This window comes from Haliotis rufescens, unplaced genomic scaffold (genome assembly GCF_023055435.1).
Source record: "Haliotis rufescens isolate VD_foot unplaced genomic scaffold, xgHalRufe1.0.p SCAF_1, whole genome shotgun sequence".
In the NCBI taxonomy this organism is placed as follows: domain Eukaryota; kingdom Metazoa; phylum Mollusca; class Gastropoda; order Lepetellida; family Haliotidae; genus Haliotis; species Haliotis rufescens.
In genome coordinates, this window is record NW_025963779.1 from 26,597,235 (window position 1) to 26,724,518 (window position 127,284).

The window sequence follows — 127,284 nt, forward strand, 5'->3', positions numbered from 1 at the left end:
TGGTTTGACGTTGAATCAGTGATTGAGTGGTGTTGTATATGGCGACGCAAAGACTACATGGATCTATGTACGTCCGTGGGCGGGGCCTGGAAATACATGTGACGATCTGATCCTTAGTTTGGCCGGTTCCTATGGCAGCAATTGCTGGGGGATATTCGTATCTGGAGACTCAACCGAGTTTTGTCACAGGGGTATTACATGCAAATGTAGGATGCGAGCAATGGGAATTCCATTGTACTACGACAGACATTTTCTAGATACCCGGTAGGATAAGATGGCAATGTCACTGATGTGACTGTTAACCTTCTAGCGCCTCATAGGCAGCTTGGGTTGTATACTCCCAAGGGAGCCGAGAATGAAAATCGAGAACATTGATCCACTGGGGTATTATTATTTTATTATTATTATTGTTGTTGTTGTTGTTGTTATTATTATTGTTATTATCATTATGCACAGATTAAAATAAAAAATGCAGCAGAGAGGGTTTTAGTGATCCTGGCACAGTCAGGCTGATTAGGCTCATCATCAGCTCAGGGCCCTTGACCCCTCTACACGCAGCCCAGACAGCGAATGGGACTTCTCCAAGGAAGCGCTGCCTAGTCAAACCCACCCAGAACTTTTGGGAGAATGTGAAAACTCCCCAACACTGCAGCCTTCTGCATTACACAGATTGTCAGAAGGGCTGTATTCCTGGTGGCAAACCCGGGTACTCTGCCAATGACAGTCAACAGATTGGGAGGTACCAAACCTGAGCCACCGAGAACAATGGGGAGTCGGACAACTTGGTACTTGGGATTCAAGCCTGACATTTCGAAAGCGAGGTCTGCATATTTCCCATGTTTTACCCAATCTTGTCAATCGCATTAGTGTCAAAAGGGTCAGAAAATTCAATGATATAAATGATTTCATTGGATTTATCAAAATGGAAAATATCAGGAGTGTTGGCCTGGTCCTGTTGGAGGCTGTATACGGACCTATTCCAAAGAATTTTGTATTTATCATTTTCCATGACGCCCCCTACATATTCTGGGTCGTACGTTGGATGGACCTCTGTGTCAAAACCACAAGCATGGCGAAGACGGTAATAAAATGATCGAGCCACGCCATCATGTCGCTTAAGATACTATGTTTGTGCCAAAGCTGCGCATCCGCTGACAATGTGTTGGGCAGTCTCATTAAATTCATTGCATATTCAACACTTCATATTATTATCATTCAGACAAGACATTATGTTTTCTACATAATTTACTATTCTAAATATAATATAAAAGACATTTCAACCATAACCTAACCTTAATCAAAATGCGGCGTTCCGACAGGCTGCGTTCCTCCCACACAAACTTAAATAGTCAAAACGATCCTTCACATAACTCTTTAAAATCCAACAAAGGAATGACACGGGGTGCTTACAATCCCATATTCCGTTTAACAACATTGCACAAGTCAACTACTGAAGCATACCAGTTGTCAGTACATTCCTGATACGGGTGGTTGGAGATTTAGTGAACCCTTGAGCCAAATATATTGGAGATATATTGTATAACACATTATCACGCTGTATATTGTGAACCATTGTATACCGAGGTAGAATAAATCCACTGTAGAACCGGGCATATATGAGTATACTGGGGTAGAATAGATCCACTGAAGAAGCGGGTATATATGATTATGCTGGGGTAGAATAAATCCACTGTAGAACCGGGCATATATGAGTATACTGGGGTAGAATAGATCCACTGAAGAAGCGGGCATATATGAGTATACTGGGGTAGAATAAATCCACTGTAGAACCGGGCATATATCAGTATACTGGGGTAGAATAGATCCACTGAAGAAGCGGGCACATATGAGTATACTGGGGTAGAATAGATCCACTGTAGAACCGGGTATATATGAGTATACTGGGGTAGAATAGATCCACTGTAGAACCGGGTATATATGAGTATACTGGGGTAGAATAGATCCACTGAAGAATCTATACTGGGGTAGAATAGATCCACTGTAGAATAGATCCACTGCAGAACCGGGTATATATGAGTATACTGTGGTAGAATAGACTCACTGTAGAAGTTGGTATATATCAGTATACTGGGGTAGAATATATCCACTGTAGACTCGGGATATACATGAGTATACTGGGGTAGAATAGATTCACTGTAGAACTGGGGTATACATGATTATACTGGGGTAGAATAGAGCCACTGGAGAACCGGGGTATACATGAGTATACTGGGGTAGAATAGAGCCACTGTAGAACCGGGTATACATGAGTATACTGGAGGAGAATACATCCACTGTAGAACTGGGGTATACATGAGTATATTGTTGTAGAATACATCCACTGTAGACTCGGGGTATATATGAGTATACTAGGGTAGAATAGATCCACTGTAGAACCGGGGTATACAAGAGTATACTGGGGTAGAATAGATCCACTGTAGAACCGGGGTATACATGAGTATACTGGGGTAGAATAGATCCACTGTAGAACCGGGGTATACATGAGTATACTGTGGTAGAATAGAGCCACTGTAGAACCGGGTATACATGAGTATACTGGAGGAGAATACATCCACTGTAGAACCGGGTATATATGAGTATATTGTTGTAGAATACATCCACTGTAGACTCGGGATATACATGAGTATACTGGGGTAGAATAGATCCACTGTAGAACCGGGGTATACATGAGTATACTGGGGTAGAATAGAGTCACTGTAGAACCGGGTATACATGAGTATACTGGAGGAGAATACATCCACTGTAGAACCGGGTATATATGAGTATATTGTTGTAGAATACATCCACTGTAGACTCGGGGTATATATGAGTATACTCGGGTAGAATAGATCCACTGTAGAAGCGGGTATATATGAGTATACTGGGGTAGAATACATCCACTGTAGAACTGTATATATATGAGTATCCTGGGGTAGAATAGATCCACTGTAGAACCGGGTATATATGAGTATACTGGGGTATAATAGACTCACTGTAGAACCGGGTATATATCAGTATACTGGGGTAGAATATATCCACTGTAGACTCGGGATATACATGAGTATACTGGGGTAGAATAGATTCACTGTAGAACTGGGGTATACATGAGTATACTGGGGTAGAATAGATCCACTGTAGAACCGGGGTATACATGAGTATACTCGGGTAGAATTATGTCCACTGTAGAAGCGGGGTATACATGGATATACAGGGGTATGATAGATCTAATGTAGCCACATTATTGCATTAAAAGTCGACTAAATTGAGTATCAGGTGGTCACAATGGGATTAGAGGTCACCATGCCCTGAAGGCGAGGATCGTAACTCATGCCCTCAACCACTGGTTGACCTGGCTCCGACTGGATGATTAACTGGTGCACGTATTTAATTTACTTATATTCAAGTACACGCATTCCTTAACAATAAGAACGACTAGTATGGTACGTACGGTATAATTAGTGTCCAAACAACCGCTCGTCACCTGAGCGATTATTAACATTATCGTTATAGACCAGGACAAAGCAGCTGCCGGTACTGGACATTGCAGACTAATTGAATCAATACTGTTTATGGGATCAGCGTGACAACAGGATGGATTATTTTCCGGAATTCCTGTTTGTCGTTTCCTTAGTCTGTAATGTTTGGGTTATGATTTATTACAGTAATAAGTCAAAACCTTCAAAAGTGGACGTGTATTTCATGACGGCTAGTCCTTCAGTACGCCATTTGTAAACTATTCCATTGACAAGTTACGAGACTGTCACTGAAGGCCCTTTGAACTGTTCCATTATGTCAACACACTCGACGCATGGAATTGGGTGCAATTACATTTTGATAACAGATTTGCAGACAGTGGGCAGTAGGTGGCTTGCTTTCAGTCACAGTGGGGTTATTGTTGTTTATTTGTTTAGTGCCAGAGCTGAGTTGAATAATGAATAGTAATGTGTCGAGCATTTTTTTTATGCTTACAAATCAATCAGAATGTAACTTATAAATATTTTATTTAACAATAACTTCAACCGTCACTGAAAGACATATTTTAAAAATTCACAAAGCATACTCTGTTCTTCACATACATCGACAACACGAATGCATGTATGGTGATATGTACACATTGACATTAAGGCCTCTTAAATAAGTGGAAAATATTAACTTGTATTTAAATGGAAAGATTTCCGCCCGTAACCCCTGTTTATTTTTTTCCTGGGTTAGGGCAACCTAACCCTAACCCTACATGGATATGTTAGCAACGTCTGACGATGGCTTATGATTATCTATTAAATGTCTAGGCAGGGGGTACGGTTGGAAGATTTACTTTTAATTCGAGAGTATGGAATATTGTGTGGTCAGTTACAGGTTTATAAGTCAAGTTAATTATAGTACTCTTTATCATGACTATTTTCTAAACTCCTAGAGTAAGGAAAGAGAATTGTCTTAGAAAGTTATAAATCTATTAACGTAAACTTGATGCAAATGTATCACAAGACCCAGTTTAGTCCGCCCCGCGCTCGAAGTATACTCTCCAAAAGAAGTAGGGTATATTCGAAAATTGCAGATGACAACAGAAATACAAAGAGGGGTCGAGTGATGGTAATGGGTGGAAAAGATTTGTTTGTTTGTTTGTTTGTTTGTTTGTTTAACGCCGTACTCAGCAATATTCCGGCTACATGACGCCGGTCTGTAAATAATCGAGACTGGACCAGACAATCTAGTGATTGACATCATGAGCATCGATCCACATAATTGGAATACGATGACATGCATTAACGAAGTCAGCGAGCCTGACCACCCGATCCCGTTAGTCGCCTCTTACAACAAGCAGGGTGGAAAAGGGAAGATGTACCATGACAATCAACAGAACATGTTGGCGGTGTATTGTGAGGGTGCAAAAAAACAAGGAAGACGCAGGGTTCGCAGTCAAAAAATGAATGTTTGAGATGACTTGATCAATAATGGATGATGGGTCATGCCCCACGATTCGCCAAACATTCGTTAAGAAGGCGTGGCATGGTCCCAATCGATCTCACAAAGACAATTCTAGGGGGAGTCTTGTAGCGCCTGGCCTAATTCGGCAAGCGTAACGAGTGACCTTTGACGTCGGCATGCGCGTCTCCCGATTATGTCCCAGAGGTGCACTATGGGTGAAAGGTCAGGGCGCATGCTTGGTCCTGGCATTCTAGGATGTTTTGCTGCTGGGGACACTCAGTTACGATACGTGCACGATGGACACGAGCGTTGTCGTCGTGAAAGACAAAACGTAGACCAGCATGGTGCGCAAACGGCACAACTATTGGCGCCAGTATGTTGTCTAGGTAGTACTGTCCGGTGATCCTTCCATGGTCAATATTCACTGGCGTTCTGGTAATTATAGTGATCCCGCCCAATATCGTTACAGACCCTAACCCAAATCTGTTATGTTGCCTTAAGTTGTTGTTCGCATGACGTTCTTTCGGACTCCTCCAAACACTTCCACGCCTATCCAGAAAGTTCATAGTGAATGTAGACACATCTGAAAACATTACACGAAGCCATCGATAATCAAGATCTATATTGTGATAAAACGGGTCTTACATCGCGAAGTGCATCAAATCACGCAAGGATAAAAAACATGAAAAGGTTTGGAAAATATCTGTTAACAACGAGTTGGCGGCGCACATGCTTTGCAAATCCTGCAATCGACCGAAATCTGCACGACAGTTTTCGAACCGGATTTCGAATTCGTTGCGCGATTTTGATTGGACTATGCATAGACTCGTTAGTCCAGCCAAAATGTAACTCCATAATACCAGCCTAGTTCGGCAAGTGTGGAAACTGGACTTTAATAATCAGTTAACTCTCTTGCCTCGGGAAGATGACAGTTTCAACAGTACTTGCATGCAGTTAATTTCTAATAATCTGGTCGGTAACTCGAACTCCGGTGGCTTGGCGCAAGTAAGCAGCTATTTGAATGGCTGTTTTGGGCTCGACTTCTTAAAGCCTGATTTCTGATATATCGATCCAGGACTTGCGTTGTTGACCTCGGCTGCTCCTGTGCGGGTACGATCATTAACATTTTGTGTCTGAAGAAACCTGTTCTAAAGTATGCAAATCACAGAGACACATATTGAATATATTGGCTTCCTCTCGCCGAGACTTACCAGTTTGAAGCATACCAATAACCCTAAGCATTCCCAATCTGATCACAAATACTGCACACAAAAACAAGATAGTACGCGTACGTGTTATTGTGGAAAATCAAACACTACTAGGGCTCAGAGCGATATGACGACCTTTCACAGAAGTGTCAATAATATCAAGAACGACCCCTCGCTCTCTCACGCCTCCTCATTGCATGGGGTGAGTTGGAGCACAAGCCTAGGTTTTGGTCCCGGGACCGTCTATCTCAGAGTGAGTCTGGTAGTCATTTTTCAAAGTTGATCTCTTTTCTGCCAACCGCTCATAACATCTATTTTTCATGATCCCTTACTTTTTTGGCAGAGTATATGAAGAGTCGGATCCGGAATCACGATGACGACGGTAAGATAAGACACGCTGACAGTGATTGGCGTGTGCCAGGAGTTTGATGTTTAAAAACTTGTTGTAAAAATATAACAAAACATTTTATGTTTTGGGATGCCCCAACATAACAAACAGGCCATTTATTTGGATAACTCTAACTATTGTCTCCTGGCTTGGGACAGACAAAACAGTGGTAGAATGAGTGGACAGCCCTGGGGGTACAGTGACACATCAAATCCACCCGGAGTGAGGTGACCGTGGTTAGTTTTAAAATATAACGTAGAACCTAGAGACCTAGGTACTTGCTCTGTGTAATTACACATACGTTGTTTGTCCTATAAATCATGCTACATTCTACGCTTGACGTTTAAGTGATGTTTAATAGGCAAATAATCGAGACTGGTGTAACACATGTGCATGAATGTTGTGTTGAGGGACGGGTTATTACATGCAGTGCGTGGAGTTGTCAATTACCACTTTTCAGTGTTACACCTGCAGCAAAAAACAACGTTTGACGTCGCTTGAAGAAACACGGGATTTCCGTGCGGTGAAGGTCACAGCGTGCACGTGCGCAAAGAGAGCGCCTGCAAATCAGCCACATGAGTGTACACACACACACACACACACACACACACAGTAGGTTTCGTCTATCAGAAAGACGGAGAGACAGTCAGATAAATAGACACACTAACAATTATAACGATAACAAAGAAGGTCAGCCAGTCATAAAGAGAGGTAGACATACAGTCAGACAGGTAGGTTTCGCCTTTCAGAAAGACGGAGAGACAGTCAGATAAATAGACACACTAACAATTATAACGATAACAAAGAAGGTCAGACAGTCATAAAGAGAGGTAGACATACAGTCAGAGAGGTAGGTTTCGTCTATCAGAAAGACGGAGAGACAGTCAGATAAATAGACACACTAACAATTATAACGATAACAAAGAAAGTCAGACAGTCATAAAGAGAGGTAGACATACAGTCAGACAGGTAGGTATCGCCTTTCAGAAAGACGGAGAGACAGTCAGATAAATAGACACACTAACAATTATAACGATAACAAAGAAGGTCAGACAGTCATAAAGAGAGGTAGACATACAGTCAGAGCAAAATAGAGTATTTTGTAATATTCTAATATATAGTAGCAGAAGTGCTGGAGGCAATGCAAAAGGTGATGTAACAAGATCAGGAAGTATTAATGGACAAGAACCCAAATCAAAATAATGAGAGACGTCTATACCCACCAGAATACCTTTCATAAATTCACAGTGTCCTTCATGGTTAAGTTTCATTTTAAACCCAGTGAACGTGATCATGGACTACATTACAACGTTCCATGACAAGATATTCATCTAGTCAACACATGTCAATCACTTATCATGTGTAAAGCCTTTACAAATTACCTCCATCTATTCATTTTAAACAGTATTACGCATTAAAATTTAAATCGTCACATGATCGAAGATCAACGGATTGTGCAAGTCTACTTTTCTACTTACGGTATTTCTGACAATGACACAAGAATAATGTTGACGTTGATAAAAGAACAGGAACGCTCCCGTTTCGATTCAGTGATTGCATTCTACGGTTTACTTGTCTGCCTGGAAAAATAGAGCACCTCGGCCAACTTAGTTTGTAAGGTCAGTCAGTCGGATAAGCTACCGCTCAAGAGGCTAGTTCACATACAGGCGGGATTTTTACCTTGAAACGCTACCAACACTGTGAGAACCATCCAAACAAAAACAATAGGAATAACTATAACCTGCGCCGTGACTTCCTTGGGGATACAGCTTTCGGAACACTTGTCACGATGGTCAGTCTAAAGGTAAATGTATCTAATAATATATCTATTTGTATACGACTGCTTTTAACGTTAATCAGTCATATCTACCTGTGGTCTAGATGTCTGCGCATCGTGATTTGTTTATAGACTCTTACAGGGAACATTAACTCACACACGGTGAGCAGACGACACATAATTTGTATCGTCTGCCCAACGTGTGGCAATTGCTCCATCACGATTCGTGAGCCAGCTTTGTTATGATAACATCGGGCTACCAGTGAAATCAGTGATAGCAAACATTGATAAAGGCAATGACCCATATTCCAACAGCAAATATATGGATTCAAAAGTATGTAGGGAAACCGAACACGAAGACCGGGCTGAGGCATGTGGCTAAAGGTAGGTTCTGCTTGAGTTGCCACAGACAGATAATGGAAGGCTTGACTACCCAGTTGTGACGTATACGGTATAATATAAATTGGCGCCTTCACCAGTTCAGCAGCTTGACTGGATGCCTCTGTTGTGTAGGGTAACTTTATCAACATATCTAAAGCCACCAAGTCTCCTATTACTTATGTCCAAACGGTTTTAGATAGGACCAAATTAATCATTGATTCACTAGCTTCTTCCATGGCATACTATATCATAAAAGTTCGGGGAGCCCTCTGAGCCCCTACAGGGCCTGGTACAAAAACAGAATTGAAGCACGAGTCCTGTAATTGAGACTTCCCAATCCTCAGTTCTCGTATCGTTAGATAGTGCACAGCAAACATTCGATGCGTCTCCACAAGGTGCATCTATTATAAAGTCCAGAACGTGAAGCGGCATAATTATTCCCGTCACAAATACCCATCGTTTGCCTCGCACACAATTATTTAATCGATTGGTTTAAAAATCTGTTTTTACAAATTAAAATTAATCTTGAAAAATTGGTATTACACACTTTGGGCATGAAGGTTCATTTAAAGTTGATATTCAAGCTTTATGTTACAAAATTCGTTCTTGACAGGCGATCTTTAACCGACTGCTTGCTTAGCTCTCCTTATCACATCTAAAACCAGCTCATGTTTGAGCTAAATTCATAGCACCTGTTTAACGAGCGAATATGCTAATTATATGTACATGAAAATTGTGATATACAAGGAAATTTCGCGATTACTCTTAGGATGCCTCTGTAGAGCTAGCTATAAATACGGTTGTAACATTTCCAGGGAATTCGGAGAGGCATGTTAAAAAACCTCTCACATATGTTTTGTGGCGAGTGTGATTATTAACAGTGGCGCGCAGTGTCGATCAGGTTAGGCTGTATGCTGGGTCGAATCAGAACGGCTGCGGACAGTTTTATTCTCAACTATTGCTCATCTTTCTTCGCTGTGTCATCATCCTTCCTACAAACACAGCAGCAGTGCAGCCCCGGGCTATGTTGTGTATCAGAGAGAAGGTGTTTATGTGTGGGTGCAGGCGGCCGACCTGATAGAACAGGCTGGATAGCTTCACTGTAGGCTGTTCTAGGGTGAGGGTGAGTGAGGGAGAGTGGTTCTATGCCACAAGTAAAGATCAAACTATACCACAACGTGACAACGCATGTAGCCATGTGCACATTAATACTATATTGCATATAGCCATGTTGGTCATGAATACGCTGTTGCAAATAGCCTCGTGAACAATGGATATCCTGTTGTATGTAGCCGCGTGTGCCACGAATACTCTGTTGTATGTAACCACGTACATCATGAATATATATCTGTACATAGACACGTGTATCATGATAACCCTGTTGTATGAAGCCATAAGTACCATGAATACCTTGCTGTATATAGCTACGTGCATCATGAATACCCTGCTGTATATAGCTACGTGCATCATGAATACCCTGTTGTATATTGCCACGTGCATCATGAATAACCTGTTGTATATAGCCACGTGCATCATGAATACCCTGTTGTATATAGCCACTTGCATCATAAATACCTCCTCGCTGGAATATTGATGAGTGCGACGTTAAACAACAAACAAACTGTACACCGTGTATTCCTATCGGTAATGACGAGCACTGCTTGTGTATTCCCATGAACAGTGACACGCACTGTTTGTGTATTCTCATGAACAGTGACACGCACTGTTTGTGTATTCTCATGAACAGTGACACGCACTGTTTGTGTATTCTCATGAAAAATGACACGCACTGTTTGTGTATTCTCATGAAAAATGACACGCACTGTTTGTGTATTGAATTCTCATGAACAGTGACACGCACTGTTTGTGTATTCTCATGAACAGTGACACGCACTGTTTGTGTATTCTCATGAACTATGACACGCACTGTTTGTGTATTCTTATGAACAGTGACACTCACTGTTTGTGTATTCTCATGAAAAATGACACGCACTGTTTGTGTATTCTCATGAACAGTGACACGCACTGTTTGTGTATTCTCATGAACTATGACACGCACTGTTTGTGTATTCTCATGAACTATGACACGCACTGTTTGTGTATTCTCATGAACTATGACACGCACTGTTTGTGTATTCTCATGAACTTTGACACTCACTGTTTGTGTATTCTCATGAACTATGACACGCACTGTTTGTGTATTCTCATGAACTATGACACGCACTGTTTGTGTATTCTCATGAACTATGACACTCACTGTTTGTGTATTCTCATGAACTATGACACGCACTGTTTGTGTATTCTCGGGAACTTTGACACGCACTGTTTGTGTATTCTCATGAACTATGACACGCACTGTTTGTGTATTCTCATGAACTATGACACGCACTGTTTGTGTATTCTCGGGAACTATGACACGCACTGTTTGTGTATTCTCATGAACTATGACACGCACTGTTTGTGTATTCTCGGGAACTTTGACACGCACTGTTTGTGTATTCTCATGAACTATGACACGCACTGTTTGTGTATTCTCGGGAACTTTGACACTCACTGTTTGTGTATTCTCATGAACTATGACACGCACTGTTTGTGTATTCTCATGAACTATGACACGCACTGTTTGTGTATTCTCATGAACTATGACACTCACTGTTTGTGTATTCTCATGAACTATGACACGCACTGTTTGTGTATTCTCGGGAACTTTGACACGCACTGTTTGTGTATTCTCATGAACTATGACACGCACTGTTTGTGTATTCTCATGAACTATGACACGCACTGTTTGTGTATTCTCATGAACTTTGACACTCACTGTTTGTGTATTCTCATGAACTATGACACGCACTGTTTGTGTATTCTCATGAACTATGACACGCACTGTTTGTGTATTCTCATGAACTATGACACTCACTGTTTGTGTATTCTCATGAACTATGACACGCACTGTTTGTGTATTCTCGGGAACTTTGACACGCACTGTTTGTGTATTCTCATGAACTATGACACGCACTGTTTGTGTATTCTCGGGAACTATGACACGCACTGTTTGTGTATTCTCATGAACTATGACACGCACTGTTTGTGTATTCTCGGGAACTTTGACACGCACTGTTTGTGTATTCTCATGAACTATGACACGCACTGTTTGTGTATTCTCATGAACTATGACACGCACTGTTTGTGTATTCTCGGGAACTTTGACACTCACTGTTTGTGTATTCTCATGAACTATGACACGCACTGTTTGTGTATTCTCGGGAACTTTGACACGCACTGTTTGTGTATTCTCATGAACTATGACACTCACTGTTTGTGTATTCTCATGAACTATGACACGCACTGTTTGTGTATTCTCGGGAACTTTGACACGCACTGTTTGTGTATTCTCATGAACTATGACATGCACCGTCTGTTCGTTCTCACCATTCATTCATTCATTCATGTATTCATCATTTGTATCATTCACACGCACGTTTTGTATTCTCATCTGTAAAAGTCAGCACGCGCTGTATATTATCATCGGTAATGACACGCACTCTTTGTTCTCTCACCAGTAATGACACGACATGTCTATGTAGGTGTAAAACTGGTGCACAGTTCAAGGTTAACATATTTAGAGAACATAAGTTTATCTCAGACTCAAGGTCACACATTCTCACTGATAATAATGTTTGATCTGAATATTATTTATGTCATTTATTAACATTTCAGACCGTTCTTTTGGACCACATTACGCATTTTCTGAATTACACTATAAACGAGCAGACCGAACGCATGTGCGATGCATACGATACTATCACGTGTACGCGTCTATTGTTTCTGTAGTAAAAAGTCCGACCTGGTTACTTTCTCCAGCACGTGAAGAGATATACAAGTGCTGAAGCCCCTGTCTGTGAATCAGACAACGCTGGGGGGGCATCTCAAAAGTTCAATAGTGTTTTGATTCAGAACAGCGAGATGTTGGTCATACTGTTTAGTGTCTTGGTTGCATCATGGCCTCAGCGTGGTGTGGAAACAAAGCCCGAAGTGATGTCGGCCACATACTTCCTTATCTTGGCGACTCCATGATTCGAACCTTCGACCAGCAGAACCTGGTATAGGCTCTCTAATCTCTAATCTGCACAGCATATTGCGGAGTTTTACGCTATTTGGCAACCCATGTCCTCAGAGATAGAACAACCTTGCCCTTGCAATGACTGCAGGTTGTCATGAAGGTCGTTTAGACAATCCAGTGGCATCTTAAAAAACATACGTCTTTCATAGCTATTCTATATACCAGTCTAACAAAAACGCCAAGACGTGAACGTATCGCTACAACGTCATTACTGTCTGAAAAAAGAACGGAATGAAGACAATAGCATGGCAAGCTCGCCATCTATAGAATTCCTGGCATTTGTGGGATGATAAGAACAACAGCTCACATAACAGCACACTGAGTCTGCCAACAAATGTAATTTAATTTTTTTTTTTTTTATACATCTTGTGGAGTTACGCTGTCGCAGTCCCCTCTGTCGCAGTTGAATCAGTCTTTTGCTACTGTCATCGATGATGCTGTTCGCTTCTTCTAATTTTGATGTACATTCCATCCTATCGATTTCACAAGAAACCATTGTCGTCTCCTGTTGATGGCCTTGAGTGTAGAGTTATCTCCCTTCGTCAAACAACCGGTTCTGCAGATTCTCTGGGTCACGTATCATGTCAAGCATGTAACTAAAGAAAGGATGATATTTTAATTCATTACTATATCAATTATATAATTATTGTCAACTATGACAATTACCTCACCACTGAAATATTGTTTCGATGATAAATGTATTTTGAAACGTAAATAATGAACATTATAACCAAAAAGTACCCCCCACAAAATTGGATCATTAAGTTATGAGATCCCCCCTCGGACCACCCTAACGCCCGCACCCCCTTTGTTGATAGAGTCCGCACCCCAGGCTGACATAATCCCTGGTATTATTGTATGATAGCACCGCGCCAGCCCCACCATACATGTAGCATGTGTAATAACGCAGGGGGAGGGGGGTCACATCTGCATCATACAGACTCTTCTAGAGGATGAGGCATCACTGGAGATCCTAGAAAAATACACGTCTATCAGGTGAGGCTGTAGGCTTGATAAACCCACACTATTTCTGACATAACTGTACCTACATAGTGCATCCAGGATAAAATTAGCGAATCTGTCAGAATTACTTTATGTGCAAGTGCATTAAAGCGCGTTACGGCTGAAGCTAAAGATAAACGGCTCACGTATAATTTATGAATACCGGAACGAGACCGGATGTTTAGAGTTATCGCCCTTTCATTTAGTAGTTTTGGGTGTATATTGCTTATATTATAAGGGTCGAAGAACTATTAGGACTTTATATTGGTAGCATTTCGTTTAGAGTATAAAGAGAATGTTATTTTTAACCACGATTATAGAGGTGATATGAGTAAGTCGGAGATTATTTAATTTCAAAGATCTGGGTTGTCATTTCCAGAAAATAGTTTTGGTGTAGGCCGATGGCCTCATGGGCTTGTCCCATGTACTTCGTTCATAAATCTTGATAAAACACTTTTTCAATCGATTCATTTTGGTGAAGTTACGTGTACATAGTTTGGGAACGGGGGCATGAACACATCCAAGATTTTCTTAAATGTTCATTTGAAAGGCCCTTGTGAATGAAGATTCGAAAACAGCATCCGACTTAAACAGAACGTGACTGTAGACGGAAACCGTGGCTACGCATGCGCGATCAACACATGTCGGATAGTTACAACCAGTTTCCTGGGTGTGCTGCGCTGGCGCTCAGCGTAGCTCTAGCGCAGCATACCTAGGGAACCGGGCTGGTTCCAACAAAGCAACCTAAAGCTACGATCTCGCAGCTAACGACAGCCGCGCGCACCACCAGAATGACGTCGTGAACGTAGCCAGCTGCTACTTGAGTGTTCTCCAATTCCGCGATTACTCCAATTCGACATTTACCTATATATCATATATGTACATGTCAGCCACAAGGAGATAATTCGCCGAAGGGCATTAACTGATTCGAATAACGTTTCGAAATAGAATATACAAAGGGACGTAAAGTTCTCCATATTTGTAAGTGGTTTTTTTACAAAATAGAGACGAAAATATTAACGAACGAAAACGTTTCATTCGTTATTTAACACACATGTTTTAACTTGCATAGCTATTTCCCTAATGTTTATGGCATGTCAAACAGACATTGTAGATTCAAGTGTCGGACTCACACTAAGTCGGAGTTAAGGAGAACCACACGTTAACTGATGACGTCGACAGGAAAATAGCAACTAATGCTTCATGTATGTATGTTCATGTTATTTGAAGTACATCGCTTACGGTTATGGCGTTTTGTGTGGTTTCGTGGGAAATCTGTTCATGTTTAGAGTCTTTGAAAGTCCTTTCGGTTTGTAGTTTGATACATGTGCGGAACCCACACAAAGCACCTCGAGTTAGTTAACGGTTCGCGTAATGTCATTAAACCACTAAACACCGCCTGTTAGACCCCGGTGGTAGGAGTGAGGGGGGTAAAACATACTGAGCGTTCTAAGATAATAATAACCCCAACGGTATTTTAGGACTGGAATGTCTATAAATAAAAACAAAAATGGGATAGTGTTTGTTTTAAACAACACTGGCAATACACCGTGGCTATGCAATGCCAATTTTTTAAATGTGTTTTTCACTAACAAATTGGATTTGGTAAGATGAAATAAACATAATACATTGTGTATCTAAATATATTCGCTGTTTTTTCGATGTGTGGGTCCCTCTCTTAAAGTAATACAGACTGCAGTGATCCCTGCCATCCTGCAGGGGGTAGCGCATCCGTATGTGGTCAGATTTCAAATTATTGAAGGCAGGATCAATCTCAATCGTTCGACGTGGTCAGACTTCATTTAGATTTGAACATCGTGTCTTCCATGTGGGATAAACTGTTTGGGGTAACATAAATAAGAAGCATACTATCTTATCCACAGCTGATTGAGTATTCCCCAAGATATAAAGCAGTTGGTATGTGCGTGTAGACACATTTGTACCTTGGAAGAATACGTGGCAACAGGTCTGACTACCGAGTATTGGATCTGCGATAGTGGCATATGTCAGGTGACCGGAATACCATGCCAGACAATGTTGACAGGTAACGATCATTTGATGACGGCTCACAAGATCAATCTCCTGAAGTCATCGAGTCTCGACAATCAATATCCAATGCATCCTCGTGGGATGTTGGATGAATCAAGGCATGGCAACCTAGAAGGCGCCGGACGCTTCAACAGCTTAAAATATCCTCAAATTCCGTAAATATCTGTCGTTTACTGATCAACACTACTGTATAACGGAATGTGTTCGGTTTGTAAAGGACTGCCAAGAACTGCAACGATAGTCTCAATCTCGGGTCTCTATATACGATAAGCCATTCCTGCAATTCTCTTCTCATCGTTGCAGCTTCCAAAATTCTAAGACATCTCAATACACGTGTCCGCCGACGTTGCGTAATGTCGTTGTTATGTTGTTACTGAGGGTGTTGACTCGCAGCAACATCACAGCAGGAACCAGGACAGGACGCCTATCTCTCCCAGTGGTTATTTTGGTATGTGTAGGATATTTGTACAGTTTTTGTTAGTTTTTCTTGCTAGTCAGAACCACACTGATAATATTATTTCCAGAGGTAGTAAGAGTTCTCACACGGGAATTCGAGCATTTGTCTGTCTTGAATAACGTGTAGAAGATTCCTTGCATTCGTTCTGACGCTTATCTTCCTCTGGGGTCACTGGGTATATACAGAGAGACATGTTTCGGTGGAAAATGTCTATTTATCTTGTGGGAATACAGCAGACTCGATCCTGTGACGTGACCATATCGGTGAACAGAAGAGACTCAAACTATAGTCACTAATGAGATTTAGAGTTACCCGCCCTTGTTCTGACAGCTATGTTGAAAACGGACGTGAATGACGTGGCTTTCATTTAGATCAGCGTGTCGGTTTAATGGTTGAGAAAGCCCTATGAGATACAGGCCGTAGATGTTTACCATCAACTGTAGCGAATCTGGGACTAATACACGTACTCAGCGGATCGCAGTAGCTAAGGGAAGTAACTCCGCTCGGCAAATTCGGTGCCTTATTTTTCTATTGGCCACCCGTGCCTCCACATAGGTGCAGACACACCACGGCAGATCATGTATCCCAGATCCTTAGATTGCCAAGGGAGATAACACCAAGGCATATATCACGATCCCATGTTGTGACGTCCACCAGCAGCAGCATCTGGTGTACGTGTGATAGTGCATCCACCTGCTTCGCATGCAATATGCACACATTTCATCTGGCCAGATAAGTTTAAATAACATTGTCTGGCCTTGTTATTTAAGTGACATGATGGACCACTATTGAGATTGATGCCGCTACTACTACTACTACTACTACTACTACTACTACTGCTTCTACTACAACTACTATTACCACTACCCATTACAACTACAACTACTACCACTACTACTACTAGTACTACTACTACTACTATTACCACTACCCATAACAACTACTACTACTAATGCCACTACTACTACTACAACTACTACTACTACTACAACTACTACTACTACTACTACTATTACCACTACTACTACTACTACTACTACTACTACTACTACAACTACTACTACAACAACTACTACTACTACTACTACTATTACCACTACTACTACTACAACTACTACTACTACTACTATTACCACTACCCATTACAACTACTACTACTACTACTACTGTCACTACTACTACTACTACTACTACTACAACTACTATTACCACTACCCATTACAACAACTACTACTACTACTGTCACTACTACTACTACTACTACTACTACTACAACTACTATTACCACTACCCATTACAACTACTACTACTGCCACTACTACTACTAGAACTACTACTATCACTATCACCACCACACACCACAACCATTATAACTGCTACTACTACTTTTACTACTACTACTACCGTCACTACTGGTACTACTACTACAACTACCACCACTACTACTCCTACTACTACCCTCACTACTACTGCTACTACTATGGCCCGTGAAGATCCGGGTTAGCATAGGTCTTCAGCAACCCATGATGGTCGTAAGACGCGAGCGAGCGTGGATCGATGCTCATGATGTCAGTCACTGGCTTGTCTGGTCCATACTCGATTATTTACAGACCGCAGTCTACCACTGTTGCTGGTACTTTTCATGAACATGTTTCCGTCGCATGTGTCACGTGACTCATGTCTCAGAAAGTGTTTCATCGAGAATCACGAATTGAGAAAGTGTTGCAGAATGTAACTTTATTTCAACGGTCCGTCACAAGTCATCGCAGCGTTGTGCTTGTTCCAAAATGTAGTGATTAATGATGACAGACGCAGAAATGTGAAACTAAATCAGAGGCTTAGTCTGACTAGGTGCGAGGAAAGCATATCATTTACAAATACCGCAAACATATCACTCATGGGTGAAGGGATGGGTGTTTGTCAGAAGTACGTACTATATCCATAGTTAGGTATACCCCCAACTCGCCTCAAACTCCCCTCTCCTCCCCCACCCCCTCCATTTCCCCTTCCGTGACCTCCTGTGAGTGGACAAAGAAGTCACGCTCGCGAACGGTATTTGAACTGACGTATTGACCATGTTATTTCTTGACGTGGTTAAATTGTGAGACACAGGTTTGTTATGCCCCAGCTTATGAGCACGGTGCTCATTTACCAAGATTAAATGTGTTGATCTCTCATTCTTTAAAACAATCAAAGCAGGGCAAAACAATTCAACATTTCATAGACGACTGTTGGTAAGTCTATGCTAAAATATAGACAGTCGTAGCGTAGCGGTGGCTATGTGAACGGGGCACGCACTGGCGGCCATTTTGTGTCACGCGACGCATTCACAGCGTTCGATGCTCACATTAAAGGCCACTGGTTTGTCTGCTTCTTGCTGTTGAGGCCTTGTTTAACTTCCCGGGGTAGGGAGGGGGTGTTTAGGTAACCTTGGGCGTAATCATATCCTGTTCGTCCGTCACACCATTAATCCGGGTTCGATTAGCTTGCGTTATGGTTATAATCATGTAATGAAACATCACTCACTCACTCACTCACTCACTCACTCACTTACTCACTCACTCTCTCCCACATATAAACTTAGTGATGATACTTTTAATGAGTCCCTGAACAGGTTTCTTCACGGCATGCCCATTGCGCCAGACATACAACAGTTACTGTTTAATACCCAAAAACCTGCTCCCCGACCACTCTATAAAAGTTTCCTAGAAAAGTGTGAATCATTTTATTCCAAATCAGAATGACTCACTGTCAATACTAAGTCCACATTTACATTTATAGGACAATGAATCTCGTACACAACGTAAACAGCCCTCTAATCTGAGCCGGCAACGCCGTGTGGCGTGATGCACACTGCAACAGTGAAATCTTCAACCATTGCCAACCTTGCCGCCAACAAGCTGAATAAATCCTCCCAGCGGTTTTGTCCTTTGCCAAAATCAATGAGGAACACCGGGCGGCTTAAAACGCTTGTATGACTTCCCCAGTGGAGTGTGTGTTCTTGCCTCACTCCCGGCTAGGAATAGAACCCCTTCAGAATATTGGATTTGTTTTACACAATTGTAAAGGAATTTCATACACCGCCATTACGAATATATCCTGTTTTGTCAAAGTATTTACGGAACGAGTTTTGATAATAAAAATCACTTTGTTTGAGCACGGATTCAGTGTAGAAATAGTCCCAGATTTCTACCTGTCCGTGTTTGACATCATGTTTATATGTTGATATGTGAACAGGGAAGTCATTTTTTATTTTCGGAAACTAATTTCGAAATGTAAATGGCGATTAAGTTTTGACTCACATCTTTTTTATTGCTTTTTCATGTCTTGACATGAACATTTCAAGTTAATCAAGATAATTTCAATACTTATTCACCGGAATAAAGGAGGGCGTGGCCATTGCCCCCCGATGAGCTACAGATGACATAGGGTGGGTCCCTATCAACAAGTTATGAATACTAAACAGATATTAAATGAGTTGATCCAGATAACCTATGCGTCACGTGACATTCATGGTCTCGAAGCGAAATACCAGCCCGGAAACTGCATCAATTTCCGTGAAGTTTCGAAACGTTTTGGTAAACAAGAGTTTAATATCACACATAACAACTATGTGATTCATTTCTGCATAGTTCTGAACATCTGAAACGTCCTATTGTTATTCTTTAAAAAAATAACCGGTTCTTTTATGATCTTATGTGCTAATACAGATTAAACTAACTGATGCAAACACGTGGTTAAACCAGCGAAAATCATGATGGTGCTGATAAACCATTGGTTATACTCTCAGCGAACCTGACCCGTGAAGATCCGGGGTAGAATAGGTCTTCAACAACCGATGCTTGCCGTAAAAGGCGACTGTGCTTGTCGTAAGAGGCGACTAACGGGATCGGGTGGTCTTGATTGATGCATGTCATCGTATCCAATTTGCGTGGATCGATGCTCGTGATGTCAATCACTGGATTGTCTGGTCCAGACGCGATTATTTTCAGACCGCTTACATATAGCTGGAATATTGCTGAGTGCGCTGTTAAACAACAAACAAACAAACAAACAAACAAATCTTTGCAAACCTGGGTAGTTTTAAGTGCATTACTTGTGAAAAGTGCTGCGGACAGTGTAAAATTACATCATGGCGGGACCGCCTCCGTGGTCTAGTGGTAAAGCGTCCGCCCGGAGAGCGGAAGGTCCGGGGTTCGATCCCCGGCCACGTCATACCAAAAGACGTTAAAAGATGGTACTTGTTGTTACCCTGTCTGGCGCTTGGCATTAAGGGGCTCCAACAAGGACTGGTCGTCTCGGAGTCAGAATACTGTGTCTGAGTGGGGTATTCATGTTAAACTGGTATCTCAGTGAGCTAGCACTATAAATCGGCATCAGTCCGGACTAGTACAAGCAGCCACACAAACACATACACGTACATGCACGTCGCTATATAAGTGCAATAATCTTGGACGCGACGTTAAACCCAATTTCACCTCACCTCACATCATGGCGGGTCAGCTTATGTAACACAGCTGGTAGAGATTCACCTATGTGTTGAAACCAACGACAACGTGGGTGTTGTTGATAAATCACTCGTTAGTTGTTGTTGTTGTTGTTGTTGTTGTTGTTAAAAGTTCTTCTTGACTGGTCAATGAACACCAAATCACTAGGTATGCGTCTGTTCGAGTGTAAGGATCAGAGGCGACGTGTACAATCCGGGGATCAAACCCGAACCAAAATCCGGACGAGTCAACAACTTTACCACTTGGCTACGTTTCAACACGTCATTGCAATGTTTATTCCATTGTGTGTTTCACTCCCCATGACGGAGTAAACAACTACATAAATCTCTCTCCCCATTCCGGCTGCCATCAAACCCTCCTGTATAACAGTTAACGCCATATATTACCTAAATGGTCACTACGCCCCCAATGTAAATACAGTTATTATTGTTATGAACACGCTCTGCCTCTATGCTACATAACTAGTGCACGGGATAGGCTTGTCGTGGTATGGTTTATGAATTTGATTTTGACAGTCCTGTTTAAGCGTGTAGGTGGGGGTTAACGACATACTGCATTCAGCAACCATGTGTAACCTGTAAGGGCTTTCGTACCTTCTCCTAGTCTGTGTGTTTAGCTATGGTACGTGTTCATTTTTAATAACTACCAAGTACCGGCGTGACTGGATCTTGCATATGCCATTAACCACTATCAGATATGAAAGGATGGGCGAAATTGTATACCCTATGTCCTTTTTGTGTATTGTAAGATCCAAGAACAATGGGTATTGGATGGTCAACATGGGGATTGAGTATTAGTAGTATGTGACCACAGGAAAGTCATACCACCTTGATGACTTGAAAACAACGTCCATTCACTCACTGTATACCAAACATACTGTTGCTGAAATCATGAAAATGCATGATAACCTTCTTCTTTACAGTTCCGGTTTAGGCACAGGACATGGTATATATCTATCATCGTTAATTTGCTGAAGGCATGGGATATTCTGCATATATTTACAAGAGCCAGGGTATTTTAGAAAGGGGGTTTGGTGTTTACGTTGCTTTGAATATTATTTCAGTTACATCAAGGCGTGTCGGTTTGATGTAGCAGGACAAGAACATCTTAACGTCGGTTTCACTGTGAATCTGTATCATTTGTCTTTTATTTGAATTTGATATGCCAATTCAGGATATGAGTGCAAATACAACCTCTGCTAAAAGCAGATTCCATAGTACCATTCCGATTACATCGTAAGCATGTGTTCGTGAAACACTACCGAATAGGGATTATACCAGGTGTTCGTGTATCATGCCCCGCCGGTGGCACCCGTCACAAACACATGGAAAGGCAAGTCAATTGGTCAGCAAGAACACGGGAACAAATGGCACAAATCAAAAAAGGGAGTTCCATCGGACATCTTTTTGGTCAATGATGCGCCAAATTTGGAAATATCCTCCACATGTCTGCCATAAAGCATTTTAAAGATCTACTCTGGTCAAACAGCTGAGCAATTTGAGCAATGACTGCCATGGCTGTAACGCCAACGTGAGTGACGTCAACGCGACCTTCAGACACGACACAGCACTGACGTATACCTCTACGGTTAGTACTGCACGATGAACACGAATGTCCTGAAAGGATTGTTCTCTGTTTGAAATCTCGGTTAGAGAGATCAGCAGTCCATGTTTATTTCGCGTCATCACTGTGTCAATATTTATCCCCAGCCACCTGCAAATGAAATACAAAACATCCCTGATATTAGCTAAAGGTGGATTAAAAATTCGACGTGGTATATTCACCCAATTTAGACTCATTAGACATGCGTTGTATTTTGACAGCCCAGTGGCAAGTGTTATTTTGTCAGGTCGTTATAACTGTACTTCTACGATCGTCCTCTCGTCCTATACCAGTCTCACAAATAGCTGCGTAACACTGAAGAGGTCCAATGCTATGTCTACAGTGGCATACTTCATGTCATCAGCTTCGTTGAATTAAGTAGATTCAGTTGAAGAGGATTCATTAAATTATCTGTCTATTATGTATATTTGTTACTTTGTCCCTCGCTGTGAGTGTGAATTTTACAATTATACCATTGATACAACGTGCAAACATTTATCTAGACATGAGTAGGAAGCGAGTACGCGCTTGAAATTGGCACAACTGAATGTATCATTTAAAGGCATGTTTAGAAAGAAGTGATATTGGATGCCTTTCGGTGAATTTGTTCTCCGAAGGAGTTGTCTCTCTGTTCACGTGGTGTGTTCTCTTATTGTATCTAGCTGATGTGTCTCCGGTCACGTGGTGTGTTCTCTGATTGTATCTAGCTGCTGTGTCTCCGGTCACATGGTGTGTTCTCTGATTGTATCTAGCTGCTGTGTCTCCGGTCACATAGTGTGTTCTCTGATTGTATCTAGCTGCTGTGTCTCCGGTCACATAGTGTGTTCTCTGATTAAGCCTAGCTGCTGTGTCTCCGTTCACGTGGATGTGTTCTCTGATTGTGGCTAGCTGCTGTGTCTCCGGTCACATGGTGTGTTCTCTGATTGTATCTAGCTGCTGTGTCTCCGGTCACATAGTGTGTTCTCTGATTGTGTCTAGTTGCTGTCTCTCTGTTCACGTGGGTGAGTTCTCTGATTGTGTCCAGTTGCTGTGTCTCCGTTCACGTAGTCTGTTCTCTGATTGAGCCTAGCTGCTGTGTCTCCGTTCACGTGGATGTGTTCTCTGATTGTGGCTAGCTGCTGTGTCTCCGTTCACGTGGATGTGTTCTCTGATTGTGTCTAGTTGCTGTCTCTCTGTTCACGTGGATGTGTTCTCTGATTGTATCTAGTTGCCCTGTCTCCGTTCTCGTGGATGTATTATCTGATTGTGTCTAGTTGCTGTGTCTCCGTTCACGTTGGTGTGTTCTCTGATTGTGTCTATTTGCCGTCTCTCCCTTCACGTGGGTGTGTTCTCCGATTGTGTCTAGTTGATAGTTGCCGTCTCTCCCTTCAAGTGGGTGTATTCTCTGATTGTGTCTAGTTCTCGTCTCTCCGTTCACGTGGTCTGTTCTCTGATTGTATCCTGTTGCTGTGTCTCCGGTCACGTGGTGTATGCTCTGATTGTGTCCAGTTGGTGTGTCTCCTTTCACGTGGGTGTGTTCTCTGGTTGTGTCTAGCTGCCGTGTCTCCCTTCACGGAGTTGTGTTCACTGATTGTGTCTAGTAGCTGTCTCTCCGTTCACGTGGGTGTATTCTCTGATTGTGTCTAGTAGCTGTCTCTCCCTTTGCGTGGGTGTGTTCTCTGATTGTGTCTAATTGTTGTCTCTCCCTTCACGTGGGTGTGTTCTCTGTGTCTATTTGATGTTTCTCCTCTTCACGTGGGTGTGTTCTCTGACTGTGTCTGGTTGCTGTCTCTCTGTTCACGTGCGTGTTCTCTGACTGTGTCTAGTTGCTGTCTCTCTGTTCACGTGGGTGTGTGCTCTGTTTGTGTCTGGTTGCTGTCTCACCGTACACATTGCATCTTCCCGAGGCAAGGGAGACTAAAAAAGTCCAGTTTCCACCCTTGCCGAGCTAGGCTGGAATTTCCTGGCTCGATCGTTGCGCCACCAATGTCCCTTCTATGTTCCTCCCATTGACCAATCAGGTTCCATCTCTCATATCACTTGCATTTGCATGTAAAATGGCGGCGCCCAGTCAAGACGATCTGCTCAATAATCAAGATCTATATAATTGTAATAAAACGTGTCTTACCACACGAAGTGCATCAAATCACGTGAGCACCTTGATTAAAAACATGAAATGATTTGGAAAATATCTGTCGACGCCCAGTTGGGGATACATCTGCTATGCAAATACTGCAATCGACCGAAATCTGCACTTTGAAATCCATTTTGTTTAGGAACCGGATGTCTTGTTCGTTCAGCAATTTTGATTGGACTATGCAGAGTCCATAATTGCATCCTTGTTCGGCAAGGGTGGAAACCGGACTTTTATAGTCAGTTAACCCCCTTGCTTCGGGAAGATGTACACATTGGTGTATTCTCTGATTATGGCAGGTTGTCCCCTCCGTACACGTGAGTGTGTTCTCTGATAATGTCCAGTTGATGTGGGCGGTCGGGTAGCCTAGTGGTTAAAGCGTTCGCTTGTCACGCCGAAGACCCGGGTTCGATTCCCGACATTGGTACAATGTGTGAAGCCCATTTCTGGTGTCCCCCGCCGTGATATTGCTGGAATATTGCTAAAAGCGGCGTAAAACCATACTCACTCACTCACTCACTCCAGTTGATGTCTCAGTCTTCTACAGCTACACTTACGAAAACGTTTCACATGTAAACTTCTGCGAAAGCAGGTAACCATAAATCGCCGCGTTATTGATTAACACGCAAGCATCATAACTGCATCATGCTCCTCCAAATCTCTATATTTATATCATTCTTAATCTTTTTTGACAAACTGAAATGTTTTCTTGTTATTTATCTTCCAAATAACGTATTTGAATACGAACACCCTGTGTTGTAAATCGGTTCTGATAACCCTTTCCTGGCGTAGTTATCTCCGAATTATCTCAATTTGGGACTTACTCGGAATAATACAGTCGTTGCACAAGAGGCTGTCGGCGTGTCTACGTGCACGTCATTGGAGGTGAGACTGAAAGTGTGCGTGTGTCGGGGTCTCGCAGTCATCATGACACAGAGGACATGTTTAAGTCGCCAAGTACAGTGTATAATAAATGTGCCTGTGTCTGTGTGAATAAACTGTATACACGAAAACGTCCACTCTTGTAGCACGTTTAGTGTTACATACACACATTTATTGCAGCATTAGCGTGATTGCGGAATATGACCCCTTTGTATCCCCGACTTTCCGAGGCATATTGTTTACAAATCACAGCTTTGACCCAGGGTCAGATCCTGTGCGGTACATTGGGGTCTAATGTTTACCGGGTCACGTACAGAGGTTGGGGACAACTGACACAATCAGCGCACATTAGTCTGGCTCTACCTAGGAATTGTTTGGATGCCTGAGTCATTAAATTATTGTCTGTATTGTGTAACACATGATAAATAGAAGTCGGGGAGCAGCCGTCATATACTTCGATATTGGAGGTCACCCGGATAACGGAAACAGCCGAGGAAGATTCGCCGAGATTGTCGCGTGATAGAATTGTGGTTAACTTACCTACGGACACTGGCGAATGCGAGTTCTTTCACGCGTTTCTCGTGAAAGGATCGCTACGTACTCTACGCAGACGGATATGTCAAAACCACAACGAACTTTACGTCGAAGACTGTCATCGTCAACAAGGGTAGGTTGCAGGTGTATTGTTGATAAAAGCGGTTGGGGTAATAATTGATAAGATTTGAATCGAGTGGTGTGGTGTCGCTTACCGGCCGCCACAATTGTAAAATGTCAAAACAGATATGTATGATGAATTTATGTTTCACACTATTTCATACTTATTGACTCGGCCACTCATACTTCCTTATAATTGGGAAAACCGAATGGTTGATTTAACAACGGTAGGAAGTACAAGGACAAGGATGGATCTTTAGGAACTCCGTATGACGTACTAGATCTAAATCAGCATGAGCTGTGAACTTTGAATGAACTCAAAATATCCGTGTTGAAGGCGGAATTAATGTTATCTATATTTGTACTTATTGATACAACGCAATGAAAATTAAAATGATTGAATCAGTTGGTATGTATACGGCAAGAATAAGGTTTTTATTTTTATTATTATTATTGTTGTTGTTTTTATATTATTATTATTATTCCTCCATTAATTAATGTTCCTGCTGATGATATAACAAGCGATTATTCAATGTAGCACATATGTGGCTTATGTGTTTCATGCATATTTTGGTGCATAAATCTGTTGTCCACACGTCTTTAAATTTTGCACGACTGCAAAGTATATAAATGTAAGCTAAACCTAACTTCATGCATTGCTTGTGGCAACTAATCATGAGCCATCCTCCTCCCGATGACGTAATGTGTCACGCGCTGCAATGAAGTGCGACTCACAGCGACTCGTTTCTCACTGCACATGCGCTACAGCAGCTTTATGGTCTCCCGTACCTCTATATTCTATAAATCTATGTTTAGCCGATAACCAAAATGGGCTTTCCCTTTTAAACACCCAATATCTTTGATATGGATAATACATATATATTCAATACTTTTCTTAAATTTGATTTCCCAGATGAAAGAGAATTGAACTGAAACAAATACTCGAACTATAGCTTCGTCTGATCTCTAGATCTGCGGCTTGGTTTCGTTAATCGAAAATGTAACCATGCAAACAGTTTATAGTTCTATGTAATGTCTGTGTCCAATGTGAATACTATATAAAGGAAATTTAAAATTTTAAAAATAAATTTGTCCCTAATTTGTGTTTGTTCTGACTAATATAAGTTTTAATGATCTTATAGGTTATCAAATTATCCTTATTTCAAAGAGTTCACTATTTTGTACTTTTTAATATTGAAAATAACATACATAAATCTTTATAAATGTGAAGAAATAAAAACATGACTTGTGAATAATTAACGTCAAGAATGTCTCTGAAATAGTTTGCAGTTTTAAGGGAAGCGACCAATGGAGTTAATACTTCAAGGAAACTAAAAGTATATTCTTTATATCATGTGTGGCCATTCTTCCGTTACGGAATGTAAACCTGCAGTTATTGCAGATATAGAAAACAATACATTACTCATCAGTAGTCACCTGACAGACTATATGTTCACATAGTTAGAGACAAATGGACGCCTTAAAACAATACAAGTAAACAATATGTCTTAATTTGCCTTCAAGTAGGTCTTAACACGTACCCATATTCCGTCATGGTACGTATCTACGCAGACATGTCCCTCCTCTTTCCTCCTATAAGGATGATATATCAGTTGTAATGATATCTACATAAGGTGCGACCAGCCCGAGCCACGGGGATCTTCTGAATGAAGTGAACCCCGAGCGCGAGGACGATGAACATAACGTGCGGTGATTCATTCGCCGGAACTCACTCACGCCTTCGCACAGCGAACCTATTCGTGGAGATGTCCCCTCAATCATATTATTTACAGTTCAACAAGCAAGGTGGATGTAAAATTGGATTGTAGTACGGACCGGCAAGGAATGGTAAAGAGTAAAGTGCCGGTTGGCAAGCAAGTTGGACCGAACGTGAGTTTTGTTTTTGATGGCGATCTTATTTCGTTTTAAGTATTGCTCCGAGTTTACAAACCGTTCACCTGTGGCAAGGTCGGGGTTAAGCCGTGTGTGACCCGAGATTGTGTGTGCTGCTTCAAATATTTGTGTGAAGACAAGACACTGGAGCGGAGGTTTTTTTTGGGTATAAGTCAAAATTATTGTTGAAATGTATTCAAAATGTTTATATAATTTTTCATTAATGATTTAATACTTTAAAACGTTAAAAATAACTTTCACACACACACACACACATGCTCAAAATAAAATGCGATTGTTCAAGAGCTAAGAAAAGTAATATATCTGTTTTTTTAGAGCCAAGATGTGCAAGACTACACATGAAACAACCACAATTGAAGAGTAGTGAAAACACACACCACACACAAAGATATATATCTGCACTGTGTTTCTGTGTAGAGGGGAGCAATAGTGTATAAGTGTACAGGGGAGCCATAGTATATATGTGTATTGGAGAGCCAGAGTGTATGTGTGTATAGGAGAGCCCTAGTGTATGTGTGTATAGGGGAGCCATAGTGTATATGTGGATAGGGGATCCCTTGTGTATGTGTGTATAGAGAACCAGGGTGTATATGTGTATAAGGGAGCCATTGTGTATATGTGCACAGGGGAGCTCTAGTGTATGTGTGTATAGGAGAGCCCTAGTGTATGTGTGTATAGGGGAGTCATAGTGTATATCTGGATAGGGGATCCCTTGTGTATGTGTGTATAGGAGAGCCAGGGTGTATATGTGCACAGGGGAGCCCTAGTGTATATGTATATAGGGGAGTCATAGTGTATATGTGTAAAAGGGAGCCATAGTGTATATGTGGATAGGGGAGTCATAGTGTATATGTGTATAGGGATCCATAGTGTGTATGTGCACAGGGGAGCCCTAGTGTATATGTGCACAGGGGAGCTCTAGTGTATATGTGTATAGGGGAGTCATAGTGTATATGTGTATAAGGGAGTCATAGTGTATATGTGTATAGGGGAGCCATAGTGTATAAGTGTATAGGGGAGCCCTTGTGTATATGTATATAGGGGAGCCTTAGTGTACATGTGTATAGGGATCCATAGTGTGTATGTGTATAAGGGAGCCATAGTGTATATGTGCACAGGGGAGCCCTAGTGTATATGTGTATAGGGGAGCCATAGTGTATATGTGCACAGGGGAGCCCTAGTGTATATGTGTATAAGGGAGCCATAGTGTATATGTGCACAGGGGAGCCATAGTGTTTTTGTGTATAGGGGAGCCCTAGTGTATATGTATACGGAAGCCATAGTGTATATCTATATAGGAGAGCCCTAGTGTATATGTGTATAGGGGAGCCATAGTGTAACGGAAACGCCGTGTCTATGTCGGAATTCTCACAAAGCATGACACAGTTATTTATAGAAACACAAACATCAATGTCTTTATTGTTATTCATAACTTCATTTTCAAGTCGTTTCCAGACACATGCCAGTCTCTCCCTTCGTTGAATTCCCATTCATAAGTGAAAACACATGTACAGACAACAGATGCAGCTCTGAAGCTATATCCGTATTTCTGAACTACAGCAACGTCTAGAATGCAACAGTAGCAACACGCAAGCATGATGGCGACTATTTATGAATCATAATCCTTTATTCAGAATGCTGCGAAACGAGCGTAATAACACGCGTATCCTATGTACTATTTCCCACCAACATATATACCTGCCATACAACCCCTGCGAAACGTTCCCAATTCACCCCTCGTTGTTTATCTGTCAGAGACTGTATCCCAGTACTACGGCGTCGTGTTTGACATCACCGGGGTTGTTATCTAACATGTAGGACCCCAGGCCTTTTGTGTCTGTGTAGAGACAATAGAGCCGGTATCAGGAGGCCTCGAAATGTCAGACACAGCTCCCTCTGACATTCTGCTGGAATCCAATGGAAGCGCACGTGTGTAGGAGTCTAGCTAGTCTACTTATCAGTCTAGGAGAATGCGACTTGGACAGAAAGTCAGTGTCGCTGCCGATGACCTTTCAGTGATGTAATAGGACAGCGCCTATCTCTTCGTAGTGGCCATCTTTTTGTGGTAGGAAACAAACGTCTTTAATTGATGAAAGGCCATCTTTGAATTATCTGAGATGGTCTATATGCCACAGGAAGTCTTTTTTGTGATAGCTCCGGATCCCAATTATGTTAACGGGCAAATACCTTTGACGACCTGTCACAGGAGGCCTTATTTTTCCAGTATTGAAAACGATCTGTCGCATGAGACCATATCTCTATTTAGGAAACGATCTGTGGCAGTGCCTTATTTCCCTAGAGTAGGAAACGATCGGTCACAGGATGCTTTCTAAGTCGAGGATAGGATCGACCTGTAACAGGGGCCTTCTCTCGCAAGTGTAGGATACATTCTGTCACATAAAGAGTCTTCTTTCTAAAGGAAAGTATCGATCTGACACGGATGGCCTTCTTTCCCTTGTAATGCATCGATCTGTTATATGAACCTTTTTTTCTCAGGCAATGGGGTGAGTGAGTATGGTTTTACGCCGCTTTTAGCAATATTCCAGGCGGGGGACGCCCGAAATGGGCTTCACACATTGTACCCGGGAATCGATCGAGTTTTTGGTGTGACGAGCGAACGCTTTAACCGCTAGGCTACCCGACCGCCCCCTCTGGTGGAACAAACTATCACAGGACCTTGTTTTCGCAAGGATAGGATCGATTTGACAAAGAAGGCCTTCTTTCTCTAATGGAGGGTACAATCTGTCGCAGGAGCCTTCTTTCTATAGTGTAAGATGCGATCGATTATAGGTCATCTTTGAATGCCAGAAACCTATGTTGGTGGGTTCGAATCCCTTTTCGCCCCGATTATGTTTCTAGGTTTGTCAGCACCATACCCGTGCTAGTGAGTTTCACCAAAGTGGTAAACGTCCGAGACCTGCCTTACTTCAGGCTTTCCTACCACATTAAGCTGACACGCCGTTATATTACTAGAATACTGTTAAAAGCGGCGTTAAACCCATTTCACTCGCTTCTATTCAAGATGCCATCTTTCCGTCATTGGGTGATGCTCAGTGAACGATGTTGGAATCGATCTGTCTTTCTATCAAGATCGTTATTCAAACATAAGGATTACTTAGATGATTGATCTACCCATGAGGGTCATCATTTTTCAATGAAAATTGAATTGATTCTTCGGAACATATTTGATTCATAGTGCAGTGAGACATTGATCTTTAAAGAAGGCCATCGTTTACGTAATATGCTGTGCAGTCTTTTCGACGTCACATGAAATTTAATGCAAATTGAAGGGAGTGTAAACTATATATGTTTTGGCGAGACATGTATAGTTGTAAGTTGCATCCGCTATGGTGTGTAATTGTTTAATGGGGGACAGCCTTATAACACTATCATGTTTGACATGACCACCCAAAGACATAGACATTCTTGTTTTACAAATTGCTACTTTTTTTGCGAAGAACCATCCCCAGATAGTTATATGAAATTGGTTTAATGATTGCTTGTAATGGCCTATTATCATATTTAACTGTGTATTACATTGTACATGGTCATATGTTAAATACTGTCAGTTGTGGTTCGGTTCATGCGCTATTCCCTGAAATGGCAAGAGTGTCGTCTTCATAATGCTGTAGGTTTTCATTGTGATTATGCAGACTCATATGCAAATGTCGAGTGCATTATTTCCTTGTACAAAGATAATGTTTCAACTGTCTCACCTCTTAAGCCAAAGTATTTCTCATTACCGTCACCAAGTCAAATTGCCCACTATTTGAAGGCAAATTTAGTATAACGAGTACTCCACGCGCTTACATTTGTCGACATATTAAAGGCGTTAAAATATCAAATATAATTCTTAGTTACATGACTGAATGTCTCATAATAACATTCAAGGAGACGCCATAATATATTTCTCTTTAGAAGCCGGTTTCCAAACTTACATATCTCTTTTCCCCCGTATCTACTCAGTAGGCTGTGGAGCAGACGATACCTCGCTGTGAACAAGTTAAAATCCGGAGAATCATAATTTTCGATGAAGTAATATTCAAACCGGATATTTTTACCAGGCAAATACAAAATATATTGATCGCCCTCAGACTTCTCCTTCATACATAATAATTGTTTTAAATGGCCTCGCGATCATGAGGAATACTATTATAACTGTTGTTACAAGTGTATATAGGAAATGCGTGGAGCATAAGCCCTGGATTCTGACGATTGTCATGAACAACCGTGACTACGAAACATCTATTTTTAAAGTATACATTGTGGAAGTACGACTAATGCCACATGAACCAACACAAATGAAAAACTAAATTCAAACATATTTCAGTGGTTGCGTCAGTAGCACCTCACCCAGTGTTTACCGTTCTGGAAGTCACAGACTGCGTGCAAGCCATTACTTGATGACATTTCTTTCAGAAAGTTCACTTTTTAATGCACAGTATAACTAGTCTGGATGCATCCCGCAGAGCAAATACAACTCACAAAGTCTTTCCCATACCAAATAAAGCCTCCCCCGCTCTGTTGAGGGGCAACATGCGGTGAGCAGATCACAAGACGTTCAGGCCGCCATCTCTAATTGTTTCAATCCCGTCTGGCCAAGAACTCATTTCCGTGCGTCCCGTGCAGCAAACTACGAGAACAAGACTTGTTTAACGAAGCTCTGCCTAGTTGTTACTTTCTGTCGTCTCTCCTGGATGTCTAGGCATTTGTCTCTCCTGGTCGTCTATGAAGTCGTCTCTCCTGGTTGTATATGCGTTTGTCTCTCCTGGTGGTCTATGCAGTTGTCACTCCTAGTTGTCTATGAAGTCGTCTCTCCTGGTTGTCTATGCAGTTGTCTCTCCTGGTTGTGTATGCAGTTGTCTCTTCTGGTTGTGTATGCAGTTCTCTCTCCGAGTTGTCTATGCAGTTGTTTCTCCTGGTTGTGTATGCAGTTGTCTCTCCTGGTTGTCCCCTGGTTGTCTATGCAGTTGTCACTCCTAGTTGTCTATGCAGTTGTCTCTCCTGGTTGTGTATGCAGTTGTCTCTCCTGGTTGTGTATGCAGTTGTCTCTCCTGGTTGTCCCCTGGTTGTCTATGCAATTGCCTCTCCTGGTTGTCCCCTTGTTGCCTATGCAGTTGTCTCTCCTGGTTGTGTATTCAGTTCTCTCTCCGAGTTGTCTATGCAGTTGTCTCTCCTGGTTGTCCCCTTGTTGCCTATGCAGTTGTCTCTCCTGGTTGTCTATGCAGTTTCTTCCTGGTTCTCTATGCAGATGTCTCTTCTGGTTGTCTCTCTTGGTTTTCTCCCCTGGTTGTCTCCATCGGTTGTCTCTCCTGGTTGTCTACCCAGTTTTCTCTCTTGTTTGTCTCCCGTTTTTTCCTCCTGGTTGTCTAAATCAGTTGTTTACCCAGTGGTCTTACCATTTCGTCCCTCCTGATTGTGTCTCCTGGTTGACTCTTTAGTTCACCTGTCCTGGACGTATCCCATTGTTGTCTCCCCCTATTGTCTCCCCTTGTTGTCTCCCCAGGTCGTCTCTCCTAGGAGTTTTTAATGCTGTAAAGACTGAAACATTACAATTACAAACAGCTCCAGTTATCTGTTGTCCTTGTTTGTTTTCGATTTACACCCACACGCGTGAACACGCGATCTCAGCCAGAAATAATAAATAAACAAAACAGGTTCTGTATTTATGAATACTGACTGGGAGTAAAGGTCTCAGGTTCAACTCAATAAACAGATGATATCATTGTATACAGCGCCAGGGCAGAAACTTCACTAACGCCATTTATCGCTTATGATGATGTAACTTAGTAACCAGGCTAAATTTGTATCGGCAATGCGGCCTAATATCGCACCACTGCTTGTCTCGAACTACGGATTGCTCGATATAAGTCAATGCTCCCTTGCAGGAATTTAAGTTTACGAATGTATACAAGACTGGTGTTATGACAACTAGTATAAATACGTCATTGTTTCATAATAACATGGACCGCCTCCGTGGTCTTGTGGTAGAGCGTCCGCCCGGAGAGCGGAAGGTCCAGGGTTCGATCCCGGGCCGCGTCATACAAAAAGACGTTAAAAGATGGTACTTGTTGGTACCCTGTCTGGCGCTCGGCATTAAGGGGCTAAAACAAGGACTGGTCGGCTCGGAGTCAGTATACTGTGTCTGAGTGGGGTATTCATGTTAAACTGCGGCATGGTATCTCAGTGAGCTAGCACTATAAATCGGCATCAGTCCGGACTAGTACAAGCAGCCACACACACACATACACGTGCATGCACGTCGCTATATAAGTGCAATAATCTTGGACGCGACGTTAAACCCAATTTCACCTCACCTCATAATAACATGAAACTTGCCCACCTATTACATTATAGCCATGTATGTCCACGTGGTCAGGGACTGATGGTCATGAAACCTGTTAAGATCCGGGGCAGAATATGTCTTCAGCAACCCCATGCATGCCGTAGAAGGTGACTATGCTTGTCGTAAGAGGCGACTAACGGGATCGGGTGGTCAGGCTCGCTGATTTGGTTGATGCACGTCATCGATCCCAATTGCGTAGATCGATGCTCATGATGTGAATCACTGGATTGTCGATTAATTACAGACCGTCATCATATAGCTGGATATTGCTGAGTGCGTCGTAAAACAACAAACAAACATTTTTTTATGTCATTTCTGACTACGTGATTTTAAATAGTGGTAGACTGCGCATCGATCTTTTATCATTACGAATTGTTGTGTTTTCTAATATATTTCTAAGGTTCCACAAAGATGTGAATCATCACCACGTTTATCTATGCGTCATGACGTGTTAACCACATAGGTGTGAAACCTTTAGTGATTACGTATGCACAGTACCCCGTTTGTGGGTAGTGGTTGTTGAGGTAAAGCAAACGGGTGAACGTGTTCTTCACACAATCAGTGCTGAACACACGGGGGCTGACCGCATCGTTTAAATAGTCGATTAGTCGCTTCAATACCTGTTTGTAGTGGCAATTTTCCAATTTTCATTAGGAAAAGAAACATTTCACTGTACTCTTCCCGGAACTCAAACCACTATCAATTAAGAGGTTGAACATATTAGCGAACATGTTGACTACTTTGTGAGTTAAGTATTGTAACCTTAGACATGAGTTTGGCCAGGTTTTGTTTCAACAATTACGCTCTGGAATGACGAGCACGCCCGACCCCTTATAACCCAACCTCTTTGACTGACATGGGCACGTTGACAACTGTGTCGCTGCTGCAGACGCCAGAAGAAACGTGCATGTTTGTTTTACGACTTTTAAATCGTTTAAGGAGTGCTGAATAGATGTTTTTCGTATTTCAGTTTTCTTTTTTTGAAAGACAAACATTTCTGCGAAACTAATCAAGTCAGACATTTGACAATTGGGGGATTTACGTTTGCTTGACCCCTTAGTGTTTAAGCAATGTTTCAGCAGCATGATGGTATAAAATGCGTGTTACGGCAGTCTCAGTGATCACATGACCCATCCATCGAAGTGGGTCATCAATCAATGTTAATGTAGGAACACTAGTCACCCTGTGGTCAAAGTCGCCGCATTTCTCTGTGCAGAGTTGCATCCCTTGAGCACGTCAGAAACCTGTGATCATGTGTTCGAATCCCGGTTTGCCCCGATTATGTTCCTGGATTTGTCAGCACCTTGCTCATGTATCTCACTGAAGTGGTTAACACCTTAGGCCTTCATAAGTTGATGCTTTCTTCTTACATCAAGCTGACACGCCTTGATATAATTGAAATACGTTTCAAAGAGGCGTTAAAAACTAAACACACTCACTTACTCAATGTTACACCGTGGGTGCCACGACAGTTGTAGAGTTAGAACTACCATCAATAATGTTAAAGTGTTGGACAATTATAGAGCTCGAATTACCATCAATAACGTTAAAGTGTTGGACAATTATAGAGTTAGAACTACCATCAATAACGTTAAAGTGTTGGACAATTATAGAGCTAGAAATCCCATCAGTCAGTGTTTAAGTGTTGGACAATTATAGAGCTCGAATTACCATCAGTCAATGTTAAAGTGTTGAACAATTATAGAACTAGAACTACCATCAGTGAATGTTAAAGTGTTGGACAATTATAGAACTAGAACTACCATCAGTCGATTTTAAAGTGTTGGACAATTATAGAACTAGAACTACCATCAGTCAATGTTAAAGTGTTGGACAATTATGGAACTAGAACTACCATCAGTTGATTTTAAAGTGTTGGACAATTATAGAACTAGAACTACCATCAGTCAATGTTAAAGTGTTGGACAGTCGTAGACCTAGAACTAGAAAAACATTATGCTTCGGACTGTTGAAAAAAACACTTTTACCTACTACAAAAATTATACTGTTGCAAAGTGTTTTTTCTTTAAAACAAAATTTAGGCTCATAGGTTTTGGTTTTGAACTGCCATCAGTCATTATTAAAGTGTTGAACAGTTGTAGAGCTAGAACTACCATCAGTCAATCTTAAAGTGAGACGTGAACATCCGGGTAAGAATAGGCCTTCAGCAACCCATGCTTGCCGTAAAAGGCGACTATGCTTGTCGTAAGAGGCGACTAACGGGATCGGGTGGTCAGGCTGGCTGACTTGGTTGATGCATGTCATCGTATCCCACTTACGTGAATCGATGCTCATGCTGTCAATCACTAGACTGTCTCGTCCAAACTCGATTATATACAGACCGCCATCATATAGCTGGAATATTGCTGAGTGCGGCGTTAAACAACAAACAAACAAATAAATAAACAATCTTAAAGTGTACGAGAGTTAATGTTAAAGTGTAGGCGTTACGAAAATCATAGCGTTTAGAAAACCTTATGCCACTGGTTCTAAGTGTCAGAAGACGGTTCAAGTACTGTCTGGTGATTACAGAGTAAAGTACAGAGTGCATTATCCCTCCTCCAGGTCGGTGTATCAGCTCAATGTGTTATCCATTACGATAATAAACCTCTCTGCCGCGCACCCCGCCTTATACTGTATATTAAACAAATATATCCTATACGAAAGCGAACCATTAAAGATACGATGTTGACGGCGCCTCCCTTGGTATCAAAGAACGTCATTAGGATCTCCCTTGATGAGCGTGCGTCGTCCTTCATCATGCATACTTTGACATCTATAATCATGCATACCCAGGCATGAACCATGGCGTATACTGCTTTAAAGTTTTAAGATATTAATTAACAGATAAGGATATATTTTCGCCTTTCCTGTTTTCTTATTTAAGAATTGGCAACTATTTGGAAACGGAAGTGTTCCTCATTTGAAATCTTAATTAGAAACTTCTGAAGTTCATGGGAACATATGGTTCGTGATGCTGGGATTTGTGATGAAGCACTTAAAAGTTGACAGGTTAACGGGATATATCCTTTATCGCCAACCGCAAACTACTAATGACAAGTGAAATGTGAAGATGTTTTTTCTTTCGCTGTAGAGTTCGGTTCGTCCTGGCATCGTTTGACCTATTTTCCTGTATGTCCTGTGTTCTTATGTCAGTGCTTAGAGTCAGGGTGGTGTCAGTTTGTAATACCGTCTCCCTACTTGGAGTGGGGTGAGTATTGGGTCTGTCTTCGGTACCATTGGTGACAGCCTTGGAATTGGGTGCATACAATTGTTGCACTGATGCAGCGTGGAGCCGTACAATATTGAGGGGCTTCACACTATCGACCACTTGGTGCTCCAGATCCGAACACAATGAATGACGATGGGAAGATCAATTCACTCACTTACTTATTCCATATGTGTGGCTGAGGACAGTAGTAGGTCCCGTTAGTGTGAACCCCGTCAATCCAGAAACCTCGCTGTGCGACCAAATACTATCAGGCACGTTACATTACAGGGACATCACCCGCAGTTGCTATGTTTCGCTATTCAGGATTTCTTTATCGAGGCAACATAACTGTCTACGAAGACGAGTCATCACTGATTTTCAGTTATCCATTCATATAGAATATACTTTTATTTAGCCTTTTACGCCCTATGGAATTCTTTTGGCGGATAATCGAGACTGATTATTTTTTGTCTTTTGTGTTTTTATATTTAATTGAATCTTCAATAACATAGTTGGTATAACAGTATAACATATTGATCTATTATATATTTGATTATTTGCACTTACATTTAACTGGCCTGGTCGGCATATTCTGTACATGCACAGCACCAAAATGACAGTGCAGCTGGTACTGATTCAAGCCACACCAGCAACCTCATCCGTTTTTAAACAAAAAATACTTCTCTTAATGTAATTAACTTATATTATGGCAGGCATCAACTTTTTTACGAACATAATAATCACTTCCTTTAAGTTGGTAAGTGAGTAAATATAGATACCGGTGCTTTAAAATATGGATTCTGACGTACTGCGCGTTGGATGTTGAAACTGTCCGCATCCTCTTTCGATTATACTGCAATAAAACATATCAAAGAACTACGGAAATAGATTTTGCAAATTAAATTCATGACATGGAAATAAACTCAAAACATTTATTTCCACCAAACTTGTGGAATCGTACCAGGTGTTTTGCTCCCAAAGTCTGGAACTATCTGCCGTATCAGACCAATAGAAGAAAAATATTCACGTAGGATATGACCTCAGAGGCTGGAGGTATTTCTTGTGTGTGTGTTGGGGATTGGACAAGTAGGTACATGGAAAATATTGGCATTGCTAACATTCCTGTCTTGTTTTAGAATCCTTTATTACGAACTATTTTCGTTACGTTGATAAAATATTTTTGGTAGTCTTTTTATGTTGAAAATAATTGAAGTGACAGTAGAGAAATCGTGATGTACTTGTACATCTCTGTTATCACTTGCTGAGTATGTTAAGCGTTCAGTTCAATGACATTTTACAACGAGATAGTTATTATCTGTATGTCATTTTCTCTTGTTATGACCTGTAATTAGTGTTATACGTGTGTATCGTTCAGCCGGCGCCACACATAATATCATATCATTCTACTGTTACTCACCATTGTTGTAACACAGACACCCTATATGATAATGTTCGGTGTTTAATGTTTTATATAATGAATGTTTGATGACCCAACAATGTGTATTCATACAGTAATGTCGTCATAGCGTTTCATTGTTTAGGACACCAATTAGAAAAAAAACACGGCATCGTTACTGCAGTTAATTTTGGTGTGACTAGTTATGATTAGTATGCTTCTTCTATTCTCTCTCTCTCTCTCTGTCGCTCTCTCTCTCTGTCTCTCTCTCTCTCTCTTTCGCTCTCTCTCTATCTCTCTCTGTGTCTATCTCTTTCTCTATCTCTCTCTCTCTCTCACTCTCTCTCTCTCTCTCTCTCTCTCTCAAAGACATTTGAAGAAGAAATAAAATTTCCTCCAAATTGTTTAAAAAATCGAATCCTACCGGATGTGAACATGATAAAATATTTTTTATGCCACTGACAGATAACTGTTTTAGACAGAGTCTTAAATCTCGCGTATATTTACATATAACCATCAGTATAAGCAAGGGGCATGGCTTAATGATGTCGACACACTCACGCTTGTTGAATGCACACCCACGAACTCCCCCATCGGGACGAGCAGTTGCAGCCATTTCACTTCCGTCTTAAGCTAATATCGCCAGCATATTTGTAACTCAATACTGTTTATCACGAAATCGTCCATGGGGAGACCATCAACGCATATTTTGAGAAGAGGAAAAACTTTGATCGACGGCTTAAAATAAGCTCACACATATCACTGTGGTATCCAGTTTCGTCATCGTGTTTATCGCCATGTTTATTTATCTTCTCTATCGATTTTCGACATGACAGTTTGTTGGGGTATGTTGGGAGAGGTCGTGGGTATGTTGGGAGCGGGTCGTGGGTATGCCAGACATGTAGACGGTATCATACATTATCAGTGAAAATATTTCAAGATTTTAAATCGGTGGGTTTTTTATATGGAGAGCACCTGATACCTCTGTTGATAGATGTTGAAAGTCAGTGGGCTGCCATGTTTGTTTACGTGTTCTTTGAAGATGAAATCTCTGTTTTCAGATTGATTATGCATAATTCTGATATGTTGAATGGAGTTAGACGTATATCCGATGTTGTATCATAACTTGATATCATTCACACAAACATTTGAGAGGCGATACAACGTTTTTTTATTATGTTTTTATCACAATCTCGAATCGAATAGCTGTTGCTGGTGTCAGTCTCTTACTCAACACGCTTATTCACCCAGGCCGAACATTCACTCACTCACTCGATCCACAAACTCACTCACCAATCCCGCACACGTACTCACAGTAACCACATTCACTCACCCACCCCGCACACGCACTCATCCCGCACACTCACTCACTCACTCACTCCACACACTCACTCACCCAACCCGCACATTCACTCACTCACTCAACAACACACTCACCAATCCCGCACACGTACTCGCAATCACCACATTCACTCACCCACCCCGCACACGCACTCATCCCGCACACTCACTCACTCACGCAATCCACTCACTCATTCACACAATCCACTCACTCACCCACACAGCCACCGCAGTCACTCACTCATCCTGCTCACCCATTCAACCCACACTCACTCAACACGCACACTCACTCACTCAGTCAAAACGCACACTTACTCACCTCGCACACTCACTCACTCAGTCAAAACGCACACTTACTCACCTCGCACACTCACTCAACACGCACACACACTTAGTCAAAACGCACACTTACATCGCACACGCACTCAACACGCACACTCACTCACTCAGTCAAAACGCACACTTACTCACCTCGCGTACTCACTCAACACGCGCACTCACTTAGTCAAAACGCACGCTTACTCACCTCGCACACTCACTCAACACGCACACACACTCAGTCAAAACGCACACTTACATCGCACACGCACTCAACACGCACACTCACTTAGTCAAAACGCACACTTACTCACATCGCACACTCACTCACTCAGTCAAAACGCAAACGTACTCACCTCGCACACGCACTCAACACGCACACTCACTCAGTCAAAACGCACACTTACATCGCACACTTACTCACATCGCACACTCGCTCACTCAGTCAAAACGCACACTCACTCAACACGCACACTCACTCAAAACGCACACTTGTTCACCTCGCACACTCACTCATTCAGTCAAAACGCACACTTACTCACATCGCACGCTCACTCACTCAGTCAAAACGCACACTCACTCAACACGCACACTCACTCAAAACGCACACTTGTTCACCACGCACACTCACTCAACACGCACTCTCACTCAACACGCACACTCACTCAGTCAAAACGCACACTTGCTCACCTCGCACACTCACTCAACACGCACACTCACTCAGTCAAAACGCACACTTGCTCACCTCGCACACTCACTCAACACGCACACTCACTTAGTCAAAACGCACACATACTCACCTAGCGTACTCACTCAACACGCACACTCACTCAGTCAAAACGCCTGCTTACTCACCTCGCACACTCACTCAACACGCACACACACTCAGTCAAAACGCACACTTACATCGCACACGCACTCAACACGCACACTCACTTAGTCAAAACGCACACTTACTCACATCGCACACTCACTCACTCAGTCAAAACGCAAACGTACTCACCTCGCACACGCACTCAACACGCACACTCACTCAGTCAAAACGCACACTTACATCGCACACTTACTCACATCGCACACTCGCTCACTCAGTCAAAACGCACACTCACTCAACACGCACACTCACTCAAAACGCACACTTGTTCACCTCGCACACTCACTCATTCAGTCAAAACGCACACTTACTCACATCGCACGCTCACTCACTCAGTCAAAACGCACACTCACTCAACACGCACACTCACTCAAAACGCACACTTGTTCACCACGCACACTCACTCAACACGCACTCTCACTCAACACGCACACTCACTCAGTCAAAACGCACACTTGCTCACCTCGCACACTCACTCAACACGCACACTCACTCAGTCAAAACGCACACTTGCTCACCTCGCACACTCACTCAACACGCACACTCACTTAGTCAAAACGCACACTTACTCACCTAGCGTACTCACTCAACACGCACACTCACTCAGTCAAAACGCCTGCTTACTCACCTCGCACACTCACTCAACACGCACACTCACTTAGTCAAAACGCACACTTACTCACCTTGCGAACTCACTCAACACGCACACTCACTTAGTCAAAACGCACACTTACTCACCTCGCACACTCACTCAAGACGCGCACTCACTTAGTCAAAACGCACGCTTACTCACCTCGCGTACTCACTCAACACGCACACTCATTTAGTCAAAACGCACACTTAATCACCTCGCACGCTCACTCAACACGCACACTCACTTAGTCAAAACGCACACTTACTCACCTCGCGAACTCACTCAACACGCACACTCACTCAGTCAAAACGCACGCTTACTCACCTCGCACACTCACTCAAGACGCGCACTCACTCAGTCAAAACGCACGCTTACTCACCTAGCGAACTCACTCAACACGCACACTCACTCAGTCAAAACGCACACTTACTCACCTCGCACGCTCACTCAACACGCACACTCACTTAGTCAAAACGCACACTTACTCACCTCGCGAACTCACTCAACACGCACACTCACTCAGTCAAAACGCACGCTTACTCACCTAGCGTACTCACTCAACACGCACACTCACTTAGTCAAAACGCACACTTACTCACCTCGCACGCTCACTCAACACGCACACTCACTTAGTCAAAACGCACACTTACTCACCTCGCGAACTCACTCAACACGCACACTCACTCAGTCAAAACGCAAACATGCTCACATCGCACACTCACTCAACACGCACACTCACTTAGTCAAAACGCAAACATGCTCACCTCGCGTACTCACTCAACACGCACACTCACTTAGTCAAAACGCAAACATGCTCACATCGCACACTCACTCAACACGCACACTCACTTAGTCAAAACGCACACTTACTCACCTCGCACGCTCACTCAACACGCGCACTCACTTAGTCAAAACGCACACTTACTCACCTCGCAAACTCACTCAACACGCACACTCACTCAGTCAAAACGCACACTTGCTCACATCGCACACTCACTCAACACGCACACTCACTTGTGGTTAAAGCGTTCGCTCGTCACGCCGAAAACCCGGGTTCGATTCCCGACATGAGTTCAACGTGTGCAGCCTTATTTCTGGTGTGCCCCGCGGTGAAATTCTTGAGATACTGCTAAAAGCGGCGAAAAACCATACTCGCTCACTCACTCCGCACACTCACTCACACAGCCACCACACTCACTCATCACGCACACTTAGTCAAAACACACACTCACTCAAACAACCCCCACACTCACCCCGCACACGCACTCATCCCGCACACTCACTCACTCACTCACTCCACACACTCACTCACCCAACCCGCACATTCACTCACTCACTCAACAACACACTCACCAATCCCGCACACGTACTCGCAATCACCACATTCACTCACCCACCCCGCACACGCACTCATCCCGCACACTCACTCACTCACACAATCCACTCACTCACTCACACAATCCACTCACTCACCCACACAGCCACCGCAGTCACTCACTCATCCTGCTCACCCATTCAACCCACACTCACTCAACACGCACACTCACTCACTCAGTCAAAACGCACACTTACTCACCTCGCACACTCACTCACTCAGTCAAAACGCACACTTACTCACCTCGCACACTCACTCAACACGCACACACACTTAGTCAAAACGCACACTTACATCGCACACGCACTCAACACGCACACTCACTCACTCAGTCAAAACGCACACTTACTCACCTCGCGTACTCACTCAACACGCGCACTCACTTAGTCAAAACGCACGCTTACTCACCTCGCACACTCACTCAACACGCACACACACTCAGTCAAAACGCACACTTACATCGCACACGCACTCAACACGCACACTCACTTAGTCAAAACGCACACTTACTCACATCGCACACTCACTCACTCAGTCAAAACGCAAACGTACTCACCTCGCACACGCACTCAACACGCACACTCACTCAGTCAAAACGCACACTTACATCGCACACTTACTCACATCGCACACTCGCTCACTCAGTCAAAACGCACACTCACTCAACACGCACACTCACTCAAAACGCACACTTGTTCACCTCGCACACTCACTCATTCAGTCAAAACGCACACTTACTCACATCGCACGCTCACTCACTCAGTCAAAACGCACACTCACTCAACACGCACACTCACTCAAAACGCACACTTGTTCACCCGCACACTCACTCAACACGCACTCTCACTCAACACGCACACTCACTCAGTCAAAACGCACACTTGCTCACCTCGCACACTCACTCAACACGCACACTCACTCAGTCAAAACGCACACTTGCTCACCTCGCACACTCACTCAACACGCACACTCACTTAGTCAAAACGCACACTTACTCACCTAGCGTACTCACTCAACACGCACACTCACTTAGTCAAAACGCACGCTTACTCACCTCGCGTACTCACTCAACACGCACACTCATTTAGTCAAAACGCACACTTACTCACCTCGCACGCTCACTCAACACGCACACTCACTTAGTCAAAACGCACACTTACTCACCTCGCGAACTCACTCAACACGCACACTCACTTAGTCAAAACGCACACTTACTCACCTCGCACACTCACTCAAGACGCGCACTCACTTAGTCAAAACGCACGCTTACTCACCTCGCGTACTCACTCAACACGCACACTCATTTAGTCAAAACGCACACTTACTCACCTCGCACGCTCACTCAACACGCACACTCACTTAGTCAAAACGCACACTTACTCACCTCGCGAACTCACTCAACACGCACACTCACTCAGTCAAAACGCACGCTTACTCACCTCGCACACTCACTCAAGACGCGCACTCACTCAGTCAAAACGCACGCTTACTCACCTCGCGAACTCACTCAACACGCACACTCACTCAGTCAAAACGCACACTTACTCACCTCGCACGCTCACTCAACACGCACACTCACTTAGTCAAAACGCACACTTACTCACCTCGCGAACTCACTCAACACGCACACTCACTCAGTCAAAACGCACGCTTACTCACCTAGCGTACTCACTCAACACGCACACTCACTTAGTCAAAACGCACACTTACTCACCTCGCACGCTCACTCAACACGCGCACTCACTTAGTCAAAACGCACACTTACTCACCTCGCGAACTCACTCAACACGCACACTCACTCAGTCAAAACGCAAACATGCTCACATCGCACACTCACTCAACACGCACACTCACTTAGTCAAAACGCAAACATGCTCACCTCGCGTACTCACTCAACACGCACACTCACTTAGTCAAAACGCAAACATGCTCACATCGCACACTCACTCAACACGCACACTCACTTAGTCAAAACGCACACTTACTCACCTCGCACGCTCACTCAACACGCGCACTCACTTAGTCAAAACGCACACTTACTCACCTCGCGAACTCACTCAACACGCACACTCACTCAGTCAAAACGCACACTTGCTCACATCGCACACTCACTCAACACGCACACTCACTTGTGTTTAAAGCGTTCGCTCGTCACGCCGAAAACCCGGGTTCGATTCCCGACATGAGTTCAACGTGTGCAGCCTTATTTCTGGTGTGCCCCGCGGTGAAATTCTTTAGATACTGCTAAAAGCGGCGAAAAACCATACTCGCTCACTCACTCCGCACACTCACTCACACAGCCACCACACTCACTCATCACGCACACTTAGTCAAAACACACACTCACTCAAACAACCCCCACACTCACCTCGCACACTCGTTCAGCCAAGACGCACACTTACTCACCCCGCACAATCGCTCACCTCGCACACTCACCCAACAAGCACACTCACTCACCCAACACGCACACTCACTCAAACATCCTCGACACTCACTCACCCTGCCAAACGTGACGTTCATGATGTCTGTCTCTCGCGCGTCATAACGCTGTGCATTATTTCAGCTAATATACAACCACATCATCTCATTACGACGACATTCAAGCACACGTTTCTCAGTGTCAGTCCTTTTAAGGTAACGTATGATGGATACCACAGGGAACTTTATATTTCCTGCCATTTGACGCACCACTTTTGATGTCCCCGATACATAGCTGGGTGGGTAACGTGTGATACAGTCGGCGCGATGTCGCTCACCCAGCAGCCAGTACCAGCAGCTGAAAGCGAGCTATTGTTGGCGATGACAAGAAATAATTGGGGCCTTGTTGCTTCAGGAATTTTATCACCAAACTCTTCTACTTGTAAACAAATTATTTCTTATTTCATACTTCATGCTTCTCTAGGCAGAACGATGCCGGCGCTGTCACTCCTGATTGTCTACTGAATACTGTCTTGTAAACCCTCGGGGTCTTTTGTTAAATTGACCAATAAAAGAGATATTCATTTAAATTATGCAAACATCTTTCTTTTTTTAAATTTGCATTCTTAAAAAAATCGTCATATTACAAGATTAACGTCTAATATGGAGTGAGTGAGTGTGTATGGTTTTACGCCGTTCTTAGCAATATTCCAGCAATATCACGGCGGGGGACACTAGAAATGGGCTCCACACATTGTACCCATGTCGAGAATCAAGCCCGGGTCTTCGGCGTGACGAGCGAACGCTTTAACCAGTAGGCTACCCGACCGCCCCTCTAATATTGAGACTTAATTAATTTTATACATTGAAGCAATCATAACCTTAAGTTATCAACATCGGAACACACACGTCACATGTTGATTTTAACGCTAAGATACTTTATTTATTTTCATTTTTAAACAACGCTGAAAAGCATGTAGTAATTGCCCGTGAGATATGTTTATATCTGATGTAACAAAAGTTACCTCCCTTTGTGTTTCAAGTCGTTTCTCAAAGTAAAAGCCCAAGCCTTTATTTGATTCCATCTCTTTGAAGCAACACATAATGAAACAAATTGGCAAATATAAACTTAAAAAAACAAAGTCTATTTTCAAATGTAAACACGACACTCTGTCTGGGATTGATAATGTGAAAGTTGTTATCTGCTTGCAAGGAAATTAATTTACTTTATTTTAATAAGGGTACTGATTGCGTGAGGCGACCAGGAGTCTGTACTGGCTATCTACCGTCGTGAACAGCTCCGGTCTTAAATAACCGCCTCTATCTGTTTAGGAAATAGCTCACATACCGTACTTACACAATATGGTATTTATAATATTGAGATATATTGTTTAGCATAGATACCTTGAAAGGCTGATAATACCCTGCTGCCTCGTTTGATTCCTATGCTGAACATTAAACAGAGCATCTGCTGTCCCGATTAACTGACGTCATTGTGACAAGATACTTTGCAGGTCTACATAACATTAATTGTGTGAGGTACATAAAAATGAAACATATATTGCACTTCAAGAGTGGTATCAAAGAGATTCGTATCGGAATGTTCAGGTGGTTTTCTTGTTCTGTTGATTTATGAAATATGTTTGAGTTTTCAAATAGGAAATTTGAATTCGGCGAAATTGAATTCTTGTGATTTTTTCTCAATTGTCAAGGCACCCACACCTTTTCGGGCCTCAATCTTATGAAAAATGATCACCAGAGGGCATCAACCCTAGAGTATAGTATTCACATGAGGGCCTCAACCTTCTAGTATAGTATTCACATAAGGGCATCAACCCTAGAGTATAGTATTCACATGAGGGCCTCAACCTTATAGTATAGTATTCACATAAGGACATCAACCTTATAGTATAGTATTCACATGAGGGCCTCAACCTTATAGTATAGTATTCACATGAGGGCCTCAACCTTATAGTATAGTATTCACATGAGGGCCTCAACCTTATAGTACAGTATTCACATGAGGGCCTCAACCTTCTAGTATAGTATTCACATGAGGGCCTCAACCTTCTAGTATAGTATTCACATAAAAACATCAACCTTATAGTATAGTATTCACATGAGGGCCTCAACCTTATAGTATAGTATTCACATGAGGGCCTCAACTTATAGTACAGTATTCACATGAGGGCCTCAACCTTATAGTATAGTATTCACATGAGGGCCTCAACCTTATAGTACAGTATTCACATGAGGGCCTCAACCTTATAGTATAGTATTCACATGAGGACATCAACCTTATAGTATAGTATTCACATGAGGGCCTCAACCTTATAGTATAGTATTCACCAGAGGGCCTCAACCTTATAGTACAGTATTCACATGAGGGCCTCAACCTTATAGTACAGTATTCACAAGAGGGCCTCAACCTTATAGTACAGTATTCACATGAGGGCCTCAACCTTATAGGATAGTATTCACATGAGGGCCTCAACCGTATAGTACAGTATTCACATGAGGGCCTCAACCTTATAGTATAGTATTCACATGAGGGCCTCAACCTTATAGTATAGTATTCACATGAGGGCCTCAACCTTATAGTATAGTATTCACCAGAGGGCCTCAACCTAATAGTATAGTATTCACATGAGGGCCTCAACCTTATAGTATAGTATTCACATGAGGGCCTCAACCTTATAGTAGAGTATTCACATGAGGGCCTCAACCTTATAGTATAGTATTCACATGAGGGCCTCAACCTTATAGTACAGTATTCACATGAGGGCCTCAACCTTATAGTACAGTATTCACAAGAGGGCCTCAACCTTATAGTACAGTATTCACATGAGGGCCTCAACCTTATAGGATAGTATTCACATGAGGGCCTCAACCGTATAGTACAGTATTCACATGAGGGCCTCAACCTTATAGTATAGTATTCACATGAGGGCCTCAACCTTATAGTATAGTATTCACATGAGGGCCTCAACCTTATAGTATAGTATTCACCAGAGGGCCTCAACCTAATAGTATAGTATTCACATGAGGGCCTCAACCTTATAGTATAGTATTCACATGAGGGCCTCAACCTTATAGTAGAGTATTCACATGAGGGCCTCAACCTTATAGTATAGTATTCACATGAGGGCCTCAACCTTATAGTAGAGTATTCACATGAGGGCCTCAACCTTATAGTATAGTATTCACATGAGGGCCTCAACCTTATAGTATAGTATTCACACGAGGGCCTCAACCTTATAGTATAGTATTCACATGAGGGCCTCAACCTTATAGTATAGTATTCACATGAGGGCCTCAACCTTATAGTATAGTATTCACAAGAGGGCCTCAACCTTATAGTATAGTATTCACATGAGGGCCTCAACCTTATAGTATAGTATTCACATGAGGGCCTCAACCTTATAGTAGAGTATTCACATGAGGGCCTCAACCTTATAGTATAGTATTCACATGAGGGCCTCAACCTTATAGTATAGTATTCACATGAGGGCCTCAACCTTATAGTATAGTATTCACATGAGGGCCTCAACCTAATAGTATAGTATTCACATGAGGGCCTCAACCTTATAGTATAGTATTCACATGAGAGCCTCAACCTTATAGTATAGTATTCACATAATTGCCTCAAACTTGTAGTAGAGTATTCACATGAGGGCCTCAACCTTATAGTATAGTATTCACCAGAGGGCCTCAACCTTATAGTATAGTATTTACATAAGGACATCAACCTTATAGTATAGTATTCACATAAGGACATCAACCTTATAGTATAGTTTTCACATGAGGACATCAACCTTATAGGATAGTATTCACATGAGGGCCTCAACCTTATAGTACAGTATTCACATGAGGGCCTCAACCTTATAATATAGTATTCACATAAGGACATCCATGTTGAATTATGAACACCCTATGATGAATCATGAACACCCTATGATGTATCATGAACATCATTCTATGAATCATGAACACCCTTTGATGAGTCAGGAACATCCTTCTTTGAATCATGAACACCCTATGATGAATCAGGAACATGCTACAATGAATCATGAACACCCTATGTTGAATCATGAACACCCTATGATGAATCATGAACACCCTTTGATGAGTCAGGAACGTCCTTCTTTGAATCATGAACACCCTATGATGAATCAGGAACATGCTACAATGAATCATGAACACCCTATGTTGAATCAGGAACACCCTATGATGAATCATGAACACCCTATGATGAATCATGAACATCATTCTATGAATCATGAACACCCTTTGATGAGTCAGGAACATCCTTCTTTGAATCATGAACAACCTATGATGAATCAGGAACATGCTACAATGAATCATGAACACCCTATGTTAAATCAGGAACACCCTATGATTAATCAGGAACATCCTTCTTTGAATCAGGAACACCCTATGATGAATCATGAACATCCTTCTTTGAATCACGAACACCCTATGATAAATCAGGAACATCCTTCTTTGAATCAGGAACACCCTATGATGAATCAGGAACATCCTTCTTTGAATCAGGAACACCTTTTGATGAATCAGGAACATCCTTCTATGAATCATGAACACCCTATGATGAATCATGAAAATCCTACTATGAATCACGAACACCATGTGATGAATCATGAAATCCATACAATGAATCATGAAAGCCCTGAGATAAATCTTGTAAACTATACGATGCATCATGAAATCCCTATTTATTACACCTTCCAAAGGGTATACGATATCATGGCTGACCACCTACGAGAAATATATACTGGAGAATGGATCTGAAATTAGTACTTGTTGACGGGTGGATTGCGTTTTGACGGGTGTGTTAAGAAAGGTGGCTACTATGCTGAATGATTCAATAAATTAATATTTGTCGGTAACTACGACAAACGGAAATGACTGAAACGGGTTGATCTTTCGTCCTGTCGGGACATGAACTATAAGCCTATCCTTAACATGCTTGAGAGTAAAAGCTGTAGTTGACTTCAACATAATCAACATCGTGCTCTGTAGACTGTTATGTCAAGGTCATAACTTCCTGTTAAACACTCTCAGATAACCTGAGATAATGTCCTACCCTACATTGACCTCTAAAACAATGTTCTCTTTGTGACAAACTTTGCGTTTCTAAATAGATCAGTCAATACACAGGACCCGTGAAGATCCGGGATAGAATAGGTCTTCAGCAATCCATGCTTGCCGCTAATGGCGACTATGCTTGTCGTAAGAGGCGACTTACTTGATCGGGTGGTCGGGCTCACTGACTTGGTTGATGCATGTCATCGTATGCCTATTGCTTGGATCGATGCTCATGGTGTCAACCACTGGATTATCTGGTCTAGACTCGATTATTTACAGACCGCCGTCATATGGAATATTGCTGAGTGCGGCGTTAAACAACAAACAAAATTCAATACACAGAATTTAGCCCTATCCCAAGCCTTGATTATATCGTTTGTTGGTTGGTTGGTTGGTTGGTTGTTTAACTCAGCAATATTCCAGCTATATGTCGGCGGTCTGTAAATAATCGAGTCTGGACAAGACAATCCAGTGATTAATATCATGAGTATCGATCTACGCAATTTGGATCGATGACGTGCATAAACCAAGTCAGCAAGCCTGACCACCCGATCCCGTTAGTCGCCTCTTACGACAAGCATAGTCGCCTTTTACGGCAAGCATGGGTTGCTGAAGACCTCTTCTACCCCGGAATCTTCACGGGTATGGAACCCTGCACGGGTCATGAGTATGCATCTTTTTCTCACCATTTTCACCTTTTCACGTGGCTTCTCCGAATAACCCTACTCATAATACTACCGATTTTATATCAGTTTCGTTGATTGGCCAACTTTGTAACTACATTCCTCCGTGGTATGGTTGTTGAGAATGAAATGCAAGTATAACAGAGGGAATGTTCCATGGACTGAGGCGCATTCGGTCAGGTCTTGCAGAAATAGGCTGGAATTTCGGAGTCATATTTTGGCTGGACTAACGTCTCTATGCGTTACGAAATCGACATTCTGTTCGTAAACGACATATTTCAGTCGATTGCAGGATTTTCCGGCAACTGGGCGTCGACAGATATTTTCCAAATATGATCATGTTTTTAAAGAAGTTGCTCAAGTGCTACAATCCATATGCACTGAATGTGTGTGAGGCAGGGAACGTGAATATTTTTTGAATGGGCGCTGCCATATTGTTTGAAGAAAATGCAAGTTATATGAGAGGTGAAATCTGATTGGTCAGTAAGAGGGACATAGAAGGGAGATAACTCGTAATAGCCACTGGTGGCGCTACGATCGAGCCTTGGAATTTCAACCTAGTTCGGCAAAAATGGAAACTGGACTTTTATAGTCAGTTAACTCCCTTGCCTCGGGAAGATGCGCCGAAGTCCCGGTTTCGATTCCCCGCATGGGCACAAGTTCATTTCCGGTGTCCCCGGTCGTGATATTGCTGGAATATTACTAAAAAGCGACGTAAAACCATACCTACTCACTCAAAAATGCCACTTTAAGATTTAGATGTTATATTTAGTTACTTGTATGAAACCGCGACATTGTCCCTTTGTAATAAGGGCAATCATACAGTTTTAGATTTATATACACCATGAGACATGCAAAGTAGGTTGTGAATGACTTGCATCAAACTGTCTGGGACTGCTAACAGGCACGAGGTTAGTCCTCCTTTAAGAAAAGCAGCGCTGTGCAACAAGTGCAGGTGTATTCTTGTCCCGTGAAACGCTTCGCCCGTATACCTGAAGCAGTTGATTGTGCAACGAGTTCACACGAGTTTCTACTCGAAGCGTTCCATGACTTATGTACTGGTTTATATCATGTAGACTTTTCAGGTCGATCGCTCAGTGGCAAGTCTCCATTTGACGCCAACACACATGCAGCGTAGGTGTGTGGAAAAGTTGAACTCAGCTGGTAAAATGTGCAAAAACGAAATCCGATTACGAACATAAAAGAATGCTCTCCATGGGTTAAGGTTTCGCGTTTTTCCCGTCTTGTAGACTTCCAATAATCTACTTTTGGCTCAGGTTTATCCGAATGTGACGTCACAGGCGTTGTCTGCGTTGTGTACTCTGATTGTTATGTTACCGCGGACCCCGACGTTTTCTACATTCGCTCCTAAATGTGTGCAGGTATCTATGTTTGATTCAGTTTGGGGTTAAGGGGTCACTGAAGTATCAGTGATGCATGTCGTTTGATTGTTGATACTGTCATCCGTGTTGTTGTTATTGTTCATCTTTGAGGTTTACACGTACACATGCCTGGGAGTCTGTTCTCGTGAGATCTTTCAGAACAAAGTGTGCTCTCGTTGTCCATGTTATTTCCATTGGCGTCGAGACATGTATTTTTGCATTTGAAGTTTTTTAATAATTATGTATGGTGTAGTAAGATTGAAATGTTGAAAGACAACGGCAGAGCGAAATGAGAGAGAGAGAGAGAGAGAGAGCGAGAGAGAGAGGGGGGGCTATTCACCATAGTTCGGCTGTGATAATCATAATTTTATTATTCAAAGTTTATAATTAGCTGCAGTGGAGTGGAGAAAGAAAGAAGGAAAATAGTGGTGTTGATTAGACGTGTACTGATTATGATGACTGGGTTGAAAAGGGATGAATGAAGGAAACATGGATGTAATTAGGAGAGGAATAAAAGTAGTGGTGATAGTCACACGGACGAAATTGTATGGCGAATGAAATCGACGGCGATAGACAGACAGAATTTGCTGGATGATAAAACCATTGGTTTTTGACGGACAATTTAACCTGCTTTGTGTTGAATAATGAATGACACAGTCATTGATGAATGAAGACGTTTGATGATGAATGAAATATACTGACGGACGTATGAAAAAAATTGTATGGTGGATAAATCTGACATGGATAGAAGAAAGAAGTGGATTTTGAATAAACAGTTTGAGTGAGAGAAGAAATTGGATGATAAATGACGCTGATGGACAGAATAAAATGGACGACGAAATTAATTACATAAGATATTAACAAGACGAAGTTGACGGTAGCATGGAATGGTGCCATTGACGGATGAGATGGTGGGATGGAAAAGGATGGGGAGAAAAAAGTTCATTCAGAGGGTGTAGGAGTACGTTGAATGGGGTGGGCGGAGGAATGATGAGGTCAAGATACAAGGGCTACTGGTCAGTAGAGTGCACAACCCGGGTTGACTAATGAGCAACAGACTTACATCTAGTCTCTGAAATGAATTATTTTACAGAAAAAAAAGTTGTTAAATTATAGTTATAAAATATAATAAAAAGGAGCCCAGAGACATTCTTCATTTTCAGATACTGCAGTAATCTAGACTTGCCAAATATTATAGACTTGTATGGGCTGTATTGGATATATTTGTTTCAGGGTCAGTATGACGACTTAATGAGCATGTATTAACTGATTATAACTACCCCAGAAGTGTTCATGACGTCGCACAGCGTGTATTGTTATGTAAGCTCTGGCTGATAACGGGGGTTGTGTCACCTCATGTCTTGGGTCTGGATTCATTGACCGATCGGATATCCTGTCTACATATTTTTTTGTACCTGCACAGATACACGTACTTTGAGAGCGGCATTTGGTCATGCAATATCGTTATCATCCCCTGCGTTGTGTCATGAAGAGAGCTAATAGGCTTCAAACACGAAACTAAACTCACAGGCCAAACGGAGCTTCGTTCTCCTGTATCATTAGGTCACAGTTATCACACTGTGATTTTTAGAGGCACATAACTCAAAAGTTTTCTTTGAAGATGTGCGGTGTATTTGTGCGTAATTGGGCTAAAGATAGACTCAGCGGGGTTTCTGAGGATTTAATAACTTCATCAACATTTCAAATTCCTGTGTTCAAACAACATCCAGCTACCCTGATCTGCCCCCACACGTGCTTTGCTGTGTACACGGAAGCCTGATCATTCTCTAAAGCTAAATTATTTATTGATTGATTGATTTATTTATTTATTTATTTTGCCACTGTTGTCATCGTCGTCATTATCCTCATTATTATTGCCATTATAATTATTATTTACAGATTAAAATAAATAAATGCAGCAAAGAGCGTTTAGGTAATCCTGCCACAGTCAGTCTGGTTAGGGCATTATTATTAATATGTTTTTTTATTATTAATAATATGACTATGTGAGTATAGAATGTCTGTGCATATATGTGATACTCATCCGTGTGTGTGTGTGTGTGTGTGCGTGTGTGTGTGCGTGTGCGTGTGTGTGTGCGCGTGCGTGCGTGTGTGTGCGTTTATCGGTCGAAGCATGTAGATACATTCGTGAATGCATAACAACATACGTGCAAGGACACTTTCAATGATTGCAAACATTTTCCAAAATCGTGTCTCTCGCACTACGCTTTGTAGACCCTTCCCTGACAGGCACAAAGTTTGAAAACAGTTTCTTTGAACCGTATTGAATACCCTTCATTGACAGTGCTGCGTCATCTGCGGTCCATAGCGTGTATAGACATTCCCGGTGCTTTTGTGCACCTGTCACAGACCCCATCAAGGGAGGTAACCCCGCCGAGGGGAGCGATCGCGCACATCTCACCTGTTGTGTTAATGGTGCTATTGCGGTTACTGGTTAAACGAAAACGTACACTGAGAAACGGGAGCTAATCCCAAATGTGTTTCAATACATGTAATCCTTTCAACGGCTTACTCAAGTAGTGGGCAAACAATCGCAGTGAGTTGAGCGCGACATCAAAGTCCGCGAATACTTTTCTCGCTTATGACACTGACACACACGAGAGGGTATTATCCCACGGGCACCCCACTTTTAAACGTCCAGCTATCTTCACGCTCGCCCCTTCCCCCCAATGCCCTTCCCCTACGCCACCCCCCTTTCCCTCGACAAGAAAACTCGACACCCGAAACGCCACCCGCTAAGAGAGGCATCTGGAGAATGCCGCATGTCACCTGCCTTAGAATCCATTGCCGCTTACTTTAACCTTTCACTGCTAGAAAAACAAATCGATAATATTACATTTTTTCACAATAAACCTTCAACCATAATGAGTGGGTACTTATATTTCATGCTTTTTTCTGATTAACTCGGTTAATATGCTGTCTAATATTATCTTGATTATTTTGCACACAATAAAATTATCGTATAACGTTTACATCACAGTGTGTCGGCCCGTTTCTATATTTAATAAAAGTGTTTACACGTAGATGTAATTCAGTATGTAAGTTATAAATTTTAATGTATCAATTTAGTTCCCGCTGAGCACGCAAGTGCAGTTAATATTGATTAAATATACATTCATTGTACAACAGGTTAGCTTTGAAAAGGTTAATGCTCATACGTCACGCGCCCCACTCAAATCTATTTGCTTAAAATTAGCAGTCGTACTCGTTAATTGGACCTGAAGCACTGCGGGTGAAACGCTACACTCCAGAGCATGTTTCCAACACAAAATGGCAGCGGAATGCCTTTAAAGTATCTACCGTAACAGGAAATTCTTGAGATGTCAGGAATTTATCATCAGACAAAAACGCCATTGGTTGTTGACATTGTGACATCTTAAACACGTGCGCGGGGAGACGGTTGAACTGTTTGCAGTTTTTATCAGTGGATTAAGGGTTGGTCGGTCTTCAATGTGTGTTGTCCGTCGGTCTGTCAATCTGTATGTCCGTGTGGAGGTGTGGAGGTGTTGTGATCCCCTCCCAGGCTATTCATGCATGATCCAGGATTGTGTCGGGACAACAGGCGAGACTATGTTAGTGTGCCTGCCAGTGACGAGCAGGTCGGCCTTCTTCAAGTAAGTACATACCTGACTGTGTAATTTATGTTTTTTTTACGGACGAATTTCTTTTCCTTCTACCTGAATGTGTCGTGTTTGAAGTTGTACATGCTCAGACATTTAGTTAAGTGGGCGGCGTTATATTAATATAAACTATATTTGATATGTAATCAATATGCAATAGAATATGTATGCGAACATGTACACACATTACTAGGGTTTAAAGTTCCGTCAATATCTGACTCAAAGCCTTTGTGAAATAGTCCGCCCGCCCTGTTTGTCACTATCGATTATTTTGTCTACATCACAAACTTTGCTTGAAGAGAAGGAAACTGTAAAAGATATCATCTTTAACAGGTTGAAACAGAAATACATTCACAATAGGGTTTTCGAACAAATTGAGAATGTAACTGTGCATATTAGGTGTATCATATGTTTTCATACTTAATGAATTTTCATTAGTGGATATGCATCAATAAGTACAAGAAAGTTGAAGGACATTTTAGTTCTTTAGTGGCTGACAAATTCACTCGATATACATCTTACCTTAATCGTGTTTCGTTTCATTCTCCTATCTGAGCGTCAGATGTGACAGCCCCGCGTGACTCAGGGTATTTACATGATTGACCTGCTATATTATTTATGTAGGCTATCGTGTATCATCAGTAGTATCAGTGCAGAATTATGCATACCGCTTTTTCTCCAGAGTTGTGTAACAGTCTGTCGAAAGTAGCTGTTGGCTGACTTATGGAGTGAGAAAGTAACAGTCACAGTGACATATAGTTATCAGTGTGTTTACATTAGCAAATATGGTTAAGCCATAAATATCTCTGAATGTGATAAATTCTAGAAATTATGCCTTACATGACAATGTAAAAGCAGACATGGTACTGTCATCATCGGCGCTTCCTTCTCAAAAGTAGTTGTCACAGCTTGTTTATTTCGGCAACCGATGTCATATGAAGCGTTTTATTTCAAACAGTAATGAACATCACCACAGGAGTTAGATTGACCCAATTAAAATACAAGGTCAAACAGACACAGTATGACGTCAAAGTTACCCTGACGCAATATGGCGTCCCAGTAACACTGGCGTAATTTGACGTCAATGTAACCCTGGCTCAAGAGGACGCCACAGTAGCACTGACGTAATGTGACGTCAGAGTAATATAGACGCAATATGAAATCACAGTAACACTGACGAAATATGACGTCAAAGTAACACTGGCGTAATTTGACGTCAATGTAACCCTGGCTCAAGATGACGCCACAGTAGCACTGACGTAATTTGACGTCAGAGTAATATAGACGCAATATGAAATCACAGTAAAACTGACGTAATTTGACGTCAAAGTAATATAGGCGCTATATGCCATCACAGTAACGCTGACGAAATATGACGTCAAAGTGACACAGGCGAAATATGACGTTGCAGTAACGCTGACACAATGTGGCGTCGCAACAAACAGAATGAAGGACCATGTACAGAAGACGTGCGTTAGAATTGATAAGGTTAACGTGTTACAGTTTTTTGGAAACCGACATTTGCAGATTAAACTGACGGCCTATTTGGCTTTTTGTACAATAACGTCTTCTTGTTACGGATATCCGGAGCATGTTTTTTATATGTCTTTTTCCCAGTGGTACTGCGATGTTCGTAATAGAACCATTGTTACCAGCGAACGCGCATGTTCTAACAGACCTCACTTTAACTGCTAAAGCTGTTGGAAAGGTATTTCCTCTTAAAGAAATGGCTCCACTGTGCATTATAAGAAAGAAGAGGTCGACTTTAAAAAGACATCTGTAGGCAATGTGGTTTCAACGATCTACGTCATGTTTGCACCATATGGCGTGTGTGTCATCTTTATAAGGAGATATGTAGTCAATGCACTCAACTAGCAAATATTACAATGGGACGGTAGGGTAGTCTTTTAGTTTAAGCGTTCGCTCGTCAGGCAAAAAACGGTTCGAATCCCCACATGGGATCAATGTGTGAAGCCCATTTCTGGTGTCCCCCGCCGTGGAATAGTGCTAAACGCTGCGTAAAACCACACTCATTCACTCACTTTTATCACATTGGTGATGCAGTATATGATAAATAAGGTCATAGTTGTGAAGACATCTTTAGCACGGATCCCAACACATCGACCTTGAGACCCGTGAAGATCCAGGATAGATTAGGTCTTCAACAACCCATGCTTGCCGTAAAAGGCGGCTATGCTTGTCGTAAGAGGCGACTAACGGGATCGGGTGATTGTGATTGACACCATGAGCATCGATCCACGCAGTTGGGATACGATGACATGCGACAACCAAGTCAGCGAGCCTGACCACCCGATCCCGTTAGTCGTCTCTTACCACAAGCATAGTCGCCTTTTACGGCAAGCATGGGTTGCTGAAGACCTCTTCTACCCCGGATCTTCACGGGCCTATTAGGTGCGGAATCAGCCCGTGGTTGTACTAGTATTTACTGTCTGTACACTCTGCTCGACTGATAACGCAGTAGACTATATTGAGGACATGATCATGTCACTTCACTCGTGATTATACACAGAATTACCACATCGCTATCTTTATCATCTATAGCTTCCTTATACAGTGAACTTGTTCACCCCAACACGAGAAATCAAGTAGATCTCTTCCGCCCAGAGGACTCTGCTCTAGATGGCTTCAATTGCGTTCGTGTAATGTAGCTTTAAGAAACCCATCGGATATTTGAAATTTAAAAATATTTAAAGTCACATTAATATCTTTAAATAGATTTTGTCAATACATTTGTAAAGGGTAACGGGATTTATTTCATAACTTTTTATAAACATGATGACGAATTTATTTTGTCAAATGACATCAGTGGGTGTTTTTTTCTTAAAGTATTATTGGAAATGAAAAAAAACTTTTTTGCTGGATTTATTAATCAACACAAAGCATTACGTAGATGTAAATACGAAATAACAAAACCACTGGAAAAGTACTAGTCTGGATTTGCTAGTTTTATCTCAGTGCTAAATACAAAATGTACTTTACAGGAGGTAATTTGTAGGCACTTTCAACATTCAAAAATAAAACTAAGTCCAAATTGACATGGCAGAAACAGGCTATAGGCATTATGCAAATAAGCCTGGAAAAAAAGTTATCAAAACAACAATAAAAATAACAGCTATGTTTATGTACATAATAATAATGACATGTAAGTTTTTTTTGAGAAGGGAATATGTTACTTTTACGTTCTGATAGTTTTACGATGATTAACTATCCCACAATGCCACTCACAAATCACTAACCACTGACAAATCACATGCACTTGGGTTTCAAGCACCTGTTTTCACCTGTCGTCAAGGTGTCATAGGTCATGGACATTCACCTTGATCTACTAACACCTGGTTATGCTCACTTTCACAATAGTCTGTTTTGTTCATATTTTTACACACTTTTATGTGTAAAAAGACATAAAAACCTTTGATACGCTGTATTTGTGCCAAGGCCCAATTAGTACTAATTGAGTTGTTTGAATATTTATATATTTTGTAAATTAACTGCATTTATTTAAAATCTGAGATCGGAAAAACAGGTTTTTTTTCATTTCCGTGAGTACTTTAGTTTGAGTTTTACTCTGTCTAAGAAGTTGGCAAACATCCAAAATGATATATCAATTATTGATGTAATTGACATGTACATCATGAAAATATAAATCGTCACCGCCAGAGAATTAGCTGCTGAAACTGATTTCAATGGGCGTAAAGGGGGAAAAAGTGATGACAATTACTGAAAATCGTGATGACATCAGGTGTTTTCGATGTCTGTATGTATTGTCTGTGCAAAGATGTATGTATGTTTGATATGATTCAACCAATCATCTTAACGGCTGCAGCTGTAATTCAAAGGCCTGTATTAAGACGTGGCAACAGCTGCAGTGATTCAGTGGCATGCATAGATGTAGCGCCGAAAATAAAAAATAAAAATGACCCAAAAAATATCCAAATATACTGTTACAATTTTAGGTGCGTATATATTATCAGGGGAATCAGACCCAGTAGCGACCATCCTAGCATCTCTTTGGGAGACAGGGCATCGTCTATCAAATACATGGGACGCTATGAATAGACAATAATGAGTATTGTCGGAGCTGGTCGCTAGTCCGGCAGACAGTCTCTCCCCCACGTGCACGACACGCGCCAAGTATACTTAGAAATATTCGCTAAGACCACTCTTCAAACGTAGTTTGTAGAAAGAACCTTTTGTTCTCGATGGTTAACCTTGCCCAAAGTAACAAGCTCGTGGGTTTATCAATGCCTGCGTGGTACGCAGAATACAATGTCTCCCGTGGTAATAGCATCCAGATATAGTCGACATTCTCAAGTGCACGGTATATTCATTTGAGAATTTCGCCATTATGAACGAGACACAGGTGTATATCGCAGTGCCCAATAGGCAATTTTAATAGTTAGGGCAAACATTACCGACTTACATGTATACATATTATGTCTTAAAATTGGATTGTTCTGTTTCGTTATTAATGGAGCTTTAACATTTTGTAAATTTCTGTACTAATACCAGGTATATATTTTTCAGAAATACACCGTGACAGAGGATACAAATGGAGGATATTTTACCGATAACCTGCGTTCATCGGCTGTGCTTGACGGTTCTAATTTCACAAATGAAAAACTCAAGCCTGAGGACAATGGGCAGCCCCCGTTTGCCCCCCCTCCCCGTTCGCCCGGCCACGCCCTTCCGCCAAAAGACGATGGGGGAGGGAAATTATGTGCCAGGAACATCCGAACGAGAGAAGTGATACTTATAGTGATTGGTTGTGTTTTACTTATCGGAGTAGCGGTTGGGACAGCTGTCGCCATCATACTGAGTCAGTCAGGTAAGAAATGTCATTTTTTGCCATTCAGGATGACGTCCAACGTCATCTTAAACATATGTAGCGATAGTAAAAGACACATATTTAAACAGGTTTCAGTATCAGCGTATTTCGTTAATATATATGTATCTTATATCTTATCCATAAAGTTGTACGTTTACTTAGCTATCTTGTTTTAATCTGCAAATGTCAGATTCTGACGTGGATGTAAGAGAAATGATATTTTCACACATATTGATGTCATAAATAGTATTAATATTAGCGAACATATAATAAATATACTTGTATATACATTGTATACAGGTCGATGATTTAGGGGTTTAGTCCTGAATCTGCTGTTTTACACCTGGCACAAGTTCTGAAACTTTGTAGAATAGAGTTGATTTACTTCCATTGAACACAACAGTGCCACGAACACAATTTTCGTCATAACATTTAGCATCACTTTCTTTGACTGTGATATTTTACCAACCGTTTTGGCAATTCCATCCCTGGTTTACTTTGACCTACAGCTGGCGTCCTTATTTCTTAAAGTAATCATTTCATTTTAGATATCTATGCGAAAAGTTTACAAAACGTTTTTAAACAGCGCCCTCCTATAAGCAAATTGTATAGGGTCCCACACGCTGAAAGGGTCACTCTGGTTTAATTGTTTTCGGATTGAAAGTGGAGAAAGAAACCCCGAATTAAGATGTAATCTTTCTTAGTTGCAAACAACACTATAATTGTATAGCAATAAAATTAAGCTGGAATAGTTTGACCTTGACATTGCTAAAATGATAAGAATCCCTCAACTTGAGATGGCGTCCAGCATTGCCTCCCCTGCTGTGAATGTTTATGTAAGTAAATAAAACACCGCACACAGGCTGGCCGTAAACAATTCCCATATGGGGGCCGGTACAATCTTGTCAAGTATCGTGGCCTCCATTAAATACCCTACATCTAAAGTACATTTCGTTAACTCGATACACATTGTAAGATTATTGTCATGGGGCAGAATCCTTAACGGCATTTGGACCTGATACAGGTACTTCGCTTGTCTCGAAGTGGAGATAACTGTATACATGTTCTCTTGTTCTGAGGACTTCGAAATCGCGTACGAATGGGATATTTGATCTTGGCGAGGGAATTGGATATTTGATCATCATGAACTCATTTTAGCTTTAATACTATTTCAACTTGTGTCACAGCTGGTCTGTCCACAGTCTTGTGTCCGTAGTCCTTTGATATCATCTATATTTCTCAAACCGCTGGACCAATAGGGCTTCCTCTTGGCATGCACGTTTCTACCAGTAATGGAACAAAAATATGTTCACCTTGGCCCACTTGCACAAAGCGATCTTAGCGCTGAGATGATCTACAAGTAATGGCACCAAACTATGTTTACTTGGGCCCACTTGCACAAAGCTATCTTAGCGCTAAGATGATCTACCAGTAATGGCACCAAACTATGTTTACCTGGGCCCACGTGCACAAAGCGATCTTAGCGCTAAGATGATCGTAACTCCCATACTTTAACATAGGCTTACCATAGTCGTAGCTAAGATCGCTTTGTGCATGTGGGCCTAGGTTCCAATTCTATGCTCCGATCTTTGTTTGAAGGTTCAGAAAGCTGAAATAACGTACCATTACAGTGTTTCAGTGGTGTTCTAGGCATCATGAGGGGGCACGGGTGGCCCAGTCGTCTAAGGCGCCGCGATTCGCTGTGCAGAGTTGCGTCCCTTGGGCACACCAGAAACCTATGATTGTGGGTTCGAATCCCGGTTCGCCCCGATTATGTTTCTAGGTTTGTCAGCACCGTACCCGTGCTCGTGGGTTTCACCGAAGAAGTAAACGTCTGAGACCCGCATCACTTCGGGCTTTCCTCCCACATTAAGCTGACACGCCGTGATGTGACTGGAATACTGTTAAAAGCGGCGTTAAACCCAACTCACTCACTCACTCACTCTAGGCATCATGATCATCATTTAAATTCTAGCTTGATGTGAACAAAATAGTGTGCAAACTTGTAAGTTTTTTATATTTCTCTCAGAAAATGATATACTAAATGTGACGAAAATCTTATGGAGGTTTTGTTTTATAAGCGTTTTAAGTTTGTGAAGAGATGAACGAAGAAACACAAATACCATTTGAAATGTTTACATATCGCCTCATATGAAAACTCACAGGTCAGACACAAGATAAGCTCGAATAACCATGTTATGTATTAGTGTTTTAATTACCTCGTTTTATGACGACGACGTATCTGTTACCTCGAGGCCATGTCTAGAGGCAATGTTCAGAACTGTGTTGAAGATTACATAAGATTATGCGACACAGGGGAAGCATTTTGTTATGTTAGTTGTACAAGAGTGGGGTATATGTCAGCTGTTCCAACTACAAGACAGTGACGTCATATCCGGGCTTTGGGAGCTAAGAAAATCATGTTCACATTTATCATGCTGTGATTTTTTTAGAAACACTTAAAACCCCTCTCGTTTTCTTCGTAGATTTAATGTGTACTTGTGATTAATTGGTCTGAAACGTGCCGGATTCCGGTTAACAACTGAACTGTCATCACAATATTAATTCACACTATGTTTCAGCGATTAGATTGTCAAGTTACATAATCTGCTTTATTAAACGTTTAATTCCGTTTTGATTAAAATGTAAACACATTTCAAAGTTCAAATTCTACCTTTGTGTTGTGTTCATAATTTATGTTGAAATGTTAAGATATTGTTTGTCCTCGTTAGAGATATACAGCTGTTGGAAAGGCTATCAAACCTTGAGATTTGACCATCTGTTGATCTCAAAACTCATTGAATGGCACCAATCTCCCATTGCCTATCTTTACAAGGAATTTGTTGTGAACAAAGAAGATTGATGAATCTGCAAAGCAATACGAGTCCATATCATCATATGTATTATCAGTTTTCAGTTATGAATCAATTCATATTATCAGTTACTTTTCCTCGTATTTCCACACGTTGTCATAGCTGTTAGCTCACCTGAACGCTTCATGAAAGCTGACACCGCGATGTCCTTGTCCGTTCGTCGTATGCCTTTATAACACCCATTATAAGCCTATATAACATCCATTATTAGCCTTTATAACACCCAATCGACAGACCGCCTCCGTGGTAGAGCGTCCGCCCGGAGAGCGGAAGGTCAGGAGTTCGATCCTCGGCCGCGTCATACCAAAAGACGTTAAAAGATGGTACTTGTTGTTACTTGTTGCTGTCTGGCGCTCGGCATTAAGGGGCTAAAACAAGGACTGGTCGGCTCGGAGTCAGTATACTGTGTCTGAGCGGGGTATTCATGTTAAACTGCGGCATGGCATCTCAGTGAGCAAGCACTCTAAATCGGCATCAGTCCGGACTAGTACAAGCAGCCACACACACACGTGCATGCACGTCGCTATATAAGTGCAATAATCTTGGACGCTAAGTTAAACCCAATTTCATTTTCATCTCACCCCAATCGACAACGGCAAGGTAAAGAATGACCAATGTTCCGTTCTATCACATTGCCACTGATGTAATCATATTGGAAAGGCAAAGATGGTCAGGTATCCGTCCAAACAATTGTCTGTAACTTGATAAACAATCATTCTTCCATTTGTCCTCCCTACTTGGACCGTCCTCTCAACTTGCTCTGAAAAATCTGATCTATTTTTAGACATCTTGTAATTAGGGGTATTGAAAATTACTTATTTGCCTGTAACATTTTCCGAAGATTAGGGATTAGGGACACAATAAACTCGTTGTGTGAACATATTAGGATTACAAACAATTCGGCAAAGTGTTTGAGTGTTAAAGAATCGTCCCTTACACAGTTCTACATCCCCCATGGCAACGGGTGAGCTACAGAACCTATTTTCTGCGTTAAATAACCGTACTATTTTGGTGTTTCTTCTTTGCTGAAATGTTATCAGTTTCTGAATGTTTCTGACATACTGTCTGGATGTAAATTTAGACGGACCAATCAAAATACACACATTGTAAGTTAAACAATATACAGACTGTTTTTCAGCTTCTTTCTCGTCTCTGTGCATTTGTTTCATCAGCTTGCGCTGCCAGTCTCGTAACACTGTGCCATGCACTAAGTGACAGGTCGTTCTCTTGAAGCAGGAAAATGTGAAATTATAATTTCAACTAAGATTCCGGAAAACTGTTTCCTTAGTCTGGAAATTCCAGATCATTACGTTCAAGCATTCACGACAATTTTCAGCAGAATGTGACTAACAACTGAACTTAGCATGATTTTAAATCCTGTGCTTGTATTCTAACAAATGTTACTATGATGAATCCAAATTGATAATGTGAGTCTGGCAGCGCACATGGTGCAGCCTCATGACCATGAACAAGCCCATCCTTTACACACAGGAAGCGGCATAACGGGGGGAATCTCTATGTCATTTAAATCAATTTACTTGGAAGGATATATCCCGTTACAAAAAATGTCAAACGCCATCGACAGGATACCCGTTTTGTAATTAGGTCAAGGTCGACCACACGTGTTAACCTTTTGTGAACACACATAGAGTTTACACTTCAGTTTACAATTCACAGTCATTTTGTCACGTGTTAGATTTCACACATCGAATAATTTAGAACCAATCCACAAAATTGTAATTATGGTGAGTTCAAAGTATTACAGGTTATATGCTCATAAATAACTTCCGAAATCAGATAATACTTTTGGCCTATGTGAAATCACGGATGTCAATTTCAATAAACATCTACAGTGACATATACTCTAAATGCAGTCATTTATGGATATAGCGAACTGCAATGTTAGTTCGTTACATACGAAGTTCGTTATTTACATAGATGTTATGCCTGACTTCGATATACCCAGTCTGTATTGTTAGTTTATCTAGCGTCGGCTTTCCTCGTAGGTTTTCCTGTATAGTGGTGGGCATAGTGATTTGCCTTGCCGTACCCCTGTTGGCATTATATTTTAGTTTCAAATATTATGCCCCTTTCGGCGCTCCTTACGTTGTTTTAGGAGGTATAGCCTGCAATGGTTCTCAGGGGCAGCAGGTGGGCCGCGGTCAGGTGATATACACTACTTTATTTCGGGAGCAGTCACGTGGAACTTTCAACAACATGCTTAACAATGGCGGGGCATTAAATGGCATGACGAGGGAGGGAGAGGATATGGCTCAACTGTATGGCGGAAGGTTTTCTGAAACAAACCAACTTTCCTATTAGCATATTTTTATATGAAGAGTAAAACGAACAATGGAGCATCATGACTGACATTGTTTGTGTAAACTATGTTTTTTATGACTTGTTTGCTTTCGAACCTTTTCATTGCGTTTCATAATGTTTCATAATGTATATCAAGTTGGTTGGTTGGTTGGTTGTTTTACGCCGCACTCAGCAATATTCCAGCTATATGACGGCGGTCTGTAAATAATCGAGTCTTGACCAGACAATCCAGTGATTGATATCATGAGCATCGATCCACGCAATTGGGACCGATGACATGCATCAACCAAGTCAGCGAGCCTGACCACCCGATCCCGTTAGTCGCCTTTTACGACAAGCATGGGTTGCTGAAGACCTATTCTACCCCGGAAACCTCACGGGTCATGTATTTCAAGATGTGCTATTATTATTATTATGCTTATTATTGTTGTTGCTGTCGTTGTTGTCCGTGTATTCAATGAAGACGAGTAAAATGACGGAAATATTCTCCACAATCGGCTTCGCCTGAATATTCCACTTCTTTGGCAAACACAACCGGCACGTGTAATAATCACATTCATTGCAAACTGGCAAGTATACAAGTCAACACTTTCCCAGATCTTTTTTTAAATCAGTAGTGTCTATATTTCAAAGGCCGTGTGCTTCACTGCGATATTGAACCAATACACGGCTTACGTAAATGTCCTAGACATTTGCGTTTGAATCAACCACACTATCATTTCAATAGTGCACTGAATAACATCAACCTTGGAATGTCACGATGAGATGTTTTTATAACCAAAACGGGATTATGTCTGTCTGCAAAAATGAAAGAATTCAATATGGAGGAGGTTATGGAATTTCTAACGTCACCAAGCCCTGCCAAGCGGGAGGGCAGAATGAAATGTACATGCGTGTCTACAGCTCAGGCTGCACTACCCACGGTCGGGATGAATGGGCTGACCGCTGTTATGATGAAATGTACATGCGTGACTACAGCTCAGGCTGCACTACCCACGGTCGGGGTTAAGAATGGGCTGACCGCTGTTATGATGAAATGTACATGCTGTCTACAGCTCAGGTCGCACTTCCCATCGTCGGGGTGAATGGGCTGACCACTGTTATGATGAAATGTACATGCGTGACTACAGCTCAGGCTGCACTACCCACGGTCGGGATAATTGGGCTGACCGCTGTTATGATGAAATGTACATGCTGTCTACAGCTCAGGTCGCACTTCCCATCGTCGGGGTGAATGGGCTGACCACTGTTATGATGAAATGTACATGCGTGACTACAGCTCAGGCTGCACTACCCACGGTCGGGATGAATGGGCTGACCGCTGTTATGATGAAATGTACATGCTGTCTACAGCTCAGGTCGCACTTCCCATCGTCGGGATGAATGGGCTGACCACTGTTATGATGAAATGTACATGCGTGACTGCAGCTCAGGCTGCACTACCCACGGTCGGGATAATTGGGCTGACCGCTGTTATGATGAAATGTACATGCTGTCTACAGCTCAGGTCGCACTTCCCATCGTCGGGGTGAATGGGCTGACCGCTGTTATGATGAAATGTACATGCGTGACTACAGCTCAGGCTGCACTACCCACGGTCGGGATGAATGGGCTGACCGCTGTTATGATGAAATGTACATGCTGTCTACAGCTCAGGTCGCACTTCCCATCGTGGGGGTGAATAGGCTGACCGCTGTTATGATGAAATGTACATGCGTGACTACAGCTCAGGCTGCACTACCCACGGTCGGGATGAATGGGCTGACCGCTGTTATGATGAAATGTACATGCTGTCTACAGCTCAGGTCGCACTTCCCATCGTCGGGGTGAATGGGCTGACCACTGTTATGATGAAATGTACATGCTGTCTACAGCTCAGGCTGCACTACCCACGGTCGGGATGAATGGGCTGACCGCTGTCATGATGAAATGTAACACTTACTCACAAAAGACAGTTTTGACCCGTGAAGATCTTGGTTAGAATTGTCGTAAGAAGCGACTAACGGGATCGGCTGGTCAGGCTCGCTCACTTGGTTTGAAGCATGTCATCGTATCCCAATCGCGTAGATCGGTGCTGATGATGTTAATCACTGGATTGTCTGACCCAGACTCGAATATTTACAGACCCGCCGTCATAGAGCTGGAATATTGCTAAATGAGGTGTTAAACAACAAACAAACAAAACAAAATAAATTATCATTCAGTGTGTGGCGCATCCCGTGCAGAATGCGTGAAGAAAGTCAGGTTTCAAATTCAGAGAAGAACATGTGCTAAATTTAGTTACTGTCAGGTCGATGATACCAGCTCTTCTGTACGCCCTAGACGTCCACAGACGAGGTTACTAGCCTAGGGACAATGACCTGGTGTTACTTTCTAACTTTCTTTCTTTCGAGTATTGCAGCTGAGGTGTTCCACGATTCGTCACGTGTCACAGAGTACTACATACATTAACAGCATAATGTAAGCCGACCGTGCAGATAATCTACGTATGTGGACAACATTTAAGGCGGCGCGTGTATGTGAATAACTAAATAAGAAAACATACAACTTTATGGACAACAGCATCTGGATTATGGATATTACATCTTCTGTGACGTTTCGATGTAGATTATAAACACCGTTTTCAAGCCTGGTGTTAGAATCTACATTTAAACGTCGTTATATGCAATAAGCCAGAAGTGGTTATCCATAAAGTTGTACGTTTTCTTACTTACTCGCCGACTTCTAGAAGGCCAATCAAACAGTTACAACACGTGTGATGACACGCGTGACACTTAGTGGCGACACAGGGGCACGAATGATCCAGTTGTCTAAAGACCGCACTTCGCGTCTGTTAGGTGTGGGTTCAAATCCCGGTTCACACCGATTGTGTCTCTTTGTTTGTCAGCATTATACCCGTGCTCGTGGATTTCACCAGAGTGGTAAACGTCTGAGACTTGCATCACTTCGAGCTTCCTCGGACATCAAGCTTGCAAGTTGTGGTATAACTGAAATATTGTTCAAATCGGCGTAAAAACAAACTAACTCACTCACTCATTAACCCGGCACAAGTACAACTCTCTGACATGTTTGTTTTGTTTGTTTGTGTGCTGTTTAACACTGCACGCAGCAATATTCTGTAAATAGTCTCGTCTGGACCAGACAATCCAGTGATTGACATCATGAGCATCGATCCATTAAAGGAGGAACCTGTTAAATATGTCTTTCAGAGTTGGTTAAGTCAGTGCGTTAAATGCACGAACTGAAGAACAGGAAACAGAATTGGAATACACCCATTCTGTCCCAACAAGCTGTCATGAAAAGCTTGATCAAAGCGAAGGCGTATATACATCTTTGATCAAAGTTACTTATCAAATAATATCACATATAAAACCAGTACTTTTACTGAGAAGGAAATCTACCAAAACCATGCATCAGTACTATCAACTTTTGTCTTGACTCTACAACCTGAAGATATGACGATCCTTCTTTTGTTCCGGATTCCAAATCTACACAAACATCCGTACATATATTGCTGGGTCCAGCAAATGTACTATTAAATCCCTGTCTTAATGCAATCAAGGAAGGACTTGCTATATATTCACATAATTATTTGAGACAAGTGGAACACTGCCATGTGGATTCTCAAAAACTCAAAGGATTTTCTTGACTTTTGCAATCTCAGAAAAGAACAAAGTCCAATTCTATCAAAACTTGATTTTACAACTTTAGACACAATATCCCACATGACAAACTTAAGGAAACACTTCATTCTTTGATTCATGGGGCTTTTGTTACAACTCGGGGTGACCACAGATACAGTTACATATCTATCTTCAGTGGTTCAGGGCAATTTATCCAAAATGAAAGCAAATGTCATCTGAAGTCTACTGCGACAACTATATGAAAGGGTGGACTTATTCATCGATGGCATCTATGTAACATTTTGGGGTGAGACATTTAGGCAAGAAGTAAGTTTCGCCATGTGCTCCCCTTCCTGCGGATTTCTTTCTTGATACAAATCACTCGGAATTTCTAATCGGATTGGCAAAGTCAAAACTAGGTAATTTAGCAAAGAAGTTTAACTTTAGCTTCAGGTATATCGATGATCTGATATCGTTCAGTATTCATCAAATAGCCAATACCCTACCGCTGAATTACCCACCTAAACTAGAAATAAAGGAGACCAGTGAGACCACCTTATCTGTTTCGTATTTAGATCTAAGTACAGTAAAGTACGGTTATAACGAACTCAAAGGGACTACTAATTTTAGTTCGTTATAACCGTAGTTCGTTATAAGCATATATACAGCATAACTACAGCAAATAGTCGGGACCAAAAAGTAGGTTCGTTATATCCGTCAATTCGTTATAAGCGTGTTCGTTATAACCGTAGTTTACTGTATAAAGATTCAGAGTGACTCAAACGTTCTCCACAAGACTGTATTGCAAGAGGGATGACTTCAACTTCCCAATTGTCAACTCTCTTGCAGCCCCAGCCCTTGTTGTCTACATTTCACAACTTTGAGGTACAATCGAGTATGCTTTTTCAACTAAGATTTCACAAACCGTCATACACTCTTGCTCAAAGTTGTTTGATCAAGGTTACAACATTCAAGGCCTCAGTTGATCTTTCAAAATGTTTTATGGTAGATATGTGGAGGACATGTCCAAATTGGGCACATCAGTGACAAATACGATGTCCGATGCAATTCCCTGTCTTGACTTCTACTATATGTTCCTGTGCGTTTTCGGGTAAACAATTGACTTGCCTTTGCATGTGTTTAGGACGAGTGCAACCGGTGGGGCAGGATACACCCATCTTTTACCGAACACCTGGTAGCAATGGTGACTCATAAACACATGCTTATGGTGTAGTCGGAATCATACAATCGACTCTGCTTTTGGCAGAGATTTCTTATGAATATGAAAAGTGTTTTGTCGCTTGTATTTTTCGGTATAGAAACTTTAAAGCCCTACTTTTTTCCAACTAAACAACCAACGGCCAATATCTAAGATACAGATTACTGACTAGTGCTAACAGGTTGTTCTTGCGCTAGTACGCGGTTAAGTTTATGTCGTCAAGTATGGCATTAAGAAGCAAGACACGTGTGTGTCACAGGTGGGCAGCCCACATTGCAAGACTGTCGGCCACGTGTGCCGGCCAGATGTAGGGAAAGAGCGTGTTGGGACTTAACACACGCCAGTGATATTGTAGATAGTGGGTTGGACTAAATTCAGTACACTTAAACACCACGAGGGACAAGTACGTCCGTGTCGATTAACGTGTGCACGTATGTCCGACATTTAGCAATTAAACACCATAAGACAGCAATCTCTGGATATATATAGCACGCGTTTTGTCGACGTGACGTCGAAATGTCCTGTTGTGAAGGCAATATGTGCTGTCGTTTGATGTTGGTTGTGTAACATATCACTTTTTCAGATCCGATCTCATTGATGATGGCCGTTACGGCAGCCATATTGAAAATTCCACGAGCCGATTTCACTTACGCGTTGTGATGTGATTACATCAAAGGCCAGGAGACGACAACAAATATTACTTACTTTTAGTCAGAGATAGATATAATTAACTTATTTTACTAACGTCCAGCTAAAAAAAACATCTCCATGACTAAACTACTTCAAGCGTTGCCTTGTGCAGACAAAACGCTTAGTCATAACAGTGAGCAATGTAAAAAATTGTTTGAGTAAATATTTACATATATCCCTTCACTAATGTCGCTTTTCCTGTTTGCGAGCGAAAAAATATGACCTAACATTATGTCATTTATGAACACGAAGGGAAATTCATGCCAGTTTTGGTGTAAAAACGACAACCTTAACATCCCAGCAAATATAACTGTAACTTCATCACGAACACATACTTTCAACATAAGGGTGTGATGGAAAATAGACTTTGAACAAGGAGTTCTCGGATAAGAGATTTCCTGTTCATTGTCCCCCGTGCACCTGTTTACTGACTCCTGCAGCCTGCAGGGTATATATCAAGGTAAAATACTAAGCCGGAAGAAGTGGGAGGCATTATGTTGATACTTGTCCAAATATTTGGCAGTAAAACCACAGGGGAACTCGCCAGTCCGATTTAGTCCTGTCACAGTAGTTTATGTCCCGTCGGTGCGTGGGGTGGCTGGGTCGGGGTATTTGGTGCGGGTTTTTGAAAAGAAAAATATAAGTTAAGCACACGATATCAGTGTTTGTGACTTGTTTTCAAGGTATTTATCAACCTTATTTATTAAGCCCGTACCTTACTTGGGTGTGTTTATGTCACTGACATTCATTCCGTGGCTGTTTATCAACACCTCGTCAGTTTGTGTTTGATGTAAACCAGCAATCATTAGGTAGATGACATTCAGGACGTATCATATGACGGGTACCCTGGCCTAGAATGCATTATACCTGACTGCCCGATAGCTGATCATACTATCAACCATTGGTTTGTCTGGCAGAGAATGCATTATTCCCAACTGCACTGGTCCTTGGTTTGTCTGGCATAGAATGCATTATTCCCGACTGCAATGATCCTTGGTTTGTCTGGCATAGAATGCATTATTCCCGACTGCAATGATCCTTGGTTTGTCTGGCATAGAATGCATTATTCCCGACTGCGCTGATCGTTGGTTTGTCTGGCATAGAATGCATTATTCCCGACTGCACTGATCGTTGGTTTGTCTGGCATAGAATGCATTATTCCCGACTGCAATGATCCTTGGTTTGTCTGGCATAGAATGCATTATTCCCGACTGCAATGATCGTTGGTTTGTCTGGCAAAGAATGCATTATTCCCGACTGCGCTGATCGTTTGTTTGTCTGGCATAGAATGCATTATTCCCGACTGCACTGATCCTTGGTTTGCCTGGCATAGAATGCATTATTCCCGACTGCAATGATCCTTGGTTTGTCTGGTCTAGAATGCATTATTCCCGACTGCAATGATCCTTGGTTTGTCTGGCATAGAATGCATTATTCCCGACTCCGCTTATCGTTTGTTTGTCTGGCATAGAATGCATTATTCCCGACTGCGCTGATCGTTGGTTTGTCTGGCATAGAATGCATTATTCCCGACTGCGCTGATCGTTGGTTTGTCTGGCATAGAATGCATTATTCCCGACTGCACTGATCCTTGGTTTGTCTGGCATAGAATGCATTATTCCCGACTCCGCTTATCGTTTGTTTGTCTGGCATAGAATGCATTATTCCCGACTGCGCTGATCGTTGGTTTGTCTGGCATAGAATGCATTATTCCCGACTGCGCTGATCCTTGGTTTGTCCTGTCTAGAATGCATTATTCCCGACTGCGCTGATCCTTGGTTTGTCTAGCATAGAATGCATTATACCTGACTGCATGGATTACAAAAAGTGAAAACTGTAAACAGTAACAACAAATTATTTGTAACACAAAACATCCACCAACTTAAAACTCAGTCAGTGACAAATACTAGTAACTACAAAATCCCTCTTTAAATATGTCATCTTGCGCGGTGTATTTCATCTTGTGTTTCCATTCAGTATGCAACTGAAAATCATATATCCAGACAGGCCTAGTTGTTGCGTGGAACATATGACATATGGATTACCCAGTACCTGATACTCTATGAACCGATAACGTTGTTATTTCCAAGACACGTTGCCGTTAACGCTACATTAACGAAATCTACTTTAACTATGTTCGCAGTTATTAGAGTATTTCCGGTTCTCCTAAATCTCCCAATAACCTCATTTTAGCGAGGGTTTTATACCTGGTCGGGGAGAAGCTTGAGGCGACGAAATCATTTCATCCCTGACATAGTTTAGCCTTTACAAAAACATTCCGGTGAAATTGAAAGTATTCTGAAAATATTCTCAAGCCGTTTATGGTGATATTACACCATTGTATATCCGCGTGGTGTCTTCACAGTCGGGGGGCACTTTATGGCAGTATTTGGACTTCAGGCGTAATATTTCTAGAACTTTGTCAAAACATACACGCCCCTTCATGCAAATAAAAGTGATAAAAATCAACATTTAGGCAATCTTTATCACCAACTGTGTTCAGTTGCCTGGGAATTTATAAAAGAATGAACCCGTTTTCGTTAAAGTTATTTTGGTTTTATTTTGTGGTACTCAGTAGGATCAGCTGTAGCGTGAATCACGTGAGAGTCGGATTCAATAGAAATTCTAACCCCATTATTTGTACTGAATTTGAAAGTAATCTAAACATTGAAAGGCTGGCAAAATGCAATCCTTAGAAATCATCGTGACTCGGCGTTGTTGATACAAAACTTAATTATTGATGAATAAAGTATTTTATTAAAAATGCCATAATACATGCCATGAAATCTGTGAACCATGGATCTGCCTTTGTCTACCCTGCTGAACTCTTTGTTGGGTGGCTCAGTGTACAGGTACGTTGAACATTGAGGGACGTTTTGAACACACAGAGAACCAATTACACAAAGGTTGCGCGAACTGATTGAATGTCTGTGGTTAGTTACAAAAAGTAAGAGGCAGAGAAGTATTTGCATGTTGCTTTTGTATGTTTGTATTTCACATGCCAACATATATAATATGTTTAAAGACGAAAATATGTCATGCATTCTTGTTGGCAGCTTATACAACAGAGGGAGTGGGTGGGTGTTTTGGCTGAGTGTGTGGGTTGGTCTTTCGTTGTGTGAGTAATTGTGAGTGAATGAGTGAGTGGGTGGTTGGGTGAGTGAGTGAGTGGGTGGTTGAGTGAGTGAGTGAGTGCAGCATTATTCCAGCTATATTATGGCGACCTTTAAATAATTTAGCCTTGACCGCGCAAACCGGTGATTGATAACATGAGCTATGACCCACGCCACCTTGGCACGATCACGCAATGTAAGCGTATCCAAATTGTTTTGATCGATGCTTATGACATCATCCACTGGATTGTTTGGTCCAGATTCGATTATTTACAGACCGTCGTCTTATAGATGGAATATGTGTGCGGATATAGAGTGTGGCGTAAAACAAACAAGTAAACAACGGTCACAATTCCACTTGTAACGCACCCAAACTCTACACAACGTGTCCATGGCGCCAACAACAAACAAAAAAAAGAGATTTATGTGATTTTGAAGTAGAATTTGAAAAGTTGTGTCTTTGATTTGAAATGTGCCAAGGATTCAGCAAATCCCAAGTAGTGATACAGAGTATTGCACTTTGTGGTTGCTGGTACTCCGAAAGAGCGACATCACAAAGTTTTGAGTTTATGAGAGGGGACAACTGCCCTCCTCTGGTTGTTGGAACGGGGAGATGTTGTGGGAGTATACATCTGCAGGAGATTTGACAGGTATTTTTGGTGCAGAACCAGTTATGGACTGATACGCTAGGGACAATATCTTAAAGACTTGCTTGTAGAGGCAGTCAGTGTAGAGACATGAGCACTGGTGTTGTGTTCACGAAATGCAGGTGAAATTCACGAATTCATTATTAATTCAGGTGACAAAATGGGATGCTCGGTTCTGATAATTTTGCCATACATATATATCTTCCCCATGTCCTTTGTCATGATTATTACAGGACGTCGTGTTATAGTTTGAGTACTGCGGTGTAAAACAGCATTCAACCACTTAAGGCAATACGGAAAACATGGATTGTGGTCTTGCAAAATGCATCCATTTCTCCTGCGACATTGGCGATTCAGTATTCAGATCAACATGTATTACTCAAAAGAAGGTAACGCAGTTGACCATGGCGGAGTACTAGTTACTATATTCATTTGGAAAAAAACAGACGTTCTTTAACTTCTTTTTAGTAATATATATTATCTTTGCTGAAATTTGTACTGGATCTATGACTTGGAAGCTTCGTCTCCTTGGTTCGCCACGTATCACAGCGTTGAAAAACGTTGTTCCGATGATTTACTGGGCTTTGTTTCACTCTGTATTTAGTTGGTGAGTGACGTTTAAACATAACGTACTATGTTTGAAGTTTTTGTTTATTCTTTTTTTCCAGATTCATCGTCTTCATCAACATTGACAACATCATCTCCGTCCACATCATCGTCATCAACAACACCAGGTAGGGTAATAACAACATGCACGTTTATGTAGAACATTTTGCTTTTACTTTTAATCTCACTTTAAATTTTAGTCATTTTTCTATTTCCAATGTACACAGATCTGATTTCTTTTCAAATACACAACTATCTTAACAACATGGGGATGACGGTCTATGGAACTGAACGTTGTTGCGTGTACATGATATGTACTATAAGTATTGTGTAAATAGTACTATCATAAATAGTATCAGTACTATAATTATCGAGCCATGTTATGGTAATCATGTTTTCAGGAAACACTGCAAATTATCGCTAAGAACCAAATACACGTTCAACTCTTACTCCCTTGTAACAATACATAACACGTTATCTTTTACAAATGTTTATTTATCTGTATATTTATTCCTTTTTTTTAACTTTTTTTTGTATTTATTTATTTTATTTTATTTTTTACTTTATTTCATTTTATTTATTTATTATATTTTTTATTTTTTAATAATAATTATTTTTATTTCTTATAACAAATTAAGTGACTTGTATATATTTTAATGTAACACTTGGCAATATATTTTATTGACTGTATTTTTTATGCAATTTGTGTCTCAAAGGCCTGCACAACCAGGTGTTGTACACCACTTGTCTACCTCTTTTGATATTTGATGAACAACACGTGACACAAAATATTCTTCTTTTTCTTCATGATATATATTGCTCACTAATATTTATCAGAACAGTTTATCATAGCCTTATCTCTACAATCTAACAAACAGGATTTTCATTGGTCATGTAAGCATTATTATATTATCCATATAATTATCATGACGTCACAGCATGCCAGAATGACGTCGTATCTTACTTTTTAAGATCATTAAAAAAAGAGCCATGCCGCAAATAACCACTTACATTTTGAATATACAACGTCCAAAAATGTTATTGTTTGAAACCTCCGACTTAGTTTCTAAATTAAATGTGTCAGGGTCGCATAGTCATTAAGACTGTCACATCTCCCAGAGTTGACATAAAAGCCGGTTAGCGTTAATGGCGGTCGCTTAAATGATGACACAGATGACGCAGCTCCACCTACACCACCTACACAATCGGAGTATACCCCCCCCCCCCCCCCCCACCACCCCCCACCCCCCCCCACCCCCCCCCCCCCCCCCCCCAACACACACACACCACCCTGAAGTATGATTAACGTGTACGTCGATGACCGCCTTCCATTCCCTGACGCTCGCGCCCATTGTCTGTTTGTAAATTCATGTCCATCCAGCACGATCATGTCGCTGAGAGGTTAAAGAGCTTGCAATGGGTCGTCAATTAATGATAGTAACACCATGTGTGTCGGTTAGAGGGGGTGTAACGCGCGTATGTGTGAAACACCTCACTTAACGTGTTTCCTGTATGGAGCGTCAGATAGACAATGTGCTAACGATATTTCAAAGGTGAATCACGACGGCTGATGGTACGGTTTATTTGACCTTTGAAGACTGACCTTCATCTCAGCCAGACAATGTTTTGTCTCAGCATTGTACACCATTACTGCGCGTTGGGCGGTAATAATACATTAGCGATTTGTTCACTGGTAAAGGGCATATAGTCTTCACTATGAACAGCTGGTTCATATATTAATGCAGCATACTTGTACTAGAAAGTATCTATAAACGTAAAATCGACCTTGAATATGCGCGGTGAAATATCGCAATAAAATTTCGCCTCAAGTGTTTATTCAGAACAGATGAAGTCACCTCAGGTTATTGAAACATGTCTGTGTTTAACATATTCAGATATAATACCATACACCACAGAGTTTAGTATAACGTAGTACGTGTTATTCCCGCAGTATTATGCATGAATGTTTGATTCATTTCCTTTGGGGTTTTGGAATGTAATCTTCGCTACGTAGTAAATATACCTCACTTCATGGTAAACATATTAATTTATGCATACATTCTTAACTTAAGTGTATTGACAAAGGGATCGAGCATAAAGTATTCTTGGGGTTGGGAAGGGAATTTTTGTTTGTGACAATATATTGCAAGTCAGCAATTCCAAGACATCCATTTTTTTCTCTTAGGAACTAGATATTATTCTGTAGAGTCTATTTCTGATTATTTAACGCTGATTATGCTTCCAGTTCATATATCATACGATGGCAGTTTAACATTACAACACGAATGGAAGGGTACAGAAGAAGAGTTAAAAACAATTTTTTCAAGCGAGGTGAGCATTTATGTGACGTGTACAGTGTCACATTTTCATAGTTATTGTTAACCCATCAATAGGTATTCACTTGGGTATCCATGTTATTGTCGTACCAGTTATTGTTACACCGTCAATGGTATTGACTTGGGTATCCATGTTATTGTCGTACCAGTTATTGTTACACGGTCAGTGGTATTAAGTTTGGTATCCATGTTATTGTCGTACCAGTTATTGTTACACCGTCAGTGGTATTGACTTGGGTATCCATGTTATTGTCGTACCAGTTATTGTTACACGGTCAGTGGTATTAAGTTTGGTATCCATGTTATTGTCGTACCAGTTATTGTTACACCGTCAGTGGTATTGACTTGGGTATCCATGTTATTGTCGTACCAGTTATTGTTACACCGTCAGTGGTATTGACTTGGGGATCCATGTTATTGTCGTACCAGTTATTGTTACACCGTCAGTGGTATTGAAGCAGTATTCCCACACCAACGAACGGTTCTACATATTGTGCCGATGTTGTTATTGTGGAGTTAACGTAGATACAATCTTAAATTATGGGCAGATTAGGGATGGCGGTTGTCAACGGTGGCCATGTGGTCAAAGGTGTCGCAACTTGCTATGAAGAGTTGCGCCCCTTACCTGTGCCAGGATTCACTGGCCTTAGATTCGAATGTTTTTTGGCCTGTAAGCACCATACCTGTGCCCTTTGGTTTAACGACAGTGGTATATGCCGACAACCTGCGTCATTTCATCTTATTGTCATGAAGCGTTATTGTATCCAGCGCAACTTTTGAAAGGGTATACTATGTGGATATATTGTACTGATTTCTATATGCACAAACAGATAAAATACTATCCACCAGTGTTCATAATAAAAGTTCAGTAACAATCTAACGTTGTGACTTGCATATGGTCAAAGAACACAATGTTCTTCAATTCTTCGTCGACTCCAATCTCAATGTGATACACACAAATGAATCATGGCCAACTACGTTTTATTTCAGATGGATATCATAGTGGAAGACACACCTTTAGAAGAATCCTACTCTGGCTCCGATGTCCGGAGTTATAGGTAGGCTTAATATTGAACATGACCGCCTCCGTGGTCTTGTGGTAGAGCGTCCGCCCGGAGAGCGGAAGGTCCAGGGTTCGATCCCGGGCCGCGTCATACAAAAAGACGTTAAAAGATTGTACTTGTTGTTACCCTGTCTGGCGCTCGGCATTAAGGGGCTAAAACAAGGACTGGTCGGCTCGGAGTCAGTATACTGTGTCTGAGTGGGGTATTCATGTTAAACTGCGGTATGGTATCTCAGTGAGCTAGCACTATAAATCGGCATCAGTCCGGACTAGTACAACCAGCCACACACACACATACACGTGCATGCACGTCGCTATATAAGTGCAATAATCTTGGACGCGACGTTAAACCCAATTTCACCTCCCCTAATACTGAACATATGAAGTGTACGTAAGATCGGTTGTTACGTGTAACTTCCATAAAGTCCATTGTAGATCGCCACAACTTTCAAACTGACGTGTGACGCTCCTTTTCAATGTGTTTGGTTTTCAAAATGCCATTTCCAAATAGTGTATCCCAATGTGTACATCATATATACCTATCATAGAATGAATAAGAGACAGTTTGATTGACAGAAACCCTTGTAATCTCTATTTAAATTTACGGGGCGGTCGGGGAGCCTAGTGGTTAAAACGTTCGCTCGTCCCGCCGAAGACCCGGGTTCGATTCCCGAAATGGGTACAATGTGTGAAGCCCATTTCTGGTGTCCCCCGCCGTGATATTGCTGGAATATTGCTAAAAGCGGCGTACAATCAAATTCACTCACTCACTCTCTATTTAAATTTACATGTACTTTGCAGTGAGACAACCAGTCAGCTGGCGTTCACTCTGTTTTTCACATCGGGGCTACTGGACTTACCGGTGCCCACCCCAAGCCCGGGGGTAACGGACAGGCACGGGTCCTTCATCGAGACCCAGCTCAGGGAGTCTGGAGCCGGAAAGGACAGCTCCCTGGGGATAGATTCAAAAACTATAAATATTGTTGGTGAGAAACTTTAACGTTGAAGCACATTTACCTTAATTGAAATTTAGTAATCATTTATTTACTTTTCATTATTTAATTTGTGTGTTTGCCATATTTGTACACAATCTATTGTGGGGGATATAAAACATTGGAGGATTGTATTGTGGTTTTGTCATGTCAAAGCGAAAGTTACGATTCTGTTTTTTTTGTCAAAATGTAGGATCTTGCTCCCACAGTAAGATGTTTACAATACCAAATAATTATAAAAATTGTTGGGTTTTTTACATTTTGCAGAACACATTCCAAGTTCGTCATTATCATCAACAACAGGTAAGCAATTCGGAATTAAAATATATCTCGACTTCTCATGTGTACAATGGCTGCTATGGTTCTCGGGAGTACAATGGTTACTGGGGTTTTCAGGAGTACAATGATTACTTTGGTCTCAGAAGTACACTGGCTTAGTGATACAACGGCTACTGTCGCTCTCAGATGTACAATGATAACTGTTGTTATCAGGAGTACAATGGTTACTGTCGATACGACAGTTCCCCGTGTTACTACGATCAAGTGCACTTTGTCTTGGGATCGTCAATACAATTACAATGGGTTTTTTTGTGACTAGTGGGTTTGGAATGAAAAGTATAATCTTCAAAGATAAACGGAAGGTCTCCTAACCTAAATGTCATTTCGTAAGTCAGCATTTTATTGTTTCCGTCAGCTTCATCAACATCAGAGTCAACATCGCCATCAGAGTTAACATCAACATCAACGACATCATCATCATCATCATCAACATCATCAGTGACACCATCAACATCAACTCTATCTACAACAGCATATCCATGTGAGTATATTTGTTCTCGGAATGTAAGGGGCGTATTCCCCTTGTCGTACAGTATTCCTAACTGCAGGCATTACTTGTTCTCGTCGTTATATGCTGAAATAATGCCGATCATGACGTTAACGTTTAACTCCCTCACTCTATAATTGATGACCAGCTCTACTTTCATGAGCTATCAAGAATGTGATTTTTCTTTGTAGCTTCTTCAGTTACAACACAAACGACAACTTTACAGAGTGCTACTACAACTGTGCCTTTACCTCCAAGTAAGTTAAATCTTGATTAACAGCATATAAATATGTTAAATGAATGTACTAATTTTCACACTATAAACTACAAACTGCTTCTTTAAATTGATTTTGGGAAAAAGTTCTCCTCGTTGATCTGGAAAGCCAGTCTTCAACACGGTTTCTCCTGGGAACGCTTACATGAACGCAAAACTGTTCTTACATAACATAACTTCGTTAACCCGGAAATGACGGTATGTAATACAGATGGCAACGTTTAGATTTATCGTGTAAACGACATCTTCGTTATGTTCCAGCGCAATGCTCCCCTCTTGCCTTCGACCTCTGCCGCAGCGTCGGTTATAACGTCACCTACTTGCCCAACATGTGGGGGAGCACCACAGAAGACCAGGCCATCTCTCACTTCTACCAGATCGTCAACAGCACGCTGCAGTCAGAATGTTCCCCTCTCACGCTCTTCTACTTCTGTGGACTTTTCTTCCCTGAATGCAATATTTACCATCAATTTATCTACCCTTGCGTCGATGTGTGTGAGGGTGAGTAGTCATGATACCATCGTCATCATACGTTATTGCACGTTATTGAACGTTATTACACGTCATCATACGTTATTACACGTCATCATACGTTATTATACGTTATTACACGTCATCATACGTTTTTACACGTTATTGCACGTTATTACACGCCACCACACGTTATTGCACGTTATTGCACGTTATTACACGTCATCACGCGTTATTGAACGTGATCACAGTCTGCGACACGTTATCACGCGTTCTCAACACTTTACGAGACGTTATCAAACTTTACGACACGCCATGTCATATAACGACAGGTTATCACGATTTACAGCATACTATCAAACAGTATCTCATAGCAAGTCCTATTATCACACTTTACGACACATCTCTTATTACGACACGTTATCACAGTGTACAATATGTTATCACACCTTACAAAACAATATTGCGACTTTATAACACTTTACGACACATTATCTCTAAGTACGACATTTTATTACACTTTACAAAATCTAACGACATGTTATCACACTAAAAAAGAAACAGTGGTAAGAACTAAAACAGTTTTTAATGTTGATATCGCCTTTTATATGATCTCCTGTTGTATGATCTCCTGTTGTATGATCTCCTGTTCATTCTCCTTAATGAGGGTCGTGAAGGGGAAGGTCACAAGTCAGTAGTCAGTAATGAGGGTCGTGAAGGGGAAGGTCACAAGTTAGTAGTCAGTAATGAGGGTCCTGATGGGGGAGGCCACAAGTCAGTAATTTGGTCAGTAGTTGGTAGTCCTTGTTTTTTCGGTTTGGACAGAGAAACAAAACACGCTATTAGCGGAAAAGCTGTCAAGTTGAATATGAAATGCAAAATCATCTCTATGCCAGTGCGGATCTACAGTCTGCCTGTAGGGAAAACAGGTGGACAGCTGGTTCTGCTTTCCTTTCATTACTGCAATGCGTGTTTTGCAAATACCTGACTGGTTTTGTTATGTCATTGGTTCTAGCTTCATACGACTTGTGATATTTTAGCACAATTAGAATAAAGAGTCAAGTTTTAATTTACCCTGAGCTGTTTTGTATGGCCATTTTCAGTTAAAATCTTACTCATCTTACGTTTACCTTACCCCCATCTGGACCCTCCTTAATGAATCCAATTTCACGTATAATGATTATGTATATGAAGATAACCTAAAGCCATTGGTTAATGCAGTATGTTATTATGCAGTCGCTGCCATTTGTGCAGGATATTCCATGGTGTCTGACATTCATGTTGTTAAAAAGGGACTGGATTCGACGGATATGCCTCATTTTGCATATTACTCTGCAGTGTTTGGAATCCTTAAAAAGGACAAAGACAAATACAAACTCCCACTTAAACAATTAAGTCAATAGCTGTTCTTGTATACTATGGTCCCTTTTGTTTGTATTATCATTTTTAGAGATAAACATCATTTATAATGTCGTTCACTTGGTACGAAAAATTATTAATCGATGTGAGTAAATTAAAATTTTACGGTCAAAAACTCGGCCCAGCGTATATTCATGCTCGTGTGATCAGTTCCACTTATATACATTATTTCAGCCGTCAACCGAAATTGCATTGAGGAAAACACCCTCCGCATCAACTGCAGCTTCTACAACACCTCTCTGCCGTGTCTGTCGCCGCCGTCCCCACCCACAACGACAGTAGCACCCGTCAGCTCCACCCCACCTAGTGAGTTTTAACACTCCTATAAATCTCACAGTAGGTTCGGCTTATCGCCACTAACATGGACACATGTGTTTCTCCTCCTTACGCTGCTCAAAGGCGAAAATAACTGTCTTCATAGCAATCATCAGACAACTGAATGTTGTCGTTGTTGTTGGTCTTGTTGTTGTTGCTGCTGCTGTTGTTTGAGCAAGGTACAAATTAAGACAATATGGTATTCATTTTCACATCCATTGTTATATAGTGGACATACATGTTATAACTTATCAATTGCATACCACTTTTTCGTTGGTGTTTCAACGTCAATAGATTTACACGAAAATAAACAAATACTGAAAAAGAGACGTCACCTCAGATATTCTTTCCTCTTCAAAATTTTCAGCATGAGTTTAAAATATGTTCAGGAAAACGCACTTGTTAAAAATTCAAGTACAACGTATAATCTTGGTCGGAATTTTAATCGCAACCAAGCTGAGGACAAAATATCTCATATCCAATGATCCGTGATTTTTTCACATATAAGGCAGTGACTTCCGCGAGCTGCATATATTATCCCGAGACAGGGTCAAAGGTTGCAGGTTTGATGCACAACACGGTGCGCCTATTGTCCTGGGCCGGATGAAGCGTTCTCGTTGTAGACAGGAGTGTTTACTCAATACTAATATTAATAAAATATTAATAAGGACAAGGACGACAACAACTATTTACCACCTGACCGGTTTATAAACACTCTTGGTGTTTGTAAATATTATATGAAAATATTGATGATCTCGGTTTCTTGGGTAAACATTAAAATTTCGAAGTAATTGGACACTAAAGAGGTATGATTAATGCCGCGATGCCCTATCAGGACCACTCCTGTCCTTGAGCGTCATATGCGGCAGTAAAACTTTGTTAAAAGAGCAACAGGATTTCTACAAAGAGAGACAAGCCCTAAGGCGGAGGTATTTAACTTCATATATAAGATCGTCATGTCATTCTCAACGACTCATCTCAGGATTTCAAGTCGCGTAATGACCAACGCACTGCCCTTCCTCCAGATCATGAACTTCATGAAGCTGGTGCTGGGGTATCATGATAACTCCATCATTTTTTCAGACTCTTGTACAGCTTTAACTTTGGACACTTGTAGAAACGTGGGCTACAACAGGACCTTTCTTCCCAATATTATGCTACATGGATCTATCAGCGATGCTGTTGATGGGTTCCACATGCTACCGGAAACAGTCCTACACTCCAACTGTTCAGAGTTGGTGACGTTCTATCTATGTGGATTATACTTCCCTGAATGCAGCGAGGATGGAAAACCGTTATACCCTTGCAAGTCTTTGTGTGAAGGTATTGAATATCGACATGTATTGTACTTATTTATTTATTGTTTTGTTTAGAATGTTGATATTAACATATGACACTATAAAGATGCTATTATATGACGACTGAGACCATAAAATAATTGTATTATTGTATGGTCTCTGATGACCTATCAATAATTAATATTAAAAAAAAACACTTTAAAATCCATCAAATGTATTATTTCTGTAGTTGAAAGTGATGTCTGGTCCCAAATATACTTCAGAGCTATATGTTGTAATTTTTAGATATTAATTTCAAAATTAAAATTTGTATATAACCGATACTAAGTATTTAAATTAGCTGGTAGCATGTTTAATGTAGAAGTGTTTGATCATCTCTTTAAATTTCAATCACAAACGTATCAAAGGGAGAACATTGCTCTCTCTCTTTTGACAATGTTTGTTAAGCACAGGTGTGAAATACAATGTGACAAACAGCGTCAGGGGAACATACCTAGACTTGCCAATCATTCAACATGAGCAATATTTTTAAGCTCGTTCAACCAATATTTTATCTGAGCTAAATAATCATACTTGAATGTGAAAAAGTGAAAGAAACATATATCATCCACCTTCAGCTTTGAACATTGTATTGTGCCATTTGTGTGTGTCCGAGTTCTTAGACAGTACCCTTTTGTTAGTAGGAGTTTAATATTTAAAACAGATAATTGAGCGTTTATTATGGTTAACGTAGTATTCAAATAATGACGACTGAGTGTGTTTGGTTTGACGCCGCTTAAAGTAGTTCGTTCACATCGCGGGATGTCAGCTCATTCCAAAGTGATACAAATGTTAGGGTAACTACCAGCGTGTGTAAGGTGCTGACAAACCAAGAAACATTATCGGGGCGAATCTGGGGTTCGAGCCTACAAACAATTATTCTTGGCACAGCTGTGATGAAACTGAAAACAGTTAGCAGGCCTCAAAGTTTAAATTTTTACATAGTAGCCGTTTGGCTACAAGTATATTTGTCCAGAAGCCAGTGGTAAAATCAAGAAGTCAAGCCAATAGTGTAGGTCGCCAAAAACATTTGAAATCATCTTTCATCAAATAACTATTTCAATATGTACAAGTCATAGCACTAGTCTTGGAATTGTATATTAATGGAAACTGTACTTGATTTTTGTTACTTGTGACTCCAACGTGACGAACAATGATGCAATTTATGTTACAAGATTATATTTGTATATCCTTGCTTATCCAATGAGCATTGTCAACTAAAATGATGTACTAATTACATTAATATTTCTGTATTTCTGTTCATTGTCGACTTTAGGAGGAATTATTTGCGAGTACAATTATGTTTTCCAAGATCAGCTGTTATATATTTTTGTGTCTACAGATGTGTAGCAATAGAATTTAGTCGCCACAAGATTTTTTTCAAGGTAGTTATTTGGCTACCTCGGAATTTTAGACGGGAGACAAACTGAAATTTAGGTCGAATTGGCTACCGTTTTAGTCGTAACTTTGAGGCCTGGAGTTACAGTAAGTTACAGCGCTTTAGACTGCTGTGCCAGATAACGGTTGCTGTTAGACATAGCGACCGTGTAAATAAAGGGTCTATTTACATACCAATGATTCGATTATCCGAAACTGTGTTGTTTGAAACGACAGGGCCCGGTTTAAGAAGGTTTAGTTGTATTTGTTGTATTCATCTATATGTAAGAGTGTAAATATTGATGCACCCGTTTCATCATATCTTAGTGTGAACAATCTGTATCACATGTGTATATTCTGCACGGTAGTCATATCCTCCACATCGTTATTGTTAAAAGTGCAATATTCTTCCTACAGTGAGTGAGTTTTGTTTTACGTTTCTTTTAGCAATATTCCAGCAATATCACTGCGGGGAACACCAGAAATGGGATTCATACATTGTAACAATGGCGGGAATCGAACCCGGGTCTTCGGCGTGACGAGCGAACGCTTTAACCACTAGGCTACCCGAGCGCCTTTATACATACATACATACATACATACATACATACATACATACATACATACATACATACATACATACATACATACATACATACATACATTCAAACATACATACATAGGGGAGGTCGGGTAGCCTAGTGGTTAAAGCGTTCGCTCGTCACGTCGAAGACCCGGGTTCGATTCCCGACATGGGTACAATGTGTGAAGCCCATTTCTGGTGTCCCCCGCCGTGATATTGCTGGAATATTGCTAAAAGCGGCGTAAAACCATACTCACACTCACATACATACATACATACATACATACATACATACATACATACATACATACATACATACATACATACATTCAAACATACATACATTCAAACATACATACATAGGGGAGGTCGGGTAGCCTAGTGGTTAAAGCGTTCGCTCGTCACGTCGAAGACCCGGGTTCGATTCCCGACATGGGTACAATGTGTGAAGCCCATTTCTGGTGTCCCCCGCCGTGATATTGCTGGAATATTGCTAAAAGCGGCGTAAAACCATACTCACACTCACATACATACATACATACATACATACATACATACATACATACATACATACATACATACATTCAAACATACATACATACATAGGGGCGGTCGGGTAGCCTAGTGGTTAAAGCGTTCGCTCGTCACGCCGAAGACCCGGGTTCGATTCCCGACATGGGTACAATGTGTGAAGCCCATTTCTGGTGTCCCCCGCCGTGATATTGCTGGAATATTGCTAAAAGCGGCGTAAAACCATACTCACACTCACATACATACATACATACATACATACATACATACATACATACATACATTCAAACATACATACATACATAGGGGCGGTCGGGTAGCCTAGTGGTTAAAGCGTTCGCTCGTCACGCCGAAGACCCGGGTTCGATTCCCGACATGGGTACAATGTGTGAAGCCCATTTCTGGTGTCCCCCGCCGTGATATTGCTGGAATATTGCTAAAAGCGGCGTAAAACCATACTCACACTCACATACATACATACATACATACATACATACATACATACATTCAAACATACATACATACATAGGGGCGGTCGGGTAGCCTAGTGGTTAAAGCGTTCGCTCGTCACGCCGAAGACCCGGGTTCGATTCCCGACATGGGTACAATGTGTGAAGCCCATTTCTGGTGTCCCCCGCCGTGATATTGCTGGAATATTGCTAAAAGCGGCGTAAAACCATACTCACACTCACATACATACATACATACATACATACATACATTCAAACATACATACATACATAGGGGCGGTCGGGTAGCCTAGTGGTTAAAGCGTTCGCTCGTCACGCCGAAGACCCGGGTTCGATTCCCGACATGGGTACAATGTGTGAAGCCCATTTCTGGTGTCCCCCGCCGTGATATTGCTGGAATATTGCTAAAAGCGGCGTAAAACCATACTCACACTCACATACATACATACATACATACATACATACATACATGTCACTTGTGCCTAATCCATCACATTTTTCGCCATACAATATTCGCTACGGAGCGATGTACAGTGTGCAGCTGTCATATGACCCTGTTCGTCTCCCTGTTGGTAGAGCTTGCTGCAACCTGTGGGTCCTCCGTTACCATGCTTGGTTGTGACTTCCATAACAATTACAACAGCTGCATGGCTGCACCACCAACACCAACAACACCGACAACGACTACTTCCACTACAACTGTAACTACGACTACTACTGTCTCAACTCCTACAACGCCAGGTAAGAACGCCACCGTTATCTGGAACATAACAACTACGGGAAGGCTTTCTCGGTGACACAGTTCCATCTATCTTTCATGTTCAATAAATAATGCTTGTAATAATATTGCCAGCTCTCCGTAATTTAGCAGCTTCTTATGCAGACAAGTTGTCGGATTATTGAGATTGAGAAGCAACCCACTTGACACAGCTCCTAATTCAATCTAAGACAGCTCGCCTCGCACAACACAAGCGATAGAAAAAAATGTAAAGAGTTGCCCTTCACGTGTTTACATTTGGCAAAAGTTAAATTATGACCATGAACACAATTTCACAAACCTGAACAATGAGACCGTTAAGTAGGATACCCGTGCATACATTGAGATATAATGCTGTCCTGACCACGTTTTTAACACTTACAACGAGACTGATAAGAAGCTCACTTGTAAACAAAATTATAACGATAATATTGATTATTATTAATTATTATTATTATTATTATTATTTATTTTTATTTATTTATTTTTTCTAAAATTATTTATTTTTTATTTACACAGAAACAGACTCTTTTTCTTTATCATTACTTTGAGAATTATTTTATTCTCTGCTACTATCGATATTATTAAGTCATGTTGAGCTGAGCAGCCTGGTGTTGATTACAGGTGTATTGTGTATACACCTGTACACAGTTGGAATATAACCATCATTTTGGTTCCAGATAAATGCATTGAGTTTGAAGAAGAGCTGTGTAACAAGATCGGATTTAACATGACGTTGATGCCCAACGTTTTCGGACTGCCGACAATAGAAGATGCAAAGCAGTATTTCGCCCAGTTTCCGAAGGGCATAGTGCAAGCAGAGTGCTCTCCCTTGACTGAATTTTATGTCTGTGGTTTAATATTTCCCAAGTGTGGAGATGAGGGGCAAATTCTGCAGCCATGTAGAAACGTTTGCCAAGGTAATACAAATACGTTGTGAATCATTGATAAATCAATTTATTGAAGAGAGTAGTCTTTTGCCAATTACTCATAATGGATAGGTCAGCTGGAGTTTTGTTAGAACTTATGTGAGTGAGTGAGTGTGTTTTTACGCCAACAATATCACCGAGGGACACACCAGAAGTCGACTTAAGACATTGTACCGATGTTGGGAATCGAACCCGGGTCTTCGGCGTGACGAGCGAACGCTTTAACACCAGTCTACCCCACCGCCCCTCAAGCATAGGTGTTGTCAACACTCGTAAAATGTATGTTACGGTTGATGTACATTTAAGCCTGGATGTCCTTGCTTACAATAGAAGCTGTATCGAAGCACCGGTAGATCGAGACCACCGATATTAAACCATTAGCCCCGTTATGGAATCTCTTGGGGGTCATGAAGTTGCATTGTCTTAAATGTTATACACTACACAAAATAAGTTAAGGACCACCCGCATCTGTCATAGTTACTCTGACATGACACACATGCAATATAAATAATTGGTTGGTCCTTAACTTCTTTCGAGTAGTATGCACACATCAACCAAGGATCATTTTTGTCTATAGATTAAAGCTGACTTTGAAAGAAAAAGGTTTGAAAGAGAGAATCCATGTTGGTGTATTTTAAACCTTCAACCAGTAGTTATGGTTAATTAGTCGGGAGAGAGGGGCGGTCGGGTAGCCTAGTGGTTAAAGCGTTCGCTCGTCACGCTGAAGACCCGGGTTCGATTCCCGACATGGGTACAATGTGTGAAGCCCATTTCTGGTGTCCCCCGTCGTGATGATGCTGGAATATTGCTAAAAGCGGCGTAAAACCATACTCACTCACTAGTAGGGAGTGAAAAAATTGCTGTCTCATTAATTGTAAATTATTTCCATGTCATTTCTTTCTGTTAGCGATACGGCGAGACTGTTCCACCGCAAAGTCCATGTTCGACTGTGAAGGGAATATGTTCAGTGACACCGACTGCCTACATCCCCCACCTGAACTGCTTACAACAACAACATCAACAACAACGACGTCGACAACCACAACAACAACGACAACTCCTCCTGGTAACCACTCGATGTACAAATGTTTTGATAATGATACTGTGTAGATTAGGTCTCGAGCGGAATAGCGTGAGGCAAACTACATTCTTCATTCCTGTTGTCTCGAAGCCTGTTGTCTCGAATTCGACACTCGAAACTAGCTCAACTGTTTGAACATCAGGTTGAAATGCTATATTTTTGTATATTGAAAAGTGAGTACTGTTCAATATTCTACCAATGTCACGGCGGGGGACACCGGAAATGGGCTTCACACATTGTACCCATAAAGGGAATCGAACCCCGGGCCATCGTCGTGACAAGCGAACGCTTTAAACACAGGGCTACGCCACTGCCCGTTCCCATATTGTGTTTTGTTATTAATGTTAGGGCATTGAAACGTAGCGTGGCCCGTCGGAAGTTTATTTTCAAAATAGTTTATTTGTGTTTGGAAGCGGGCAGGAACACTGCTCAGTTACCACGTTATGCAAAAGAGAAACCCGTTATAATATGTCATGTCTGACTTCAAAACTGGATTTTTTACCGTACAAAATCAAAAGTAATTGATCGCCTTGAAACAAACGTTCAAGTGGCTTATTTCAGATGACCATGTGATGAATATAAAACACAACCTAAACTTGTCATGACCTGTGTACATTTGGGTTATCGATATTTCAGCGGTCTGTACAAGCATGGCACCATTCACCAAATGTGCAGATGTCGGGTATAACACGACCAAATTCCCAAATCTGTTTGGAGATACAATCATGGCGACCGCAATAAACAACTTTGACGGTTTTGCGGGAAAAAGTCTTCAGAATAACTGTTCCTCCATCGGACTTGACTTCTTCTGTGCCTTGCTGTTCCCCAGGTGCGAGGAAACGCCTGGCTTCAAGGGGATGCAACCCTGCAAGGATTTCTGTGACGGTAGTTACCATATCATTTTACATCATAATACTACCGTATATGCTCCAATTGTGCTCCTTTTTCAAAATATTTTTTGTGGTAGACAAGGGTGGTTATTCGTTGCAGGAATGTATCACATTTGTCAAGCGACGACTACGGTTTGGTGTTAAAAATATATTTTCAGCATCTGGGCCCACTTGCACAAAGCGATCTTAGCGCTACGACTATTGTAAGCCTATGTTAAAGTATGGGAGTTACGATCATCTTAGCGCTAAGATCGCTTTGTACAAGTGGGCCCAGGTGTATTCAGGATTCGAACCCAAGCCAACAGGATGACAGACAGTCTAAGGCGCCACAATGCAGTTTGCAGAGTTGCCTACCTTAGCCGTGCCAGGGAACGCTCGTGGGTTCGAATCCCAGATCCCCAAAATTAAGACCCGTAGTGTGTGAGTTCTATACACTTTCCACACTAAAGTCTCCGTAGTCTGGTTGATAGAGCATGTGCCCGGAGAACGAAAGATCGGAGGATCGATCCCCAGCCGAGTCATACCAAAAGACGTTAAAAGATATATATCATAAAACAAGGACTGGCCGGCTGGGGGTCAGTATACTGTGTCTGAGTAAGGTGTCTACGCATAGACACGTTAGTCCAGCCAAAATATAACTCAGAAATTCCAGCCTAGTTCGGCACGGGTGCGTGCGTGTCAGTTAACTCCCTTGCCTCGGAAGATGCCTGCGGCGTGACGAGCGAACGCTTTAACCACACTACTAGTTGTTACCCTGTCTGGCGCTCGGCATTAAGAGGCTAAAACAAGGACTGGTCGGCTCGGTGTCAGTATACTGTGTCTGAGTGGGGTATTCATGTTAAACTACGACATGGTATCTCAGTGAGCTAGCACTATAAAACCAGCAGTAGTCAAGACTAGCACATTACACTATACGTCGCTATATCAGTGCAATAATCTTAAACCCCATTTCACCTCACCACACCTCTTACAACGTCAAATGCACCACTGATGGTTTTCACTCCATGTAGCTAACACCACATAATGTAACTGTTCATAGCGGCCTTAAGTCAAACACTTTAAAGTCGGCGTTTAACCCAACTGATACACGGATATACTCTTCCATTAAAGTCACCGTTATCAGTATTGTCTCTGAATACCTTGCGCCATCGTATTTTTTGGTATGGCAAAAGAAAACTTAATATCATTCACACCAAGTTACGCTATTCCACGAGTCCACTCAATTCATTTATATAAAATTGACGCAAAAACTGACCCGAATTGCACCTGCAGCACTTTTCTATATATCATATAGAAAACTCTTTCCATTATTTGTTTGAATGTCCATTATATACTAGTCGAAGAGAACAATTAATATCAACATTAAGGCGCATACTTAGAAGAAACAAGTGAACCAATCAACGTGAAACTTTTGTCAGAGGGAAGTGTAAACGTATCAACAAGTCATAATACATATGTATTTAAGGCAGTGGAATCTTACATCAATCAGACCAAACGCTTTGTCTAATTCAACTTTTTTTTCTTCTACTCGTATATGCGTTTCTTTCTATTCCCATCATTCCTTATTGTACTTGTCATCTCTAGTGTATATGTAATTAGTATATGTAAATACCACGGAGAGGGTGTCCTAAGTTGGATAACTTGTTCCTAATGCTTTTCCATTTGTGAATAAAATATGTTTAAACTAACACCTCTGTTTCATTCATTCTTCCAGCTGTGGTCGGGAGCTGTGCGAGTTACATGCCCTTTCCATTTGATTGTAACTACCTCCCCTCCGACCCGAGCAAGTGTATCGCAGCGCCCTACACCCCTCCCACCCGGGGGCCACGTGAGTAATCTGTCTCATACTTCTAACCCCTTCAGGTTTCTTGTAGGATTCTCCTGTGGACTACCGTGAAACCCGCGATGATCCGGGGTAGAATATTTCATAAGCACCCCATGCTTGTCGTAAGAGGCGACTAACGGGATCGGGTGGTCAGATTCGCCTACTTGGTTGATGCATGTCATCGTAACTATACAAATTGCGGGGATCGATGCTCATGATGCCAATCACTGGATTGTCTGGTCCAGATTATTAACTGATCAAGCTTATTAAGAATGGGGTGTGTGTGTGTGGGCGGGGAGGGGGGGGGGGGGGGGGGGGGATATGCCACTGAAGAGTGTTTGATCCTAACGTTTTCCATGTTGGATTCTAACATATTAACCGTTATGTGTTACAGCACAGTGTGTGAACCAGACGTTCGGCTACTGCAGAGAGGAAGGGTTCACCAACACCCGCCTCCCTAACTGGTTCGCAGAGTCGGCCGCGGGGTCAGAGATCGCTTTCAACCAGTACGGCAAGTCCACGATCCAGTCCGGCTGTTCCTACCTGTCCAAGTTCTTCTACTGCGGGATAATGTTCCCCCAGTGTGAGGAAGACGGGAACGTCACCTTACCCTGCAGGAGCGTGTGTGAGGGTAAGCTGTATGGGGGTGTGGGTGGGGGTACGCTGTGTGGGGTTTGGGGTAAGCTGTGTGGGGTGTGGGTACGCTGTATGGGGGTGTTGGTTGGGGGTACGCTGTATGGGGTAGTGGGCTGGGGGTACGCTGTATGGGGGTGGGGGTACGCTGTGTGGATCACCATCTCACCTGTATCTTATACGTCACCGTCTCACCTGTGTCTTATGGATCACCATCTTACCTGTATCTAATATGTCACCATCTCACCTGTGTCTTATGGATCACCATCTTACCTGTATCTAATACGTCACCGTCTCACCTGTGTCTTATGGATCACCATCTTACCTGTATCTAATACGTCACCGTCTCACCTGTGTCTTATGGATCACCATCTTACCTGTATCTTATGCGTCACCGTCTCACCTGTGTCTTATGGATCACCATCTCACCTGTATCTTATGCGTCACCGTCTCACCTGTGTCTTATGGATCACCATCTCACCTGTATCTTATGCATCACCGTCTCACCTGTGTCTTATGGATCACCATCTCACCTGTATCTAATACGTCACCGTCTCACCTGTGTCTTATGGATCACCATCTTACCTGTATCTAATACGTCACCGTCTAAACCTGTGTCTTATGGATAAACATCTCACCTGTACCTAATACGTCACCATATCACCTGTGTCTTATCGATAAACATCTCACCTGTACCTAATACGTCACCGTCTCACCTGTGTCTTATACGTCACCATATCACCTGTGTCTTATGGATCACGATCTTACCTGTACCTTATGCGTCACCGTCTCACCTGTGTCTTATGCGTCACCGTCTCACCTGTGTCTTATGGATCACCATCTTACCTGTATCTAATACGTCACCGTCTCACCTGTGTCTTATGGATCACCATCTTACCTGTATCTAAAACGTCACCGTCTCACCTGTGTCTTATGGATCACCATCTTACCTGTATCTAATACGTCACCGTCTCACCTGTGTCTTATGCTCGACGAACCCTATACAGTGGCGGATCAAGGAATGGGGTGGGGGTTGGTCGGGGTGGTTTTGGTACACTGGGTTCTGGTCCTTAAGTTCGAACCCCCTCCCCTTTGCAATATACGCACACAAACCATGGTGTCACCTCTCATTGTCATTAAATGTTTTGAGAATGATTATGTTTTTCCACAATGATTATGAACCCATTAATCACTTTTTTCAGAAATGACAGCTAGCTGTGGTTCAGTATGGAGTTTCCCCATGGACTGCCGGGTGTTTCCCGATGACACAGAGAAGTGTCTCCTGCCCAAGGCCCCGCCCACGACGACCACAGCAATAGCCCCCTCCACCACACAAGCCCAGGGTAGGTACCCGACATACATGTATGTTTTAACAACAATGGAGCTGGCCAGTCATTTACTGTCATGTCAATTTAATCATGCACATTTATTTGGTTGGTTATTTTCATCCTTACCCCCACAACTTATGGGAGCGGAAGGGAATTTAATGGGGACAGGGGTTGATCGACGTACGCTTAATGCATACCACGGGTGTATGGCGGGACAGTGTCAAGGGAGAGACAATCTGATATTTTGGGGGTAGCCGGCTGGAGTATTTTTAACCAAAATAGTGAGTCATCGAGTTTTACCCAACTCAAAAAGGTTCTTTGCTCGACATGGTACATGGCCATCCCAAAGCTATGTTGTAAAAAAGTGTATAGTTCCTCATTTCACAGTACTGTGTTGATAAGGACAATGGATTCTATCTCAGATCTGCAGGAAACGATTTTTTTTGCAGGGGGTTGATAAGGCCGGGACTGTACGACTCAAAACTCTCAGTAAGCGATGCTTTTATGTTGGCGGTTGATAAGGGCAATGAAAGTCCAAGTTAAATCCTTCAGAAAGCTAGGGTTTTGTTAAAAGAAATACAGAGTATGTCTGTAATGAGTTGCCCCTATCCACAGCTGGGTGTCGTCGGATGACAGTGGACCTGTGCAAGGTGTTCGGCTACAACGTGACCTACCTCCCCGACGGCTGGGCCTACACCACTCTGACGGAAGCCTTCAAGGCGTACGAGACCTTCGGGGAACGCGGCGTGGCCCTCGGATGTTCAGAGAACGCCATGTTTTACTTCTGCTCGGTGTTGTTCCCACCGTGCGTCAACGGCAAGCCACAGTGGCCATGTAGGGACGTATGTGAAGGTAAGGCAGCGGGTCTGCGGGTGTAACAAATATAGATTCAAACTCTGACGTTGACAAATGACGCCATCATCCTTGCAACCCGTACACGTGTTTCCCAATGATCTAATTCCCTCAATTGCGCCCCTTTGGCGTGCAAGGATCTGATGATTCGAACACCGGATTTGCCCTGATTACGATCCTTGTTTCGTTTGCACATTGATGCAAGATCTTGCTGGTTGCACCAACGCGATATACAGTCGTCGTCTCCTGGAGCTTCCCTACCTCATTGACACGCTAAATGATAAAGTGATGCTAAATGGTAAAGTGATGCTAAATGATAAAGTGATGCTAAATGAGTGAGTGAGTGAGTGAGTGAGTTTGGTTTTACGCCGCTTTTAGCAATATTCCAGCAATATCACGGCGGGGGACACCAGAAATGGGCTTCACACATTGTACCCATGTCGGGAATCGAACCCGGGTCTTCGGCGTGACGAGCGAACGCTTTAACCACTAGGCTACCCGACCGCCCCTGATGCTAAATGATAAAGTGATAAAACCGGCATAATATGTTGAGGTGTTAAACCAAACCCACTCGCTGCAATGTCATACCGTTTGAATTTCATGTGTGTATATCTAAGTCTTTATTACAGACGTCAACAACAACTGTCTGTGGACAAAGGACCTGTTCAGGCAAGACTGTGCCATCCTGTCTGATCCTGATGAAGCCACCTGTCTTCGACCTCAGCCCAAAACACGTAAGTAATGCATCGTCTATGTGACCATAAGAAATACTCGTGGTATTGAATGTGTGGGGCTGATGACACCATGATATTGGCTGAATGTTGATGAGAAAGTGAAGCATACCTTGTGTCTTAAACTGAGACCGACCTTACGTCACTGATAATGCTGAGTACATAGTAAAACAACATGCAGGCTCTCATAGTCATAATCATAAGTAGCAACAGCAGCATCATAATCTATAATACCATAAAGGCCTCAAAGCGCCAGACGTCACACCACAGAGGGTAATGTTCGAAGCGCAAAATGTATCTCTATGCAAGTGAATGCAAAACATGTTCACCTTGTCTGGAAGACATTGTCACGGGAAAGCAAGCTGAGCAAGCTGAGCAGACGAGCAGACCACGCACTAAGGGACGTAACTCTAATTTCTTACGAACCGGGCTGATATCGATCGTCCATTCAAAATGCATTTACTGACCATATCATCCTTGAAGGGGGTGCCGTACAGATCCCCATACAAATATATCAAATACAGCCCATGCAAGTCTATAATGTTTGGCAAGTCTAGATTACTGCACTATCATCTGAAAATGAAGAGAGTCTCTGGGCTCCTTTATCATATTTTATTAAGATAGTTTAACAACTGTTTTTTTCTGTAAGATATGTTCATTTCAGAGACTAGATGGTAGTCTAGGGTCTGGTTTTTAACCTCCCGTAATATGACCGTCTTCATGTTGGCTTTATCCACATGCAAAATGCATCATATTATTGATAGGTATATGTTAATAACCGTATATTGTCTACTGTTTCACTACCCATGTCCATGCATCGCTTTGTGGTCATGTATATATACTCCCTGAATATTTTTTTCTCTACTTCACAGCGTGTGCGGCGAACGAATTTTCATGTTTTGGCACCAATAAGTGTGTACCGAAGAGCTCCGTCTGCAACAGATATAACGACTGCGGTGATTGGTCGGATGAGAGGAACTGTCCGGGTAGGTCTAGCGTCTCGGTCTGCGATGCTTCCTTCTCCATGTTGATTCCTACACAATAAAACTTATTTTCACTATAACTGACTCTGTGGGTTTATCCCGAAGTTAATTCATGTTCTCAACAAATCCTGTAAATTATGGCAAATCGTAGTTCGTGTTCCTAGAACTAACGGTAGTTCGCTGAGATTACATCTCTAACTACGTTCAGTTACCGTTATCTCGATATGACAATGTCGGTAAAATGTAACCAGCCCTATCTGAAAAAGTATGAAAAGAAATATCTTGAAGGCGAATGAACACCAACGTATGAATCCGGATCAATCTGGTTATTACGGCCCAGTTAAAAAAAGTACATGATTTTGAATTTTTGTTTAGCATCATTTTCAGATACAAAAGTAATTTCTGGGTAAGATACACTTATCCCCAGTTCGAGTGTAAAACTATGAGGATCATATACCGCCGTGCTGAGTTGGCTTAAATTGAACAATTGTTAAGGGGGTTTGAGTTAAAGGGAGGTCGAGTTAACGAGGGCGAGTTAAAGGGAGGTCGAGTTACAGGTGGGTTAGAGTTAAAGGAGTTAATGTATGTTTTATCCTTGCCTTGCAGCGTGTAATGAGTTCCAGCACAGGTGCGAGATGGGGTTCTGCATCAAGTCCTACCAGAGGTGTAACGGCGTGGTGGACTGCCCCGACCGTAGTGACGAGATCAACTGCAGTGAGTGAACAAACCACCACTAGAGATGTAACAGGGCACTGGGCATCTCCAGGTCGCGGCAGCACACGTGAACACAGGGCATCTGTCTTGTTAAAAGCGTATTCCACTCATCCAAAACATTCAAAACATTTAATGATTCAAATCCCGTGTACATTCCGTCATAAAACATTTAATCATTCATTTTCAAAGGATGTACGGACGGTGTAGTAGTCTAATTTTGTTAAAGCGTTGGGCCCGTTCCACAATGTTTACTAAGCGCTACGGTCGTAGTAAGTCTATGTTAAAGTATGGTAGTTACGATGATCTTAGCGCTAAGATCACTTTGTGGAACAGGGCCTGGGTCGTCACGCTTCGATCCCCACATCGATACACTGCCTGAAGCCTATTCCTGGTGTGCCCTGTCTTGATATGTCTAGAATATTGCACAACGCGGCGTAAAACTATACTCACTCAGCTAATGCATGTGACATGTCCTTCTCAGATACATGTGCTGCCATAACAGGGTACATCGTCAGTCCAAATCGAAGACATGTTCAGTAGATTAGTACGTTCGGATAGTGGTGTAAATATATCTGTGTTGACGTGCTTCATAACTTTTATCATACCTCCATGTCAGAATGATGAGATCTGATTGGTCCACGTGAACTTGATAAAATGATGTATATCCCGCCTTGGAGGGAAATGAATTTCTCAGCGTGAGAATAAATCCCTTATACCCCGCCACGAGCAAGTCAGGCTGCACGTGGGTTTCTGAGAGGCAGAATAAATCCCTTATGCCCCGCTTCAAAGCAAAAACCCACACGATGTTTCCGAGTCAGTGAAATGCACATGAGTTACCCTCAGCTCAATCGAACAGCTGTTTTCTATCAATTTTGAATTTGTTTTAATTCTTTTACAATGTCAGATTAAAAATATGTCGGTAAGATAAATTCATTGTAGCAGGATCACTCTGGGTACATGGGGTTTTAAGCGTCCTTCGTTAGGCTTTATACCGCTCGCCCCCAGTGCGCCGGCTCGTATAAAACCTAACGCGGGACACATAAAACCCCATGTACCCCGAGTGATCCTGCTACAACTTTTAATATAGATCGAATCTTTTAGTCTTTGGTTATTCTAATATATTCGGATAGATTCCTGAGAAATGATAAGCTTGAAATGAGTGACACGTGCCGTCAAGTCGAACTAAAGTCTAGAGTTGTCCTTGGCAGACTGTAGTTACGGGCAGTACTCCTGCGCTGATGGGACCTGCATAATGTCGGAGTGGGTCTGCGATGGAGAGAACGACTGCAGCAACGGGAAGGATGAAGCAGACTGTGGTATGTGAACTTCAGCAATTTCATCCTACATTTATCTTGCTCGTAGAGGAACTTGATTGAATTAGGAACACGCCAACAGAGCCAGAACAGTCCCGACTTCCATGGATTTAACATTAACGTGTCATGAACAACGTGTAATAAAGGCTCTTTTGGGTCCACGGAACCACTAAAATTTTGAAACGAGAAACCAGTAAAAACTTCCGATGAGCTGTAGTCGCAAGCTAGGGATTTCTCTTGACGTTTAATATAAGTCTCTTTTTCGCATATTTGAGCCACATTTACCAACTTCATCATGTCAAAAGTTAAGAACTTGAAAACGGAGGGCAAGCTGACAGTCATATAAACATGTACTATAACTTTCAAGTTTCCAATCTTCCTGACATCTCGTGAAAAAAGATATTTAAGGCGGCTATGCTGGCAGTAGAACATGCGGATTGGTTGTTGGCAGTTTGAGTTGATTTAATGTACATAAAGTGATATGCACTAATCTACCATACCATACTCTGTTTGCAGGTGCGTGCAAAAGGTCGGAGTTTGCTTGCCGGAGTGGCGAGTGTCTGCCTATAGACCAGCACTGTGACGGCACTCCCCAGTGCGCAGACCTCTCAGACGAGCGCCAGTGTAGTAAGTGAGACAATTGTTCACATGGTTATCATGCTCGGGTTAAACCAGCGGCACTTGGGTCTGTTTGTGAGGGGAGAAAGTGTTGGAGCAAACTAGATGTATCTCGCGAGATGTACAATGAAACTCCCTGCCTCTCCGGCATTTCCCATGGGATCTTAAATATAAATGAACAATGCTACGAGCGTCGGTTCTAGCAAAATGGTACAGCCTAAGACCGGCTTCATAAGGACCCGTGTCTATAACTGTTTAATGTTCAAAGTGGTGTCGGGCAGTCGGGTAGCCTAGTGGTTAAAGCGTTCACTCGTCACGCCGAAGACCCGGGTTCGATTCCGACATGGGTAAAATGTGTGAAGCCCATTTCCGCCTTGATCTTGGTAAAAGCGGTGTAAAACCATACTCACTCACGCACTCAAAGTGTTGTCAAATCTTACTCCTTTCACTAAGATCTGACTGGGATTTATACATTATACATTTGTCATGGACTTATGGGCAGATCCAGAGTCAATACACACGCATTGTCTCAATCTACATCCTCCTGTATTGATGTATTGATGTATTGATGTATTTCGTGTTTCAGTCTTTGCTCCTGAGGAGAAGCGGCCGTTCAGCCTGCGGTTCGAGCAGGAAGGACTGATCCCTGTGTGTGCCTCCACGTTTAACTCCACCATGGCGGACCTGGCGTGTAAGAAGCTTGGACACAAGTGAGTAAATTGTTACAGTGTAATGTTCGGTCAAAGCTTTGAGGGAGGGTAAACCAGTCGTCCAAGACGCCGCAAATCCTTGCTGTGCAAAGTTTGCGTTCCAGGGCCCTGTTTCACAAAGCGATCTTAGTGCTGCGATTGTCGTAAGTCAGTGTTAAAGAATGGGAGTTATGATCGACTTAGCGTTAAGATCACTTTGTGGAACGGGGCCCTGAGACCTATGATCAGGGTTCGAGTCCTGCTTAACCCTTATTATGTTTCTTGGCTTGCCAGCACCATGCCCGATTCGTGGGTTTCACCAAAGCGATAAACGTCTAAGAAAGGTTTTCCTCCTCAATCTGACACGCATGAAAGAATATTCAAAGTGACGAATATCCAGTTGTTTCCTACTCAGCTTACTTAGTGGAGCAAGAGGGTGGCCTAATTGTTAAGGGGTATATGACGATTATTAACTGAAGCGTAAAACCTTACTCACTTGCTGTAATAAATACCAATTATTGTTTGTTTGTGTGTTGTTTAACGCCGCACTCAGCAATATACCAGCTATATGACGGGTAAATAATCGAGTCTGGACCATACCATCCAGTGATCGACATCATGAGCATCATTTCAAAGCCATTGGGATCGATGACATGCATCAACCACCCGATCCCGTTAGTCGCCTCTTACGACAGGCATAGTTGCCTTTAAATAAGATTGTTAGACATGGCACAGCCTGCAGTGTAAACCATAACAGCTATATCTATTTGTTGCAGAGGTCATGAAGAATGGCGGACGGTTCGACATACGGTTTTTGCCTATGCAGTCATTGACGGCGTGGGGCCAGAGACGACCGTCATCGGGCGCGCTACAATAAGGTACAACACTGAATAGCGAGTTTTTGTCATACTTTGTTAGTCATTTTGTTCTTATCTGAACATCTTCCTATTGAGTCCATATGCTGAATGCAGTTTGAATCTAGTCTGATTCGAAGACGGGTTGGGAATAGGAGGTGGAGCTTGGTAACCAAGTGATTATAGAGTTGGTTTGTCACGACAAAATTGAGGTTCGATGCCCCTCGCTAATATTCTGATATTTGTTAAGCCCGTTATTAGTGTCCCGTCGTAAATGGAATGTAAACCCTCACTCACTCACTCACTCACTCACTCACTCACTCTTGCAGAATAGATACGGAGCATAATGATATCGTACATAGGTACCTTATCAATTATATATCAAATTTGTCATCCATCTATGACCGCCTCTGTGGTCTTGTGGTAGAGCGGATGGTCCGGGTACGATTCCCACGAGATGGAGTCTCAGGGGGCTAGCACTATAAAATCGGCATCAATCTGGACTAGTACAAGCAGACGCACGCACGCACACACACATACGTGTACATGCACATCGCTATATAAGTGCAATTAACTTGGACGCGATGTTTGACCCCATTTCACCTGACCTCGCCTCATCCATGTATGTTTGTTTCTTTTCACAGAAGCAGCTGTCCTGGTTACTCGGCAGTAGTTTTGAAATGTCACCCTAAAGGTAAACACTCACAACATAACTCTCTGTACGAATACGGGGCTATACATCTTATCATAATTATAATGTGATAAAAATTGTTATTCTTGAAAAAATCGATTACTGAAATAGAGTATTACACGTGTGTGACTGTTTGCACAGAGTGTGGACACCCAAAACCCCACCGCGTCTCCTACATCGTCAACGGCAATAACGCCATCGACGGAGAGTGGCCTTGGCAGGCTTCGATACAGAAGAAGGGGAAACACTTTTGCGGGGGCGCCCTCGTCAGCCGCAACTTCATCGTTACGGCCGCACACTGTGTTGAGTAAGTACCGCGGGATATATATTTTAGACGTCTCTTTGTTTGTGTTTTTTGTGACTTTCATTTGAGAAAGTTTATTATGGAATTAACGTTAAAGAAAAATTGTTTAATTTTGCTCCCTTTCTTTTTTCGGAACATTGACCTTTAAAACGACCACTGCCTCATTCCACAGAGCGATCTTTGCGCTAAAACGATCGTAGCTCCCAATACTTTAACATATCGTAGCGCCAAGATCACGTTGTGGAAGCGTGCCAGGTTACTGGGGAGACCAGTTGTAACCCGAAATATCCAATCTTACTTACCAATGATGTATATGTATTCCAGAGCGTACACAAGTGACCACAAAAACATCGAGGTGGTCCTTGGAGCGTCCAACGTCAGTGCAAAGGAACCGCAGCAACAACGTTACAACGTTAAGAGCCTGACCATTCACAACCACATCTACCACCAAAAGAACGACATCGCCCTTGTCGAGATCGACGGCACCGTCAACTACACCGACTACATCCGCCCCATCTGTCTTCCCGACAAGGATGATGTGTTCACAAAGACCACCCAGTGTTATGCAGCAGGCTGGGGAATGACCAGGGCAGACGGTGAGTACCAGGCGCCGTTTTATTATTTATTCCTGATTTTATTATATCAATACTTCATTAATTGATATCAGAAAATGAATTATTGACATCACAAATTCGAATTAATGATATCAAAATAATTATTGATGTCATGAAATAATTATTGATATCACAAATTCGAATTTAAGATACCATAAATTGAATTTCTTACATCTAAAAATGTATTTTATGATATCTAAAAATGTATTTTATGATGTCACTAATCGAAGTTTTGTTATATAAAAGTCTGAAGTATTTTATTATATCATAAATTCGTTTAAGTGATATCTAAACATGCATCGGATTTTTTTACTCTCAAAATTTAGTTTGTGATATCAATGAATACATTTATTGATATCTCAAAATCGATTATTTGATATCAATAAATTGATTATTGATATCATAAAGTAGGGAATAAACAGTAAAACAGTGCCTCATGCACATGCTCCTGTGTACAATGCGCACGTCACACATCTCTCTCTCTCTCTCTCTTTGTTTTTTTTCACGATATCTAGGTGTCCCAGCCTGATAGTTAGACATAGTTACAGTATAAGTACATCCTTACATCACGTTGCAGGTCCAGCGTCCCAGTGGCTGAAGGACGCCAAGATGCGACTGTGGAACACGGCCAAGTGTAACGGGTCCTACGCCTGGAATGGCGCCATCAGCGAGACTCACCTGTGTGCTGGCTACTACTCCGGGCTCATCTCTATCTGTGTGGTCAGTCATTGCTCAATACGTGCTGCACTTAATGGGATGAACAGAAAATGTTTTCCATTTTTTAGTATATTGAACTTTTTCCTAAACCATATGCGTTTGCAGTCAATAAATAAACAATCTTAATCTTGACATTATTTTCGTTCGGAAAATTATTTTCGTTGATATACGTTCAGTACTGAAATCAGTTCCTAGACTGGGGGCGGGAACAAAAGACCTGGTATTTGTTAACTTTGGAGTCGGCGGATAACAGTACTAGTGTTATAAAAAACACGCCTTACCTTGTACACATGTCATATGTCATCTATTTTCCTGAACAACAAACTCATTTATTAAAAAATATGATAAAAGACGTTTTATATTTGCAATTAAAATAAACAAACAAAAAAAGGTTTGGCGACAGAGATACGATTTTCCTTGGATGACTGAGGATAATAGTACTGTACTAAACATACAAATCTGCTCGTCCTGTCCACTTGTAAGACACTGATTTGTTTACAGGGTGACAGTGGCGGCCCTTTGATGTGCCAGACGAATGACAACAACTGGAAGTTGGTGGGCGTGGCCAGCTACGTGGCCAAAGGCTGCAACGTGCCCGCTCGCCCCTCCGTCTTCAGCGACGTCAACGTCTTCAAGGAGTGGATTGAAGACAAAATAGGTAGACCACTTTTTCTCATATCTAGGGTATTATTGCATCTTATCAAACCCGCGTTCATCGTGTATTTGGCATTATTGCTATATGATTGACTAGTCGCCGTCTTGTAAAAAACCATACAAGTCTCTTCGCGGATTTGTACCCCGTTGTTTGCGTTTATACTTCCATAAACGCAAAAAATATTCAAGTCAATTCTTTAATATCCTGAGAAAAAAATACACATTGAAATATACATGTGTGTTATCTCATAACAGGACTTAAAGAAACCAATATTTAGTTTTTAACAACTTTGTTGACATGAAGAGATACTGACAACATGTTTTAATGGTTTCGTGAGGGGTCATTGAGATCAGTCTGGTTGCTTTTATTACAGCACATTGAGGCCATATCCCCTTTGTACATAATAATGGGGTCACGGTCACAGTAACAATTTTTAGGCTCGTTTTTGTTAACTAGAGTATAAGAATTTAGAGAGAATGACAATAAAACAAACATTTGTAGAAGATCGAGAGCATTAAATTTATGGATATTCGGATGTATATGATATGAAGATGGAATATAAATATGTAGTAAATGATCGTATGCAAGACACGCAAGCAGATCATGAAACCCATCTTCCACAAGTTTAGAAGAGAAAATTTTACAGGATCTGTCATTTCGGGCAGTTTTATTTCTTCTGCCAATTTCAATTTCAAGTCAGTGCGAACTGCATCTAAATCGAGATAAGCATGTGTGAAGTTTACAAACATGTATACAAGTAAAATACTGTTCACAGTTAAAAGTTGTCTTAAACTGGGAATAGAACGACTTTGTTGCAAATCACGTACCCATATCTCTTGGAAATTATCTTTTAAGCGTTGTGGATACGTGGATTCTTTCATACTTTCATAATTGTCTCTATATAATGTATTAGACTGAAAAATGTATTGTTTTGGTGATGTTTTAGAGTGCAAGTTCCGCTGCAGGAATGGCAAGTGTATATTTGACCGGGAGAAGCTGTGTGATCGGAAAAACGACTGTGGCGACAACTCGGATGAGATCGAACTCTGCAGTATGTTCTGTTTTATTGTTCTGTTTGTCTAGCTCGATTCTGATCATATTGATTTTATGCTAATACACACTGACACATACCTTGACACCGTCTCTGAATACAGTGACCTTGACAGCTGAAACTTTACATGATGGATCACAGTATTGTAACCGAACTGGGTTCTGAGGTTCAACATGGCGGTCACGGCAGCCATATTGGATGACAGGTAGTTTAGTTCCCATACATACACAGGGCAACTGTTTTGAAAATCAGTTTTGTTCAGCTGATTTTTAATCATCTCCATTCTACAAGTCGTATTTTAAGTACCACTTAATGACTAGATTATTATTTCTTTTATTATTTTGTTAATTCTGCAAGTGCGCAAATATCGGAGTGAGGTCCATATAAACTGCTCTGTCTCCTTACAGACATCTCTGTCAACTGTACATTTGATGACAAGTTTCTGTGCGGTTACAACGGCAGCTGGCACCTTCGCACTAAGAGCGACTACGACAACCGTTACCCACTGTACGACCACACACACGGTGCCTACCCGGGTAAGTGTTGACTGCTACTGTGGTACTCTACCATGGACGTATGTGGCTTCTTTAAGGCAATAGATAGCTTTGTACGGAACATGTAAAAATAAATTAACCTACTTTAATGTTTGTTCAGAAAATTATCATGATTGAGTAGTGGTGAAACCTTTCTTGTTGTCCCAAGTATTGTTGTGATGCAGTGCATCTATCATTATTTTCTCATTTTCTTATTTCTGTAGGGTTTATGTATGATTCAAGAATGCCGGCACTCTTGTTGGTATCGGATATGTTTATGAATTTATAGGGCTGGCGGCTTGTTTCTATGAATTTTGTTTATGATTTGGTAACTGTGACCATCTTGTTTATCCAAGATATGTTCATGATTCAGCAGCGGTGATGTCTTGTTCTTTCAGGTATGTTCATGATCGCGAAGTCTCGCGGCAAGCCCCTAGCGTCCCCCCGTTTCACCATTAACACCACCCACTGTGCCAGCTTCTACTACCACATGCGGGGACGAGTAACCGGTGGGCTTCAGGTGTGGACTCACAGACTCCCGGAAGTGGGCAAGAATGACTGGTTGCCCGTCTTCCGTAGGAACCATTACATGGGCGAGGACAATTGGGTGCGGGGGGAGTTCACGATCACCCCCGAATCTTATGAGATAGTCTTCTTCTCTGATGAGCAGGGGAGGATTGCTGTCGATGATTTTATGATGGTGCCCGGAGCCTGTGCCGACAACGGTAGGTTCTGTTGTGAGTAAATAGCATGAAACAATACAGGTTAGACTACAGGTAACATAGCAAACAAGTCATTATCACATGTAAGCACATTACATTTGATTCATAGTTGGTTGGTTTGTTGTTTAACGCTGCACTCAGCAATATTCCAGCTATATGACGGCGGTCTGTAAATAATCGAGTCTGGACCAGACAATCCAGTGATTAATATCATGAGCATCGATCCACGCAATTGGGATCGATGACATGCATCAACCAAGTCAGCGAGCCTGACCACCCGATCCCGTTAGTCGCCTTTTACGACAAGCAGAGTCACATTTTACGGCAAGCATGGGTTGCTGAAGACCTATTCTACCCCGGAATCTTCACGGGTCTGATTCATAGGATTATTCTGCTATCATATCTTCTTAGAAAGCAAGTTGTGTCCCCGCCGTGACATTGCTGCGTAAAATAACATACTCACTCACTCGCATGAGACCAATACAAGGCGAACTCGTATATACATGAATAATTCTTATGACAAATGTGATAACATGTGCCTTCAGAAAGTACATGCAATGAGACGAAATAAATGGGTTTCGTGGTCATGTTAACATCTTGCTGCACGTGCAGGTTTTTGAAACATGTGCATGACTCAGTGTCTGGTGATCTTCAGGTTGCCCTGACGACATGGTGGCGTGCACTTCCGGTGTGACCCTGCAGTGTATTTGGAAGGACGCGCTGTGCAACATGGTGGCGGACTGTGACAAGGGTGAAGATGAGTCGCGGTGTGCGGCGCCTGCTTTGGCATGTGACTTCGAGAGCGGCCTGGAGTGTGGACTGCGGCAGGCGACCGATGATGACACCCACGCCGAATGGAGAATGATGAATGCCTCTACCACTGACAGGGAACTCACTGACAATACCTACAAGAACTCATCAGGTAGGCTGTAGTGTTCGTGAAGCTATATGACCCATACCATAATCATAAGTAATCTCTGACAAAGCAGAGTCCATTTTAGATACATAAGTATGTGTTTATGAATCACTATTAAATGATACCATGGATGCTGGAGTTCATCCATGGACACTTTATACGATTTATATTTCGGGTCCATCAATCAAAACAGACCCCTGGTTGACAATGTTTGTACTCCGTAGATGAGTAAGGAGTAGATGAAGCCAGCGTGATCTGACGTGATGTGACGGTTTTGTTCGATTAGTAGGTGAGCTGAGCTGAGCTGAGCTGAGCTGAAATGGGGTTTACGTGGCGTTCAAGATTTTCGCACTTATATAGCGTCCCGGTTATATAGTGCTAGCCCATTGAGATCCCCGTTTTATTAGTAAGTGTGGCCAATGCAGAGCCATAGTATTATCTATATTGTCTGCTCCTTTAGGTGTGATGCTTCTACTGGACACCAACTATCTCCTGGAGGACAAGGAGGTGAAGATGCACCAGAATCTCGTCCTGAACCAGCCCACAAGCTGTCTCAAGTTCAGCTACTTCAGCAACTCCCCAGGCACCATGGAGGTAACACAACGCGTTAACACATCTATCGGTCTTCCATGTAGTGTCACACTGGAATTTAAAGAATAACCAATGAGGTAGAGGGATTACGGACCCGCTGTCCCGAATGAATGCAGGATGAAAGCATCCTAGCTGTAATTCCGAGATTCTAGCAGGCTATTCAATATATTTTCAGAAAGAAAAGAAAGGAAAATATCAACCCTGCTTAAAAAACTTCGCTTTATTCAACTTATTGTTCATATGAAGTAATGTTACCAGTTTTATCATATCTTTTAAACCGACCATTCTGCATTGAGAATTGCCAAAATTCTCATGTGGATATATCGAAAGTTATAACACTCGATTGTTCTGCCTCTATATGTAGTATCTGAATATATATCTCAGTACATTCAATGATCATTTATGGTCTTTGCTACTCATTTGTGATCAGCATTTTAGTTCACATGCTATAGAAATTACGGGTATAGAACTGGTCCCCAGCAACCTATGCTGGTCGTAAAGGGTAAAAGTCCAGTTTCCACCCTTGCTGAACTAGGCTGGAATTCCTGGGCTCGATCGTAGCGCCACCAGTGACTATTACGAATTATGTCCCTTCTATGCCTCTCCCATGGACCAATCAGATCCCACCTCTCGTAACTTTCAAACAAAATGGCGGCGCCAATTCAAGACGATCTGATCGATAATCAAGATCTATATTGTAATAAAACGGGCCTTACATCGCGAAGTGCATCAAATCACGCGAGCACCTTGATTAAAAACATGAAAAGATTTGAAAAATATCTGTTGACGAGTTGGCGTTGCACATGCTTTGTAAATCCTGCAATCGACCGAAATCTGCACGATGGTTTACGACCCGGATTTCGATTTCATTGCACGATTTTGATTTGACTATGCAAAGACTTGTTAGTCCAGCCAAAATGTAACTCTGTAATACCAGCCTAGTTTGGCAAGGGTGGAAACTGGACTTTTATAGTCAGGTAACTCTCTTGCCTCGGGAAGATGTGCAATATATGATATCATCTTTCTCTCGACTCAGATTACGTACACGAGGAATGGCTCAGGTGTCGCCAACCTGCTATGGGACATCAAGAACAGGCGAACCCACGGCTGGGCGAAGACGCAAGTGAACATTCCCGTCTCCGGCAGCGTGAAGCTGGAGTACACCGTCATCGGCGGTGTATACGACCAAACCTATAAACCCTTCATCGCAATAGACGACATCCACATCACTGAGGGCACGTGTGGCCAGTTTGGTGAGTGTGGGAAGTTGAAGAAATGTGTTTTTATCAGGATATCGGGTTTTTTTAACTTTTGTTTACATTTTTTTACTCATTGGCTGTTTTGTGTCCTAAAATTGGTCAATATATCATTTGTTCAATTTTATTACCAGGCTGGTTTATTTATAGAATCCCGCGATAGGCGAGTTATGGTTGTATTAAAACAATAACTGAGAGTGGGTTAGTAGCCTCCCTTACAAGAACGTTCAGGTCCAGATGACAAATGATAGCCATGTATTCTAGGTGCATACAATTACATGCATGTGTCTTTTTTGTGTTGGACAGATTGTGATCAAGATCTAATGCCCTGTGCTTCTGAGAACTACTGCCTACCTCAAGGCAGTTTCTGCGACCGTCGTGTGGATTGTAAGGACGCCAGTGATGAAGCCGGGTGTAGTGAGTTGTCTCCCTTTTTGAAATTGTTTTCCCCCAGACTAGAAGTTTCTCACAATTAGATCGTTTCGAACTTATGACTTCCGAGAGCTACCTGAATTTATTAACGGCAACATGTCGCACGAAGGGTGTCAGGTAATATTCGATGGCTGCCGAAAGTCTTCGATGTAAAAATTATTTGAATGAAATGTCTTTATTGTAAAATGAAAATACTAAATTATAAGAGTTTTGATTTAAATATATCAGGTAAAACTTGCCGAAAGCCTTATTGTTTTGAAATAAGTATATGCTGGTGTTGGATTATCTAGGATAATTTTCAATGGAGGTGTACCTACAGCGAACCCGTGAAGGGTCTTCAGCAACGCATGCTTGTCGAAAGAGGCGACTAATGGGGTCGGGTTGTCAACCTCGCTGATTTGGTTGAGGCTTGTCATCGTATCCATATTGCGTGGATCGATGCTCATGATGCCAATTAATGGACTGTCTGGTCCAGAAAAGATTGTTTACAGATCCGCCATATAGCTGGAATATTGCTGCGTTAAACAACAAAGAAACAAAGAAACATAATTACAACGGTACAGTTACACATTGAATACCTGTTTCGTATTTACCAGAATGCACAGCCGAGGAGTTCAAGTGTCCTGACGGCCCTTGCATCCCGCTGGAGAAAACATGCGATAGACACATGGACTGTTTGGACAACACAGATGAAGCGGAGATATGCTGTAAGTCTTTAGAAACTGATGTATATATTACTCTGAATGACAAGTGCGTTCTAAATTGCTGTGCAAAAGAAAGTATGCACTTCAAAATTGTATTTGACCCATACATTAGAAATGTTCCAAAACATGCTGAAAACAATGGCGGAAACACTGAAACTTGAGGTCCAAAATACAACTATGACACCGGTATTAAATACATCCCTATCGAATAACCATTTCTTGTTTGTTTAATTTTTGGCCATCAAACATAGGTATATACTTTTATATTTGCCAATGTGACAAGTCGGTTTTGTACCTTTTTTTGTGGTACATACCTTATTTTCAAGTAACCATATGTAACAAATAAATGTCTATGTCGTGTGTCGCAGTCTTGTTATATATCCTCTTTAAAGGGTTTCATGAATGCATGTAACGTCAGATGTCACTATAGGACATGTGTTATGGATCCTCATTGATATGATCCCTTTCTGTTTCAGCACATCTTGTTTCGGTCAGCTGTGATTTTGAAAACCACTTCCTCTGTGGTTACACATTTAACGACACGGCGTACAAGTGGGCTCGTCGTTCAGGGGAGACAATCACGCCTAGCACAGGACCAAACTCGGACCATACTTTCGGCAATCACACAGGTAAGTTACAATAACCACGTGTCATGTGTCATTTCATCTGTTAGCTCGTCAGGATGAAGGCCAGGGTTCGATTCTTCTCATTGGCATAATTTGTGAAGCCCATTTCTAGCGTACCCGACGTGTTATTGCTTGAATATCGCTCATGTGTCATTTCATCTGTTCGCTCGTCAGGCTGAAGGCCAGGGTTCGATTCTTCTCATTGGCACAATTTGTGAAGCCGATTTCTAGCGTACCCGATGTGTTATTGCTTGAATATTGCTAAGAGCGGCGTAAAAACATACTCACTCTCTCACTGTCGTAAAGACGGGCCCCTTGGGGATTCCGGGATATGATTGGTCCCATTAATTAGTTTGAAGCAGCTAAAATGGGTGTCCAGGCTCAGTGACTATATTGATTGCATGTCAATGTACCCTAACAGTGTGGCACGCTGATCATAATATCAACCACTGGATTGTCCGCTTAACTCGATTATTTATAGGCCGCAGTGGAATAGTGCTGACTGCAGCGATAAACAATAGTCACTGGCTAATAAACTGACAATTCAAATTCACATCAATTATGAATGGTATCATTTCATCAATTACAGGGGCGGTCGGGTAGCCTAGTTGTTAAAGCGTTAGCCCGTCACGATTAAGACCCGGGTTCGATTCCCGACATGGGTACAATGTGTGAAGCCCATTTCTGGTGTCCCCCGCCGTGATATTGCTGGAATATTGCTAAAAGCGGCGTAAAACCATACTCACTCACTCACTCATCAATTACACATCAACATAGTCTTGGTATGATAATTATTCGATTTATTTAGATTTAACGTAAATAAGAGGGACACCTCAGGGTAATTGGACGCCATCACATATTTGATTGTATAACAGAGTATCACATTTGGTCCTCCTTTATGCAGGTCACTACATATACGCAGACGGCACCGATGGGGTCACAAATGCAATAACGACACTGGAGTCGCCCTCATTCACCTCCAGTGGCAACGGTGTCAGCTTCTACTACCAAATCTACAGCGCGTTCCAACAGTACCCCCAGTTCCAGAACATGCACCTAGGCAACTTGACGGTAAAAGTGCGGGACAATACGAACGGTGTGGTCACGCTTCTGTTTCAAGACAAAGCGGACGGGAATCAGAGGTGGAAGCGTCAGTGTATGGACCTACCAGTGTCCCAGAGCCTCACGCTGGTGTTTGTTGCTCAGAGAGGTAATAGGACACAAGCTGATGTGGCAATAGATGATGTGAGACTCCTCAACAACAGATGTCAGGACGGTAAGTACAGAGCTGGGTCGGATACAGGCGACTCTCGTTAACGCCTTATGTTATCACTAGTTTTCCCAAACCACAATGTCTGTTGTCAAAAGAACAATTTAAAATCAAGTGTTTCTTATGAGGAGTGCTTCATGTCAAGTGGACCCGTGAAGATCCGGGCTAGAATAGGTCTTCAACAACCCATGCTTGCCATAAAGGGCGACTATGCTTGTCGTAAAAGGCGACTAACGGGATCGGGTGGTCAGGCTCGCTGACTTGGTTGATGCAGGTCATCGATCCCAATTGCGTAGATCGATGCTCATGATATCAATCACTGGATTTTCTGGTCCAGACTCGATTATTTACTGACCGCCGTCATATAGCTGGAATATTGCAGAGTACGGCGTTAAACAACAAACCAACCAACCAACCAATCATGTCAAGTGACCCAATCGTCCTTATTGTCCAACTCACCTGTGTAAAGTGATTCAGTTGTTATGTAAAGTGATGCAATTGTTTTGTAAAGTGACCTAATTGGTGTCTAAAGTGATCCAGTTGCTTTGTGAAGTGACCTAATTGTTATGTAAAGTGATCCAGTTGTTTTGCGAAGTGACCCAATTGTTTTGTGAAGTGATTCAGTTATGTAGTGACCCAATTATTATGTGAAGTGGTTCAATTGTTATGTAAAGTGATTCAATTGTAATGTAAAGTGACCCAACTGTTTTGGGAAGTGATTCAGTTGTTATGTAAAGTGACCCAGTTCTTTTGTAAGGTGACGCAGTTGTTATGTGTAGTGACTCAATTGTTTTGTGAAGTGACGCAGTTATGTAAAGTGACCCAGTTATGTAAAGTGACCCAGTTGTTATGAAGCGTTATCCAGTTATTTTGTAAAGTGACCCAATTGAGAGATAGATAGAATGGCACGTACCATTGACGCCCAATATATGTCATAGTGGGCTGAAGATTTCAGATATCACAGGATCATTCAGCAGTACACTGATTATTGGGTTTGAATTTCAGAACTCCCAGATTCCATTTCCACGATCCCGACAACTGCCGCACCTGGAAGTAAGTCGTATAATGTTACTCCACCACATATAATCATTGGCACAGTTGTGTTGAGTCTATTCAGATGTACACAACAGTAAACACTCCATCTTTCTGTAGAGAATGATGCGGCTAAAGCCAGGCTTTTACACAAACAATTCTGATATTGGTATTGCTGCTTACATGGGTTTAAATTACCAACATTTTCACAACTTTACATGACTGAAAACAGTCCCACAAACACTGCAAACTTAAGGTCCACAGCTATGATAACCATCAAATTCATCGCCATTGAGTAACCTTTTCTTGTTTCGATTTTAGGCACAATCAAAAATGGGTGTACACTTTTATTTGCCCGTCAGTTTAGCAAAACCTCGGTAATTCGATATGACGCAGGATCCTCTTTATATCAACACAGGACATTACTCCACTTACAGGCCCTTGAAGATTCCGGGGTAGAATAGGTCTTCAGCAACCCATACTTGCCGTAAAAGGCGACTATGCTTGTCGTAAGAGGCGACTAACGGGATCGGGTGGTCAGCCTCGCTGACTTGGTTGATACATGTCACCGTATCCCAATGGCGTAGATCTATGTTCATGATATCAATCACTGGATTGTCTGGTTTCCAGACTCGATTATTTACAGACCGCCGTCACATAGCTGGAATATTGCTGAGTACGGCGTTAAACAGCAAACAAACAAACAAACAAGACTCCATTTACTCCATGATTGGTTAATCCGGGGATATCACGTGGATATCACGTGACTGGAGATGTAACTGGGGTTCACTGTATATTTCTCACAGTATGACTATAACAGCAATTGATGACATTTCAGGCTGTGAATCCGGAAAGCGGAAGTGTGACAACGGGATGTGCGCACCGGCGGAATACTTCTGTGACGGTATTAAGTACGACTGCGTGGACAACAGTGACGAACGCAACTGCTGAACGCACACGTGAACATGATGCGTGCTCTATTCTGTGATATCTCGGGAAACAACCACCAGATCTGAGTCATCGGGAAAAAATCAATACTCCAAAGAAGAAATTTGAAATATATATTGTTAAACATAGAAATTCTGTGAAACTACAATTTTCAGGTCTCTCTGTATAAAAAAGTAATATTCATCCATTCTTTCTAATAGTTCGAGAAAATTTAAATGATGAAAAGTGTTTAGGTAAACACCCGTTTATGGCATTGACGAAATTAATTAATTATTTGGATATTAATTGTATATGTATTGATGTGATTTGTTTGTTTATTATTTACATATTGTTAAGATTAATGTTCTTTCTGTTGGATATTTTCTACTTTTTATATTACGCGCGGTATTAGAAATGTGGATGTGAAGTGTATTATAGAGGTCAGTTGTCATCTTTGTATATGGAAGTTATTTCGTGAAAGGTTTTGTTAAATGTTAATATCTGTCATTCATTGGAGACGTTTTTTTAATATTACGATATTAATTCAATATTATTCCACCATGTGATGTGTTCGGGAATGCCTATTCGTAATACACTTGTTATGTAGACTTTTCCTACACGTGTAAAAAAGGGTGTTACAAGTGACAAATTTATTGTTTGGAAATAGATTACAACAGTTGTGATAATAGTTCTGTATTCCATGTAAATATTAATGCGCATTATAAACAATGTTTTAACCTTCAAGATGATCACAACTTACGCCATTATGGTTTTCTTAAGGTAAAGCACGCTTACAGAAAACCCCGTTAGTACAGACCCAGTTAACATTAACATGTAAAGACCCTGAATAACAATACGTCTGGGTTAACGGGGTTTCACTGATTTATAACTGGAACGCAAATGTATACTCATTTTTAAAGTGCATTTATGGTTATGACAGTTCTGGTGGTTATGATCGTGGGGGGAGGGGGTCTTTCAGTGAACAAAGGGTCTATTTATGTCTTAAAGATTTATATGTATCCGTACGATTTATTTGTATCAGTGGTTGTGATGAAGAGGTGACAAAACGCTGCTATTCAGAGTTGCTTATGTTTAATGGCAGAACCTGTCTGTGCTATACATATTATATATATATTTATGTTAATTATGAGCAAGATACTTGTATTATATTATATTGTATATTCAGAACGGCCGAATGTACGAATGTAGGAGCGTATGAACGAATGGTTCCAAATCTATTTAATCCATCTGCCTTTACTTAAGTATGTGTTCGTCTTCATACCAGTGCAAATAGTATTCATCTTATCTCACACGCTACTTTCATTTAGCAAGGTTATATTATCTTCCATAAAGAGAAGTCTAATACTCACGTCTTTTCATCAATTGAAACTTTCAATTCATCACCCACGTAGAAATGCCTTCTACTTTTTCAACATGTATTCGCTCAGGTCTGATGTTTAGAACAATATATTCATGCTATCGTCAATTCACGACTCAGTAGTACATTTTCACTTGAGAATATCCCGTTTCTTTATCTCAAAATATGCACTTTCATCTTTCTGTTTAGCTATCACTGTGTGTGCATCGCTCCATAGTGACCGTACAGCCTTGTTTTACATACGTATAGAAAGCCCTGGTATAAAAGTGTTTTACATTAAGTTGTGTTGTGGCGCGTTGTAGCTCACCCTTCCAAGAGAGCTTACAGAAACCGTTGAATGTTTAGATGTTTAGATTTCTTAGCCCACCGTTTAGTATGATTTCTACTCGGGGTTTTTAATGTTTACTGTCTCACCGTCTGCTCATCTCGACAATATATACATAGATAGATAGATAGATTCTTATTTTTAAAGTCAGGGGCCATTTTAAATTGTTGGGCGAAAGAAATTATACACTTGAAAATCGGATTTGACCGAACAATTACGAACGTTACCAAAAGGCTACAAGTCTGAAAACAGTCGCCGAAACACTGCCATCGTAAGGTCCAGAACGCAGCCGGCAGTCTGATACTCAATGGTATGATGCATGTAATATCGCCTACGATACCCGTATCAAATACATCACCGTCAAACATGGGTGTATACTTTCAATTGCCGGGGGCACGGTAGGCCCAGTCGTCTAAGGCGCCGCGATTCGCTGTGCAGAGTTGCGTCCCTTGGACACGCCAGAAACCTATGATTGTGGGTTCGAATCCCGGTTCGCCCCCATTATGTTTCTAGGTTTGTCAGCACCATACCCGTGCTCGTGGGTTTCTGAGACCTGCATCACTTCGGGCTTTCCTCCCACATTAAGCTGACACGCCACGATATAAATGGAATAATGTTAAAAGCGGCGTTAAACCGAACTCACTCACTCACTTTCAATTGCCCATCAGTTTACATTTAATTACATGTTGAATCACCATCTTGAATTGCTTTAAAATGTATATTTATATTCATTATTACGCAATATAAATAGCACTTAAAATATCCTCCCTGTCCGTGGATGACCTCGTGGGATGTATTTCACATATAACAGAGCCTAACACGGTCGCCTCCTTGTAAGCGGCCTGTTCTACAAGTGTCCATTCCCTGCTCGAGTCGTCTCAGAAGTGCTACTGTTGGTGAAGACTCGGTGGAGAGCTATTTATTTCAGCGTTATTAAATAGATTATATTTTGTTAAATTCGTGTCATTCCTATAGTAGTCCTAGATGTTTGTGTATTAATACCTGTTACCCACACTAGGTGTGTCTTTGTGCATTATTACTGCATGTTAAGATTGTATATACAAAACAGGATTGATTCTATAAACAGAACAGGTTTAATTCTTTTAATATTATATGTGTATATAAATATTCAAATTAAATTATGCGACGTTAGAGTCCAAACTTTCAGACAGGAATTTGGACAAACTCAATCAATGGCAAATTGAGCGTGTCACCCACATCCTGTTAGTTGGTATGTGCAAGAATATTGCATTATCGCTAAAAGTCCCTCTGAAAATTAAAGTTAAAAAAACTAAAATACAGTTTAGGTTAAAAAGAAATCCTTCATTTATACATAATGTGTGTTATGATAATGGCAGCCTCAGCAAATTCGATTCAAGTCGTTCAAGCTCGACTTTGTCTGGCAACTCGTATTTTATTATGTATACCACTCAAAAGAAGTTAAAGAACAGCTGACTTCTTTCATATGACTCTACTTAAAATGTCACGCCATGGCAGATTAGCTGTGGTCATGTCAAACCATTGGGTATTCCTTAACTTCTTTTGAGTAGAGTATACCAATGTACATATTAATTATTACCCTAATCACTCAGAAAATGGGTATCAATGAGTTACAGAAAGTGGAGCATTGTCTTTCTGTAATTAATGCCAATTTCTATCAGGAAGTACTGGAGGCCTGGTGATCGAATCCAAGACCCTTCCTAATTGTCATTAATGGTTGTCAGCACCATACCCGTGCTCCCTGATTTCTCCAAAGTGGCAAGCGTCTAAGACTTGCATCACTTTGGGCTTCCCTTCCAAGTTAAGCTGTTATAACTCATACACTGAACTGAAGCGACCCTACCAATGACTTGCCATCTGTAATGCGTACGATTTGTTTTTATTCCGCAGCCAACCCAATGTTTCGTGTTCATTGTGTCATTTCTTACATGCATGTTTGTTGGGCCTTGTCACCAATGTTGTGTAACTTATGCAGATGGAACCCTAGGGGTGCGTCCCATCGCTGTCATATTTTGTGTATTTATATACATATGTCTGTATTTCACAGGCAAAGCTCCTGTTGTGAATCTTGTTTGTATTGCGGTTGTGGTCGCTTGAAAAGCGATATATTATTATCATGATGAGTGATTGTGTAAATGAAATATTACTTTATGTAAAAATGCTATGCAGTTGTACATTTTCATACGAAAATAAGTTGTATATTGCTACATATATTTTCTGATAGAACGTTCTGATACATAATGTACTTGAAAAGTATAAATAACAACAAAAATAAAATATTCAAATATTTACATGTTAATTCCATTTGTTTGTATGATGGTACTAGATTGTCTGCAACTGATATATGGATAATATAGGCGGATGGGGTAATCCTGAACTGCATCACATCAGTTGCTATCGCCGATTCTGGGTTTGAATCGGTCCCTAGAAACCAATACATGTTGTATTACGAGGCGACGCAATGGATTGTGTGGTCCGGCTCTGTGACTTTGTTCATTGTGTGTACTTGTACCGAGGATATCCAACGCTGCTCATAATATCAATCATTGGTTTGTCTGGCCAAAACAGCATTTGTGAACCTATGTGAAGTGTGCCTTGACATGAACCTCGACTTTAAAATTAAACCTTGCCGACGCTAGAGAATATAGTTACTGTTATCACACCGTCTTGTCACGGTGGAAATGGAACGTTGAAATTACCCACAAATTCAGATCCATGCACTGACAAATCACTGACAATACCCACACATTCAGCTCCATGCACTGACGAATCACTGACATTACCCACGAATTCAGATCCATGCACTGACAAATCACTGACATTATCCACAAATTCAGATCAATGCACAGGCGAATAACTGACATTACCAACAAATTCAGACCCACGCACTGACAAATCACTGACATTACCCACAAATTCAGATCCATGCACTGACGAATCACTGACATTACCCACAAATTCAGATCAATGCACTGACGAATCACTGACATTACCCACAAATTCAGATCCATGCACTGACAAATCACTGACATTACCCACAAATTCAGATCAAAGCACTGACAAACACTGACATTACCCACAAATTCAGATCAATGCACTGACAAATCACTGACATTACCCACAAATTCAGATCCATGCACTGACGAATTACTGACATTACATTATATTCGTACCTTGGAATATTATTTTCTAAATCATTTTCATGGAAAAAGAAGTTTGGTTTTATCTAAATTAACAGACAAATTGTAATCATAACAATACTGTCACCAAAGTATCAATCTGTTTCTGAAGACCAATAATTGTGGATGAAATAAGTGCCACATCGTCAGAAAACAAAAGCAGAAAAAATCGAATGACATCGGGATGAAGCTGAACACCAGATCCGCATATAGATTCTATTTCATCAGCAAGTTCATTAATAAACAATGAGAACAATAGCGTGATTACAGCGCATCCTTGTCTTAGTCCCAGTGTGCAATCAAAATGGTCTGACAATATATTGTTAGCTCTGACACATGCCTTAACACAACTATAAATTGGTTGTAAGGTATTCAACATTTTTGAAACATTTTAGAACATACCATAGTTTCTTTCTTTTAACTAAATCGAACGCCTTAGTAAAACCCACAAAGGCCAGATAGAGCTTGCCGTGTTTAGGGATTATTATAACAGTATCTGTATAAGAGAGTGCAAAATAATAATGTTGTCTGTGGTGCTGTAACGCTTTCGGAATCCTGCTTGCTATTCAGATATTAGATGTATTTCCGGACCCCCTGCCTCCCTTTTGAAAACCGAATATTGTATGTTGGAGGCAGTGATATTGACTGTGTGAGTGAGTGAGTTAGGTTTAACGCCGCTTTTAACAGTATTCCAGTTATATCGTGGCGTGTCAGCTTAATGTGGGAGGAAGCCCGAAGTGATGCAGGTCTCAGACGTTTACCACTTCGGTGAAAACCACGAGCACGGGTATGGTGCTGACAAACCTAGAAACATAATCGGGGCGAACCGGGATTCGAACCCACAATCATAGGTTTCCGGCATGCCCAAGGGACGAAACTCTGGACAGCGAATCGCGGCGCCTTAGACGACTGGGCCACCCGTGCCCCCGATATTGACTGTGAGAAGATTTTGATATTTTGGACCCCTCCCATTTAAAACTGCTGCGTCCGCCCTTGAATGATATCATCAACATTACCATTTGATTTGTGGAAGATAATGTCAAAATGATTATATCATATCAATAGATATATTTGGATTGTGTAGATTAATTCATAACTCGTACTAGTTGCAAATAATATTGTTTTGATAAAACATGTTTGACAAATTAGTTTTTCAATATAACTTTGAATTCATGACTCATGGTATATATCAACTTGTTCTCGTCGCGTTTTGACTGAAATAACGCTGATGCGACGTTACATTTTAACTCATTTACTCACTTATATCTCGTACAGTTCTCCAAAACTCTTTCGTATTATTTATGTTGGCTGTTAGTTTATCACGAATAGAATCATAATACCTTACTTTCGTCTCCCGCAATACATTAGTGTAATCATTGCTCGTATGTATAACGACTGTGGGACAAACTGTTTTTTACGCTTTCTAAAAACCGCAGTAGATGTCTACGACATCCACATCTATAGAAATTGCATTCCTTGTCAAACATTTTGTTAGAATTATTACATTTGATCTTTACGTATTTCTTCATTGACTCAGTGGCTGCACAAACACAATCACTCAACAAACACATACCGCTTTATCTATATCCCGAAACTCAGACGAGAGTTTGTCTCTGAATAGATACTGTTGATTGACATCCCACTTGAACCTGTACACTGCAGTACAAGTTGTCTCGGCGGTCTCAGTGGCGTGTGACTGAAATGAGCACATCATAGGAAGATGTGATGAATCTGACCTAGATTCGATATTGAATGCACAACACGTCGTAAACAAGGCATCTTCCCGAGGCAAGTGAGTTAACTGACTTTAAAAGTCCAGTTTCCACTGTTAAAGTCAGTTAACTCTCTTGCCTCGGGAAGATGTAAACAAGGGAGACGGAGCAATGACACAGTCAACCACGCTTGCTCCCGAAGAGCCTATAAATGTGAGTGAGTGAGTGAGTTAGGTTTAACGCCGCTTTTAACATTATTCCATTTATATATGGGCGTGTCAGCTTAATGTGGGAACAAAAACCTCGAAGGGATGCAGGTCTTAGACTTTTAACACAGCGGTGAAACCCACGAGCACGGGTATGGTGCTGACAAACCTAGAAACATAATCGGGGCGAACCGGGATTCGAACCCACAATCATAGGTTTCTGGCGTGCCCAAGGGACGCATTCTGCACAGCGAATCGCGGCGCCTTAGACGACTAGGCCACCCGTGAAAAGCGACGTAGGTTCAGACTGGTAGATCATAATCATCACTGTCGATGTTAACACGTGATGCTATATCGTCTTCTCCCGAATCCAGCTTATTTTTGTACCACGTGAATCCTTCAGAATTCACGTACGTACAAATCAATAATACAACTTTTTCCACATTAACAACAGACTCATGTAGCATCAAGAACACTGGGCCCGTGAAGATCCGGGGTAGAATAGGTCTTCAGCAACACATGCTTGTCGTAAGAGGCGACAAGTGGGATCGGGTGGTCAGGCTCGCTGACTCGGTTGATGCATGTCATCGATCCCAATTGCGTGGATCGATGCTCATGAGGTCAATCACTGGAATGTCTGGTCCAGACTCGATTACTTACAGACCGCCGTCATATAGCTTGAATATTGCTGAGTGCGGCGTTAAACAACAAACAAAATCAGGAAAACTGCATTTTTCCGTTCGTGAGTGAACTTGACTAGACTGGTCGCTGTTTTCTTCACACACAGAGCCATACCACCAGGTGATCGCTCAAGCTTGGCTGTTCTAGTTACATTAACACAATATGTAATATGTAATCGATGTAAATATCATTGTCAATGTGAGTGAGTGAGTGAGTATGGTTTTACGCCGCTTTTAGCAATATTCCAGCAATATCACGGCGGGGGACACCAGAAATGGGCTTCACACATTGTACACATGTCGGGAATCGAACCCGGGTCTTCGGCGTGACGAGAGAACGCTTTAACCACTAGGCTACCCGACCGCCCCTCGTTGTCAATGTTATCTTCCCAAGTTTTTGTTATTTCAAATATATTAAAAGTTTGGAGAAAGTTCATGAAGTATGTATCACATATGTACTATGTAAAAAACCGCTAATATATATAACCGCTGTCTACTGTAAATCCTCCGGAAAGTTGATTTTGTCGACCATGTGGTGTGAAGTCAACACGCGTTGTAGTCAAAGGGAGATAACCCTTGAAAGCCAGTTCCTTACGAATACTTCATTTGTTCTCCTTGCTATATGTTGAGATATTGCCGATGTGACCTTACACCCTATCCATGACTCATCTCACGTTTGATAAGTGAGATAATCTGGAGTTAATCTCCCGGCCGACATGTCTACTCACGGCCATGTGATCTATTCCGCTTCCTACGTTACTAGTTTAGGATGGAAGCGAGCCTGGTGCAGACATGAAGAGTTTTATATTGATTGATTCTGAACACACAATGCCATTTAGAAAGTGGCCAAATGTAACACATGTTATATTTGGGATAACACTTTCTAAGTAAAGTATAAATTCTTGTACTTTTGAGGGGTTGAGTTTCATCCGAGATTCGAACCCACACTCTCAGAGTGAGGCAGAGTGAATCACCCAAGGAACAATACTCTATACATAGCAAGCAACTATAACCAAATAGTAGGTCGACTGGATGAGAATAATGGTAGCATAGAACAGGGAATTGCTGTGGACGATCTCATTTATAACTATCATTACTTACTAGTATATAATTATCATTACTTTCTTATATATAATTATCATTAACTTTTTACATATAATTATCATTACAAACTAATATATAATTAACATAACCTTCTTACATATAATCAACATTATTTTTTTCTATACAATTATCATTACTTACAAATATATAATTATCATTATCAATATATAATTATCATTACTTTCTTGTATATGATTATCATTACTTTCTTGTATGTAATTAACATTACTTTCTATTATATAGATATTACTTACTAATCTATACTTAACGTTTCTTACTAACATTGAAAAAATTATCTATGGCCATAACACTGTCAACTTTGCAAATGCCATCTGAATTTAACTGAGAAAACGATAATGTGTAACGCCGGACTTCTTATTGATGACAACTGTGTGACATTTCGCTATGCATATGAATCGGAATTTCTGCTCGGATTGACAAAATCAAAACAAGAGAATTTGGGCAAGAGTAACCTTAGGCTCCGGGTGTATCGCTGATCTGCTGTCCCTTCCACTGATTTACCCACCCGAACTAGAAATAAAAGAGAACAGTGAAACTTTGGAGGTACACTTGAGTATGATCTTTCATAAACACATGCTCGTCATATGGACAAAATCGACAGTGGACTCTGCTTTTGGCAGAGATTTTGATGATGGAAATGTCTTTGTAGCTTTTATTCAACGTGTAATGACACTTGGTACACGTGTAGTTTGTATTGGAGCTCAACATGTGTGTTCCGTTTTTTGTGATATTTTGAATTTTTACCTCTTTTTTTTTTTACCTTTGTAATATGCCTCGAAATTATCTCAAATTTGCAATGCTTTGCACTGTAAACATCATCTTCTCAGAAACACTGAAAATTCACATTCTTGTTCCAACCAATCAGGACACCGAATTTGCTCAACAGTTTTGAATCCACATGGACGCCATATTGAAAGAGCTTTTATAGGTCATTACTCGGGCAGTTTTGTTCCAAGTGTAATGAGATTTGGTATTTGGATTTGCGTAGTTTTGTAAAAGTTTGGTTCAACCTGTATGTTTCGGGGTTTGTTTGCATTTTTCAGATATTTTACATTTTGACTTTGATTTGATCTTTTCACTTGAGCTGAAACTACCTTGAAACTTGGTATATGTGTTTAAGCTGGCATGCCGTGATATAACTGGAATAAAAGCTGCGTTAAACTCAACTCATTCACTCTATAGCCTGCATTGCTTAGTCGTTAATAAAGCTGCATTTACTTAAAGTAAGATAGCAACATCATATTTTTACTTGGATTAATATATACTGAACCAAATTAAAAACTTCACAATCCTAAAATTTTAACATTTTGACCAGTTATCATTGTGGGCCCTTATTGTGTATTTAAACAGTAATGGCCGCGTATTGTCTTCAGATAACACCCGTTTTTGTGCAGGTGAATCGATCAAAATCATGTGCACAGCACTATAGTGGCAAAAGTGTTTTTTCACGTGCAACTGGTCACGTGGCCATAATACGCACGTGTTTTCAGCCATACTTGTTAGCAGTCATAAACAAAAAAAAGAAAAACACAAGAAAACAAAAGTCTTTACGGCCATTTGTCATGCCACGCCTTTCAAATGTGCAACGTGAACGTGCCATCAGCATGTTGCAGACGGGAACGTCCGTAGCTGAAGTCGCAAGGACGATGGGTTATAGTCGACGGACTGTCTATGATGTACAGACGCGTCTACAGCAAACGGGTACCACCGCTGATCGCCCTCGGCCAGGTCGACCACGTGTGACGTCACATGCAGAGGATACGTCACCTCCGTAACCGATTTTTGACGGCTACATCAACCAGAAATGAACTGTTTAGGGGTAGACTGAGTGCGCAAACTGTTCGAAACCGTCTGGGAAATGCTCACCTTCAAGCACGACGGCCATACTGCGGGCCGATTCTGACTCAATTACACAGACGTCAACGTCAATTGTGGGCACAGCGACACTTACGATGGACTCAGAGGAATTGGAATCAAGTCGTCTTCAGTGATGAATCCCAATTTAATCTTCGATTTGCTGATGGTAGGGCGAGGGTGTGGAGGCGCCGTCATGAACGTTACGCCCAGTGTTGTGTACAGGAAGTTGACAGATTTGGAGGCGGAAGTGTCATGGTGTGGGGTGCTTTCTGTGGCAATGCACGTTCCAGGCTTCCTGTCATCCGTGGCAACCTCAACGCTGCTGCTTACCGCGACCAGGTACTGGCACCAGAACTTCTGCCTTTTATGGCAGCACATGGACCGGGTTTGATCTTCCAACACGACAATGCCAGACCCCACACAGCAATTTTGACAAGGAATTTCCTTCAGAATGCGGGAGTCAACGTCATGGACCTTGTTTCCATCACATTTGTCAACCCCACCTCTCTTAAGACAATCCAGAGTGACCTTGTTTCTAGGAATTTATAACACCTCGCCCCCCTTCTTCGAAGACAATCCAGATTGACCTTGTTTCCATCACATTTGTCAACCCCACTTCTCTTAAGACAATCCAGAGTGACCTTGTTTCTAGGACATTTATAACACCTCGCCCCCCTTCTTCGAAGACAATCCAGATTGACCTTGTGTTCAGGACATTTGTAATCCTCCTTCTCTACAGTTAGTCCAGATTAACCTTCTGTCCCGAATATTTGAAAAGCCTCCAAATTTTTTTTTCAATTTGTGTGCAGAAAAAGAACCATCATTGCTTTCACCTATACTTCACTGTTACAATAAGCTTAGGTGAAATGGGATTTAAGGTTTTCTTCAGGATTATGGCACTTCTGTCGTGACATGCATGCCTGTGTGGATGCTTGTACTAGTCCG

At 41.6% G+C, this 127,284-nt stretch overlaps 1 protein-coding gene across 4 annotated transcripts; it reads left to right on the forward strand.

Moving 5' to 3' along the window:
* Nucleotides 1-8,042: 8,042 nt before the first annotated feature.
* Nucleotides 8,043-117,912, forward strand: LOC124131705. Of its 4 annotated transcripts, none has more exons than XM_046495162.2 (44): nt 8,043-8,326; nt 61,252-61,552; nt 76,708-76,773; nt 78,891-78,976; nt 79,972-80,039; nt 80,846-81,030; nt 81,304-81,339; nt 81,731-81,856; nt 82,054-82,119; nt 82,398-82,637; nt 84,201-84,332; nt 85,425-85,664; nt 89,216-89,380; nt 90,077-90,316; nt 91,233-91,391; nt 92,043-92,291; nt 94,011-94,124; nt 94,516-94,752; nt 95,957-96,097; nt 96,698-96,934; nt 97,564-97,668; nt 98,538-98,651; nt 99,255-99,362; nt 100,571-100,678; nt 101,192-101,302; nt 101,880-102,003; nt 102,759-102,860; nt 103,481-103,530; nt 103,669-103,834; nt 104,156-104,427; nt 105,023-105,165; nt 105,664-105,820; nt 106,764-106,868; nt 107,276-107,404; nt 107,800-108,126; nt 108,779-109,045; nt 109,500-109,633; nt 110,667-110,883; nt 111,193-111,303; nt 111,915-112,025; nt 112,499-112,651; nt 113,553-113,924; nt 114,924-114,971; nt 115,789-117,912. In XM_046495162.2, exons 1-44 carry the CDS (start codon nt 8,312-8,314, stop codon nt 115,899-115,901), a joined length of 6,750 nt encoding a protein of 2,249 aa, XP_046351118.2. In that variant the 5' UTR covers nt 8,043-8,311; the 3' UTR covers nt 115,902-117,912. The 4 variants fall into 4 exon arrangements, with proteins under 4 accessions (XP_046351118.2, XP_046351115.2, XP_046351117.2 ...); XM_046495159.2 differs by lacking the exon at nt 8,043-8,326 and adding an exon at nt 25,821-26,080; XM_046495161.2 differs by lacking the exon at nt 8,043-8,326 and adding an exon at nt 27,830-27,957.
* The last annotated feature ends 9,372 nt before the right edge of the window (nt 117,913-127,284 follow it).

What these genes read in the sequence shown, in the direction of transcription:
- LOC124131705 (XM_046495159.2), top strand. Translation starts at nt 25,970, where the DNA reads ATGCGAGTTCTTTCACGCGTTTCTCGTGAAAGGATCGCTACGTACTCT. An exon ending in CTCAGACGAGCGCCAGTGTA is followed by an intron (nt 101,303 to 101,879) that starts GTAAGTGAGACA and finishes TTCGTGTTTCAG; the next exon opens with TCTTTGCTCCTGAGGAGAAG. An exon ending in ACTCCCCAGGCACCATGGAG is followed by an intron (nt 109,634 to 110,666) that starts GTAACACAACGC and finishes CTCTCGACTCAG; the next exon opens with ATTACGTACACGAGGAATGG.